The 144,179-nt window shown below is 46.7% G+C and overlaps 2 protein-coding genes across 2 annotated transcripts; one reads left to right on the top strand and one right to left on the bottom strand.

The window, feature by feature from the left end:
- Positions 1-6,238: 6,238 nt before the first annotated feature.
- Lhx8 (LIM homeobox 8) lies at positions 6,239-27,760 on the top strand. The gene is made up of 9 exons (XM_051195679.1): positions 6,239-6,364; positions 8,312-8,398; positions 8,616-8,777; positions 12,147-12,268; positions 14,431-14,651; positions 15,118-15,221; positions 19,522-19,617; positions 24,006-24,193; positions 27,162-27,760. Exons 1-9 carry the CDS (start codon positions 6,284-6,286, stop codon positions 27,232-27,234), a joined length of 1,134 nt encoding a protein of 377 aa, XP_051051636.1. The 5' UTR covers positions 6,239-6,283; the 3' UTR covers positions 27,235-27,760.
- A 36,014-nt stretch (positions 27,761-63,774) lies between these two features.
- Slc44a5 (solute carrier family 44 member 5) lies at positions 63,775-138,809 on the bottom strand. Its single transcript, XM_051195914.1, has 22 exons — positions 138,721-138,809; positions 137,490-137,576; positions 116,154-116,227; positions 104,677-104,761; positions 98,456-98,540; positions 94,392-94,517; positions 93,305-93,362; positions 90,164-90,287; positions 88,979-89,062; positions 86,837-86,949; positions 82,453-82,584; positions 79,764-79,863; positions 77,032-77,124; positions 76,396-76,483; positions 75,753-76,015; positions 75,188-75,282; positions 73,501-73,604; positions 71,908-71,981; positions 70,815-70,885; positions 70,596-70,684; positions 69,014-69,098; positions 63,775-63,878 (listed from the first exon to the last, which is right to left on the bottom strand). The coding sequence occupies exons 1-22, from the start codon at positions 138,807-138,809 to the stop codon at positions 63,775-63,777; spliced, it is 2,223 nt and encodes a 740-aa protein (XP_051051871.1).
- Between the last annotated feature and the right edge of the window lie 5,370 nt (positions 138,810-144,179).

Below are 144,179 nucleotides of genomic sequence, written 5' to 3'. Positions count from 1 at the left end.
GCACAAATGCATGCATGCATGCACGCACACATACATACATACATACATACATACAAATATACATGCCTCAAGTGTAGTTCCTAAGAAGAAACATGTCTGAACAATGAGTGCTAAAATGCATCAGGCAGGCAGCGGGGGCAATGAGCCTGCTGTTGGTCAGAACTTCCATTGCCCAATGCCAGGCACTAAACTGGGTTCCAGGGAATCAGAAGACCACACAGCTCCTGTCTCCGTGGAGCTTTCAGAGTACCTGCTGGGGTCATGTCGAATCCCCTGTTTGTGTTAGGAAACTAATTCTGAAGACTTTCCCACAGGTGGCAGAGGTTAAGATGCCCTGGTTTCATAGGCAGAGCTGGGCTTGGTAACCCCTTCAGACTTTACAGTTATAAAGAGTTGTGGTCAAGTCCAAAAGGGAAATTATAGAAGAGGGCTGAGCCGTCTGTACCACTGTCAGTATAGTGATCCAGTCATGGCTCCATTCATCCAGGATGAACCCACCTGTCACAGTAAATGTTAGCTATAAGGGGCCGGACATACACTGCTGTGGGTTTAAGAACCGACCCCATTTCTCCTCTTGTAGCTCTTTTATTTGTGGCTCTGAACCATTCCACGACAGTGGGTGTGGAACAGGGCTCACTTCACCAATGGATGCCTGAAACCTCTGTTTATCTAGGGGTACAGAGGTGCACAGAAGCCCCAGGAGGGAAGGGCTAGAGGCTGTTTTCATAGGTCACAATCGAGTCTTCTGAACTCTGAAAAGAGTCCCATCATAAAACCACTTACCAAAAGTGTCCCTTCTGAACTCACCCAAAGAGGCTATATGGCTGAAAGACTCGAAATGCACCTTCCATGCTCTACGCCTAAATTCGAATGTGGAGATGGTCCTGTTGGGCAAGTTAAAACAGGAATATGCATCCTGGTGGGGCCAGCGACTTCTACTGCCATGTTCACAACACTCAGATGCTGGCACAGATTCACAGAAATCCAGGTGCCTGCTTTTTAAATGCACAAGGTTAGCCTGGAGACAAACCAGGGAGAAGCAAGCTTGGGGGTGGGTATGGCTAAAGCTCCAGGCCAGTAAAGGGGCTCCAGGATAACCAACCATTCAGTCCTGGAGCCTGTCAAGTTCATGGTGCCACAGCTGCTTTCCGCAGTGGGTCTGGGGGACCCTGTCAAGGCCTCACACTGGACAGAGAACTTGGCCTGACCCTCTATTCCCCCACTTCCCGCCTCCTAAGGCTTTGGTGATGCCTCTCCTCTTAGACCTCTCCAGGGAAACATGAGAGAATTAGGAGAGAGAGGGCAAGAACCCCTCTCCCCCAGAACCCACTGTGTGGGCGAACACTTATCCAAGCATGATTTCTATTCATATGACAACTTCTTAGTGACCGCCACGCTCTCCATCTTGTAGATGATAGGAACTGAGATCCTCAGTTAAATACTTCAACAGCTGGCTACAGGCTGATTAGCTCCAAACTTCTCATTAAAAGGGCAGCTGTCTAGCTCTTTAACAACCCCCCACCCTTGCCCCCAGGAAGGCAAGAGGGGAGAAAGGAAAAAGGAAGAGAGGAGATTGGAGAACATTCCTTGGTTGCAAGAACCCAGTCTCCTGTGGTTGAAATCCTCATACAAAGTTACTTAAATTTTAAAAACATCGGGAAGGATTTTTCTGCAGACATTCACAGCGAACAGAGCATCTCACAACTTCCGTTCAGAAACGGACTGGCGGCACAGGCCTGGGGAACGTTGCAGAGAGCAGCGGACACCAAGGCTGTGCGCGCGGCTTAGCTTGCTGGGCTGTCCCAAGGGCTAACCCTAACCACCAGAGCTCCCTTAGCAAACTTTATCAAAGTCTGGGAACCAGACGTTCTCGCGGTACCCCGAAGCCCCACTCTTGGTAACGGAAACTCCGTGGGCGTCGGGGCTGCTGCATTCAGTCCGAGCGTGGCTTTTCTGCCACTCTGCCTGGGGTACGGGTCGGAGCAGCAGTGGGGTGGGGGAGTCAGCTCCCGGGTTCGGTCTCCACCCTCTCAGATGAGGGTCTCCTGGGAGAGGGGTGTGCCCCGAACCTGGAAGAAAGGAGGTGTCTATTATTGCCCGGCTTTCTCTCACGTCCCCGCTACACTTTGTATTTCAGGGGTTTGCAGGCAGGATTCTACAGTCAAGTCTCCGTGGATCCTGCTTTATTGGCCGCGACAAAGGGCGCAGAACACCCGCAGCCCCAAACCACAGGCGTGCCTAAAGAGAGATTGTGGGCTTGTGAATGTCACAATGCGTTAATGGAGTTGCATACTAACGTTTCACCCAGGAGTTTTCCAGGCAGCCCCTCCCCTAATTTTGTCCTCCTCATGGCCCCGAGTGAGTTCTTTTCTCTGGCTTGATTTCTCTGTCCCGTTAGCAGGCCGAGTTTACTGAAGCTCTCCCAAGAACTAGAGCACTTGTGCAGGCTCAGGTGAAGCAGAACCTAGTTCCCTCTCTGTGGATCACAGCGTTGTCCTCGAGACTGGAGCCTTCGCCCAGGGCCAAGAGCACTGGTCTGCATACCAGAGTGTCCCAGTGTCCCTGGTGCAGTCTAGCAAGAAAACCACCACCCCACACACTCCCCGGGCTCAGCCTCAGCTAGCAGTAGGTCTCAGACCGCAGCATGTGCCTCTTCTGGTTCCCGGACACTGTGGTGAGGAAGTCTAAAGGACTCTGGGCCCAGTGGAAGGTGAGCATCTTTCAGGATCTGCGCCACTGAATGGGACACAGGTTCCCAGCCTCACGCTTTTAACAAAAAGTACCTCTGGACACTCTTCATCAATTACTTTCCAGATTCCCATACACAATAAACGAGGTGGGCAACTATCCAAAGACACCCGCCAACAGCCAAGTGTCACACATGCAGTTTCAGGGCGATCATAGCTGAACGTTCACTCCAGGGACATTGGCAATTGCTTCATGGCAGCCAAGGCCACACATTCTCCTACCGCAGTAGACCTTGGGCGACTGCGCCCTGGTGCGGTTTTGGGGCTGGAGAAAGCGCTGGGCCCCAAGCTCAGGCCACTGTGGTTACTTTGCCTAGGTTTCCCCAGATCCCAGCTCTGTCTGGCCTCGGTCTTTGTGGACATGACCCAGGATAGCCCTCACCAGCCCTCTGGAGGACCACAGCCCCAGAGGCGACAGCCTTAGAAAGGGTAAGTTCCTTCAAACTAGTTAGAGCCCGGAGCTCAGACGCGCAGAGTTCAGTAGTTAAGTTGGCAGGGACTTTCTCTACTTAAATGATACTTTTGTAATTCGGATCTATAGCCTTTAAATACCGAACTCCAGAAACCTCTCTCTGTCAATGCAGCCCCCCCCCTTCATCCCAGGGATGCAGGATGTTTATAAACGGCTCCTGCCGCGTGAGCTGAGTGTGAAAATACGGGTTTTATGCCTCTGATCGGAATCGCCGAGGAGGTGGGTCATTAGAAGACCGCAAATTCCGCAGCTGCTTCCCGCGCAATTAGGCAGCCCCTCGCCAAGGTGGGAGCCATGAGGGTCGGGTAGGTTGAGGTTCTCTCTTTCTCTAGCCCTGGACCAAGGCCTGGCTCAGCGGGATCCAGACCCTTTCCCGAACCCCTCTTTCTGCCTCCGAACTTGGTGCGATCCTCGCAGCCCCGGGCCAGACATCTTTGGAGTTCTCTCTGCTTCTCTCTCATACTCCACTCATTCCTTGGACAGAGCCAGGGGATCGAGGGTGTTGGTAGACCCCTTAGGTGGGCCTTCGGCTTCTGAGTTTCATTTGATGAAGGGTGCGTCTACAAATTTCAGTCCAATAGGAAGGCACTACCAACAAGGCACGGCCGATTTATTTTCCCACCTACAGGCAAGCAAGATAATATGTTTTTTTTTTTTTAACGTGTTTTGTTCAAAACTGGTCTCAATTGGAGTCTGGGCTAAAAAATTCTCAAGATTTTTCTTTTTTAAAGAAAGGTGATTTTGTGAATTGTATCTCAAACACTTAACGTTGGAAGAAGAGAGGGTGAACATTTTCTTTGCCCGACTGAGGAGCAAGGAGCTCCGGTTTGCCTGCGGGCAAGCAGAAGCAAAACGTTTTTAGGTAAGCGGGGTCAGAAGGTCATTAGCCCCAGGACCCTCCGCGAAGTTCAGCTTTGACCTTGCTTTCCGCTCCGCCCATCTCCAGCTCACACCCCAAGCCACAGCCTTAGTCCCCAGGACAGTAACGCACTTTCCACCCAGGAAACGTACTTACCACGGGATAGCCCCGGGAGCGCGCTGGACACACACAATTAGGCCGGTGAGGTCGCAGTGCAGCCGGGCGCCAGGAGCAGGGCCGATGCTGACCAGCCGTTTAGATCTTCTGCCTCAGTCTGACGCGTCCTCCTTCTCTGAGCCCGGAAGCCTCTAAAAAACAAATCATTTACTCCACTTATGCAGAGATAGGAGCTCTTAGATCAAGATTAGTGTGTTGAAAACCTGATTGAGAGCCGCCTGATTAGGCGCCGGCGCCCCTCCCCACTTCCCCCAAAGGGCTCTGGCGCGCAGGGCTCTGCAGATGACCCCCTCAGGCCGTCCTCGCTGGCAGGCAAAGGCAACTCCAGGTTCACCGCGCAAGCCTCAGCACAAAGGACTGTAAGGAAATCTGCAAGCTAGATTCTAGTTTTAATTCTTCCTCCAGGGGGTCGGTCCTATCAGCCGCGCGGCCTGCTGCGTTCCGCACCGGTCTGCTCGGATCATCTCCGAGCAGTATCTTATGGAAAATACCTCATTATGTGGAGTCCCTCACCCAGTCAGTCCTGATTTTTGCTTGGACGGAAAAAGAAAAACCAAACAGAACACAGTTTAGAGTTTCCGGCAAGTCAGTCCAAACCCGAATCCTTCAGTGTGCCACCAGAATGCAGGTTACTCTAAATCTAAAGTCTATCTCCTGGTGGGGACCCGCTGGAGGTCGCTAATATGAATAGTCGTTGAAAGGGAAAGCCCGGCTTCCGCAGTGTGTCAAAAGTTCCGCGTCTAAGGAGGAAAGCGGGCAGCCCTTAGTCCCAGGCTCACTGCACCCCGAGAAAGCATGTCCACCCCTCCACGGCCTCCCCTCGATAGCCGCGGCAGGTCTGGGCAAAGACTATCACCGTCATCTTCTGCATAAATAGGACAAGGGAGTAAGATTTCGTGCCCTTGTGTTTTACTGCACATATTTCTGTCTAATGGAAGTAACAATACCCCGTTATAAAGGCTTGGAAAAAAAAAAAAAACAAAGACTCCAAGATGTCTTTATATTACCTAAGTTCCAAATGTTTCTATCTTGTTTTTCTAAAGGAACAAATATGAAATAAAAGTCATTTAAAAGTAACTTCTTAAAAAAATTAAGACTCGATAAGGAAATAACAGTGAATCAAGCAAGCAAACAAAAAGCTCCTGCACTTTTCCATCCAGATCGAAATTTTAGTGCACACGCACACTCCAGCACGGGAGTGTACTGGCAGCCTGCGTCTATGGAAGAGATTTTGTCTAGAATTAAACAAAAGCAATCAATGTTCGAGAGAAACGTACTTTTGTCTTTCTTGGTATTCTTGATTCCAAATCTAGTCGCAAATCAAATCTAGTCGCTCAGACACCCCTTCTTTGTCTTAAAGGGAAAACTTTTCGCAAATGAAGACAGGAGCACTGATGTGCGTTTCCAGAGGACTAAGTAAGGCTTGGGAACCTAGGAGACCTCCGCTTCCCTTCCCGCGAGCACCGCTGAAAAAGATGTAACCCGAATCTTTGTTTAGGTTTTGGCTGGGGATCGAGAATTTAAAACAAATCAGACGCGGAACGCAGATTCTAAAGGAGAGAGGAGAAGGAGGGAGGGGGAAATCAAGTTGATGGGCCCTCCACATTTCCCCCACCTTTAACACTGAACTTGGAGTAAGTTGTCTGGCGCAGATAAAGATCTTAACATGTAGAGAAGGCGGGTTTTCCGCCAGGAGGTGAGGCTGCCCCTCCAGGAAGAGAGTTTTCCCCACACCCCCTCCTCCCCGTGAGGTTCCACCCTCTGGAAAAAACACGACTTCTTGCCCACTTTTCCTGGAGGGACAGACCTCAGTGTAGCCGAGAGAGGAGTCGTAGGAAGGGCGGGTTCCAGGGTGACTGCGGTCACCGCGGCCTCTGGATCGGACCAAGGCGAGGCGCGCTTGTACCCCGCAGCCCCGCGTGTCAGCTTTCCGCGGCGCTTCGGGGCGGGCGGGGGAGGGGACAGCGCAGGCACCCACAGCCTCTGACCCTCTGGAGCTGGGATGTGATAAGCGACGCCTGCGGGGCCATGTATTGGAAGAGCGACCAGATGTTTGTGTGTAAACTGGAGGGAAAGGACGTGCCGGAGCTGGCGGTTCCCCGCGAGAAGGTGAGCGAGCCGCCGACGCCATGCCCGGCGGGGTCCGCTGCAGAGCAGATTTCTTGAGAAAAGAGAGTTTGCTGGGCTCCTAGCTGAGGTTCGCAAACTACCTGTCACTGCCTCATCTCCAGACCTGGCAATTTTTTTTTTTTATTACGTAGCAGCGTTAGGTAGTAATCATTGCGTCCCCTCCCCGCCGGCTCACTTAAGCTGGGGCATGGAGACTCTAATTTGGGAGACGAAGCCTGGAGCCTAAGGTGCTCTCGGGGCCATGTGAGTCCTGCTTTTACTCCGTTTAACTTGATGCTCCGGGCGGTCTGGGACAGCGTTGGGGTGGGGGCTGGGGGTCCAGGCGCTTGGCCAGTGGTACCAGGTAGCAATCGCTGCGCTCCACTGAGCGCCGGCTCTTGCATCACATCAGGCGCCTGTGGGGTCTGGGGACTCAGGGCGGACGACAGACTTGAGGACGTGGTCCTCCAGAGTCTGCCCACTCTTAGGCAGAGCCAGGGGAAAAAAAGATTTCATTGGAAACACCCTTGAGGCAAACACCCCGCAGCAGGACGCGCGCCCGACGGAGGAACCGGGAAAGCTGTCACCTCAGTCCCGAGGCAAGACCCGTGGGTGGCTCGAGTTTTAAGCTGGAGCGGGTTCCCAGACTGGGGAGGGGGGCCCAGCAGGACGCGGGTGGGGCGTTGCTGGCTTCGTGTTTGCGGGGTAAAGTTTCTGCCTGGATGCTTTGTGTCCGCGTGGACGCGGCCCGAGGCGAGCGGCTGCCGGAGTCAGACCTGCCAGCTGCGAGCGCCCGGGCTCACCTGGGGTTTCAGGGACTCAGGAAAGGCAGACAAAGAAGCCACGGGAAGGCGGCGGGTGTAAGCCACCAGCCTCTTCTCCGAGAGACCGAGTTCGTCTGTAGAACTAAACTGACTTGGGGACACTTGAGCGACGCGCCTGTGTGTGCTCTGAAACACACACTGACCCGTGTTGGGTGAGGTTTTTTTTTTTTTTTTTTTTAATGGGACAAATTAAATTCAGCTGGATATTTCCATTATTCGACCCGCTTTTTGCACTGGTTAAAAATAATCCTTTAGTAGCTAAAATGTTGACTTACTGAGCACTAAGTGGCAATTCACACCTTAAAGAAACGAGTGTAAATCGCTTACCGTTCTAATTGCTTCAAGTTTACCAAAGAGCTGCTGGTTCCCTTTAGTCTGAAGCATTTTCATTCAAATTGTCGGAACAAACACCAGGCTTCTTAAATCCCACTGTAATTAGCTTTCAAGTATCCGATTAAAACCTCTTCACCTTTCGGGCTATCCTATTCAAAAAGCCCCCCCCTTTTAAAAAATATGTGTGTGTCTTGCTCTTTTAATTGAGGTTATTAAAGAAATCAAGTTTTGCTCCCCACCCCTCCTCAGGCCTCCTTTCTTCTCTCTCACCCCCTCCCCCCGCCCCGCGCCCCCTTTAGCCGGGTGTTCCCCGCTCCCGGGTGATTGACGTCTAGAAAGCAATCGCTTTGTGCGCGGAGGCCGGTTATTAGCTGGGTTCCCCCGGCGGGGGGGCGGGGAGCCGGGACGAGCGCCGGGCCGAGCCCCGAGCCACGGCCCCGCAGTCCTCGAGTCGCCCGCTGGCGGCGGCGGCCCAGGGAGGCTGCGCGCTGGCCCGCCAGCTGCGCCCGGGCTCAGGTGCCCGCGGTTGCACGCGCCGCCCTCGTGCCGGGCGCCTTCAAGAGCGCGGCGGGGCCGGGGCTGCGGGGCTGCGGGGCTGCGGGGCTGCGGGGCTGCGGGGCTGCGGGGCTGCGGGGCTGCGGGGCTGCGGGGCTGCGGGGCTGCGGGGCTGCGGGGCTGCGGGGCTGCGGGGCTGCGGGGCTGCGGGGCTGCGGGGCTGCGGGGCGCCGCGTGCTCGCCGCCGCCGGCTCCTGACCCGCGTCTCCCCGCCTTCCCCGCTCTCGCGGCGCAGTGCCCGGGGCTCATGTCGGAGGAGTGCGGGCGGCCTGCAGCCCTGGCGGCCGGGAGGACCCGCAAAGGCGCCGGGGACGAAGGACTGGTGAGTGGGGCGACCGCCTGCCGGGGACCCCCAGCTCCTTGGGTGGGCGCGCGGGGGGCGCGGGGGGCGCGGGGCTCCAGGGTCTTGCAGGTCCGGGAACCCCAGGGGCAGGATGCGGAAAGCTGGGGAGGGGCTCAGCCCGTGCGGGGCCCCCGAGGGTCGGCGGGACGTGGAGGGGCGGAGGGGGTCTGCGGCCAGCGCTGGGCTGTTCCCGCAGGTGAATCCCGAGGGAGCCGGGGACGAGGACTCCTGCTCCTCCTCGGCCCCGCTGTCCCCGTCGTCCTCGCCCCAGTCCATGGCCTCGGGCTCCGTCTGCCCGCCAGGCAAGTACGTGTGCACCAGCTGCGGCCTGGAGATCGTGGACAAATACCTCCTCAAGGTAGGATGGGGGGCACGCGAGCCCCAAAGGGAGTCAGCCTGGGGCCCTGGGGACAAGTGCCCCACCCGGTGTCCACCGGGGCTCTGAAGTCCGCTCCGGGGCCCGCAGCGAGCAGGGGAAAGCGCGAGGAGGAGCAATTGGGTTTTCGTGTTGAGCGACCGTGTGGAGACCGTGTGGGTAGTGAGGGTCCCCGGGTGTGTGCGGAGGGCTCGGGGAGGCGCCACCGATCCCGCAGCAGCCGCCAGTTGCCAGGGCTTTCGTTTGTTTACCAAGCCTAGACCTTTCCTTTAAAATCCCGTACTCTGCAAACCGGTCCCTCCTCTCCAATACGCCCAGGTGCTGTCTTCGTAGAATAGCCCAGGTTGGCGGCATGTCAACCGATTCACCTTCGCCCCCTCTCCTCCAGCGACTAAAAATAACTGCAAACCGACTTTAAACACCCTTTGTTCGGGCTGTTATTACCAATCATCTCGGTCTTGCGTTTATTTACAGGTACCTGGAACCCTCCCAAAGCACAAGTTTATGGAAGGCTTTAGAAGCCATTGCGGTACCCCCAGACTTTGCAATTAAGCACAAAGCTGTTATGTTCTGCCAGTGCTGGGATTCGCAAATCCAAATACAAGTAAAGTTGGGCGCACAAACTAAGAGCTTCGGTTGAAGTGTTTCAGGCGGTGGCTTCAGAGTTGACCGACTCAACTCAATGTCTTAATTCAGTTTAATCTTTTATTTTAAAATATTGTGAACAAGGGATGAGGAGGGACTTGGAGTTCAAAATATTGCAGGCTGCAGTCACCCATACCAATGCTGGCGGGATCTTGGTCCCATGTGCCCTAATCTGAATACATGGGGTTTCCAACTTCAACAGCTTTTAAAAACCGCTGTGTAAACTAAGTTTTCTTCTACACCAAATTAGTGGAAAACCAGTTCACTGTGTCCCGTCCCCAAGTCTCAGTTTTCAGAAGGATTAATTACTACGGAGAGTAAAAAGTTCAAAAGGTGGGTTCTTTAAGTTAATGTCAACATTCAAAAACTGCATTCTGGGAGGAATTATGGGACAAGGCACCCAGAGAGGCTCAGGTGAAAACGTTTTCAGTTTTGATTCTTAAAGCTGGCAAACCTGGCTTTCTCTTTAAATCCTGCATTCTTAAAATCCCCGCTCCCAGTTTGCTGTTAGGGAAACTATGGGTATCACAAACCATCCACTAAGTTAAACTCAGGTTCTTGCTTTGGACAAGGTTTTCAGTGAGTAGCAGACTCTTGAGCAACGGTTTGTGAAACGGACTTTAACACTTCCTAGCAGAGAAGACGTGGATATAGTTACACAGTAAAATCTGGGTCCTGCCACAGAGTCTAGCACTCATCTTGTATAATTTTATTTATTGCTTATTGCCATATAAAATCATATCTAAGTGGGTTATACAAAGTTTTCTTTTGCAATTGGACAGGAGTCTACCTAGGAAAGCTTTTCTACACCTACAACCTACCATTCTATCTGGTTTTATCAAGTAAATTTTGATACCAAAGCATCACTTAGAAGCTCTAAGTTCTCAGCATCCATACCCCCAGTTGAAGTGCCAACCCTTAAGTTTGAATCTTACTTCTCGATGGAAAAAACCAAAACAAACAAACAAACAAACAAAAACCCAAAACTATTTTGACCCAGTGCAGATCTCCATTTAGGGGCAATGGAAAAATGCCATCCTGTGGGGCAGGTCACATGGACTTAGACAGAGGGGTCAGTAAGTTATCTACAGCTGTTGCTCCTTCCAGCTCCTTCCGTCACCATCACCGTGGCCCTAGCCTGGCGTTGAGCCATGTTGGAAGAATACTAGTTCAGGAAAGGTTTCCAGAACCCTTTGCAGAATCCTTCCCACCCTTCTTTACTCCCTGGCAAAGACAGAATGCTAAGGAGCTTTCTTTCGTTTTTTCAAAGGAAACTTTGAGGAAAGGCGTCAAGCCACACCAGGCATGAGGTCTGGCTTTTGTAGAGAAGTTAAAGAGAGGCCAGGGCTCTGTTTTTAAAGCCTTGCTTTAGAAAACAAAACACAATACAAGCTTGGGTGTGATTTAAGTAAGGCCCTAAGCAGTGGAGTACTCGGGACACTTGGACTTTCTGTATTAATTGGGGACAACTTAGGGGGAAAAGAAAACAGGAGGAAAAAAAAAATCTCTAATTCCAGGAAGTTTTCATTTTAATTCATATATATATATATATATATATATATATGTATATATATATATATATATATATATATATATATATAGTGATTATATAGTTCTTTTGAAGAAAGACTCAGACCTCAAACTTAAATTCCCACCAGAAATGAACGCTGCCTTGGGAAGAGGCTCACATCTCATTAGAAAACCGTAGTTTCCCTCTGAGTGTCTTTTGTATCTTCATCCTGTGGGAGTTAAGGCACCCTGACCTGGAGTTACAAAGCACAAACCTAGTTAGTCCCTCTGTCTACTTGTCAGGAGCCGCCCTGCAGGCTGGCACACGATCACACCTCCTTTTGGTGGCTGAAGTTCAGGGCTTAGCCGGGCAGCGTGGAAGCTGCAGGTAACAGCAATGATCATTTGTTTCCTTAATTGATGGCATTCTATGTTCTGTGTCAAAGTCTACAGTGCCTGCTTTATTAAACACTGTCCTGCCTAACTACTTGAAGTATAAGCAAACATATTTCCTGGGTGCTTTTTTTTTTTAACCACCTATAATCAGGCACCTTTCTTTCTCAAGCGAGACTGTTCAATAGGTTACCACCAGCCTCATCCTTGGCAATTGGCACTGTGTGGTTTGTGCCTACCTGTGTTAGAAACAGGCAGCTCCATTGAGCTCTACTTGGCAATTTCTGGGTGTAAGGGAAGTGCGGGCTTGCTTTCTCTATTTGGGTGTTTTACAAAGCATTTTCTGTCTCTGTTGTTCTTATTGATTGATGGCACACAGTTTGTAGCTGTTTGGCCAAAACATAGATGGAAAAGGTTTGTATCCTGACTCCCATAACTGCCAGGTTTCATGGTAGAAAGGGTTAGAGCAAAGAAGCTGTGTATATGACTTTAAAACAAATGTTTTCTCTTGTTCATAGCGGTTTGGTCAGGGAGGGAGGGAAGGAGAATGAATATGAATGAAAACCTTCATAAGGGACGGAAGTAAGCGCTCCAAGTGTCACCTGGAGCATTCTGCTTTCTCCTTGGAGTCTAGAAGAGGAGATAGGCAGATGCATGCTCATGTCAATGGCGCTGTGTCAGGGGAAGCATCCAGAGCCAGTGTTGGAAGACTGGTCTTTCTCTTGCCTTCCACACACCACCAGTGACAGCCTCCCCCAAACAAAGATGGTATAGACTGGCTACTCACCCTTGTCCCCCTTGCAGGTGAATGACTTGTGCTGGCATGTCCGCTGCCTCTCCTGCAGTGTCTGCAGAACCTCCCTGGGAAGACACACAAGCTGTTACATTAAAGATAAAGACATTTTCTGTAAACTCGATTACTTCAGGTATATTTCTGTTTTCACTTCAATAAACATCTCAGAAAGTTGTGTTAAAAGACCCTTGCAGCTTGCAACAGGACATTTTGCATATAGTTTGATTACTCAAAGCCAATTATGATGATGTATTTCACATTATTGTATTTGGTTTTTGAGATCAAATCTTGCTATGCAGCCTAGGGTGGCCTCAAACTCGGTCTTTCTGTGTCTCCTGTCATGTGCCGAGATTAGAGGCTTTAAGTACCATGATTGAGTTCTCACTTTTTGTTAAAATCTAGTGTGTGTGTGTGTGTGTGTGTGTGTGTGTGTGTGTGTGTGTGTGCTTCCTTTAGGAACTAGCGAAGTAAAACTTCATTTTGGATCATATTCCCATTCTAGGGGTGAATGCTTGGGGTCTGCAGTGAAGGGTTAGACACATGAGGGTTCAGTGTGCCTTGTCTGAGGTCAGAGGTGAACTGAAATGAAATTATTACGGGGAACCGATCCCTGCTAATAAACCTCCAAGGGGTCAGGCGTTTAGATACAATCATCAGCAACAGTATTTACAACAATTCTGCTGTCACTGCTACAGCAGGCTGAATTACTCTGCCCAGAGGTCTTGTGTGTGTGTGTGTGTGTGTGTGTGTGTGTGTGTGTGTGTGTGTGTTTGGTGTGCTCTCTGACTTTGGCTTGTGCGACTGTATTAAGTGTGGCAAGTTCTCTCTGTGACCTCTCCATGGCTGTTTGAGTGTAAGGTGACCTCCAGGATGCACCTCTTTGTGGAGAGTTGTCTAAGACTTGCAAGCATTACTTTAGAAGTGGTCATGTTTCTTCATTTGCATTCCTAGATAAGAAAAAAGTTCATTGTAAAATTCTGTAAAATGCCATAACACTAATTGCAGCATAGAGTTTAGTGTGAAGCACAATACATAGGCAGGTTAGAGTATGTGACCCTAATATTCAGAGTCTTAAGTCTACCAAGTGATCTTATAATTATGCTTTTCTTTCTTTTTGTTTTGTTTTTATTTTTCGAGACAGTGTTTCTCTCTGTGTAGCCCTGGCTGTCCTGGAACTCTCTGTACACCAGTCTGGCTTTGAATTCACAGAGATCCACCTGCCTCTGCCTCCCACGTGCTGGGTGGGATTCAAGGCACGCATCACAATCGCCTAACCAGAAATGTAATTTCTCCAGCAGTAGTAACAGTTGGTTCCTCTTCAACTTACAGTATGTTAATCACCCTTTGAATTTTTTGCTTTTTTTTAAATGAAAAAAAAAGATTTATTAAAATCTATTTCTTCAGGATTTCTTGTGTATATGTCCAGAAGTTCATTTTTAGAATTCAGTGCTCCAATTAAATTGGCAATACCTTGAAAAAATGGGTCCCTGGGTAGACACAGGCAGATGTGGGCAGATGTGCTAACCTTGTCCACCAGCGGCCGGTAGGAGATAGAAGAGACATCCGATCCCTAAGACCGGGAGGGGAAAATTCCCTTTGCCTCTGACATCTTGCTGAGAAGGTCTACAGATGTTTCTGGAAGTTTTAGACACCATTCACTCTCCTGTGGCTGGCAGTCTGGCCGTTCATCATGGCTGAGTGCTTCTGCATTTTTCCTTCCTCCCCCTCAGGGTGAAGAGTATAGACTCTACATTCTCTGATAGTTTCTAACTTGAATGTGTTAACATTCGTCATTCCTGTAGTCACCTCAACTTTGTTTTGCGTTTGTTTCTGGTACTGGCAACTGACTGAATCCAGTGCGTGTGCTAAGTACAAACTCCACTCCAACCAGAGCTTAGTCGGTCAGTGTTTCTATGTTGAGTTACTGTGGTTTTGCCCTTTGAGGTTTTCAACCTGGAGAGTGTATGTGTGACTGTGTGTGTGCCTCTGGAATCTCTAGATAACCTATAAAGGCCTAATATGTGATGCAACAAAGGGCAATTGTAACTCCGATTCATTTACTTTAAAAGAAAACTTCCCTCCCTCCCCACTACCAATTGAGGCGGTTTTGTTTTCAAAACAGATTTCAGTTGTGACCCTATCTCAACTGTTTCCCACACGGATGGGGGGAAAGCAATAATCCCTGTTTCACTTTCCCACCACTTAAAAGCTTACATTGTCCCTAAGAGCATGAGATGTGTCAGTTTGGGGTCGCCTGATGGACGCCTCACCATGCCTCTTCCCTGTGTGCTGCAGACGCTATGGGACACGCTGCTCCCGCTGTGGGAGGCACATCCACCCCACTGACTGGGTCCGCAGGGCCAAGGGCAACGTGTATCACTTGGCCTGCTTTGCCTGCTTTTCTTGCAAGAGGCAACTGTCAACTGGAGAGCAGTTTGCCCTGGTGGAAGAGAAAGTCCTGTGCAGAGTGCATTTTGACTGCATGCTGGATAATTTAAAAAGAGAAGTGGAGAACGGTGAGTAGGCTCAAGGCACCTTTGAGTCTTTCAGGACAGTGAATGGCGAGATAAGAATCGATTCCACCCCAAGGCCATTCTAATGTATTACTTTAAGCAAGAGATAATGCTGGTAAAGTCAGTACTGCCTGTTAAAGGCCTCCTTCTGTCTCTGTGGGCCAGGAGTGGCCAGCCCCTGTGAGTTCCACGCTGTACTCTGACAGCAGCCTGGAGTTCGGGTTCAGCTTTATTTCTGCTTATTTGCTTTCCTAACACGGTCTTTTGTACGTGTACTTTTACCGTGCTTCGGGCGGAGTGCACAAGACTAAGTACTGTCTCTTATGGTCTATTTGCAACATGTTTTTAAAACTTGACAAATTTAGAAGGTGCCTGTGGGAACCGCAAGAAGCCCAGGTGTGTGAGGAAACTGTGTAGAGGTCCAGAGTCACCTGAGTCACCTCCTGGACGGTTTGCTTTTTTAATGCAGGCAATGGCATTAGTGTGGAAGGAGCCCTGCTCACCGAACAAGACGTCAGTCACCCGAAGCCAGCAAAAAGAGCTCGGACCAGCTTCACAGCCGATCAGCTCCAGGTAGGCACGGCGACGCATGCGTGATTTCTGAAACTCTTCCCCCAAAGAAAACAGACTAAAAGCAAAATAAGATGTGATCTCTATGCTGTCCTATGCTTTTTTTTTTTTTAATCTAACTGGATAAGAATATAAATGCATGCTTACTGACCTAACAAGTTATGGTCTGCAGAGTCTCCTCATGGTGGTAGCTTCGCGTCCTTAGGCTCTGCTCCTTTGGTGTTGACTTCAAGTTAGGACACAGTGTGGCTCCTGTGAGTATCGGTCTAAGGCAGGCATTTTGTTACATGAAATGACAACGGAAGACCACTGTGAGACTCAGTTGAAAGAGACAGTGAGCAGCCAGGTCTGTGGGGCTCCGGCATGCTGTCAGTTAAGTAAATTATGTGACTTGTTTAATTTTATACAGGGAAGAACAGAATGGACTATCAGAGGCAGGGATCTAATAGTTGATGCCAATCGTATACGGGCAGAGGGTGACACTCCACTGCCCCTGCTGAGGTGGACACTGCCCCTTGAAAATAGACGTCATTGTCACAGTTGTCTTGGATGTGTGAGTGTTGTCTCATTTGGGCAAACTGTCAAGAAAATATCCCTTGCTTTAAATTTAAAGTTTGCATATGATGATTCTATTTGGAATTTTTCCAGATAGTCATATTTTCTAAAGGATCAGAGTGGCTAAGGTGTTTGTTCTGTGTTAAGATAAGTAGCATTTGCAATACCTCTTCCATGGGTTGCTGGGCGTGTTGCATGTAGTATCAACGTTAGCTGGGAACTGAGGCAATTGTGCTTGTTAGCAAATGAAAGAAAAATCACTTCTAGAAGTCTGAGACTGGCCAGCATTTTAGATCTCTACAGTAAAAGTATTTCAAGAGTGGTATTTTAAAGGACTAGAGGGTAACCTGGATGTGGCCAGCAAATGGACAGGGATGCTGAGCATTAAAATCTAGGTCCATTAAGAAAAAAGCCTCCAAGCTCACACTGCTTGCTATTTATTAGACATGGAGTCCACAACCAGTAAGTAATATGTGAAAAATAATATGGTTGAGGAGCTTGTCCTCATTTGACTCTTGTTGGAGTGAGACACACACTCCCTGCAGCTGATGTGAATTCTCGTCTAAGCTTTGCAACAGCACTCACTCTGAATAGCCAGGCCTGGTTAGACAGCATCTCCAGCAGGCCGGTGTCGGATCCGAAAGTGGTCTGTCCCATAAGGAGCTGGCCGTGACTTCGACAGTTGTAGGCTTCAGAACTTAGATGTGGAAAGGTCCTTTTCTAGAGTTGTAACTGGAACTTCGAAGTCACGGCAGGTAGCTATGTGATCTCTGGTGAGAAGATAATTACAGGGAAAAAATTAGGTGGGATATTTGTGGGGTTTTTGCAGGTCAAGTCCTATGCTGGGCATGGTATTCATACCATCAACTCCTCAGCGACTCCCACAGCTCTCAGTGTAGTCAGACTCCCCGGGGCACAGGAACCACCCACAAGGTGACCACCTGCTCGGAGAATGGCAGAGGAGAGAGGCCCAGCCTGCCTGGCACATCCTCTGTGCTTCCTGTGTGGTTTTGCCTTTCGGGAGACGGTGCTCTTCACAGAACCCAGCAGTACAGACAGGAGGCATTCTGAGTCAGTCTCACAGGCAGCTCTCTCTTGCAGTGTTCACAAAATACTTAAACCACACACTGCCATGTAAGGATGTGACCTGAATCACAAGCTAAACATGTGATCAGAAACGTGGGCTCGCTATTCGGCATTCAGTAGCACTGGTCCTATATCCTAGGTGGTTACAACAAATGAGATTCAACCCTTAGTTCTAAAAGAACAAGAAAGCTTGTGTAGCCACAGATTTAAAAGAGGGGGGGGCAACCCTAGTCATTTACTTTCGCCAGATTATCTGATGAGCTAAGTATTCGCCTTGTCAACTTGTCCCATTTTCAAAAGAAAACTGAATGTGTTCAAATATTGCCTTCAACAAAATAATAAAACTAAAATCACCCGTGAACACTGAATCGAGACTGCCCACACGGTGCTTTGGACAGAGGAGAGAGTTGACACAGGGCAACTAAATACATTCCTAAAATGCCATTCCAGGATCTCAGAGAAAAGATTCTAATTCAGAAGGAGGGTATGTCTACAGATGTTTCCCAAACGTGGCCCCGTTGGTAAGAAGGGCTTGTGCCAAGGTTAGCTCGCAGTAGCCAAAGATGTCAGCATTAAACACACCAAGGTTGGCTCCTACTTGATCTATTCTCAGATCACATTGCTCAGACACTGGTACACACACTCCTGACTTCTGGTATACCTCTTGGTGTTAAAATGATGATGCTGTACGGCTTCACCGTGATCATCCCCAAAGAGCTGCAGAAGGATTGGGAGTGGTTTTCAGTAGCATCAACATGTACACGGTAGGAAACCAAAAGTAGAAATCCAAAGGGGCTTGGCTTTCCTGCTGGCCTGCCTTCCTTCCTCTCTTCCTCCTTCCTCTCTTCCTCCTTCTCTTTTCCTCCCTCCCTCCCTCCCTCCCTCCCTCCCTCCCTCCCTTCCTCCCTTCCTTCCTTCCTTCCTTCTGTGAGAGTGAACACTGGTTCTAACTAAAGGCAGAGCATTGAGTGCACTGTTTTCTTTATTCTAGTTCTAATTGGCCAGGATAGACTTACACTCCATTTCATTCCTTGATGAATTGTCTTTGCTAAATGGATGTTTGTTCTATTATTAAAACTGTTATTTCTAGAGGGGTTTTGTTCCTTTTTAAACAAGATCACCAATAATGACCTTAGAGGCAAATTTCCAAATATCAATTCAGCTCTCTTTGTGGGTGGGGGGGGGGGGAAGCGATCAGTTTGCTTGCCGTTTTCTTTAGGATGCTGTGCTTAAGGGACCCCCACAGGCACAACTTGATGGAAAAGCAGTCCCTGGGATAAGGGAGGAATTAAGGGACAGAGATTATATAGATGCTTAGTCAATTTTGCCACTTTTTAAATAACAAGAAGTCTTTGCTCCTTTTACAGTGAGTTCATGGATACGACTTTGGCTGGGGCACTAGGGGCACTTGATCCTGTAAGAGCCAGGGGCAACTTAACTTAAAGGGATCATGCGCAGCATCAAGATGTTCCTGGCCGCCTCCCGGCTGGATTTTTCTCTGTCTCTTGAGATTTTCCTCATATCATCAAGATTCCTTCTATCACTAACTCCAAAGTGTGGCAGGCAGAGAGTGTAGCACCCCCCCTTACACACACGGAGGGGCTGGAATAATGCAGAAGGATTCTGCCTTAGTCCCCTGGGAGATCCCATTGCTCCAATGATGGGACTGTTCAAAGGAATCTGTTAGGATATCTTCAGAGGGAGAGAGAGGGGGAGGGGCGGGGGAGAGAGGGATGGGGAGGGAGAGAGAGCTGAATGATTATGAATTGGCAGGAGCAGGCAGAGACTTCAGTTCACCTGCCTGGGGGTAGAGCCAGCAGTTAGAGCATCGAGTGCTCGAGTGCTTGCTTCCCGGGCCTGCAGACAGGCACAGCCTACTAAATGCCCTTATTCTGTATTGGTTATCTTTCCACTCCCCTCAGCTGATTGACTTCCGGTAACAGACTTCAAATGTAGTACTTGGTTCTCATGGTTTCTCCTTCCCAGTATCCACAGGCCTGGACAGTGGCTTTAGTTCTTGTCTTCCTGTGCTTTGATTAGAGGTGACTATTAGCATTTCAAGGGACTTAAGATCAGCCCCCCTCCCCTTCATGCGTGAATGCATACTTGTCACAGCAGCTGGCATAGGGTGGCACCAACCCAGGCTCTCACAGCTGGACCTCTGGACTATTGGACAGGTGTCCTTGAGCAAACGCCCCTCCACACACAACGGTGACATCACTGCAGTGCTGTGTGACCGTGTCCACAGCAGAGCATCAAGGAAAACCGTTAGCAGCCCCGAGGCTGTTCAAACCCGCAGAGGCCAGAGACAAATGTGGAGTGGTTTGTGCCTTTTGAGCTTCCAGCGTAAGGGTACTTAACAGAATGAGAAGCCAAGTGAAGGAGACTCACATTGTCTGTCTTCTGTCTGTGAGTTCTGAGACTGGATGGAGAACAGGGAACTTCTCTAGTGGCAGGGTTCTATCTTGCAGCGGGTTGATTTTTAAAGATCTCAGTAAGAGTTGGTGTGAATTTACAAAGGGAGTTTTCCTTTCGTTGCTCTGGCTGCATTGATTTCCAAGTACTAGATTATGCATCACACTTTCATTGTGTGTCCACAAAATGCAAGCGATCCAGCCATTAACTGTTTGCTCCCAACGTTTGTCTTTGAAAACAACCACAGGTGATGCAAGCACAGTTTGCTCAGGACAACAACCCAGACGCACAGACTCTCCAGAAACTGGCGGAAAGGACGGGCTTAAGCAGGCGTGTCATACAGGTGAGCGTCACGTATCAGGAGATGCAAACAAGTCTGCCCATGACTCTTGTGTGTGAGGGTGGGGGGTTGTGAGTGTGTGTGTGTGTGTGAGGATGTGTGTGAGTGAGTGTGAGTGTGTATGTGTGTGAGAGTGTGTGAAAGGGTATGTGTGGGTGTGTGTGAGTGTGTGTGTGGGTGTGTGAGTGTGTGTGGGTGTGTGAGTCTGTGTGAGTGTGTGTGAGTGAGTGTGAGTGTGTGAGTGAGTGTGAGTGTGTGACAGTGTATGTGTGTGAGTGTGTGTGTGAGAATATGTGTGTGAGAGTGTGTGAGTGTGTTGTGAGAATGTGTGTGAGTGTGTATGTGAGGGTGTGTATGACCGTGTGTGTGAGTGTGTGTGTGAGTGTGGGTGAGGGTGTGTGTGTGTGTGTGTGTGTGTGTGTGCGTGTGTGTGTGTGTGTGCGTGTGTGCGCGCGCGCGTGCATGCGCGCATATGCTGTTCTTTTGTGACAAACCCTCAGAATGCCAGAGCCTACTTTAGGTCTCTCCCATTCTGAGCCTGCTTTTTAAAAACTTGTGTGACAAAGCTTTTCCTGGGAAGATGCAGCACAGGAGTCCACTCTCCATGGACCAAAGCAGGGAAACCACCCAAGTCAGACTTGGTGAACCAGTGAGTTTTATCGCCACTTAGCAGGCATAAGGGTGAGGAGTCACTCACAGGAGCAGAAATGACTCAGACAGCTGCATCACCAAAGCCCACCCCAGCATGGGTGACAGCTCACAAACACTGGGAACCTGGACACACTGAGCAGGCTGCTCAGCATGTTGGAGAGTGTCCTTTCCAAGAGCCTTGGTTGGTCTAAATGTCTTGCAGCAGTTTGGCTTGCTTGTTTCTGCCTCTTCCAGGCAGAGAGGGCTGGTCTGGTTTTTGTTTTCTCTGCCTCAGTGAGTCTAGTTAGTTTCAGGGACTTCCTAAAGCTACTTTGAGTTGTTTACCTTCCTGCTGAAGGAGCTTCCTACAGGACAGAATGTTTTGATCTCACAGGAAATTGATATAAGACTGCCTGACATTGGCTTCCCTGGACCAGCCTATCATTTTGTCAGTGATTCTGATCGTCTCTACTCATAATAGCTGTGAGATCCGTGTGCTGAGAAATATTGCTGTTCTGAGCTCTCCCCTCTACTCTCTGCCCCCCCCCAAGCTCTTTCTGCCCAACCACCATAGGATGACAGTGGCCTTTTCTAAAGACCCAGGGGGGCCAAAGCTAGGGAAAAGTGAGGTATAGCCAGATATTCTACACTGTAGATTTCATGTGTGGAAATTCTGGGAAACTGTTGGGGATTTGCAAAAGGAAGCCATGATATATGGTTTTGGGGAAGAAAGAACAAGGAGACAAAAAAGTAGGAAAGAATGGAGCCCGGAGTTTTGTGTTTGTTCCTGTTTTCAATGGACTCGACTGCAGTGTAGGCCTATAACTGAATTCCAGAAACATTTTTTTACTAATTGCATATTGAGGACAGACACTGCCTGCTGGCAAGTCAGGAAAGCAGCCTAGAGACTGCAGCAGAGAGGCAGCAAAGAGGTCATTGCTCAATTAGAAGCCGGGGTTCTCTGGGAAGGGCGCCGCGTCAAAGGAAGCCAGGCGTCAAACAAAGCCCATTGGCTACCGGGATACAGAGGCAGTTAGTCAGTCACCTTTCCCTGTGCAATCATGCACCGTTGATGGTGATTGGCTGTGTGAAGGGAGGAGCAGGGGTCAAGCCAAAGGGCTAGCGCCTTGAAATCAGGTCAATATTCTACAAGCTCTGAGGGAGTAAAAGGGGCGAAGGAGGGGCCTGAGGGAGTGTCACCAAGGCTGTGTGGAAGGAACAAGGCAGCACCCTGGATGGAGGGTCTGAAGATGGATAACACCAAAGAGATGACCCCCTGAGCCGAGGTGGTATGGCGTATCTCAGGGCCTGGAACGTCCTTTAAAAGAGTAGTTGGGTTTTTATAAAACCAATGGCATTCTTCAGAACCAGCTAAAACAATCTGCCTGGGGGCCATGAATTCCTTTTAGGAACACATGTGTCATTTCATGTAGTTGCCCCTCAGCTGCTTATTCTCCAGGGAGCAGCAAGTGTTTCAGGTAAACGAGTAAATCCTGCCTCTAGACACCCAAGTGTGAGGCAGCTTCTCTAAAGACAGGGTTTCCAGTGGCCCTGCTGACGGGAGGCTCGCTTAGGACGCAGGTCCCATATCTTCTGCACTGTCCACAAGTTCAGAATACCTACCACGTTTACAAAAGAACTAACAAAGGGCCAGTCAGTCCAGAAGGAGTGCTTAAAAGATCTAGATGTGTTGTAGCACTAAAGGCAATAAATATGAGGCCAGGACAAGGAGAGGGGGTCTACACAGGCTCAGCATCTACGAATATCTGTGCATTGCTATCCCGTGAAGGGCGGATGAGGAGGAGTGACACACTCCATGGTGGAATTTCCTCATGACAGGCTGCAAGTACAGTGTCCATGCTGCTGACGGCATGGAGGTTTCCTTGTGGCTAATTCAGACTCGTGCCCCGGAGGATTCCTTCTGATTTCAGACTTTATTCATTGTGGAGTGGAGGCAGGAAGTTCAGATTCCTGTCTGTTGTGAATCTAGCAAAGGAGCCAGCAAGGTCTTCCCAGAGCAGCTCTTATTACTGAAGGACTAAGGACCTGAGAGGGATGTCTGCCAGGCTGCCCCAGGAATTTATTTAGGTCACCAGTGCAAGCCAGATTGTACTCCAGCATTATCACTTAAAGGTTGTGTTTTTGAATCAGAACTTTTATATGTGCAGATGGAATGTTGATGGATATGACAGCCGGTGACTCCTGGTATCACAGGTGACACATGGCACCCTCAGCAGTGGGAAATGGTGTGTCTTCTCCTCTGAGGGGTGGCGTGTGCTGTTACAGAGCCTGAGGATAGATGCGGGACTGGAGACTTTGGGTGTGGTCTCCAGAGAATGAATAAGGATGCTGCGACCTCACCCGATTTCCCAAGGTGTACCCAAGTCTCGACCTAGCAACAGCCCTGTGTTCTCCCCAGTCACCTGCTCGGGCTGCACACCCTGTAAGACTGATAAGTCTGGGTCCCTTGGTTTCAACCGATGTCTGGCCAGCTCTTGGGTTTTGAGTCCCAGGGGCAGGGTATGTCTTTAAAATCACGCCCGCCCCATACTTACAAGTTCTTTGAGTCGTCTTTTTCTTCCTTGAGCCGGCAGCCCTAGACACAGATAACATCCCTGGCCTTTCCCTGGCCGCCGCCTCCCAGAGCCAACATGCTTATTCCAATCTCCTTGAAGTTTTTAGCTCTTTCTTTATCATTTCTCCTGTGACACAATTTGGAATGATGGTGGTCAAGTAAGTGTGTGTGTGCGTGTGTGTGTGTTAGGGATTATACCCAGGGCCGTGCATGTGTTAGGCAAGCGTTGGACAATCGAGCTATACCTTGGCCTGTAATATCATATTTTAATAGAGTAACCCTGTATGCTGAAGTTGCCTTACATGCATGTATTCAGGCAGTCAGGCCTCAAGTCCCCACATCTGCACCGAAAGCCTCATCAGTCTGGAACGGCTTCACGTCTGCTGTAGAGAGGAGAGCAGAGTGGTTGGCACTTGGCTTTTTGTGAGGCCTCACCAGTTGGATGTGTTTGTAGTTCATTCTGCTTAAATATGACTCGTTTGTTCTTATTATAGAGCTGACCTTAACGTTCTTCTAAGGGAACAGTCTTATGTATTCACTAAGAGAGTGAACTCAGCAGGTTAAATGTGATGGGAATGGATCAATCAAGAACCTTGTAGAAAGCTGTGTGCTCCCAGTAGGGATTTTAATAATGTGTACAAGGGTTTGAAATGCATCCAGCAGGTGTCTAAGAATCCAACAGTACTTCCTTCTAAAGTTCTGATTATAAAAGACTTTTCCTGCTTTTTGCTTTTTCCAATTGCCAGTAGTAAAGCTAGAGACATATTCCTAGAGTTCCTCTCAAGGCTTTGCCCGTTTTAAAAGGTGCTTTTAAAGCACAGAATATATCTTTAAGTAAATCACCAGAGACCATTAGCTAGGGAGAGAAAAATAAAATAAAATAAAAGACTGTTGTTATAATACTTGACCTAAAATGTTTGTCCCTCCGGTGGATATTTAAAAATCATTTTTTTTGAGGCAGGATCTTGTATAGCCCAGGCTGGCTCCTAGTTTGCCATGTATCCAAAAATGACCTTGGATTTAGGATCTACCTGCCACCTCCTCACAAGTGATGTGATTACAGGCGTGTGCCAGCGCACCTGGTCTCTGGTGTGGGGGTGGAAACCAGGGTCTGTCTGTCTGTCTGGGGATGTGTGCTCATGACTTGGGCCGCCCATCCGAAGCTCTTCACTCTTCTTCCTGTCAGGTATGGTTTCAGAACTGCAGAGCGCGCCACAAGAAACACGTCAGCCCAAATCACTCCTCCTCCGCCCCAGTCACAGCAGTACCTCCATCCAGGCTGTCCCCGCCCATGTTGGAAGAAATGGCTTATTCTGCCTACGTGCCCCAGGATGGGACGATGCTGACCGCACTGCACACTTACATGGATGGTAGGTAGCGCAGAGCCCAGCAGCTGGTAACGCGTGATTTACGGCGTGATTACTCCCCTCGTCCACAGGTTTGAAAGGTTTCCTCCGTATTGGCTGAAAAAACATTGTAGGGGTAGAGCAGACAGCAGAGTTACCCCGCCATTAGTGTAGAGCTCTGCCGTAGTTGAGCTGGAGCTGGCTCAGTGTTGCTTGGGTTTTACTGGCTATAGTTTGTTTCTACCTCTTCTTTACATTTCCTTTTGAAAAGTTTTATATGTATGGGTATTGTCTGCATGCATGTCTGTGCACCACATGCATGAAGAATGACCTCAGAGGCCAGAAGGAGAGAATCTGATCTGAAACTGGAGTTACAGACGGTTGTGAACCTCCATGTGGGTGCTGGGAATTGAACCTGGGTCCAGTGCTCTGGATTTTACTCTTTCCAGAGCCTTTGTTTTGTTTTCAACTGGGTATGTATTTAAACATTTTACTTTTCTAGGGTCAGAAAAGGCATTGACACATATCTCTGAACTGGAGTGTTTTGGTTTTGTACTTTTTAATTGAAGGAAGTCATACATGTAGAAAGACACACACAGTCTGGGCTTCATGAGTTGCCATGGCGATGGATGGCACCGGATGAAGGAGAGGGGCAACATTAATCTCAGAGTCCCATGCATCCTTCCAGTTTAGTCTCTTCTGCCAAAGTTTACCCTGAGTGCAAAAGCCCTGCCTTAATGTTTCTTTTTAAAACTTTTACACGTGTGTGTGTGTGTGTGAGTGTGAGTGTGAGTGTGTGTGTGTGCGCCCACGACAGGTAGAGGTCAGAAGACAACCTGCAGGAGTCAGTTACCTCCTTTCACCCCTGGGGATCCTGAGATCGAACACAGGTTGTCAGGCTTGACAGCAACTGCTCTTCCCTGCTGAGCAATCTCGGTGGCTTCACGCAGACAGTGGGGTCTTCATCTCCCTTGTCTACTCTCCGAGTGTGAGAGGCATCCATGTTGCTGGCTCATTGCACAGAATCCCACTCACATATATTTTCTTGCTGGTAGCCTTTTGTGCTCCAGTTTGGGTATTTTAGGGACACGGGGCTGTAGCTTCTCTTGCGTATCTTCTTGTAGCTTTAATTGGAACTTCTATGTGGTGTGTACATGGGTTGTGTGTGCCGAGCTGCCTCAGCTTCGCACTGCCCAAGCCTGCTTCCACTTTGAGATGCAGCAGCATGTAAACACTGAGTGTACTGTCTGTTCTTGATCCTGGCCAGTACCTTCTCCATACATTTATCACCGTTTTCTCATGACTGACAAGATGCCCTCTCCCTTGGACATCTGTTTATCTCTTGAAGATGCTGTGTCTATCTTTGGCTTCTGACCCGATGGTTTCCCTTTTCAAAACATTTTATTTCTTGATTATTATCTATGCACAAAGCCTTTTGATAACTGCATGTGTGGGAAGTGTCTTCTCCTTGGAGGCTTTACTAAGCTGTTTGATGTCTTGCATTAAGAAGGCCTCTCAGTGTCCTTTAAGCACTATTTAGCTGGTTGTGGTTGTGGTGGCAAAAGTCTTAATTCCTGCACCACTCAGGAAGAGGCAGAGACCAGTGAATCTCTGAAATCTCTGAATTTGAGGCTAGCCTGTTTCTTAGGGAGACTCTGACACAATACACACACACACACACACACACACACACACACACACACACACACGCACACACGCGCGCGCCAATGATGATTTAACTTTCTGGTTTTCCAGTTTTAGTATATTTTCTTCCAACACATCTCTTAGGTCACAAATTCTCGTATATAAGAGCACAGACCCCACCCATTGGCTTACTCAGTTTTTGTGTTCAGTTGAGGACTCTCATTGCTATGTGAATGTCCTTCTGCTTGGCACTTTATTCTTGATTGAACAGTTGTGTTACCTCTGCTCCCACTGAAGCTTACATCTGATGGTTCCTGGATCCTTTCTGTAACTTCTCTGATGGTTTCCCTCTGTCTTTAGTCAAGCCAGATCTTATTATTTGCCCTCCCCACCACACCAGAAAAAAAACAAAACAAACAGAACACTTCATTTCAGATTTTTGGGTAAGAACAAAGTAATTTGAGGTTCTGGGTGCTATCTTTTTTCAGAGACAGCTATAATTTCCTGTGGTACCAAGCTGGGCTACAGGAATTTGGAATCTCACCACCCTACCAAAGTTTTAACTTCTAAAGAAGCTGCTCAACATCTCAGCCTGTCAGACAGACATTCCTCATGTGTTAAATTTGTTAGTATCCTTGTTAGCAGGAAGCCGCATTTCTGTCCTCTCTGGGTCCTGACTTCAAAGCTTGTTACTACATAGGTATCTTTTAAACGATTCCCAGCACACTATCCAGCCATTGCCTGGCTATCCTGGTTGGTTGCTCTCAGAGGGAGCTGTGGTTTGTAGCAACACAGCCTCTGCTGAAAGCAGAATTTTAAGTTTTGGCTAAAAACAAACAGACAGACAGCCTGTAATACCATTGTGCCGTTGAGTGACGATGCCTTTGGAATTGTGTGTGTCCCTGTGAGCTACCTCAGTTCGACTTGAGACAAACACATTTGGATGTCAGCCAAGCACGGAGGTTCTCACCTGTGACCTCAGTACATCGGGACTAAGGCCAGAGAGTTCAGGGAGAACCTGTGTATTCTCCTCCACCAACACTTGCACACAGACGGGCAGCCTCTGCATACAGAGCTCTCTCTCTGAGGTGCAAGGTGGGGTACAGTGAATGGGAGCGAGGTGGGGTACACCATGACGCCCCAAACGTGTGTCTCCCCCTATAAAGATGAGCCAGTGTCCTGCTGAAGTGATAGAGGGACCTCTGCTTAGATCTGAGACCAGGTATCTCATAGAGCAGATGGCCACATCTGAGACAGTGATAAAGCCACCTTGCCTTGGGATGTCCTTGTCTGTTTAAACTGCTCTCAGTCACCCTGAAGAACTGATACCCACGTCTCTTTCTATTTTGTAGCTCACCAACAACTCCTGGACTCCAGCCCTTGTTACCCCATACAATGACCCAGCTGCCAATAAGTCATACCTAATTCCTTTTTTCAGGGATAGAAATGATTGAGGATATAAACTTGTCATTTATTATGTATAAAGTACCATTGAAAAGATATTAATGTTAATTTTTTATTTAATACTCAAAGCGTTTCAGACACCCTTTCGCTGCCCCAGGTATGTATCTGTAGTTGGCCTGCAAGACACTTTTATTGATTCTTCATTTCGTTTTTTTTTTTTTTTTTGGTAAAACTTATGTTTACAAGAAGAAAACAAGTCAAAACATTTTTTTTTTTTGTATTGTCTGGAAATAGTTGGCTCTAGTGTGTATCTGTTAATTTATTTGTCATCAAAAGAGCACTTTGCCTAAAAGACTGGACTGATAATGTGCAAAATGTTTACAACCCTTTGTGAACCTGTAGTTTATCATTAGTTTGTACCTGTAAGTTATTGTTATAAATACTATCTGTATTTTTTGTTATATACAGCTTTATACCCTGAAGCTTGTATCTGTGAATTTGCAACCGAGATTTATTTTTGCCAGTGTTTTCTGAATGAGCTGAAGGCATGTCCATTGTAGCATGCCTCGCTCGCCCCCGCCGGTGTCTGCACTTGGGAGCTCGAGCTGTAAATAACACTCTAGTTTACAAAGCCACCATCCTGAGTTCATTAAACACCTTCCATCCTTGTGAACTTTGCAGTCAGCTTGTCTTCTGTGTGTGTTGCCATCAGTAAATTGTTCTTAATTAATTTTTAGAGCCATTTTGTTTTGAGCTGGGTCACAAGTGTGTTTTATTGGGAAACCTATTTGTAGGTGACTATACTTAACAATAACAAACATCTCATTTGGCCTTTAATTGTTGCTTTCAAACTAGCTAGGCAGATTAATGTGAACTTAAAGGCAGGATGCTTTTCATACTGAGCACTGGGGTATCTCACTCTAGACACGAAATCTAGCCATAGCGCACATGCACGCACACACGCACACACACGCGCACACACACTCACACGCACACACGCGCACGCGCACACACATATATATTTTCTTCAGAGTTTTAAAGAAACTATAGAAGTATTGAGTCGAGTTTCTTGGGATATTTTTGTCCCCCAGGTGACTGTACTGTCAGGATTCCTAGTTCTAAATTCTAACCCCCAGGACTTGACTCTATGCACAGGTAACAGATGCTTCTCTCTGAATTACAGGGTGAACAGTGCCGCCCCTCCACACTCACGTGGTCTTTCATAGACCACTTAGGGAGAGTAAGGTAATGAGACTCTTAGGCTTAGGTGTTTCTTAGTGGAGCAGAAGCACATCTGGCTGGGCATTGGAAGTAATAGGGATGTGTTTGTAATTCCATCTTAGTCATCGTAAATGCAACCAGAATGCAGTCATATGGGCATAAGGGACTAGATGATCTGCTTTGTTGGAGACACTGCTGGTGGAAGAAAGGAGGAACAATTTTCTTTTTGAACCTGCTGTTCTAGTTGGAATCCCTTTGACCAAAGTCCAAATAACACAGCCAGAAGTCTCTCTATCTGATTCTGGGAGATTGATGCTGGTCTCCTTGGGTCTCCTGACCTGACACCGGCCAGGAAGGGTGGTGATGTCAGCTTTACGGTTCCCAGATGTCCCAACAAGCTCCTGTGGAAAAGACAAGCTCAGCACCAGGCAGTTTAAGAGCATTCCCCAGCTGTGTGTGATTGACAGCCTCGGCCATTAACCTGGGAGGAGCCCAAAGGGAAAGGTTTTCTCTCTCCACCCTTTCCCTCTCAATCCATAAGAGCCTGTAAAACTCCCAAAGAAGAATCTCAACTTTGGAGCCACAGTTCTTCAGGATTCGAAACCGTGTGAATGGATGTGGTGTAGATTCCCGGCACGGAGCATTATTAATGACAAGAGGTGGATACAGAGAATTTACAGTGTGAGGGGATCGGAGCCTGTGGCTGTGTCTGCACTTTACCGGGAAGATAATCAGAAGGTTAAATTTTAACACTGGAGTGTGTCTAAGCTGCCATGAGCAGTGTGAGCATTATACTTGCCGGGTTCAAACTGGAGGTAGTTAAGTAGCTTTGGGTAAGGGTGGGAGGGAGGGGCCAGATGACAGCCACCTTCTTAGGCATGACAAGACCAGAGAACAGTTAAGATACTCATTTTACCAGTAGGTACAGCAAACAAGGGTTCTAGAAAAATCTCAAACTCTGCTGGTGAAGACACACAACACAGAGGTAGTTAATGCATTTTAATACCCTCAAAACCACTATACTGGGAAAGTAGAATAACTTTTGCCATGCAAATCAAGCTTCCTACTCAGACAGGGAAACCAGCCATGCTTGTTAGTAGGACAAGGCGCCATTAACAACAGTATCGTACATTTCACAAATGCCATTCTTAAAATCCCATATTATTATAAATTATAAGCACACATGGGGCTGAGTATCCCATAATAAACACTGTAAGGTAGAATCATAGTTCATACTTTAAGAAATTGTTAGAGGCATTTGAAAGCTGATAGCGGCAGCGTTTCTTGGCACGTGGCATGTATAATTACTGTAGTAGAATTATGAGATTAGGTGCGGTCTTGAGACGTTTGTTACGGCACGGAGGGTCTTACCGGTTGGAAGAGAAGGACTTCTGCGTCATTGGGAGTCTTAGGTTGGAATGCAGCACTGAGACTCAGCGCAGGGAAAGTTATTGCTGCGGGAGGTAAAGGAACTGATATTCCACTGCTAAAGTTTCAGAAACCCAGATCTGAGTCTAAAGGAAGCTCAGGCACAGGGTCGTTCAGTTGGTAGAGTGTGTGCCCGCCCACTGCTTGAAGTCCTGGGTTCAGTGTTCAGCACTCAAAAACCAGGTATGGTTATCCTATCACTGCAGAGGAGGCTGGAAAAGCAGAATTTCAGTCACCCATGGCAAAGCAGCTATTCCAAAGCCACAAAGAAAAACGGCAGGCTGAAGAGTGGATGGTTCAGTTGTTTGCTGCAGAGGCAAGAAGATCTGAGTTCAAATCCCCATGTCCCACATGAAATCTGGGCACAGCCACACAAGTCTAACTGCAGCACTGGGGTTGGGGTGGGGCAAACGCAGGTGGGTCCTGGGAGCTTGCTGGCTGTCCATCCTAGCTCAAACAGCAAGTATCAGGTTCAATGAGAGACACCTAAAGAACCAAGGTGGAGAGCAATAGAAAGCAGCTGACACCTGCCGTCACACACACACACACACACACACACACACACACACACACTCATACATACACTCACACACACACCACACACACAACACATTCATACATACACTCACACTCACACACAAACACCACACTCATACATACACTCACACACAACACACTCATACATACACTCACACACACAACACATTCATACATACACTCACACTCACAAACACACAACACATTCATACATACACTCACACACACTCACACACACAACACACTCATACATACACTCACACACACAACACACTCATACATACACTCACTTACACTCACACATACACACACCACACACAACACACTTACACATACACACACTCACACATCACATTCACACAACACACATACACACACACAACACATGCACACATACAACACACTCACACACACACAAACTCACAATAGAAAACGTAGGAAATGTATGCTGTGTTTGGTAACCTGGTTTTCCCCCTTTGTGGAATGTCTTCTAATATGGCTTATAGAGCATCTTCTACTCTTTGAGAACTTCATATGTATAAACCCCGTGTGTTGGTCACATCCCTATTCAGCTCTCCCCTCCGCTCATCCCAAGGTACCCCCCAACCAGTCCACTTTATCATTATGCTCCTGCTTTCCCACTTAGGGCTGCCTGTTGGAATGTTCGCTGTAGCTGCCATGATTTGATGGAGCAACAGCGGCATGATGCCCAGGAGATGGCATCTCGCAGGGCTCCTCCCCACCCCCTCCTCTTACGATCTCTTGGCCCCTGTCCCTCTCTGTTCCCTGAGGCCTGGGGAGGCAGTGGCATGTATGTCTCACCAGGATGGGCACTTAACAGTCGCTTTTGAAGTCCTTGAGCTACTGTGAGCCTGGTCTACCCACCAGCCCTGTCCAGAGAAGATTCTCTGGTCAAGACAGAAGACAGCAGTAATGAAAAACAGTATCTTAGTCCCAGCATTTACACTGACTTCCTAAACGACACACCCAGATTGAGCTGAGCCCTGATAAATCTGAATATTAGTAGCAAATCGGATGCCTGCTAATCGTTAGAAATCCTATAGACGAGTTATTAATGAAACTTGTATAAATGTCTTTTAAGTGAAAAATTAATCTATGAGAGTTTAATTGATATGAGGGGTTATGGTTGTTATTTCTCCCGAATTCAAACATTAAAACCATCTACGATATCACAGTATTAAAAATTAATACTTAAAATTCATGTTGCATTGTAATTAATGAGACCATCCCCTGCCACACCATATATATGCTAACTAAAAACGTTTTTTCTTACTACTTGGGAGGCAGGAGTGGTGGTGTCTCTAAGTTTGAGGTCAGCTGGTCTTCAGAGTGAGTTCTAGGGCTACACAGAGCAACCCTGTGTGTAGAAACAGAGGGGTGGGGTGGGGGTGGGTTAAGCCATTCCATAAAAGAGGCCCGAGGGAGCTTGTCTGCCTCTTTGCATTTCCACGCTGTCTTTGAGGATGTGTAGCCTGGTCCACCTATGAAGAGTGGGCCCCAAGCAGACCCTGAATATGCTGTTGTCTTCATCTTCAACAACCCAGCCTCTAAAACTGTGAACAACATACTGCAGCTTACAAATCACCCAGCCTGAGGTATTTTGTTACCGTGTCCCTGGTGCACCAAGACACGCATCACACAGCACGGTAGGTAAGTTTGGAGTCATCGCGGGCAGCCTATCATTTCTTTGGGTGCTTGAAGCAGACACCAGGTGCCCCAGATGCACCTTATTACAGACTCAGTGACCTCAGGGCAGACAGGGTCCCTCATTAGTCCCCTGTGTCCACGACAACCCCAAAGGCGGTGCGTGAATCGAGCAGTTCTGTTCCTACAGATCCAACCTTTTAATTGCATGCCCTTGCTGTCTTATTTTTTATTTGTTTTCCTGTGCCAGCGATCAAATTAAGGGCCTCATGCATTCTGGGCAGGTGCTCTGCCAACTCCGCCTCCTTGTCAATTTGCTCTCCGTTTAAATGGCAGTTGTGGTAGAAGTCTTTATTAAATGTGTTTGTAGACAGCTTCACACATGCGCACAGTGCACACTGGCCGTTCTCATCCACTTCCCCACAGTCTCTGTTCAGCTCCCTCCTCCCCACAAGTTCATAATTATTCACTGAAGGATAACCGGGGCCATCTATGTGACCAGTGGCCGATGAAACACGAACCAGGGGACTCAACATGCCCAGCCCACGGTGGAGCTTACCGGGGGAAGGGAGCAAGGGGTGGTCGGGTGCTGGCTATCCGGGAACAGAGAAAAAAAGGGGGTCGGAGTGAGGAAAAGAAGATGGAGGAGGGGTGGGGGTAGAAGGGGCGAAGCTGGAGGTGCTGGCTTAAAAGGGGAAGCTCGGGCATGGGTACTGAGTCCTTACCCAGCCCTGTGGTGCATGACGTAGCCATGCCATCGCCATGCAACACACGGCCCTTTGAGCTAAGTATCTGCTTGAATGGTACCCTGCCCATTGTCAGGGGGCGGGGTCAGCATAATTGGGGGGAGGGGTTGTTTCACCAGTGCTTGGCAGACCTACACTTTTATGAATACAATGTAGCCATCCGTGTTTCCCCTAACGTATTTGTTACTTTTCTGTTCCTGTGGTAAAAATACCCCCCCCATGCCCCAACAAAAAGCAACATTAGAAAGAAAGGGTTCATTAACTTACAAGAGTCCATCATGGAGCAGAGGCCAGAGGGCCAGGCAAGGGAGGCATGGCAGCTTGAGCAAGAACCAAGCCTGTCACCCTCAGGAGTCCAGGAAGCAGGAAGTAGGGCCGGCTGTAACCCCGCCCCCACCCCTGTCCCCGCCCCCGCCCCGCCCCCTGCTCTACTTCAAGGTCTCACCGCCTAAGATTGGGTTCTGCACCCTGACAAATAGCACCACCAACAGGAACCTGTGAGACAGCACTTAACTCAAATGGATGGCTGTGCAAGAGGAAATTCCTCAAGGGCCGCCAGGACCGACCTTCACCCTTCACGTTGTGTCCACCACAGCACAGCGTCTCAGGCCTTTCCAGATCCCTTCCTGCCGTGTCCGCCAGACAAATGAATTTCCTAACCATACTTCTTAATTTTATGGACAATTGGAAGATTTCCAAAGCTTTACTTGGTGTGAACTGTTAATTTGCGCTTCAGAGAACTCGTTTCTTATAAAGGTGGTAAAATTGAGCACAGGTGGCCACATCTACACCTCCCCACCCTTAGTGATTTTGCATGTGTGGTTCCAGTGCACACGATGAAGGCCTTGTTTCACAAACGTACCATTCACTTGAAGCCCTCTACACGATCCCATTCTGTGCGCCTCGCTGGCGATACTGGGTGCACCTCAACACTTGGCCTTCTCACCTTCCTGAGTATTTTCCGTGCTTAATTAACGAAGGAAAGGGAATGTAGGGAGTTTTGACTAGCACAATTGTTAACAATGTGGTTTTAAATGCAAGAATTATGCAGATTCCTTTCATAGGTGTACAGAGCTCTTAGGAGGATGTGTTCATATCCTGTTAGTAGTATGAGTTTCTTAAGGAATTCCCAGAAAATAGGAGACATCCATGCCCAGGGGTTGTAAACGCCACAGCCGGGCATCCTCTCCTCTCTCTAAACCGTGATCACAGCCTTCTGCAATGTCTACTAAGCACCAATCACGGAACTGAGCATGAGAGTTAGGACAGCTGTTCACAGTCCGGAGATATGCTGTGTGCATACATGTGCTTGTGAGAGGTGGGCGGATTGGGAGGAAGAAGACAGGCAGCTAGGAAGTAGAGAAGGGAAGGGAAGGGGCCCTTTCCTCAGAGCTCGGGAACACCTGGAGGAGGATGCTGGGAAAGTAGCACAGATGTGCACAGTGCCTGAGCATCCAGGTACAGCATCATCTTCCCGGGGAGCTCAGATTCTCACACTGTCTCCATCCTCCCCCCACCGTCATGCTTTCCCTGCAACTTTATTCACTAGGGATGCCAGGCACCTGCATTGCTGAGGATCCAGCCTCCCCTGATGCTGCTTTTCCAAAATTAACAAAAATATTTTTATGAGGCTGCGGCGAGAAAATGAATGGAGAAGGGGGGAAAACTGTGTTTAAAGACAGGATCCCTTAGTGTGAGAACGGAGGCTGGTACAGAGAGACGAGCAAACGATGCCAAGCTGCTGGGTCGTCAGCAAGACACAAGGTTGTGCTGAAGCTGGCCCCCTGTCCTTCATTCCAGCAAACCCACAAGCAGAGAACTAGTTACCGATGAGCTCCTCACCCTTGGCCCTCTCTTGTTCCAGCCTCAGCTCAAACGCAAAGTATCCATTCTCCACCCTAAACAGTGTTCTCAGTCAAGGTGTCGTCGATCTCTGTGATTTGGGTTAGCAAGTCTGTAATTTTGTTTGCTGGGGTGTTTTGAATGTGTGCAAAAAAATAAATAAATAAATAAACTCAAAGGAATTGTGATACCATATTTAAAAAGTGTAAACCATTATTACAAATTCGATTTCAAAATATTTACTTCCAGGAGCGAGGGTGAAGTCTCCAGAGAACCACAACTAGCTCTTAGCTCGGTTCTTTCAGACGCACCGGAAAGGGGCTGCTCTGCTGCCAACGTGGTTCTGAACCACACGTTTTGTCTTTGGTTGAGGCTTCCCCCAAGAGAGCCTGCGTGCAGGCAGCCCTCCCAGTTCATCGCTCATCTTTCAGGAAACAGCTCTGATCATTCACGGCGATGGCAGGCACCTGTCTGTCTCAGAGGGCACTGACAGCTCCTCAGCCTCCTCCGCAGATCTCAGGACTGGCGGAGAGGTCACCGAAGCACACTTGGAAAGAGATCAGAACTCAGACAAGGACACGCGTCCACTGCCCTGTGAAGGGTCTCCACTCCTGTGAGGCGAGGGGAGGAAAAGCTGTGATGTAGGAGCCAGAGTCTGCTGGAGTTTATGGGTGTCGGGAACCTGCTGAGTTCCCGAGGAGCAGAGGCGGAGGAGTTGAGACTGGAGGGAGAGGAGGCAGGCGCTCAGCAGGGGCAAGGACGGGTGAAGGGCAGTGCAAAGCTGTCACCGAGTTTGTTCTGCTGGGGCTCTGGCCTTAATTGGCCTCAGCTGGTTGTACTGTCCATCGAGGATACCAGGGCTGGGTTCCTGTTAGCGAACCCAGATTGAGGGTGGGGCGGGGCGGGGTATGGCAGATACTCCTATGCTGATGACAGTGCTGTCACTGTAGGTAAGTTAGTAAACCATTGCATCCTAGAATTCTCTCTCTCTCTCTCTCTCTCTCTCTCTCTCTCTCTCTCTCTCTCTCTCTCTCTCTCTCTCTCACGTGTGTGTCCTTCCCCCTCTTGCCTCTTCCCACCCCCTCTCCTCCTTTTATGGAGCTGGGAATACCTGGCCTCGTGCACGCTAGGCAAACCCTTACCTACGGGGCCACACCCCCAGGCCTGTCTCACGTTTCTCGTACATGCAAATGGAACAGTGATGATAGTCATACTTCCAATAGCTGCCACGAAGCAGTAAGAGGGTAGATGGAGAGGGCTTCAACGTGTGTGTGTGCGCGCGCGCGTACATGCGTGTGTGTTCACGTGTGTGTGCGTGTGTGTGCGTGCATATGGTGCGCGTGCACGTGCGTGTGTTGCATGTGCGCGTGCGTGTGTGTGTGGTGCGTGCGTGCATGCGTGCGTGCGTGTGTGTGTGCGTGCGTGTGTGTGTGCGCGCGTGTGGTGTGCGTGCGTGTGTGCGTGTGTGTGCGTGCGTATGGTGCGCGTGCACGTGCGTGTTTTGCATGTGCGTGTGGTGTGCGTGCGTGCGCGTGCATGTGTGTGTGGTGCATGCGTGCGTGTGTGTGTATGTGTGTGTGTGTGTGTGTGTGGTGTTTAACAGACACTGGATGCTCTGACTCCTTGCTAAACTAATTCTTACCGCTGGCGGAGTAAAGAAGGGCCCCTTCCCCAAGACTCTCCTCTCTCTCCCGTGTTTCTCTTTTCCTAGATAACTCTACTGACTCTTCAAACTCACAGCTCACCGCCCCCTATGGGTCAGTTGCTGCCCCTGCGTTCTCCTCATCCCCTCGAAGACAACGTATTTAGTCTTCCCATCTAACGTTTGTCTCAAGTTTAACTTTGAGATGTGGGAAAGGGATGGTTGACCTCAGGGCTCCAGGAACGCACCCAGTATCTCCCGCGGTGAACACCTCCACGCAGGCGGGGAGGCTGCAAGGACCAGCTCCCCCGGCGATCTGCTGAGCCCCACTTCACTGTGGCCCATGGGGTTGCTGCCTCGGTTGGAGACCTGTTTCTTGTTCTCTTTATCTAATCAAAACCGACAGTTGGGTGATCATCAAGTAAGTCTGGCGAGGGAAGCAGCCAGCACACATGTTTGTATCCAAGTCACCCACGTTGGCCAGCTCCACAGCCTGTAGTTACTGGGGTAATTGCTCAATCTTCCACTTGGCTTTCCTTGCGTAAATGTGGCCGCAGTGTGCAGCCTCTTCACCAGCTCTTGTCTAACGTCGCTGAGGCCTTTCTCTTCACCCACAGTAGCTGTTATGGGCCGTCAGCTCACGGTGGCCCATTAGTCCCCAGAGACTGAGAGGATGGGTGCTCATTGCTTTCCCTGTGCTCTGGAAGTCTCCATTGACTTCATTTTTGAGAAGAGAGGTGATTCGTTCTCTCTCTCTCTCTCTCTCTCTCTCTCTCTCTCTCTGTGTGTGTGTGTATGTGTGTGTGTCTCTCTGTGTCCCTGCTTCTCTCTCTCTCTCTCTCTCTCTCTCTCATACACACACACACACACACACACACACACACACACACCTTATATCTTTGGAAACCCTTCTCCTCATTATCCCTGACCACAGATCATTGGCGCTAGTGTGAAAATCACAGAATTATTTCTCATGTGTTGGTGCTAGTTGGTGGTCATCTGGGCACACTCTAGAGCCGCCTTAGACAACAGAACTTCAAATGAGACCTCTGTCATATTGGTGTGTAGGCAAATCTGTCGGGGGCCTTTCCTTGATTAATGATTGACATGGGAGGGCCAGACCACTGTAGGCACCTGTCTAAGAAAGCTGGCTGAGCAAGCCACAGGGACAAAGCTGGTAATCAACACTCCTCCATGGCCTCTGCTCTAATTCCTGCCTCTGCATCCCTGCCCCGACAACTCTTCATAATGGATGGTAAGCCACATGCTGAAATAAATCCTTGCCTCCCCGAGTTGCTTTGATGAGTATTTTATTACAGCAACAGAGAGCAAACAAAAATAAGTCATGTCTAAACCTCAGCCTGCCTCTTGCTCCTAAAGCGCCTTAGACCAACTCAACAAGTATCTGCTGCGACCCTGTCTCTAGAGCGTGTGACTCACACACAATCTCTCTACTGACATGGAATAAGTCCCTCATCGGGGCTGTTTTCTTTCAGCTTCCTCATCCTCCCCTAAAACACATGGGACACAGATATATTTCTGTTGAACCCCTTTCCCATCGCTCCCTGTCCACTCAGAAGAAATACGACGTTCTGTGGCCCCACTGGACACCTGTCATTGGGCAGTTCCCATTTGCCTGCACTCTGGAGCCCTGAGCTCATCTCTCATCCTCTCTCCCTTTGAACACTTTACCCCCCTCCAGCCACACTGCCCTTCCAGGCTGTGAGTGAGGAGAAAAGCAGGGTTGAGTCAATTGTTTCCATGGTCACCTCTCTGTTGAACTTGTGGCTACATCTCACCTAGGCCATTTCTAGAAATGGCCATGCCCCTGTCTACCGCACAGGGTTGCTTGGAGAATTACATGTTGTGCTAATGGTAAAGTGTTCAGCACAGCACCTGACACTGCCAGCCCTACACACAGAAGTAGTTACTCCCGGAATAAGGGACCACGTAAAGCAGGAGAGAGGCCCTTGGGTGGGAAAACATTACACTCTAGAACTCTCTCCCCCACAGCCAGGTCTTAAGCTGCACACCTCTCTACACTGAAGGGCAGTCGAGTCTTTGAATATTCGGGTTGGGGGTCTTTAGTCTCAGCTGACACTTAGCCACCCAAACCTTCTGATCAGCCCACTGATCAGCCCACCACCATCCCACTCTCCTCCAGAGGCCAGTTCTAGAAGGAGTTAGTCCTCTGAAGCAGAGTAGATCCCGTTGCTCCTTGTGGCCCTGCTCCAACCTCTGTAGATTGCTGCTTAGCGGCGGGGCCCACTTAATAGGGACTTGGGGGCTCCCAGGCCTTGGCAGTCAGGCTGGCCCACATACTTCCTAGTCTCACCACCCAGTGGGCCTCTGGGAGCCCGACAGCGCTGCCAACGTTGTTTTTGCCTTTTCAGCAGAAATACCAGACTGCGTGGCCAAAAGAAAAGACCATTGCTCCTGCTGGGCCCTTCCCTTCCCTTACCTTCATAGTACCCTGTGCCCGTGCTAGCTAAGCCCGGCACACCTCCACCCAAAGCTCCCACCTCACTGCCGGGGTTAAGGAATTCCCGGGGGAATCTCACGTCTAAGAGTGAGTGGATTTTAGACCCGACGCCTTCAAATGTAAGTGGAGTTTTATTAAAATTAAATGAGTTAATGTTGTAAATTAAAGTTAAATGAGTTAATATTATAAAGTCCCGCTAATAGCCCGGGGAAATATGCAAGTGGTGGTGCACATGGGGCCTGTATAATACTGTAATAACACAAAAATTCCCAGTCGGGCGGCCGGTGAAGCACAAAACACACCAAATAAAGACCTTAGAAGCAAAACCAAGGTATTTTTTTTTTTTTTTAATGTTAAGAATGGAATCGGGACTGTGTGGTGACACCTGGCTCACCTTTTGTCCCAGTAGGCTGGCAGATCTCTGTGACTTCGCTGCCAACCTGGTGTAAATAGTCAGTTATAGACCAGCCAGGGCTGCACGCGGAGAGGCTGCCTCGAGCGGCAAGCAAACAGGAATGGAACCCAGGAGCCTCATAGTGCTAGGCAAGGGCACTGCCATCAGACCACACCCTCAACCATAAGCCCCGCCTTCATCGTAACTAGCGCTCCAGATCAGTGGCTGAAAGGACTGTTAGAAGTCGCACTGACTGCTGTCGCCTTCACCGTGGAGGGGACTAGAAGTCTCATGAAGCCCTAGGGGCGTCTCCATCCGGTGGTCAGAGGTCCCAGGTTACGTCCCGTGAACCCCAAGCCCGTGGAGGTGGAAGAAAGTACAGGTTTGTGGTGAATGATTCTGCTTCATGCAGTGTCTGCCCCCATAATCTGCTGTGAAGTCATCAGGGTCTGCTCTGACCTGAGCTAGGAACTTAAAATAGACGCAGTTGAATGTCACAGGGTAATGGGGACAAGCTACTGTCCTTTTCTCTCTGTAGATGATACAACGGTTTGAACCAAGCATCCCCCCCCCTGTGTGTGTGTGTGTGTGTGTGTGTGTGTGTGTGTGTACATGTATGTATGCAGAAATGCACAACCATGCACAAGCATGCAGAGGCCAAAGCCGGGCTGTTGCTCCCCACCCTGTGGCCTTAAGAAAAGAACTCTAGCTTAAGGGCTCATCACCGCAGCCTGACTGGCCAGCTACATAGCTCGTGAGGTCTGCTGGCCTCACCCCCCAGTGCTGTATTTTCAGCAGATGCATTTACAGGTGGCTTTCCCCGAGTGCTGGGGATTCAAACTCAGGCCCCCGTGCTTGCAAAACAGGCTCACTTACCCCTGGAGTCATCTTCCCAGGCCTGGACCAGGGACTTTTTATTTTTCTTTCCCAGACTGAGGAAGAGTGGCAGGCAGGTGCCGTGGGACGCTAACCAACTAAGGCACGCTGAGAACTTAACCGGCCCTCGGGGTTCAAACATCATAACAAACAATTGGACTTGTTTTGCTTCTAGCAGAGTTCCTTTCACTGACTCTTTTTAATCCCATGAAATCTCTGACTAAATGCTATTTGGCATCTCTCAGCTGCCAAGGTGTGAGTCAGTGATTTGGATAGGACGGATGTGTTTGGTACCCAGCATCTGAATGTTTCCAAATATCCAGACATCTTGGCCAGTCCCTGAGACACTGGCTCGAGCCTCGATTTCTATTTTTTTAGGTAGGAATTCTGAGTCACTGAGTGACAACAGACACAGCCTAATGGTTTGTTGCCGTTTGTTTACCCTGTTATACTTGGTTCATTCCAAAGTCTCGGGATGGGAGGAGGGGACCATCCAGCTGGTGTTGACAGAGCCCATCCTCACAGGGGAAGCTGTGTGAATATAAGGAGGTATCTCGCCAGGTATCTGTGCTTCAAGAGAATGGAACCCAGGCTGGAGCCATACCTGTGAAGCAGCTCCCCCAGCTCGGAGCAGGCAGCCCCAGGTTCCAGATGGTGTCACATCAAGTCTCTCTGACCCCCCTTTTCATTCTCCCAGAGTTAGAGACGGAGGGGCAAGGTCAGATGGAGCATGGCAAGTTTGTGTTGTGAGCCAGCGTCTCAGCAGTGTGATTGGTATTCCTGGATGGGAGGGGACATGGATAGGTGTCCTCAGAGGGGCTCTCTAGTATCAGAGAGATGTCCCCCCCAGCTCTTGTGAAATTCCCTCTTCAACATGAAAACATCTCTGTAGACAGAAGTTTCTGTTCTGCCCAGTCCGGCAGCCATTTAGTCCCAAATAAACACACAGAGGGTTATGTTCCTTGCAAACTGACCGATGGATCAGGCTCCTTATTGGCCAACTCTCTCTCAATTAGTAACCCATTTCTACTAATCTGTGTACCTTCATGATGTCTTGGCTTACCGGTGATGCCCAGACCTCTTGCTCCCTTGGCAGCTACATGGCCTCCTCCTGACTCTGCCCACTACTTTTTTCTGTCCCTGTTTGGATTTCCCACCTGGCTAAATCCTGCCTGTCTATTGGCTGAAACAGCCTTATTCGGCAGCCGATGAGAGAAACATATATTCACAGTGTACAGAAGGACGTCCCCATCACAACTCCCAGGCAGGAGCACTTCAGGGCCGGCTTTGTGTCCTTGTGTGGTGACCCCTAACAGACTCCATAGCATCATACGTCCTGCTCCAGTTCTTAGAAAGAGCGACCGGTCTGTCATCTTTGCAAAGCTTTTTGAGCCACAGTACTCAGACCCAGACTTCAGATGGTAAAAGAAGTCTAGAACTGTTTGTCAAACAAGCCCGTTTGAAGTTTCCTCCCCACAGCCTGCCTTCCAATCCGGATAAGAGGAGGAGGGAGCTTCAGGAAGCAGCCTCTGTCTCAGCCAGAGAAAGAGATGCCCCCCAACCTCCTCTGCCGCACCCCTGCACTCCAGTATTCCCAGCCCCTGCCCTACCTCTCCTGCCCCCTGGATCCCAGAGTTCCCAGTCCACCCTGCCCCACCCCTGCACCCCACCCAGCATTCCCAGTTTCCCCTCCCCTGCCTCACCCCTGCACCGCACCCAGTGTTCTCAGTCCTCCCTCCCCTGCCTCACCCCTGCACCTCACCCAGCATTCCCAGTTTCCCCTCCCCTGCCTCACCCCTGCACCTCACCCAGCATTCCCAGCTTCCTTTCATTTTCCCTAGCTTTGGGTATAAAACTCCATCATCTTCTAGAGCAGACTCTTTGGCTCAGCAGGGACGTAGTTGGAACATATTTTCCTGAGCATGTGCTGGAATTCTGCCTGGAATATTAATATCGCTTCTTTGCGTCACCCTCTGGATCTTTGTGTTTGGGACAGGCTTTAGGGACCACTCATCGGATCTTCTGATTTTTCCCCTCTGAGCCGGGTCCTCCTTCACAGCTCCTCCTTAGAAATAGGGACAGAATCAGTTTTGCTTGTGTCCCACGCCTGGTGTCTCTGAGGAACTCCCTGGGCTCCGTGGGAGAAACAAACCTCAGTGACTCCCTTGGTGAGATGGGAAGTCTTCACCAGGCTACCTGTGTGCTTGCCTTAAAATAGCTTCAGCCTGGAGGTGGTGGCGCCGGTCTTTAACCCCAGCACTCGGGCAGCAGCGGCAGGCTGATCTCTGTGAGTTTCAGGCCAGCCTGGTCCACAGAGCTACACAGAGAAACCGTGTCTTGGAAAAAAAAAAAAAAAAGCTTTCAGCTGAAAACCCTCCCTGGAAAATCCCAAGTGCCAGCATTCGGTCCCTTTCTAGCGTCCTTTCTTTTGGAGAACAGTGCAGGGTATTAGGTACAGACTGAGCATGCCTGGTCTGTGCCCTCGTCCACTTGCATGGGAGAAGGCAGATCTCTATGGAGCTAAGTTACAGCGGGCCATGATGCACTAGCAAGGACCAGGCTGAGGCCAGGCAGTAAGGCGCTGGCCTGGCATACCGATTGACCCGGATTCCATCTCAGCGCAGCAAAAGAAGCAAACAATGCACCGGAACCCCAAACAACAGAAATCCACCTCAGTACAAGTCAGCACCCCGTATCCGGTGATCGCCCAGCGCCCCATGTGTGTTAAGGGCTTCATGCTTAATCCTTGCTGCATCCCACGAGTGGCCCACCCTTCTTCATCTTTGCGTAGACTCAGTTGAAGATGTGTTGCATTCATTTATGCTGTGCGATATTTGCCAATGATGCAAAAATGCATTGCATTCTTTTATGTTTTGTTTGCTCGACTCTGCGAAGCTGTGTTACTTTGCCTGTCCAAAACACCTTCCTGGGCTAATAAAGAACAGCCAATAGCTAAGAGAAAGGGTAGAGAGAAGAGCAGAGGCGGGAGAGGGGAGAGGAGGAGAGGAGGGCCAGCCAGCCAGCCGTGGAGTAAGAAGGGAAGAAAGGTATACAGAAAAGAGAAAGGTAAAATCCCAGAGGCAAATGGACAATTGAATAAACCCTGGCTACAAACAAGCCAAGCTAAGGCCGGGCATTCACCGTAAGAACGAGTCTCAGCCCTGCTCACCAAGTGTTCCAGCTGTGCAGTCAGGGTTTAAACCTCAGCAGGTTTGCTCCAGAGTGCACACCCTCAGTCATCACGCTGCCCCGTCTCCAAAAATATAAGACGTAGTAATCAAGAAAACTGCATTTATTTTCAATGCTGGGGGTGGGGAGGGGTTCAAACTGAGGGCTTTGCATATGCTAGGCTGTAATTTGACACTCCCAACCCACCCCAAACACAGACATCCTAAACTATCTTAATTTAGCAACTTGGAGGGGAGTTAGAACTTACCTGTCCCTACTGAAGTCATTCTGAGGCCTCACTGTAAGGAGCCTGTCCTTCCTACCACCCCAACGGTGAGGATCCCAACCACCCTTTCTGATCTAAGGAGCCAGGCCCTGCTGTTGGGGTCCTGAACAGGAGGCACTTTCTGCCTTTCTGAAGGTCCATTCATTTTTCTTGATGCTGGAGCAAGCCGTGCTCACTGAAGAAGGACACAGGTGACCTCAGGTGCCCATTTCTGCCTCTGGTGCTGCCGAGCAACCCTCCAGGTGAAGAGAAGAGCCTGGACTTCCCCAGCAATCACTCTTCCAGAGTCTTCACCCACACAACCGTGTCCCGCAGGGGATATCTGCAAGGGCCTGGAGCCTACAGCCTGCTTCCATACCCTACTCTGCCATCTTTCCCTGAACTCTCCATCCCCAAAGCCATCTGTCTGGTGTCAGAGCAAATGCCATCTACTCTAGTGACAACCCCCCCCACCCCCGCAGTAGCTCACTGCTCAAGGTAGAACTGCAGGGGACACACATTCTCTAAATACTCTTGGCTGGTTGCCCACCCTCCCCTCCCCGTGGAAATGAATATACGGCTTACCGAGGTGAGGAGGAATACAGAGAACATCCTTCCAGTGTTCTTCCTTTGGGGAGCAGGCTGTCTGCATTGCTGCTGTTAGCTGGAGCAGTTTGTTTCCGTGGACAGCAGCAATGGGCTCCCAGTGACTGGATCCTGGGTTGAGACATATTGAGCCATTCAGCCTCTGGCAGACCTGGACACTTCCAGTCATGTCCACTCTGAGCCTTAAACATGTGACCTGAGACAGCGACTGATGGGAGATGTCATCCTGTAAATATGTTTCACGTGTGGGTTAATGAATAAAGCACTGCTGGCCAATAGGAAAGCAAGGGACTAGGAGACAAGGAGGAGAGAGGAAGGAGGAGGTCCAAGATGGTGGACTGAGAGAGGAGAACGCCAGCCCCACTCTCCGGTAAGATGAGACCACGTGGAAGTACTTAAATTAATAGAAATGGGTTAGTAATTAAGACAGAGCTATCCGATAAGAAACTCTAGTAACAGGCCAACAGCTTTATATCTAATACAGAGTCTCTGTGTGTTATTTGGGGCTGACATGGCGGCAGAGGGACAAGACTGGCGGAAAAACCTACTTGTAACAAGCGACAAGTGCAGCTCAACCCAAAATTGTAAACTATTAAAGCATTGTGAGAGATTGTGTTTGTTTTTAGCTTTTAAACTCAGTTGTGAGATTCTCAGGGGTCAACTTCGTAGATCATGTTAGAGTCAAAAGTTTGGACACCCCTTGCCAGGCCGTGGTGATGATCTGAATTGTTGACCCTTTCCCCACTTTGTTAAAAATACAGATTTTTTAGGGCTCAGCAGGTGTTTGCTGCTGTCTGAGAACCTGAGTTTGATTCCTGGAATCTGCAGGGAGGAAATCGAGAACTGAATTGTGCACTTTGCTCTGACCTCCACACACGTGCTATGGTGCAGGCATGCCCTCCCCCACACAAAATCAATAACTGAGATCTTGATAAATCATTCCCACAAACTAGACCTCGTCATGAGTGTGGGGCTTCCTGGTAGCGACAGTGAAGCAAAGAGAGACGGGGAGAGGGAGGGGACATCATGGCGATGCTTCCCAGAGCTCGTCTGGTCATGAGTCGAGACTAGGCAGCTCTAATAAGATATGAGAAAGCCCGGTGCCAGCCAGCTTCCTTCCACACCCACGTACTCCGGCACACACTCACACACGCACATGCATATAGTCCCACTCACACACAGACACATTTTCCTCTTTCCAGAAGCCCCACCCTTCTCCATGGCGGAGCAGCTCGCCAGCTTCCCTTATTCTCCCTTGGTCCACTGTGTCTGCCAACTAAGAGAGATAAGCATCCATCTCCCCAATAGCCCTGGGAGCCCTGTTCCCCGAGTTGAGTAGATGGGAAGGGACCCTCCAACACTTCCCCTGCAAATCTCACCCCAATCTCCAGTAACTCAGTCCACACACTCCCTCAGACAAATCTTGTCACCATTTCCCAACCATTGTGGTCTATCCCACCATTGTTCTTGGACCGTGGCCTTTCTGGCAACAGACACCAGAAAGGGAAGAGCTCTGTAACAGCCTTTGATTTCCCAGTGGAGGGCTTCTACAGCAACACGCTCTTCATCGTGTTGAGTAGGGAGCTTGGGCACACTGCCGTGGACAAGTTTGCCATGCTGTGCCTTGAGGAATGCAGATAGGAATGAGAAAGAAGTCTCGGGTGGTGCTGTGGCCCTTTCCACCTTTGCACTGACTAGGCTGCTTTGCTTCTGTTTTCTAGTGAGTTTTAAAAAGAACACACTTTATTTTATATGTATTAACACGCTCTGACTGTTAAATAACACTGTATGATTGATGAGACTAGGGTTTTGGGGCTTGTTGGGTTTTTTGTTTTGTTTTTGGTTTTTCAAGACAAGGTTTCTCTGTGTAGCCCTGGTCCTCATTCTCTAGGCCAGGCTGGCTTTGAACTCAGAGATCCACCTGCCTCTGTCTCCCCAGTACTGGGGTCAACGGGGTGTATGCCAATGTGCCAGACCTGATAGAGTCTTACACAGAAGGGAATGGGAACAATTTTAGGTTACAAAGCCTCTCTGCTCAAAACAAATTTTTAAAAATAGATCACTTTTTCTTAGTGAGTCAGTGTGACAAATATATTCAGTGACTTGTCACATCTAATTCCCAGTGCATTAATGGTCAATGGAATGTTTTTAAAGAAAAAAAAAAACCAAAACAAACAAACAAAACCTCCTAACTTCCTCAATTATGCCTCAAAGGAAGAACAGATGTTGAATTCTTTTGGAGGTAAAAAATGGTTCTTGCTACTTCAACACTCAGAAAATTAAATCCACTACAAGGAAAAACAACTATGATATAGTAGAAACTAGGAAAAATAGTTTTGTATCCTTTTCTGTGACTGATGCCTTTGACCAATATACTAATTATTGGTAATTAGCCTGTGAAATGAATTCTACATATTAACTGTTGTGGGTATTGACCAGAGAAGACTGCTCAGATATGGGTTTAAGCCAATAGGAAGTCCTTATAAGCTGGCCAGCAACTCACTAGGTGTTCAGGATCCCTGTGTAGCACTGAGCCATTCTTGGGGTGAGCTTCTATGCATAAAAATCATATCCTGGGTTGGCATACTTCGGTTAACAAGAACAGTTAGCCAGAAGTGGAGTTACAGAAGCTGAAAAGCAAGGTTACTACTTTTAGAGGCCTTCCCAGGACTATGGATGGGATGGATCAGATTTTTGTTTTTATTTGGGTTAGTGGTGCTTTATACATACTGAGTTTTATAGCCTGAATGGCACTTCCATCATGGAGTCAGTTAGGCTAATAGGGTCTGGGAGGCTGCTACATCAACTTGGTGAGGCTGCGGGGTCTTAAAGAGCAGATTGCTGGTCCCAGGAAACATTTGTACACATGACTAACGAGTAACCACTGGCCTTTAAGTAAATAAAGTGTCACATTTGCTTCAGCTGTCAATTGACAAAGCCTACAGTCACCTGGGGCAGGGAAACTTTGACCGAAGACTTGCCTTGGTCAGATGGGCCCTTTGCGGAGTCTACAGGGGCATTTCTTGATTGCTTGTTGATGGACAAGGGCCCATAGCACTGGGAAACGCAATCCCTAGGCTGGTGAGTAAGCTGGCCTAGGAGTAGTGTTTCCATGTTGGTTTCTTCTTCAAGATCCAACCTTGGATGTTGGCCCTCAGTGTTGGAGGGCGAGCTATAAAACGAAACAATAGGACTCTCTCCCCTCCCATCTTACTTTTGGTCATGGTCCCTATCGCTGTGGCTTCCCTTTGATGCGACAAGAGACGCTGGGTTAAGATCTGGGTCTGTGAGCTGGTGAAACTCTGTGAGATAGTCACATGGTATATTTCAGCTGATGTGTCAGCAAAAACCAGTCTGATGGGTGGAGAAAGAAATGGAAGTTAGCCTTTGACTCCTTCTCTCCTCCTGCTCAGTGCACACGATCGATTGATCGTTGACAGTGCTGGATGGAAACAGGCTGGCCAGCGTCTTTTCCGCTTCCTCTGTAATGAAGGCACAGACTCGAGGCTTAAAGCAACAGGCATGGCCTCACGCTTGTAGTTTAACGCACTGATGCCAAAGGCACATGGCTGCCACCTGCTACTTCCCTTCCCACAGGGGTTTTCAGCCTTCCAGACATAATGGAGAGGAGGGGAAACTGGAGGAGACAGGAGGCCACTTAGCCACTCTGGCACTGGCTTCCTTTCTCATCTGGCAGGCGTTGACCTGGCTCTCTTCTGTGCCACTCAGAGCTCCTCCCTGTCTCAGAGGTCTCCCGCCTATAATAGCCTTGTCTTGAGTATGCGCAGCTCAGTCTGACTCTTCCTCCTGTGGAGGGAAGCTTGGCTGCCCATGCTCACTCCCCCAGGCCCCCTCTTCCCTGGCGCCAGCCTCCAGGGGCATTCAGCCCCTTCCTTCGCCTGTGCCCAGTTCTCCATCCCCTGAGACAGGCAGTAGTTGATTTCCTCATTGCTGTTACAGGACATCTGAGAAAAGCAGCCTAAGGAAGGGTCCATTGCGGCTCACCGTTGAAGGGCCGGCGGCTGGTAACACTGCATCCATAGCCAGGAGGTGGAAGAAGGTAGATACTGCTGCTCAGCAACCAGGCTCTGGGATCGACCCACCACATTTAGGGGAAACTTCAACAACAATTAACCTGTTACAGAAAGACCCTGCCAACCAATATACATACATACATACGTACGTACATACGTCATCGTACGTACATACATACGTATGTACGTCATCAAAAGGATTTACTTCTCTCGGGGACTTCAAGGACACTCTCTTATTGCTTCTCATTGGGAAATTAGTCAACTTGAAATAACAGCTACCAGCGCTCACCGAGGTCTCCTTTTCCTCCCTACAACCATCATGCTCAGATTCTGAGGCCCTCTGTCACAAAACATGTGACACTCAGGACACTAGTGACCAAGAGTTCAGCCTGAAGCAGCCAGTGTTCCCTCCCTCCCCCAAAGACAGGACTTTCCCCTTCTTCACCGACTCTGCATTGACTCTGGCATCTGCCAGCAGCAACCACGCTTGACGCTTTGGCCTGCTCTCCAGAAAACCCTCCTCCAGCATTTCAGCAGGAACTACCCCCTGGTAGTGGAATCAGATAGCATGTGCTCTCTAGACAGCTCTGGTGTGATTTCCCAAGATAGCTTTATGGGAAACAGCTGCCTCCTGCCTGCACCATCCAACAGATAAACAGTGTTGTCAAAATACAAGCAGGCTGCTTCTTTCCTGGGATAAAGGAACACAAGACACCGGAAAGTAAATGGGGAAAAAAAAAACAATCATGATTTTTTTTTTTTTTTGCTTTGTTTTCTTGTATTTAATCAAGCCAATTTCTAAAGAGAAAGTTGGATGTAAGTTATTAACTTAACCATTATTATGTTTGTTTGTTTGTTTGTTTTGAGAAAGGGTCTTATAATTTAGCCCTGAGTGACCTGGAACTCACTCTGTAGACCAGCCTGGGCTGGAACTCGAAGATATCTTCTGTCTCCTGAGTGCTGGGATTCAATCCCACCACCCCCAGCTCTAAACCACACACACAATAACAATATATGTAGGTTAAGCCCTATGGTGAGCAGGAAAGAATTACAAGTGTGTACTATTAACTTTTATACGGATGCACTCAGCTGATGAGTGAGGTGTCATTTACGGAAAACATGTCCCAACACAAGGGCTTAGCATTAAGGTCTCATATCTCTGTAACTAAAACAAGAAAACTCCCAAAACAAAAATGTTCTAGAGGCTGGGGAGATGGCTAAACAGGTAAAATGCTTAGCTCCCAGGCATGAAGACCTGAGTTGGGCCCTAGCCTCCCTGTAAAGAGACAGGTGTGCTGGCATGCACCTTTAATCTAGCTCTGGGCTGTGGAGACAGGAGGCTCCCCAGAGCTGGTCAGCCAGCCTCACCTCTCAGGCTTTGTGAGACTCCTTGCTTTAAAATATCCATCAGCCTCTGGCCTTTATACCCACATACAAACTCACATGTGCATACACATGAAATGTGTAAAAAACTACAACTTTACCATAGTAATTTCAAATGTTGGTGATGTCAAAATAATGACAAAGGAGAGTGAGTTCACTTGATTTCAAGTGTTGTTATGAGTTATTTTTCCGCCAGCCTGGTCCCACAGCCACGCCAGCCCCAAATAACACACAGAGACGCTGTATTAGATATAAAGTTGTTGGCCTGTTATTAGCGTTTCTTATTGGCTAGCTCTGTCTTAAATATTAACCCATGTCTATCAATCTAAGTGTTTCCACGTGGTCTCATCTTACCGGAGAGAGGGTCCAGAGTTGTTGTCCCTCAAGTCTCTACATGTTGAACCTCTTACTTACTACTTCCTCTCTCCTCCTTGTCTCCTAGTCCCGCCTATCTTACTTTCCTATTGGCCAACAGAGCTTTATTCATTAACCAATATGAGAAACATATTTACAGAATGACATCTCCCATCAAAGTGTAGTCTGTCAATCAAGAAAAACACATCCTTTTTTAAAAAAATCAACGATATATTTTATTGTCTTCTCCCTCACCAGCCGGTAACTAGTATGAGGCCAAAGACCAGGGCACGAGCATTTATCACTGTGTTCTTCATACCACACTGTAACCTAACTGACACTAGTAACTGAGTGAGTAGAAATACTAGTTAGTCAGTTGTTGGATGGTTACTTTTTTAGCACATGTTTGTGGTATATGTTTTCATGTATGTGCCACATGTGCATGTAGTTGCTCATGCATGTGGGTGTATTTGAGTGTAAAGGACAGAGGTCAACGTCAGCATCTCCCTTTGTTGTTCTCCACCATATTTTTGGGGACAGGGTCTCTCCACCATATACCTGGGCCCATCAATTTGTCCAGGCTGGCTACTGAGCTCTAGTTATCTGCCTGAAGGTGGGGGTTTATTTACAAGAGTTCACCAGACCCAAGAAAAATGACAGATGGGTGTTTATTAGGGAAGAACTTGCACAGATAAGAGTAAATAACCTCCGTAGCCTTCCTACCCCAGAGGATGCAGTCTCTGCCCCTCTGATGCTCTTGGAACCCAACCAAATGCCAGTCAGCACCTTCCCCAAACCTTAATGGGTCACATCTGCACCTGAAGCCACGCCTAAAGGGCGTGGCCACTACTACAAGTTCACTGGCAAGGCAAGATGCCACTCCATTTGCCTGTCTTTGCTTCCACCACAGCAGGGTTGTTAGTATTTTCTGCCAATTGTAAGAGCGCACTGCTCTGCTGTGCCCATGATTTTACACTCAGGTCCTCATGCTTGCAAGGCAAGCATTTAATGGCTGAGCCATCTCCCCAGCCCTGTTTGACAATATTTATTCATTAATTGTCATCCATTATCGATTTGCTAGGGATCTGTGCAGAGTCAAAAGACATGATCCCTTCAACTGCTTCATAGCCCAAGAAGGAAGACAGATGGGTAGCCAATGTAATCAGCTGGCCATGGCGCAAAACTTGTAAGACATTTGAGGGATAGACAGACAAGGGAATGGCTAACTCAGTCCTGGAGACCCAAGAGGATCATTTCTGAGAAGGATTCCTTTTAGCTGGCGGTTTAGAATGGGAGCCCAGAGGAATGATGGAATATGGAAAGTCTTCACCAAATAAGAAACAAGATCTCTTTTCTTTGGAGCTCTCAGGTCAAAGCCTCCTAAATCGCCTTGGGGCGGGGAGTTGTTTAGCCATCCAGAATCATGCAGATGAGGTTCCATTAATCAAGATTATTTTCCTCCATATATCTCTGGCTTTGATGAGCAAGCCCCAGACAGATAATCTCACATTTTATGTTGTAATTAGTTTCTCCTCAGGCTGGAAACTGACTGGACATGACAGTCAAGCTTGGCATTTGTGCCAACTCCTCTTTTGTTTCCAAGGGTTGCTTTCTGCGTGATGGAATGTAAATACAGTGTCTCAAACAGATATCATGCATTTTGTTCTAAATAAATAACTACTCAAATACACTAATAAAATCAAGATTATTTAAAACAAACCATCCAAACATTACTCAGACTAGACCAAAGTGGGAGAGGACATAAAGGTATACTTGGTAAGGTCAATTGTATTAGACCATGGAAATGTTTATCTTGCTTATTTATATCTGTGTATTCAGGAACTGGAAGTTTCTCTTAGGTATAAACAGAACATTACAATGTTTAAAATGTCTTAATGAGTAACACAATCCTTTCTGGGCAGGAAAAAAAAAAAAAAAAAAAAAAAAAGACCCAACCAATTCCTGGGCTAATAACAGTTCTCTGTTAGTGCAAGTGTTAACAAGCTTATTTCATGTTTTGTTCAAAGGAATTACCATAATTAACTATAGCAGTGGTTTTGTTTCTTAAACATCATAACTTCTATGTTTAAGATGTTGATTTTAGTATGTGTCTTTAAAGTTTTAAAACATTAAAGAAGAAAAGAGAGGGCGAGGAGGAAAGAACCCACCCAATTTTATCATTTGGAAAAAATTAAACATTATGTCTCCTTCTTGACACTGCTCTGGACGCCTTCCCAAAGGCAGACACTTGGTACCTTTTAAACAGAAAAATTAAAATCCATCACCCGCCGAGCCAAGCCAAGACTGAAGGACAGAAAACTTGGGATTTGAGAAGATGTAAAAGGGTCCAAGACAGGAAATTGACTTGGTCAGATGTGTGGAAAATCAGGACAACCCACAAGACCATTAACGCAGGTCCCCATACACAGGTCCCATTATGGCAGCCCCTGCCTCTTTCTGCTCCCACACTTGGCCTCCTGTCTCCAGCCGGGAGGAGTTATTTGGGAGGGAGCGTGCCAGTACCCTCCAAGAGAAAGACAGCTGGAGCATATTTCACTGGGAAGTGTGAGTAGGGGGTGCAGGTGGCACTCACCATGAAGACGGAGCTGGGCACAGCAGTGCCTTGGACTCTACTCGACTGAACAGAAATCTCAGCTGTAAAGCTGGCCAAGAGACTCCAGTTGCAAATATTTTTATCCTTAGGAAACAAACAGCAGCAGCAATGTCTTTTCCTGCCCCCCCCCCAAGGGAAACAGAGGCCACAGGAGAGATGGTCATTACAGTTAGGCACGCTGGTGCACACCTGTAATTTCAGCACTTTGGAGCTGGAGGGAGAAGAACTGAGAATTTGAAGGCAGCCTGGACTACATAGCAAGATCCTGTCTTAAACATGAAAGCAAGAAGGCAAGCGAATAAGATGAGCAGTAGAAATGACCTCAGTTCAAGACCAAAGCGTCTCTAAGGACACAGGAGTTGTAGGTAACAGTGAAATCAGACTGTGGGGTGTGCACCTTGCAAAGAGGCTGGTTTGTGAAACTACCATCATCATCTTCAAGCAATTTTCTACTTGTTCTAGGCTTCTAACCATATCTCTTCAAATGCTACCCTGGCATCCCTAGCTCCGGAGGCAGGTACTTCTCTCGGGTACCAGTAAGATGCCGTAGACTCTCAGTTGGTAGCTGGGCAATGTGGAACTTATTTCCTTATTGGGCCTCACGTCAAACCCAGACCCCTTATTCCTCCCATTACAGGAGAAGGTTGGACTAGATGACATCAGTGTTTCTGACATTTTGTACTATGTTACATTTTGGGTAATTTCTTTTCTTTTCCCTTTGGATACCTTCATTGCTGAGATAACACGCAAGAAAACTTTTGTATTTTACAAACTTCTTCTCATGACTTTTAGACATCTGTGATCGAATCCTCCTCCCTTCTGACTCTGAGAGGTGAAAGCAAAGGGTTTCGCTTCTCGCCTTCCCATAAGCCCCTCAGCCTTCCATCCCGAAGTTCCTGAGAGCCACCCCCCACCCCGATGTGCTCTCCCTCCTCATGTCTTTGGATGCCTTTCACGTCTTCAGCACATTGCATGGGCTCACCCTCTTCTCCTGGAGATTCCAAAGCGCCTGCACATCTTCACACAGCACGGGGCTGTTCGCTGCCCATGTCTACCTGTCTTTCTGTCTGTCTGTCTGTCTATCTATCTATCTATCTATCATCTATCTATCTACCTATCATCTATCTCTCTATCTATCACCTATCTGCCTGTCTGTCTGTCTGTCTGTCTGAAATAGATTCATCAACCAAAAAAAGTCCAACAAATCCTTAACACAAAATATCCAAGTAGGCGACATACTAACATTCTTCTCCTCTGCACCCTCTTGGTCCAGGCCCCACGGTCCATGAAATCACAGCCATCACCACCATCCCCCATGCTCCCACTGGGATTATGCAGCCTTTACAGCCTTCCACTCCTTTAGCAACCCAAACTCTCAAAGTCTGAACTCCTCTAAGCAAGGCTTTTCACAGAAATACCCAATCCTTTGATGGGAGATGTCATTCTGTATATGTTTCTCATACTGGTTTAATGAATAAAGCTCTATTGGCCAATAGGAAAGCAAGAGAGGAGGGACTAGGAGACAAGGAGGAAATAGGAAGTAGGAAGGAGGAGTCAGGATGGGGAGTCTGGAGAGAACAGAACTGCCATTCCTCCGCTCTCGGTAAGACCACATGGAAATACGTAGAAATGGGTTAATAATTAAGACAGAGCTAGCCGATAAAAAACTAGTACCTGGCCAACAGCATAATTTCAAATACAGAGTCTCAGTGTGTTAATTGGGGCTGGTGCGGCGGCGGGACAAGACCAAGCGGCGGGCGGAAAAACCCATACTCATTACAATCCTTGACTTAGTTAGGGTTTCTATTGCTGTGAAGAGACAGAAAGACATTTAATTGTGGTGGCTCACCTACACTTCAGAGGATGAGTCCATTATCATCATGGCAGCGTGCAGCCAGACTTGCTGCTAGAGAAAGAGCTGGCAGTTCTCATATCTTGTCTCATAGGCAACAGGAGGCGGTCTGAAACACTGGGCATGGTTCAAGCATATGTGAGACCTCCAAGTCCGCCTTGGCAGTGACACACTTCCTCCAACAAGGCCGTACCTACTCCAACAAAGCCACGCCTCCTAATAATGCCACGCCTTCTGGGGGCCATGATTTTTCAAAACACAGCACATCCAGTCACCTTGGACACCATCTGGGTAGACTGACTGCCACCCTCTCCTTGAAGTCATTTACTTCCCACCAGGACCCACCTCAAAGCCCTGCCCAGTCTACTCAGCTGAAGTCATTTATCAACAATTTCCTGATGAACGTGTGTCAACAGGACACAGACTCAGTGTGCACAACCAGGCCTCACTTTTATCCTTTTTCAGAACTCCCATTATAAGAAAATGTCATTCGGTATCCTATGCCGATATACAAGTACTGCCCATAGTCAGAGTTTTCTTTGGAAATGGAGTCTTATTGGTTATAAAACAATTATGGAATACTTGTGAAATAATGACATGGGGACTTTAGCTTGGGCTTGCTTTTAACTAGCTCTCACAACTTAAACTAACCCATCTCTATTAATCTACATCTGCCATCCTCATTCTTCCATGTGTCATAGCATCTGTCTCACACATCTGGATCCCTGCTCTATTGCGGTAAATAAGGGTCAGGATAAACAAATAGGCCGAATAGATGTTTATTCAGGGAGAAATAACTTACAACCTAGACAGATGAACACCAGGAAATTCAACCCGATCCTCTCCTGTCCGAGTCACGCCAGAAAGAGAGCGCCTTCCTGGCCCCCTCCGACCTCCTTCCTCAGGTCACCTCCGCCCATAGCTCCACCCCCCAATGGGCGTGGTCAGTGCTACAGAAGGACTACCTCACTACAATTCCCCTTTTAGTCTAAAGAAAAGATTTAGGCTTAATACAAAACTATATACAAAACAGTGAATAACAAGTGTGCTCTAAGAAAAGGAAAATCGAGAACAAAATGACCTACATATCTATTCCTAGGGTGAGGGCATAATTAGTACTCCATTGACATGAGACACTGTTGCTCCTGACAGCACCGTGCATTTTCCCGAAAATATGTTGGACACTGTTGTTGCTCCTGCTGGAGTTCAATCTCGCCTCAGCTAATGGCCTGTTGGGCATAGAATTGCCCCCACCTTGACCACTGATTTGGACATGCAGTCCTATGTGCTTGCAGGAGACAAATATAGAAGACTGCTTGACCTTGCCAAGTCAGGGTAAGACAGCCATTCTATTTCCCTGCTGTTGTTGTGGTCTGTCAAGTTCTCTTGGCCTTAGCCAAATCTGGGTGTACCAACGTCGCTGTGAGACCTAGGGTGACTGTTCAGGTGGCTTGCTGTTTCTGTCCTTGCTGCACCGTTTTGGAAGTTGTCCATCCGCATTTCCTGTCTACTCTAGTATTGTTATTTTCCTTCTCAGGTCTTGATGAGGTTGAAGATTAAACTATCACAACTATTATCTCTCTTCCTAGTTAGATATATTAGGTACTAGACTTACGTTTTCCAGCTTAGGACAACTCTATTGTAAACTCCATTATGCCCTCACCCTAGGAATAGATATGTAGGTCATTTTGTTCTCGATTTTCCTTTTCTTAGAGCACACTTGTTATTCACTGTTTTGTATATAGTTTTGTATTAAGCCTAAATCTTTTCTTTAGACTAAAAGGGGAATTGTAGTGAGGTAGTCCTTCTGTAGCACTGACCACGCCCATTGGGGGGTGGAGCTATGGGCGGAGGTGACCTGAGGAAGGAGGTCGGAGGGGGCCAGGAAGGCGCTCTCTTTCTGGCGTGACTCGGACAGGAGAGGATCGGGTTGAATTTCCTGGTGTTCATCTGTCTAGGTTGTAAGTTATTTCTCCCTGAATAAACATCTATTCGGCCTATTTGTTTATCCTGACCCTTATTTACCGCAATACTGCTCCTCCTTCTTCTCTCTGCGCAGAAGCCCTGCCTACTGCTCCTGCCTAGCTATTGGCTGCTCAGCTTTTTATTACACCAATCACTCTAACACACCTTCAGCAGACCTGACTGGTGCACGTCACCACAGCCAGCCAAAGGGAGGCATCTAAAGGCCTCTGCATTTTGTTTTATAAAATCGTTAAATTTTATGAAAAATTAGCATAATTAAGATACAAAAGTACAATTTACAGATATCTTAAGTCGGATTTTTTGTTTTTTTTTTTTCATCTGAATATCTAATTTTTGTGTTAACTGGAAAACATATTCTGTATCCAGATAATCTTCCCTTTTTATCCTGTGCCTAGTACAAAACAAAACAAAATAAAACACACCCCTCCCCTCAGCCCAGTCAGACCACAGGGAAGGAGCTTGCTGTGTAATTTACAGAATCTGTTACTTTGCTCTTTTGATATGGTTTAAATTTTATTTTTTGTTTCTTTTGACCTCATTCGCTTAGTTAGGGTCACTATTGCTCTGAAAACCATGACCAGAGAAACTTGGGGAAGAAAAGCCTTATTATCTGGCTAACCCTTCCACTACAGGACTCAAACAGGGCGGGATCATGGAGGCAGGTGCTGATACAGAGGCCATGCAGGGAGCTGCTTACTGACTTGCTCAGCCCACCTTCTTATAGAACCCAGGGCCACAGCCCAGGGATGGCCCCACCCACAATGGGCTGGGCCCTCCCCCATCAATCCCTAATTAAGAATATGCCCCACAGGCTGACTCTCATGGAGGCATTTTCTCAACTGAGACTCCCTCGGTCTGATCATTCTAGCTTGTGTCAAGTTGACATAAAATAGCCGGGACATTCACCTTCCAGAAACACTATGATATTTCAGGTTAGGTGACAAGTGGAAAAATTATTTGTCTGTACAGCAGTTTACATGGGGAGTTGAAATAAACACTACAGTTATCATGAAATGCTTTCTCTGACTCTGTCTGTCTGTCTGTCTCTCTCTCTCACACACACACACTCACACACACACAAACACTTCCACCGAAACCTAAATGTAGGGCCCACCCAAAAGAACAGAACATTTCTTTTAAGGTGTGGATTCTTCTCTGCTGCCAAAACCATCTTTCAGTCTCCCTGAAACAGGCGCCTATCTGTGAAGCCGGAGTTGGAGGTCCCGGTCATGCAGCCTCTCTGTAGCCGGAGCTTCTGGCCTAGCAACCCCGTGAAGTGGGTAAAGGATAAAGGAAGGTTGCCATTGGCCTAAGCAGACTCCTTAGAGTCCGCAGGGAGAAACTACTACAGAAGCATGAAGTGCAGATGGAAGGCAGGCCTCAGTTTACAAGGCTACAACCATGCTCTTAGGCAGCATTGGCTTTAGATGCTATCTATGTAGGACTGAGTGTCATGCAGGGAAGAAGCAAAGGGTCAGGGGGCATCCGAACGCAGACCTGGCTTAATGCCAGTGAGATTCCCATTGCACACGCGGTGGGGTTCGCCACCAGTCGTCAGGGATTCAAGCTCAGCTAAAGAACTCCGCTGGCCTTGGAACGGAGGGTGGTAGGGAGGTGGGCACAGCCCCGGGGCACAGGGGTGATGGCCGGAGGGGGCTCCCACTTTTGTGATATCCCTAGCAGTTCAAATGCACCACATGGGAGCCGTGTGGATGTGTCAAGTCCCCACGAGGCCCGTATGAATGGGCACAGCTGAGCACAGGAGACAGAGAGCTTCAGCTATGGGCTGAGAAAGTCTCTGAGCGGGCCCACACCTGCCGGGGCCCGCAGTCACAGGATGACAGGGAATGGAAGCGTGCATGCTTTGACTCTAAGTTTGTTGCCATCAAGCTGTAACTTGCCATTCTAGATGCCGTCCTGTCATTCGGACCCGGTGAGGAGGACAGGGTACACTAAAGTGACACCCAGGCCCCTGGCCAAATCTTCACTTCCTTCCTTCTTTTCCTCCCCCACCTCCATTTCCTTCTGAAGGTGACAGGAGTTGTAAAGTCCTAACAGGCGAGGGACAGAGGAGGAGGCTGATTGCAGAGAGCGGGAAAGGCTGAAAGTGAATCCGTGCAGATAGACCACAAAGAGAATGCCAGGCACGGCAGTGGACCTTTGGCTCTGCAAGGGGGAGGCAGACGTCTTCAGATCATTAGCTATGGGCCAGACTTAGACATCACTCTTCCGTCATTCATTTGGGATAAACACATCTGAGTGATTAGCTTTATTGTACCACAGTCGGCTTTGTGCTGTTTATTAGATGTCGGAAAACTATTTTCGTTTGTTTAATTTGCTGAGCTGCTTTCACCGTAGGCCGATGAGTCACATTCAGAAGGCACCTGATGCCTGAGTTACTGCCCTGTGCGGTCTCCGGAGATTGCTTTGCATGTCTTAGGTTTCTGTCCCCCACCTGGAGACCAGTGCTTTGCGCAGCATCTCATCTCACCTGTGGTCTTTTCTGTGCACACATTCACTCAGCAGGGGGCAGTCTTCTAGGTAGAAAAATGTGGCACACGGCAGTCCCACGATTATTTTAACAATGAGGCAAGCCCGGGCTCCACGCTTTCTCTTTGGCAAGCCTCCCTCGCCTTCGGCACACATTTACTCCTTAACAGCAAGGGACCAGAAGACAGAGAAGAACCAGAGATTTTTGTTTTCAAAAACTTAATTTTATTATTATTACATGTCTAATGTACACGCCTATGATACATATATGCGTATGTGATGAGGATGTACAGGTGCTCACGGCATGGTGTGTGTGTGTGTGTGTGTGTAAGAGAGAGAAAGAGAGAGAAGGAGAGAGAGAGAGAGGCTTTGTAAAGTCTCTTATCTCCCTCCACTTCTGATGGGTTCCAGGGATCACACTCATGTCTGCCAACCCACACGCCCTGCTCAGCCACCTCGCCAGAACAGCGAGGGCTTCCCAATTTCCTCACTTATTTCAATTATTATGATTCATGCAGTAGGTATACAAGAAAAAAAGAGGCAGAGTTAAATTAAAGAATTTGGTGACTTCAACTCATAAAACCTAATTGGCTGCTTGTAAACGTGTCACAAAACAGCCCACGTTCACTCTGCAGAGAAACCATAATGGAAGGTACTTCCAGGTTCTCAGCTGCCTTGATTACCTTCTTGTCTAAGCCACCGGGAAGATGTGAGTGAGGCGGGGAAGCCTGAGGTTGGCCTGGTAAATTGTAAGAGGGCCATTTATCTGTGACTCTATGCGGATACCCAGAGTGCCAGGCGGTATAACTAACCCTGGGTGAAGGGATTTGCATTTGTATCAATGGGGCTGGAGAGTCATTGAGGTTTCCCAGCAGCTCAGCAGGGGCCCAGAGAGGGATGTCTGCCATCCCCATTTTAGCTCTGAGATTAAAAACATATATGGGAAATAATAATTTCTTCCCGATATATTTAATTCTTTTCCTAACTAAATCAGCACAGTGAAAAATCAGGTTGTAAGACAGAAATCAGTGGTGGATTTCAATGCACCTGAGATATTGATCATAGATTTTTAACTAATGGCTTATTTCATTGCATTATTGCAACCCCATAACCATATTTGAAAAGTTCAAGCACGTCGGGATAATAATTTGCAAGAAACTGGGAAACAGGTTAAGGCGTACCAGACTGCAGTAAATGGTTTTGGTTCAATTCTGTCCCCACATCTTATTCCAAGCAAGAATGAGCCATAAAACGTGCTCCTTAACTCAGAACCAAGTAATAACGGAGACAAGTATTCCACCTGGTTAGAATTTAAGAGCAATTTCCTGAGGCTCTGCCTCAGGGAGGGTTAGCATTGCTTGAAGAAACGCCATGACCACGGCAGGCAACGCTTACAAAGCAGACATTGATTGGGTGCCTCGTAGAGAGCATGGTGTCACACGGCAGGCATGGTGCAGAAGCAATATCCCTGTCCTACATTGTGCAGGCGATCGGAAGCCAACTGACTGTCACACTTCAGGAAGCTTGAGCAAAAGACGCCTCAAAGCCCGCCCCCACATTGTCACACAAGGCCACACCTGCTAGTTAATGCCATTCCCCTTGGCTGGCATTTTCTTTCAAACCACCATATTTCATTCCCTGGGCCCCAAAGACTTATAAAAACACCATAACGCTAAAACGCATTTAGACCATCTTCCCTCTAGCAACTTCTGTCTGTCTTAGTTGGGGTTACTATTGCTGTGAAGAGACATCATGGCGGTGGCAAGTCTTATAAAGAAAACATTTAATTGGGGTGGCTCTCTTACCGTTTCAGAGGTTCAGTCCATTACCGTTGTGACAGGGAGCATGGCGGCGTGCAGGCAGACGTGTGCTGGAGCTCAGGGTGCTGTATCTTGCAGGCAACAGGAAGTCGACTGTCACACTAAGGGAAGCTTGTGCAAAGGAGACCTCAAACCCCGCCTCCAGAGTGACTCACATCCTCCAGCAAGGCCACACCTCCTAATAGAGCCACTCCCTTTGGGGGCCATTTTCTTTCAAAGCAGCACAGCCTCCATTATGAGAACAAAAAGAACACACAGTGGAATGATAGGGGCCGGCCATACGCCAAAGAGGTAATAAGGATTGTTTCCCAGAGCCATTGTCTAATACCGGTTTAAAGTGCCAGACAATTCTGGAACTTTCCATTGTGTGATTTTACTATATAGATAAACCCTTTCTTAAGCTTTTTTTTTTTTTTTTTTTTTTTTTTTTTTTTTTTTAAGATGGGTAGAAAATCCAAATCGATCTCAGGCCAATTTCATATAATTTACTTACAAATATTAATGTTTTATCAACTAAAAATAAGGGTTACTGGTAATGAACCCAAACTTAGATTTCTTCCGGAAAAAAAAAAAAATCAGTCTGTGTTTTTACTTAAAATTAAAGAAAAATCACCACCTAGGCCAACAAATATCTTATTAGATTTCTAACATTTTAATAGAGGTACTGAAAAGGTAATAATAGTGTTTTGGGCTGTCGTTGGGAGAAAGCCATTAAATTTTAAGAGGAAATTATTTGTTTTTGAAGATTTATCGTGTAGTTGAACTGATAAATAAAATGCTGTTTCAGATTGGAACACATTGGCACTAGGCACATTCAGTCTTCTTCAGAAAACGACAGCAAGTCCTCTTTACGGTTCTTTTCCCTTATCCTCACCGTGGAAATGAGAATCCCTCCTTGTGTATGTTGATGAGACCAGCTGACTAATGTAGGTCATGGCCTGGTGGCCACCCCCACCCCCCAATCCATTCTGGACCCGTCTTTCTTAACTTATTATATGATTTCACTTGGTTTCACTCAGCAATACACGGTTACAGAAATATTTAAAATAAATCTCGATATTGAAAACTTTGCTATCGCTGTGTGGTGGGTCTAAACCAAAGCTGAGCAGGGGGAAATAGCTCAGTGCAGGGGCTACTGCTTAAGGGTGAATTAAATTTCCAGAAGGTAAAAACTTGGAAGAAGACCAAAGTCACAACCACGCAGGGTGCATGTTTGGGACCTGTGGAGCTCATCCACAGCCAGGCCAGCCTAATCTGCAAACTCCAGGCTAGTGAAAGGCCCTCCCCCCAAACCCCACAACCCCTCTAGTGGGTAAATCAATAATCAATAACAATTAAAACTCCCAATATTAATGGTGCCCGAGGAAGAATGACACCCAAACTTATCTTCTGTCCTTCATACACAAATGTACACATGTGCAACCACACACACACACACACACACACACGTACATGCACACGCTCATGCACACAAAAGCTCTTTTCTAGCCTAAGGAAATGAAAGGGCAGCCTTTTACTGTTATCAAAATCTTTATTAGAAGGAAAAAACCAAATATACAATGAGCAACAACAAATTGCATTGAATATTAACCATTCTAGCTATCAAAGTTATTTAGACCATATATTTCAGTGTTCCTGCATAGCAGAGACACAGTGACTACATAACCCACACCGCCATGGGCTCAAGAGAGCCCAAACCACCAGGCGTGGGGCGGGAGGGGGGGTGAGCCCACACCGCAAGGCGCTGGTGGGAACTTTTTGGTATAAAAGTACCTAAAGTGATCTTCTTACAAACAGATCATTGATTAACAACAGTAAGTTACAATGGATTGCCTCACTCACCTCAACCGTGGGACTGACTTGCTCTGAGTTGGTAAACCCAGTCAGTTCCCCAATTAAGCAATCCTTATAAAAATTATTTAAAACTGAATCAAAACAGTTCCTGTTTCTGTTGGCCCAAAAAAAACAAAAAAAGCCCAACAGGTAAATAAGTCGTTTCATATAAAATGTTAGCAGAATGACATGTACAGAACAGGCTCTCACGGAAGAGTCATGTGTAAGGGAGCTTTTCCAGCACAGGGAGCACCTGTCGCCACCCTCCGAGGGGGAAGTTTCCCTGTGTAACTCCCACAAGACACCCTTTCCAGGATGGGTAAGACACAAGTAGTGTAGATGCGGGCCTACTTTATTTTTAAAGAACTACTGTAGAAAACATTATACTTTAAAAAGTCTTCTAGTAAGAACAAAGACAAACCCAACAACTATTCTCTCGGGTTGTTTTGCTTGCGTGTGTAGCACACACGTTGGTGAATATCCACGAGGTGCAAGGGGAATTGTTCGTGTCTCACAATGTGCTCCTCTGGTGTCCAGGATTGTCAGAAGTAGTGAGATGGCCAGAGGCATCCACAAGATGGAAAAACAAAAAAGCAAGCAAACAAACAAAAGACAGAACAAAACAAACAGGAAGACTTTTCGTCACTCAACAGTGCAGGGTTTAAATTCTTCAGACACGGTCTCTACACTTGCCCACGGGAAGTGCTGACCAGCCAGGAAGGCACTTGTGAGAGGACAGAGTGGTAAGGGCTGGACAGCTGACTGGTAGCTCTCACAGGAAGCATTCTCTACTGAGACACGCAAATGCCGCAGAAGCCGAGGCGGGTGGTCCACTTAACGGATGACTACCAAACAGGAGTGGGTAAGGGCCTTAAAAACGTTTATCTTGTTTTAATTATCAATTTTCCCTGCAGAAGCCTTTTAGCTGTCATCTCAAAAAAAAAAAAAAATACATTAGGAGCTACTGATTTAAATCATGTGTCCCTCATTAAGTTAACACTAAAAAGAATATGAATGTATTCAATACATTTTTCAAAACATCCAAGCCACTTTATGTAAAAAAACAAAAAAACAAAACAGCAACAAAAAATTACAAACCCAAAGATCTTAGTATAAAAATGTTGCATGTTAGTAACAATCCCCTTGCAACTTCTGATGGCTTCACAGATTACATCGTGGGCTTTGGTAAGAGATGCAAACGAATGCAAGCAGCAGCCAGGCCTTGGATAGGAATGTCCCCAACCAAAGCACCGGGGCAGGAGTGTTGGACGGACACAGCGGAGCAGGCGGGGTAAACAGGCGCAGGATGCCCAGCTGGCTCTCCTACTGCTTCTTATGCTTGCTTGGCTCCATCAAAAGTTTCTTTAGGGTCGTAGTCACGAAATAGGGTCTGGAAGGAGAGCCTTCGTTTCTTTCTAAGTCTTCCACTAGGAGGGAGGAGGGCAGAAGTCAATAGCACACAAAGCGGTGGGAGGAGCAGCATCGCCACCTGCTGCCCACTCGCTGCACAGCAACGCCAAACTTCGCTTGACGGACACCGTCAGCATCATTGTAAACAGCTATGGAAGACAATCAGCCCTTGTTAATACAGCGGTAGGATATCATCTAATCCTGTGTCCCAGGTCGGCTCTGGAGACAGTTCAAGCCTTCCCACGGAACGACTGAGGAAATAACATTTACTCTCCACACAAACTTACTTCCTAAATTACAACATCCCTTTCCAAATTGCCTTTGTTTTGCCAATGACAATTTAGATCGCAAAACCTTGACAAAATGGTCTTTATGTGTAATCTCAAACACTTCCTTGGACAGTTCTGAAAATATTGCTCTGCGTTTTAAAAACTTTTAGTTGCTGTGTAAGAAAATGGCTTCTAAAATTCTTCTAAAAAGAAAACAATCGCTTTTACGCTATACCTTTTAATTACAGAAGTAATACACAGAGACTATTTTTTTTTTCTGAGCAGGAATAAACCATAACACAGCAAAATGACAGCTACTTTCTTACATCTGATCCACAGCTAATTTTGTGTGTAGCCGAGTCAACTAAATGGTTTTTATCACAATCCAGCGAGTGGCCCACATTCAATCATAAGGTCCTGGGTACGGCGGACACTAGTAGATGCCACATTCTTAAACGTCTTTGTTGAGGTTCTTGCATGGTTGAAAACAAAACACTACCAAAACTCAAGGAAAAGGTAAGCGATGGCTTTTCCCTACCCTATCAAGGAGAGAATGAAGAAGGCTCTTTGCCAAGGGACATTTGGGGCTGTGACTTCAATAAAGCATGCCAAGAACAAGCTGCTGGCTGTCATGTGGACCGACACATTGAAAACCTTCATAAAACTGTTCTAGATCTAGGATCACACAGTGCAGGACAGGTAAATAAATTAGCATTTATATTAACTTACAACTCAAGGATATGCTCCAGACTCTCAAATGTGAGGGCCGTCTTGATATCCACACACTCCATCATTAATATATAGACAGTCTGATATGCGTTTAGCATCAAAACCAAGGGGGCACTGATTAATCCCGTGCTCTTTGGAGGGGCTTTTTATAACTAGCCACCTCCAAACACAGGGAAGAAGGAACAGGCAAGGTGCATGGGTCCAGTTCACACTTTTCTACACCACGTGAGGTTTAGGCATGGCCACAATAATAAGCCAGCTTCCTCCTCTCTAAGCCCCGGGGTTGTGTGGGGGTGGGGGGAGGTTTTCCAATGTGAAGCCAGGAAAACATCCGGCGTGGTACCCGATAGAAGGCCACTAGTCTATTTCCCTAGAGTGAAGTCTGAAGGGACCCATCTGCTTTCTTCCTTCACTGAAAGCTGAACTCAAGCACTCTGCAGAGAGAAGTCACGAAGATGAAGACACAGGCATGTGCCCAAGGCAAGGGGAGTTCCACGTGCCTTCTACATGCTTGGAACGAGGAACTCAGGCTAAAGGCCAGAGAAGAGCAAGGTGGCAGCCATTTCCGCTCTGTTCAGAATGTTCTCGGAGTGGCCAAAGGTTCACAGTAATGGGAACGGTATTTCCAAACCTAGATTTGAGCCTCAGTTCACTGAAACAGATGGACCATGAGGGCCTCAGGTTCACTTCCCCTGGAGCAGTACAAGCTTCATGGGACATGGGACCCACACTTTACGTGCCTGTCACGGACTAACTTGCCCACCTGAAAGAGGCTTTCTAGGGAACCAGGGTTACAAGGTGAATCACAGTTTTAAAAAGAGCCGTTCACCGGCTCAAACAGTAACTATGGACATAGCACCATATTTACAAACTTAGTACCATTCGCTGGTCAACTACAACTCAATGTTTTTATGGCTAATTGATCATACATTTATAGTCTTGCTAAGAAAAAACTGCCTGAATATAATATCCTTTACAAATAACACTTATAAAAACGAAAGGCTAGCAAAGTTATAAAAGTTATTAAAACATTGTCAGCAACAGGTTTTTGCAGTTGGGACCACAGTCTATAAAGTAAATTAGGCCACCGTCAAACGCCCGATCCGTCAGCTGGTACCAATTGTGACCTTTTCAGAGACAGCATGGGACTTGCACACTGTTCCGAAGCAATCAGCCTAAGTCACAAGACTCCTGCTGGGAGCTTTTCTACTCTCTCTGCCTCTGGGGAATTGGACGCTTCTTGGTCAGAATCCTGTGCAGGCTGGGAGTTACAAAGTAAGGTTTCTCTGGGGACCCGTCATTTCTCTCCAGATCTTCACCTGTGTATCAGCAGCCAAGGCAGGGCACAGGCGGGGGCCGCCGCAGAACAAGGACCCAGAATTTTACGGATTGGAGAGATGAACAGGGAGAGACCAGAGAAATCAGTGTTAGCATGTCAAACACAAGGTGAGCAGATGCAAAGCTGGGGATGGAGAAAGCGGCACCTGGCCTCTGCCTGAAGCACAGTCCCTGTGTCCCTCAAACGCGCCCAGGGGCCCTGGGGCTTTATCTGTGGTTACCACGGTTATTAGGAAGCTCTTCCCGTGGTTCCTAAGTATTACTTTATAACTCTAACTTCATTTCAGAAAGTGACAAACGCCACACATCACCAACTCCATGGAAAATGGAAAGATTTAATTTCATACATAGCTCAGGACTTTACTTTTGCGGTAAGATCTTGCTTGCTGTGTAGCCCAGGCTGGCCAGGAACTGGCCGCCCTCTTGATGTCATCTCCCATCATGGGGGCTAATGGCTAAACTATTTTAGTTACTTGTGTGGGGAGCATGTATGTGGGTGCACACATGGAAACTGGAAGTCAACCTCCTTGGGTATCATTTATTCCTCAGGAGCTGTCTGCCTTCCTTTCTGAGGTGAATCTGCTCACAGGCCTGGGGCTGGCCAATCAGACCAGGCTGGCTGGCTGGTAAGCAACAAGGACCCCACTGTTCTGCCTCTCCAGCGCTGGGACCACAAGAAAACACCATGATGCCCAACTTTTTACATGGGTTCTGGAGACTGAACATGCTTCTGTGGCAAGCATACTACTGACAGAGCCATTTCCTTAGCCCTAAAGTCATTAAAATTATTTTATTGGTGTGTGTGTGTGCATGAGTGTGTGTGTGAGTATGTGAGTGTGTGTGAGTATTTGAGTGTATGTGTATGTGTATGTATGTGTGTATATGTGTGTATGCATGAGTGTGTATGTGAGTGTGTGTGCATGTGTGTATGCGTGTGTGTATGTATGTATATGTGTGTGTGAGTGTGTGTGTATATGTGTCTGTATGTTTGTGTGTGTGTATGTATGTGTGTATATGTGTGTGTGTATGTGTCTGTATGTTTGCCTGTGAGTGTGTGTGAGTGTGTGTGTGTGTGTGGAGAGGGGTATGTGCACATGACTGCAGTTGTCCAGAGGCCAGAGGTGTCTGGTTCCCCTGGAGATGTAGTTATAGGAGTGTATAAATCACCCTTCATGGGAGCTGGGTGTCATTGAAAATCTAAGTCCAATCTCCTGCAAGAGTGTATGTTCCTAACCATCAACCCAGCCCCGTTTTCCTTAGTTTTGTATTCTAATTGTGTTCATTTATTTATGCATATGGGCATGCATGTGTATGTGCCTATATTCATGGACCACATGTGTGATTCATGTGTGATGACGAGAGGACAACCTGCAGGAAGCAGTTCTCTCTTTCCACCACGGAAGTGGTGGCTTGAAGAGGCATTGCCCCCCGCCAACTCATGTGCTTGCATGCTTGGCCCACAGGGAGTGGCACTATTTGGAGGTGTGTCACTGTGGAGGTGGGTGTGAGGTCTCATATGCTCAAGCTAACCAGTGTGGGAGGCAGTCCCCTCCTACTGTCTGTGTCTCAGGGTCTAGATCTCTCGGCTCCTTCTCCAGCACCATGTCTGCCTGCATGCTGCCATGCCCCACGGTGATGAGAGCAGACTGAACCTCTGAAACCGGAAGCCAGCCCCAGTTAGATGTTTTCTTTTATAAGAATTGCCATGGCCACAGTGTCTCTTCACAGCAACAGAGACTCTAACTAAGACAGTGGGGTCTTGAGCTCAGGTCATCAAACTTGGTAGAAAGTAAATCCACCAGATAGCTATCTTTTCAGGTTTCTTTTTCCATTTTCTTAAATAAATCCTAGGCAAAGATTACATTCCCCAGGTCCATGTAAGCCACACAGGATATCTAGGATTACACTTCCCTGGTCCACGTAAGCTAAAAGTGCATAAAGCTTTCAGATTTCTTTGTTTGCTGAAAGCTGATTTTAAAATGCCTAGAAAAACACCGAGCCATGTTATTTTCTAGATTTTCCCCTTCAGCAATTATCTTCCATCCAGATCTGCCGCCAGTCTTCGACAACAGACTTCCTCAGGAAGTAAGTCTCCTCTGCTTGCCTCTCTGAAGACCCCGCATGACGAAGTCGTTACCTCTCAGGCCCAGCGTGGCTACTGGGTTCTGGTCTCTCTCTTGCTGACCCCGCCTCCCCCTGGTTTGCTAGGGATGTGAGGAGGGAAGCATCTCAGGGTAACGCAGACTTCCTGGGATGCTTTGGGTCAGGGGCTGATAGAAAGCATCCATTCTGTGTGTGTAGGTGGCACATACCCTCCAGGGCATGGTGTTGGTGACAATACTACAGGGCAGGCTTTTAATGCTTACTCTGCTCCAAGCCAAGCTTGTCTACTCATAATGGTTCACTGCATGTGCCGACACCATGTCTCTTTGAAACCTTTGCATCTCGACTTTACAAGAGTCCGTAACCATGAGCTCTCATTTAAATCCTACAGTAAAATAGGGATAGAGCTTAGAGTAATTTCCTAGACAGACAAGGGCTTTGATTCAATCTGTAGAACCACACCACCATGACCATCTCCATCACCACCACCACCATCCTTCTCTAGCTCACTCTCTCTCTCCTTTTCCTCTCTCTCTCTCTTTCTCCCATCCCCTAAAACAGAAACGAAAAGTATCTACAGATAATGTACCCTTCCAAATACATGCTGCTTTACACTTGAGGTCAAGTAACAGTAACTCTCCAAGCCAGGTAGCCAACTGAGTTTTACATTCCCTTCTTTCAGCTTTCCATGACCACACACACTGTATACTTACAGAAGCAGATGAAAATGGTTTCAATACACATCGAATAGACACTGAAGAACCCATGAGCAATCAGGTAGGATCCAAGCACAAGAGTCTGTGAACAGACAGAGAAGAGGACCAGCACATTACTGATGTCACTCAGAACAATAATAACGCAACTGTAAGTTGAAGGCAGGACAAGGAGGCTGATGGGAGAGGTCATTCTGTATATGTCTCTCATACTGGTTAATGAGTAAAGCACTGTTGGCCAATAGGAAAGCAAGATAGGCGGGACTAGGAGACAAGGAGGAAAGAGGAAGTAGTAAGGAGGAGTCAAGATGGAGAGTCAGGAGAAAGCAGTATGCCGGCCAGCTCCCTGGTAAGAGAAATACATAGATCAGCAGAAATGGGTTAATAATTAAGGCAGAGCTAGCCGATAAGAAACAAGTAACTGGGCCAACAGCATTGTATCAAATAGAGTCTCTGTGTGTTATTTGGGGCTGGCGTGGCGGCAGGACAAGACCAGACTGGCGGCGGGCAGAAAAACCATACTCGTTACAGGAGGCAATAGAGGACTCTGTACTGGGGACATCTGCAATGAAGACACCTTTGATTTTATGATAACATGTCCCGAGACAAAAAAAAAAAAAAAAAAAAAGTACCTACCCAAAGAGCGTCAGCTGTGGCAGGAAGAGTCTAAGGGGTTAAGAGCATATACCTGAGTCCCCAAAGCCTCAAAGTCACTCAGCCCCGCTGTGCCTCTGCTCTGATGCTGGGGAAGAGAAGCGTTTATTCCACACAGACTAGGAGAGCTAACTCATAACTAGATCCAGCTCCTGCCTGCTTGTCTATCCGTTTGTCTCCGGTGACTGGGAATGTCAGCTACAGAGAACACTAAGGCACTTCTCTGCATAGACATCCGTTCCCTTTGGGGAACTACTTCATCCAAGTCAGGGCCCCATCTGAGTTGCTGCCATGATTCACAAGACCGGCTTCTTTTCCTGAAGATCATGATATCGTTATTATGTCTGGGGACACAGCAGTAGGAGCATTGTGGGCTGGCTTCTGTTGCCTTGCCCAGCCCCCCTTATGTCCTTACGAATGTAACTCATGGACGAGCAGCCAGCAAACCTTCTGCATGCCAGCTTATCAGCAGGGCAGTCCTTTCCAAGGAACCGGACATCAAGAGCTGGAGACACAGATTAAGACCAATGACATTTGCCTTTGCTGTCTGTTTCCTTTTGCATTTACGCTCCCATCTCTTCATAAATCACGACGTCACTGATGCTAAGCATCCTTAGACTGAACTGTCCCCCAGCCAGCATTCTTACACTAAAACTACAATCCCCCGTGTGACAGAACTGAAGAGAAAGGCTATGGGAAGAGCTATGGGAAACACGGAGGTCACAGTGGTAACACCTTTATATGGGGACCGTGCCCATCCATAAAGAGACTTGGCTTTCTCTCCAGCATGTGGTGTGAACAACCAACCTCTGCTCAACTGGCATCTCCAAGCTTTTCAAATTGTGACAAATACAATCCTATTGTCAAAGCCACTCATCCTATGTTGCTTTAGTTAGTGTTCCCAAGTGTCTAAGTCACCAATGCTTACCAGGAAAGGTACCCAGTAGTAATTTAAAGTTGTTGGTCCTTCTACAATCCTTTGCAGTCTCTCTGTGAAGAGTAGGAAGGCCAGGAGACCTACGTTGGAAAAGTGGAACACGGATGTCATACACTGAGATTTTTGTCCATGTCATACATGGAGACTTTTGTAGCACAGCACTTTCCGAGCTCCTGACAGCTTTGAATCCATGTTATCATTGTTACTCACCTACAATCCCAGAGACTAGGATTTTCCCCAGGAGTAACACAAAGTGCGTGACTTCATCGGTCACCGCAACTCTGGGAATCAAGAGGAAATAAGAACGTGCAATCAGTTCAGTGTTTGGTGCACTCTGTGCTTGATGAATGCACGAGGTAGAGAGACTCACGGGCTCACTTTCCCATGCATTTGGTGAAATTTTGTCAAGTTCAAATGCAAGAAATTAGCATGGAAGCCAGACACAGGCTCTTATTTCTAATGAGGCCCACAGAAAGAGTCACTGTGGGACCCCAGGGTAATGGACAATGGGGGTGTCTGGTTCTGTCTCACTTCCTAAGGTGATGGGCCAGCTGGAACCCATCTTAGATGGAAACCATTTTGTTGTAATATCAGAACAAGTCCATTTCTATTTACTGTAAAACTCAAGTTGGCCTGGAATTTGACATGCTCCCAACACCCTCAAAAGATAAACTGTTCTGCCAAATAACTTTGAAATATTAAGCCAAGTTCCTACATAACCTAAATTCCTCTGGAAATCCTCCAACCCTTGAAAAGCCGTAGCCCTGCAGACATTTTGGACTATATAAACCCCACCTTCTCCCGTGTTTGGTGCTATTTTTCTCAAGCCCCTCTTTAGGGAGCTAGCCTTGTCTGACAGAAAATAAAGGTCCCTTAACTTGGGTACAGGTTTTCACAGTCATTTGGTGGAATTAACGAGGGGACTCTGGATCCTGAGCACAGTGACTGTGTTCTCTGACTCTGAACACCCATTTCCCAACGTTTTTGAGAGGTGGAACCTGGCATCAAGGAGATGCTAATGTAAGTCACCTGGAAAACTTCTTAGGCGGAAAGGATAATAAAAATTAAACATGTAGCCACCTAGGTAGAAGAAGGGAACTAAAACTTTGAGATATGAACAGAAATGAATGTTGAGTGTAACGTTGGAATGTAAAATGAAATGTAAAAGAATTAACATTTTTTTTTAATCTATCAAGCTAAAAGGTAACATCCATGTCTGATAAGGCCAGCAACACTTGGGGTAACCATAAGCAAAGGGTGTCAGGTCAAGTCTCACCAGATTGTGTTCAGACTGATTACTTACTTCAGAATGTTCCTCATGAGCAGATTGAAGGCTTCCTTTGTCGATGCACAGAAGTTTTTACCATATAATGCGATCTGGAGATGATGGACGCTCTTGTTAGCAGTGCAGACCAACAGCCCCTGGGACCACCTTCCACACTAATAACCCTGACCTCTTTCTAACATTAGGGTTTTGGGATGCCTAGGAGCTCTCTGTCCTTGACACTAAGGGGCTTGCCAAGTGTGTATGCAGAGGCAGGCCTTTTCCTCAAGTCTCAGATGAGGGGTTCTAGCTTTGAATCATGCGGCTGTAGTGGGTGCTAAGTGGATTGAATATTGTCATCACATAAAAAGTTACTCCTAAGGAAAGCCAATCCTTTCTACAATGAGGATTTACTGACTAAAGGGCGCAGCACACTCTCTCTCTGTAGATACATTGATTCTTCGATTCCTGTCTACATGAATCCCACCTCCAGTCCCTCCCCATGTGATGAATCGCAAGCACTGTCAGACGGCAGCTTCTGCATTTTGAGGGAGCTTTTTTTCCTGTCTACTATGTAAACACAATTCTTTAGAGGGTTCCACGTTCTCACAGGAAATGAGTTAGAGATCTGCCCAAGTGTTAGCACTGCTTACTCTGCTTAAACCAAGGTTCATTGAAATGACTAGTCCCTTCATTAGAATTACGTAAATCCCTGTTAGGAAGCAGTTTCTTCCCTGAAGGGACTAGGAGCAACAGCTTCCCTCTTACATGATTATCAGATACACAGCAGCATTTCAATCTACCACACTCCTGCTTTTATAATTTTAAAATCTAATTACATTTATGTGTGCGTGCGTATGTGTGCACGCGTGTGCACACAAGTGGGTGGTGTGTATATTTGTGTAAGTATGTGTACTATGTGTAAGTATGTGTACATGTGTGTATGTGTACATGTGTATGTGTACATGTGTATATGTGGGTGTGTATGTGTACATGTGTATGTGTACATGCGTGTATGTGTGTATACGTGTGTGTGTATGGGTATGTATGTATACATCTGTATGTGTACGTGTGTGTATGTGTGTTTGTGTGTATATGTGTATGTGTGTGTATACATGTGTGTATGTGTGTACATGTGTATGTGTGTGTTTGTGTGTATATGTGTGTATGTGTGTATATGCATATATGTGTGTATGCATGTGTATACATGTGTATGTGTATATATGTGTATGTGTGTATGTGTGTATACATGTGTACACGTATGTATACGTGTGTGTGTGTGTGTGTGTGTGTGTGTGTGTGTGCTTACCCCACAGCTTGACAGTGGAAGTCATTGCAGGATCTGGTTCTCGCCTTCCACCCTGTGGGACCTAGGGTTGGCTTGGCTGGTCAGGTTTGGGAGCAAACACCTTTACCCTCAAAGCCATTTCTGGCCCCATAGCACACTTGGAAAATTTCAACACAAATATTTCCTCTTAAACGAGGTATCAAAGGTACTAACGTCTCAGAAGAGTGTATCCCTGACTCCTGTGTGTGAGCCGCACACTCACACATCACAGGAAGAGATACTAGAAAGCCCTCTGGGCTCTGGGGTAGACATGGGTCAACTGGGTAAAGCAGGGCACCACTTACCATGATATAGGCATTTCTGTTTAAGAACTTCACCATCTTCTCCAAACACCAGAAACAGCACCGTAGGCAGCGCTGCAGGAACTTGGAAACTCTGTTCTGTGCCTCTGTGGGAGGGGCATTTAAGTCCATTAGCAGCTCTCAACCTTCAGACCCAAAATGATGACATTAGAAATGGGCTTTACTACGTCTTTAGGATGTATATCTAATTGGCATTTTAGCTATTCTTCCGTCTACAATTTGGTGGCCTTAGCACATTTACAATGCTGTAAAATAATTTCACTATCCATCTTCATAAGCTCTCGTCAAATCAAATCAAATCAAAATAAATGCCCAATCAAACGTCACCCTTGTGACTTCCAGCCTCTGCACCGGAACGGCACAATTCGCAGCCTGTTTGTTGTGGTTGCTCTGATGGCCATGCTAACAGGTGTGAAGGGGCTTCCAAAGGTGTTGGTCTTGTGCGTCCCTGTATGATGTCACTTTCGGTCACAGCTGAGTGCTCTTGTCTCTGTGACACGTCCTCTCTGCTCCTCGGGCCACCTTTGAACTCTATTGCTTGCTATCGAGCGACAGGAGCCCTTGCATGTGTTTGGGACACCAGTCTGCTCTCCGTCGTGTTATTTGCGACTACTTTCCTCCACTATGTGGCTTGTCTCTTTACTCTGTAGTTCCTTTGACGCACAAGTGGTTTTGACTTTCACGAAGTCCAATTTACTTTTTCTCTCTTTGTGCTTTTGGTGTGAAATCAAGGAATTGCCATCAAATCCAATGACATAAAGATTTCTTTTTATGTTTTTCCCCCCTAAAAGCATTATAGAATTATCCCATGTGTTTAGACCTTTGATGTGTTTTGGGTTAATTTTGTATTTACTGTAACTGTGGGTCCAACTTCGTGCATTTACATTTGTCTACTCCTATCTTCTTTTATCACCATTAAGCTGACTGGTCTTTCCCAATCAAAGAGTTTTAAATGTGAGAATTTATGTGTGGGGGTCCACGTGCTATCCCGGGAATATGTTCACTTGATCGCCAAACCATCCTCTTATGATGATGCTGTCATTTCATCTTAAATCAGGAAATTCAGTCAGGAAATGTGAGTACGCCAACTTTTTCTCCACTTGGTTATCTTATATGACACAGCATGAGCAGAGCCTGTGTGTGTGTGTGTGGAGTCCATGTGCTGTGTATGGAATGATGCACCATGAGCAGAGCCTGTGTGTGTGTGGAGTCCATGTGCTGTGTATGGAATGACACAGTATGAACAGTCTCTCTCTGTGTAGACTGCATGGTGTGAACAGAGCCCGTGTATGCAGACTCCATGTGCTTTGTATGGAGAGTGATGTCAGGGATGACTTAAGCCTGGAAAGTGTGGGACTGCACGTGGAACCTCTTTTCTATGTGCTCCTCCACAGTGATAGGTTAAGGCAGAATTCTTCAGTTCCTCTGGGATTTGCTTCTCCTGGATTCCACAAGACGAGCCGAGAGGTCACCAGACACTCTCCCTTCCCCCCGGCTCTCCCATCCCTCCTCTTGGTACCCAGCCCTTAGCAAGCTCCGAGCTGTTTCAAAGTATATTCAAATCCCTACCACCTCCATGTTTCCACCCTGATCCACAGGAGGCACCAGGTCACCTGCCCCCTCCACCCCCCGCCATCACGGAGGTGTATGATCAAGTCAGCAAGCTTACTTTTCAGTCGCCTGTCCAGGTACTCTGCGATCACTTTAAACACCTGAACTGAAGCAAGGATCAAAGATCCAAAGGCCAGAGACCCCGTGTGGTATCTAGGAGAGACAAAGCAGAAGGGAAGGCCGAGGGTTGCTCTGCGTGTACGGGTACCTCTTGAACAGTCTTATGAGTAAAAGGGGTCAGCAGAAATGAAGGGCTTTCTAAAACTCTCTTATTAAATTGATGGAGCTTTCCACACGAAGTCTGAAGCCAGTCATCTGTCTTGTCTCTATAACCCATAATAGGGTCTCTTAGAAGAGGACTTGGCCTGATCAATGGGGATACAATTCCTTTGGTGTCTGACTCTATTCCCTCTCATCTCTGGTAACCTATGGGATTTAGGACACTGGCCTGGGCAAGGGATTGCAAAGCTGGCTGTGCAGCTACTGGCAATGGGCATCTATGAATCGCAAATCATATTTTCAACTTGTTAGTACTTTGCAACTTGAACTGGCTAGGCAAAAGGAAAGAGCAGAGCACAAACTGTAAACGAAGGAAGGGGTACGGAGCTCAGTGTTGGACTTACCGCACTGCTCGTCCAAATGCGGTGAAAAGGGGGTACCTGGGGATGTCCTCGGGTTTTCTCAAGGCCCAGTAGTAAGACGCGAAGGCACCAGCCAGGGCGCACTGACCCAATGCAATGACAAAGTTTATAAGCCAGAGGAAGGCAAAGAGGTTGTAGATCTGGAAGGTCACCATGTAATTGTGATACTCACTCCTTCCACCATAGGAAACGAAGTTACATGACGCGCCGGGGCAGACATTGGGAATGTTAGTTCTAGGAAAAATCTGCACTCGGAAGAAAATATGAGAACGAGGTGTTGAATGTGGGTCTTATCTTTTCTTGTGGCCCAACTAGACATTCTGCCTTTTTTTTTTTTTTTTTTTTTTTTTTTTTTTTTTCATTACTTTCGGTTGTTTCTTCTCTGACATATTGATAGAGTTCTTTAATAAGTTTCAGAAAGGGCTTATTCTCACATGTGCATACATCTCTCTTACATTTGCTCATGGGGTCATCGCCACACTGCCTTCCTGAGTTTGCTACAGGCGGGTGAGCTCTGTTCTGCCTGCTACGTTCAATGCTTCCCGATGACACCTCCCTTTCTCTCCGCACCGATTTCTCCTGAATCAGCCTCATGATTGTGCTATGGCAGGATTCTTTCACTCACCTCTGGGTCACAAATTTCGTCTTCATGTATACATTCCCCCTCTGGGACCATGACTTTGAATATTGGTACCCCTGATGTAGCCAAGAAACTGAGCACACTTGATTAAGGATAAACTATTTACTGTTAAGTTAAAGACAAACGGACAAGGAAACCATAATCTGCAGGTAGTGGTGAAATCAGCTTTGAACGTCTTCTTCCCATGCTTTGACTGTCATCCTCTAGGAGGCTGATACTGGCGCATCATGGGTCAGCGGCCCTGAGAGGCCCTGAGAAACCAGTGGGGTATGGAGGACACGTCTTAGCTTATTGCCAAGACTGTGCATCAGAAGAGAATGGACCTCTGTGGCCCCTTTGGGGAGGGATTTAAATTTGATTGACTGATTTCAAGGCTTAGAACCTAATGCAGTTACTTCTTTAGGTTGTTCCTCAACTTAACAGGGATGAAAACCCCCGGACACGAGCTCTGGTCCCAAACAGCAAGGTAGACCCTAAAGATAAAGAAATCTGTTATCGGGAAATGGGAAGAGGGTCGGGCAAGGGAAGTGCACGTATGAGCAACGTGCAGTCACATATAGACAGAAGAGTCTTAATGAAATCTATTATTTTCCACACCAAGGGTCAGTTGCCAAAGGATACACAGCTGTCACAGCCCAGTAGGAAATGCAGATTGACAGCAAGATGAAAGTTAAAATCGGGTAGATTAACGTGCTGGGGATGTAGCCGATGGCTCTGAAATGAAGGAAAAGGAATCTGGATCAAATCTGTGCTTTCTCAATAAGTAAATGTCCATCCATGCGGAAGTAGACGCGAGACTTTAATAGTAGTAATCGCCACCGATGCTTCCCTCCAGTGATGTTTGCAGCACGTGCTGAGCTGGCTTTGATGTTCACTCTCATATTCACTTTAGGGTGGGTGTTTCCCAGTGCTGTGTTTGCCTCCTGCACAGACTCCCAGCCCCCCTTCCCTTCTGAGTGGCCAGCAAGGTCCTGTGATTTCTTCCCTGCAGCACTGGCCTCTGCCGCAGGCTCCGTGTGGGGAGCCTCCTTCTCTAAGATGCAGCTCACCCCACCCTAACTAAGTGTCAGATAGGCCATCCTCCTCTACCCTCACACCCACCGCTCCCGGGGAAGAGATGACTGTTTCCACCTCCCACAACATCGGAGGGACTTTTTAAGTAGGTGTCACCTCTAGGACATTTCCCCAGATGACAGTCCGAAAAGATGTCACAAGCAGCTTTTAAGTAGTTGCTTTTCAATGTCTCCAGAGTGAACACATTCCTGTTTGGTATTGTCCAGGAGAAATACCAAAGAAACCTCGCCACGCCAAAAGCACCTGCACACATGCCCTTGTTGGCCTGTCTCACTGCAGAGCTCCGCTGTCCTTCCTCTCTGCACACTCTGGATTTGAACTTTACGCTGAACACTTTAATTCCAGCTCTTACTTCCACACATTCTATCAGCCTGTCACAGTGATGCTGGCCCTTCAACACCACACACACACACACACACACACCACAGACACACACACACCGCAGACACATCACATACACCACATGGACACACATGCATACACATGTAGACATATACAGACACACACACACACCACACAGACAATACAGCACATGTGTACACATGCATACACACACACAAAACATGCATACACACGCATACACATACACACACACACCACATGCACACACACTCACACATACTCATACTGCACACACTCACAAACCACACACACACAAACACACATCTCACTCACACACTCACCTGCACAATAAAGGTTGTAACAAGTGAGTTAGGTTACAGTGAACTCCACAAGAACGTACCATGTAAGAAACAAATCCAGACAATCAGTAGTTTCCAGGGATAATGATAGGGCCTCATTTATTGTAAGGGGGGGAAGTTTAACCAACAGCTTGTTGGCTATCTAAACCACTGGCTTTGGGTGGCACTATTATTATAATAATATGGCAATTTGGTTAAATTAGTCCTTAAAGATAATTAAAAATAATTCAGTCCTTGGAGGTTAGCAACTTTGTTTCCACTGCTCCAAGCAGAGGGTCTGTGGCTTCCTGTGAGTGTTTTCCCTGCTCCTCATTCGCAACCGACATCACAGATTATCTCAAGTGACCTTTTGGAATAGTCTGGAAAACCATAGGTATTATTGAATTTTATAAAAGATGGTTTATTTTGCAACGCTTTTTAAAATAAGAGTGGCCCTGGGTATTAAGTGCGCCTGAATTAGGTGTTTTACATACAGAATGTATAGTCAGGCACTCAAGAATCAGCGCTTTGTCAAACAGGAAAACATATCATGCACACGCAATGCAGAGCGCACAATTGATACCATGGAATTACAGTGATTCGCAGTCCTGCAAATTCTCTCAGTCAGTAATATCAACACACAAGCCACCGCAAAATAATGTAACCCATGGTGCAGCCAGCTCCATGCAGTACTCCATTACGTACATGCTCAAGTGTGTGTACGGGACTAGATAGTTTGCATTGTGGTTTGGGAGGCAAAGTACTGGTTAGAGGTGGCCTTCACTGTCCAACAAGTGGCAACATCTGGACTTGAATAGGTGTTCTGAATGTCCTTCAGCTTCTCCCTTAGAAAGTCCTGGTGGTGGGCAGTGCAGGGAAGACGCTCACTTCGTGAAGGGCGTGCTGTGCAGCATGATGGCCCAAGTTATCTCCCAACACCCACTTAAAAAGCTGGCGTGGCATGGCGGCCCACACCTCTACTCCCAAGTGGGAAGGGGGTGGAGAGGGGTGCAGGAGCTTGCTAGCAAAATAAGTCTAGGGAGACAGTGAGGTCCAGATTCAGGGACATTCAGTCTCAAAACTAACGTGGAGCCATGTCAACTTCTGCCACCACACTAGTGTGGACACATGTCCACACACCCCCATGCACACACAAACATATGTGCACTCTTTCTCTCTCTCTCTCTCTCACATACACACGGGTGCACACATGCACCAGCACACACATGTCATGCACACACATACATGAGTGCACACACACACTCTCATGCTTACATATGCATGCACACACACACACTCATGCTTATATATGCATGCACACACAAGCATGCATACACACTCACACACGCACATACACACACGCACACACACACACACACACACACACACACACCACAGAGTTCCTGATATCTACCATGTCTGAGGCCTTACTTGCTTTTTTCCTTCAGTAGGATGATGCCCACTCAGATGCGCCTCCTGAGGAATGACACATGTACACCACGCGCACAATGCTCCCACACATGTACACACACACATATGCATGCACACGCACTCATACGTGCACACACACACGGCCTGACATCTGCTGTAAGCACTTACTTGCTCCCTTCCTTCAGCAGGGTGATGGCAATTCGAATCCGACTCCTGAGGAAGATCAGCACGATGATGATGATGGCTTCAATGACGCACAAGATGATCACTGAACAAGAAAATACATCAGTCTGAAGTACACGCCACACCAGAATCAAGCTTGGGACTGAGTTTATCCGACCATTTCTGCTAATCCTGATACTTCATGTCCTAATCAGTGTTTTCCTCCACCAAAATGCTAGTCTTGGAAACCCATTTTTCAACCCCTCCAAGAAGTGCTGGGAACACAGACTGGAGCCATGAATTGTTGGAGCCATGAACTGGCTCCATTTCACCCATGGAGACATCTCTCGTGCATCACAGATCTGGAAAGAGGCATGGAAGAGGGAAGGGAGGAAGGCCGCCTTTGCTGCTGAGGAAGGAACTACCAGAGAAGACAGTTTGTAAGGTGACCACACTGCCCGCTGTGGTGTCTGGCTCTCCATGCTTGTTGACTGACTGGGCAGAGAACTCACTGATGTTCTGTGTGACACTTCCCACAGCAGAAGCTATTAACAGAATGAAGGTGTAAATCCAGCTAAGCATGGACAGTAACATCTTAGAACCAAAACGAAGGGACACGGCTCGATTGGTAGAGCGCTTGCCTAGCAAGCCTGGCGCTCCAGGCTTGACCCCCAACACCATGTAAACTGGGAATAGGACAGAGGACACCAAGTGGAGGCGGAGGGTCATGGCTGTTCTAAACTCAGAAGCACGGAGGCCTCAGAAAACAAAACCACAATGCAAAATGAGAATCCAGTTTAGTGTCGAATTGAGATGTATAACTCTTGTGATTAAAAAAAATCCTTGAAGTCAAACACTATTGTTATATCTCCCCCCCCCCCATTCTAACACACACCTTTGAGTTACAATGGTGTTAGAAAGTGCCAACAAGCCCTTGATGTTTTCAGTGACTATCCAGTGATTGTAAGAGGCAGTCAAGCTGTAGAGATCTAAGAGGCAGAGAGTGTGGGATCCTAAGATTGAGAAAAGTTGGCACTGCTGTAAATGTATTAAGGAAACTCCTAGGCAGGCTGGACGCCACACCCTTGATTGCTGGGCAGCTGTTCTGTTCTAGGTGGACATTTTCAGGGGCAGAACATTCACTGCCTCCCACTGCCATCACAATCCTAGTTTACACTACACTTCGGGGAACATCTGTAGAAATCCGGTAACCCAAGCCATGGGAGGGACCCGATAATGAATCTTTGTGCATCCCTGTCTTCTCTGGTTAAACAACGCCGTTGCTTTTATAGGGATATCTTACTCCCTTAAAACGCTAATTTGAGCCCGCAACTGTGGAGCGTACTCATCTTCCAAAGTCATTTTCCTTGAACAAACCTAAGAAAATGAGATCATCAAAATTATTCTATGTTCTGAAATTCTGTATTCTGTATCAAAATCATTCTACATTCTGCAGTTTCGTTGTCAAAGAGTATTGTGTGCTAGACTTACACATTCATACAATGGTATGGAAATGGCTACATTGGAGAAACCTGACTTTCCTTTGAATTCACTCTCGTCTCTGCTTTTGAGTAAGAACACACAGCAGAAACATGCTTGATGTAAGTCAGGCACTGTAACAGAAGAGCAGATGCAGGCCTAGGGCTGAGACTTACCCAGGGTCAGAAGTGGAGCTAACTGCAAAAGCTGAAACTGAGCTATTGCCTATCGCAGCCCAGGGCTGATAAAATGGTCATTTGTAGATTTGTAAGTCTACTTGCTTCCAGGGTTTTTCTGAAGCCCTAACCCTTAACATGTATGTCCCGTCTTCCTGGTACCTCAAATTTTTCCCAACACAGTCAGGTATCAATCGATCTATCAATCTGACAGATGGGGACCTGAGGCCCATTCCAGAAGAGGCTGGTGTTGCCAGGCTTTTAAACATGTTAAAATGTTTAGAAGGTTCTGTAGCTTCCTAAAGGCAAGTGTTAATTTTCCAGTGCCAGGCACGGACTGACCATCTCCATGGCCTTTTTATGAGTGACTCTTCAAAGGCCGCCATCCAAGAGTGGCCAGCATGGGCATGTGTGTCTAGGCTCTGTCCCAGAGCGGCCTTAATGTGAATCCTGGGCAGCAGTGGTCTCCTTTGGAAAGGACCAGCAATGATTGTATGTGGATGCCCGAGACTGGGGGAGTCACCCAAATTCAGGGAAGGTGAAGGAAATGCAATTCCAGACTTTCCTAGGTAAAAAGAAAGTGACCACACCCATAGTTAAAAATAATGAGAACAAAGGCCGTCTTTGAGATGATCCTACTTTAGAAATTACTGGCAACCTTAAATAGCTCAATGCTCTCAGTTATTTCTCACAACTCCTACAATAAATAGTTTGAGTTTTTTCTATGAAAGTAAAATAAGTGTCTTCTTTCTTTTAAAGCAAGTTCACAAAAATCAGCCATTTCCTTACTTCTCAGATTAACATCAATCGAGTCCCCGTAGTCAAACCATTTTAAACTAAAGGGTTCTGCTGAAGCAGCGTTATCTTAGGCTGCACAATAAGCTCACAACCTTCCAGTTTGCAGCTTGTGGACATTCACAGTCATCGAGGAGAGACCGATGTATCCAGCGGGACGCACCAAACTCAAGCTTCCTCTTGGACAAACAAGGTTTCTCTCTCTGTGACCATCTTAACAAACCCGTCTCTTAAAATCTACTCACACATTGAGAACCACGTCTCTTTCAAGCGAAAGAGCATTCTGATGCTGGACTGAACCCCAATGTCGTCTATCATGATGGCTGACTGCGGTCTCTGCTCAAGGCCACTGTATGCCAGGTAACAGTACCATATTCCTGGAAAGGACGAGAAAAGAATCAACATCCAGTGTCATTTTCTGGAGTACGAGTCACGTGCTTATCACATCTACCTACATAAAAATGACAGATGTGGCCATGTCTACAAAACTAGAGCCATGTTTGGCCGCGATAGTGTAACAGGGTGCTACTCTGGCTGACAGAAATGCTTTCTGAATTTATGTGGCTTTCAATGCTCTCCTGGTGTGTATCAACCTTAACATCCACCAACAGGACTGTCTTTTTAAAACGCTACAGTACATTTTTCCTGAAGGGAAATGTGCTAGTACCCCCTTATTTATACTCAAACTTATTATTTGCTGGTTTATTTGTCTTGTTACTTCTATGAATCTTGAATCTCGAGAGTACTTTAATAGATGCATTCGAGTTTAGAATTTTGTTTTGGTGAGTTAGGCTGGTTCTGCTCCTAACGGCTTTATTTCAAGTTCTATTTTGTCCGATATTATTTTAGTTACCATAGATTTCTTTTTGTAACTGCTAGTTTTTAAAATCAACTCTTCCGCTTTTAACTGTTGTCTTATACACTCTGTAAAGTTTGTAAGTAACATACGGTTCCAAGTTGCATGTGCATATTTTAATCTTATGTTTCTGTTCTGCATTTAGTTACTTATATTCTTCTAGCCATTTATTTTCATAACACTGAGTAATCAAGTTCAAAGAGACTATTTAACGTAACGGCCTAGGTCATTTGGCGATCATCTCCATTTTCTGGTTATTTGTTCAATATCTTAGTTACATGCATTTTAACTTAAAAAAAAAAAAGTATCTTTTTTTTTTTTTTTTTTTTTTGAGACAGGTTTCTCCATGTAGTCCTGGCTGTCCTGGGACTCACTCTGTAGACCAGGCTGGCCTCACAAACTCAGAGATCCACCTGCCTCTGCCCCCTGAGTGCTGGTATTAAAGGTATGTGCGATCACTGCCCATCTCAAGTTCACTTCATTTTGCCTACTGTTTGCCAATTAATTTCCTTTGCTGGCTGTCATTAGCGAGTCTCACATTATAATGAGGAATCATTTTCCTTTCCTCTCTCCGCTGGGGCCATCAGGAAACACATCTGGTTACACATACAGCTGTGTTCAATGCTGCGTCCTTGGCAAGGGCTCACTGCATTCTGACACATGGACAGTAGCCTCCCAACCTATGTGATTGTTTCTGTCCTTGTCTAACTTAACACGGGGACCACAATTATCGTCATGTCCCATCTCTCCTCTGCTCAGAACCATGCACAGCCTGTCTGCTTCACTCCAGGAGAATGTGTGGCTCTGATGGGCTGTGAATTCTATGACCGCACATCCTCCCACTCTCCCCTTTTCGCAGGATGCCCGCCTACTCAGCCTCCTAACCATTCCTTCCGCATGTGGTTTCCCCAGGCCGTTGCTGGAGTTGCGCCCATGACTACAACTCTCCCTTGTTACCACTTCATAACCATATTGTTTCCTCCAGGGGTTCTCACATCTGTCTTCTCACAAAGACCCACCTTGGCGCTGGGGGGTGTAGCTCAGTGTAGAGGGCTCGCCAGACAACAACAGCAGCCGCAACAATGACGCTAACCCTATCTCTCCTGACAGTAGTGTCCACTCCTCAGCCTGCATCACATGCTGCGTCCACCTGACATACTTCATGCTTTTCCCTATAGCAACCAGCACCTTCAAATACACAGCATACTTCACTACAAGCTTGAAAACAGTGAAGACCTTCAGTTACATGTTACGTGTCCAGCACAATGTGTGTCATAATTACTCAACTGGTATTTGATGAAATATGCATAAATGAACATCTCCCTGGTCCTTATTCTTTCTCTGTCTTATCCACACAGCAGTATTTTTGTTTAAATAATTCTCCAAGATTCACTAATTTCAGTCCATTGTTTCTCTATTTTGGCATTTAATGTACCTAATTGTGTGTGTGTGTGTTTGTGTGTGTGTGTGTGTGTGTGTGTGTGTGTGTTCATGCATGTGCCATATCACATGTGTGGAGATATCGAAGGCGTTGTGGAGATTATTCTCTCCTATGCCTCCATGTAGGGTCCAGGGATAGAACTCAGCTCGCCAGGCTTGCAGAGCAAGTGTTTATCACGGAGCCATGCCACAATGCTTTGATTTCATTTTTAATCTCACTTTTTTTTTTTTTTTAACTTGGAAAATTCCATTTGGTTCATTTCCACCCAGGCATCTCTGTTACTGTCTTAGTTTTGTGATTTCATCCTTCACTCATTAAACACTTTATACATATCTATTTTTGCATTTTCTACAACTGGATTTATTGCACATTTCAATTTGACATTGATAGTTCCTGTCCATATCCATATCTGACTCCTTCCTGTGATGTTGATGTTGAGTTGAGGGCACTTTTGTAAACTGAGGGTGATTCCTTCTGTAAAGGATTGGCATTTGCCCTGGTAGCGGCCCAAGTGCACTGCCAAACACAGGCAGCATCTGGGTCTCTTTCGGGATCCCAGGTCGGCCACGGTCATGAGAATGTACTGCCTTTCACCGTCTGTTCATCTTGGTGAGAATCTTCCATTATTACACACACACACACACACACACACACACACACTCTCTCTCTCTCTCTCTCTAGACTGTTAATCCACTCAATGTGACACACCCACATTATTCTATGCTTTTGTAAATTTGGCACTATCAATAAGATGTTTGCTTTCTTTTTTCATCACTGTAAATAACCAGTTGTCCAAAATAGCCAGAGGCCAGTCATGTCCAGTTACATCTGCATACAGTTTTCAACCTAAATGGACGTTTTCTCGCTGTGAATGGCTTTGAGCTTAATTGCCATTCACTTATTGCTGGGTTAGCACTGCCTCGGGAGTCAATAGGCAGCCGAGACTGATGGCTTTATTTGTGCTTCGTAGACATTGTCCGTCTCTCCCTTTGCAGTCGAGGCTGTTACAGCCAATCTGAGCTCTCTTGTCGCTTAAGAGAAAGTCGGTGAAATCAATGGCAGACTCCATCGCCCTTCCTGCAGTGATGGGAAGGAGACACTGGACCATAACCTGGACTCTCCGGTGGAAATCACACAAAAAACTAGGGAGTTCCCAGGCTCCTCCACCAGAGCAATGCCTGCTCACCTGCTGTGCTGAGGGCAAGAGGAGATGGGGGGGGGGGGGCTGGAGTGTCCACCGGAAGCTCTTTAGTACCTGAGCCAGATTACTGTGTCTGAACTCAGTTCTGAAAGCCTGAGAACCACACCGCCTCTCTTCTGGGACGAAGAGTCCACCTCCTGACTGATGATTCAGATGTGGGAGCTAGGTGTTGAAATCATAACTATGTCTTCCACAGTTACTCAGTTGTACAGTATGCAGCTGGGTTATAGCCAAGGCTAGACACTGAACATGAACCTGCTCACACTTCCTGTATAACGTGTGCAAACCTGCTTAAGTGGCAGGAACAGGAGCTGGTTATTTTCGGCGTCTACTACTAGAAAGACTATGTTACCAATCCATGTTGTATTGTGGGGGGTCAAAATCATTCCTTTGAATATAAATTGCCCTATGCTGTCCCATCTGCTGTTTAGACAGCCAAAAGCAAATGCCCATAATGTTATTCATCCCAGTGGGAGGCACTGGAATTCCTTTATTCAGTGTTTACACCAGGCCTGGTGTACACAGCTTTTGGTGAGATCGAACTTTTCATCCAATGAGTGTGATTAATTTAGTGTGACTGCCTCTAGAGGGTGACGCCTCACTGTGTGGCCCGACTGCTAAAGAGTGTGATAGCACCCGATTAAAAGTACTATCAAATCTGATGGTAAAATAGCCGAGCTATGCGGCTGTGCAGACCTGGTCGCTGATTGATGGACAAGTTACAGGGCTGGGGTGGAGTGTGTATGTGTGTGTGTGTGTGTGTGTGTGTGTGTGTGTGAGAGAGAGAGAGAGAGAGAGAGAGAGAGAGAGAGAGAGAGAGAGAGGGAGGGAGGGAGAGGGAGAGGGAGAGAGAGAAACTTCTTGAAATGCTTCCATTAATCTAAATGGATCTTTTCTGCTCCTTCCCATCCCCATCGTGCCCGAGACCAAAGGCTGCTAGGGAAAGAAGTAGAATTTTCTTATGTAACTTTTCTCAGGATAATGCCAAAAAGAGTTATGTGAAATTAAATAAATGTTGTAAAGTTAATGATCCAAAGTAATTAAGCCCGAGGCAATTATTTTCCAGTAAGTGCTAATGACTGACGAGGAAGCGTTCTGACATTTGGCAGTTTTAAGAGTTGTGTTACCTACCATATCCTACAATCCCAAGCACACCAAGCATGAAGACCCAGAAGAGGAATCCAGCTGTGAACCTCAGGAGGATCAAAAACGTCCAACTCAGTGCCATGGCAACCGTCAGGCCACTGGAGGCAAAACCCACAACAAACAGAGTCAGGTATGCTAAGTGCAGCATTATGCCAGCATCACCATAAGAGCCTTTTCTGTTTGACATCATTCTCAAATATTCTACTTTACCTGGCCGGAGTAGCGCATATGGTTCTGAGAAGTATAAACAATGGCTTCCAGTTAGAATTCCCCATGATAGGGGAAGTGGAGAAACCGGGGAGCACTTTACACCCAGGACATCTTGTGCATCTACAGAAACCAGACTACCGCAGCCTATTCAAGGACACGTGCGGTCCCCCAGTTCACAGCTGTGACCCGTCGGTAACACTTTCCAAACTGCGCTTTCTTCCCTCACGCCCTTCTACATAGTGGCAAATTATAAGAGCGAGCTCGCGGTGAAACTGTGATAAGCTGGTGAGTACGGGAGACGTCCCAGAGCACGTTATTTGTAGAAAGGTGAAAAAGACCAAAACTATGCATTTCCTGAACTGGTGACTTCGCAGTCATTGTCACACATACATTATTTTGACCCCATCCAACTTCTATTTGGGATCCCAAGGGATCTGGGTACACGACCTGCAGGCAAGATACATCTCCTGGCTTTTTCAAGCATAGAGAGTGAATGTTTTCTCTCTGCTTTAGTGCTGGAAAGTTGACCTACTCTCCTACTAATTCCTGACACCCGGGATGAAATCTGCTAGCTGCCAGTCAGCACCAGACAGGGGGGATCGAGTCTCAGATGTCCTCTTTTAAGGTGACCTACATAGTATTTGTCGCGGGATGGATAACAGTGTGGTATTTAAGTTCCTTCTTGGACAGAGAAGGAATTTCCCTCCTGAAATTGTAGAAACTTCAGTGAGTAAACTTAAATACGGCTGAAGGGTTGCTCTACTGCATGACCCAAAGGGGATTCTTAAATCAGTATTTATGAAAGATCTTGGAGCAGAGAGGCTAGAAATAAGGGGAGGGGCTTAGGGCCCAGGGGCAGGACACAGATTTAGTGTGAGTTTGGTGAGTTGAGTTCAAGGAAGAGCGGATAGCAACGAAGGCAACAAGACTAGAAGGAATTACCTGGCGACATTTGTTTATGGCCGTGGGAGCCCATTTAAGTACTGTCAAGTGCAGGTTGCAACCTTGGTTATGGAGTCATTGCAGGCAGAGCAGTGAAGAAGTAAGACCTCACAAGGGTAACTGGCTCTAAGCCTACAAAAGTTATTTATTTATTTTTTTTTTAGCATTCCACTCATAACACAGTGTCAAATTTAGCAAATTCCCTGTGCTTGAAGACATGGCATCTAGCTTGTCCCACACCTTCTTCTGTAACTGCCTCTGAACTCACATTTCTGTGTACCTACTATGTTTTAAGAACCATACTGTGGGCTAGGGAGATAAAGATGAGTTGGACACAGTTATCATCCTAAGGAGCTGATAGTTTAGCTGGGTATGGAAGTCCACACAGCTAACCCCAGTGTGTGAGAGATAGATGTAGGAAGATAAGGAATTCAAGGCCAACCTTGGCTACAGGAGACACAGCCTCAAAACAAACAAACAAACAAACAAACAAAACCAAAAAGGAAAACAGAACAAGACTTGTCAGTTTATCGGAGGAAAGAATCAGGCAAATAAAATATAGCATGAAAGATGTTGTGTAGAAGAGAAGTAGCTATGCCCATAGAGGTATGTGCACATGGACAGTGGGTAGGATGGGTAGGAGGAAACAGAGGGAAGTCATTTATCATGGAAAATAATAAAAGTTTTGTAAGTGGGAACCAAACCGTGCCCACCTCTGTGACACGTGGAAAGCAGGACACAGGACCCCAGACACTGTGGCAGGGACTTGGTATACACACTGGTTCTACTAGTGAATGAATATTTAACTTGAAATGTATGCTCTTATGGGTATACTTTCAAATGTGCCCCATGTGAAATGGAAAGTGATCCTGAGACCCGAGTTCACTTTTCACCCTTTAATAAGAACGAGGGAGCTGAAAAGTCTACAGAGGTCATTAGAAAGAATCTAGAAAAGACTTGTAGAGTCTCACTCACATGAGAATCCATTTCCACGTGGTTGCGTAGTCCTCAAACACCTTCAGTCCAATTGTCCTGGCATCAAGAATTTTACTGATGCCGCTGAGTTCAGTGAAGGAAAAGTCAATTATTTTTGGTTAATATTAGGAAAAAAACAAAACCTTCTTGTGATAAAAAAGATTTTGCAAGATTCTATTCCAGGCATGCTTTCAGACGGCGTCTGCTATAGTGACTCTCTCACTAGCCACAACAACCTATCAAATGTCTTCAGGAAGCCCGCAAAGGTAGCTGCAGTCCCATATACAGAGGAGCTGGCCATCAGAAACAGGGCTGGGTTCTTACAGAGCACGCATCACCTGCCCTCAGCATTGTGGAAGCTCACCCCCCCCCCCCCCCGCGAGAGGCAAACTCTAGATCTGACCGCGTGCATGATCCTAATCCCTCTCCCCTGCATCTCTGTCACGTGGCAGAAGCATGGAAAACAGGCCAGAGTATGAACAGATCATGTCATGTGTCTGACCTGATGGGTGGTCGAGGTGTACACACAGAACAGCACCGTCAAATCTTCCCTACCAGCCCCCAGCACCACATGCTCCTCCTCTAAAGTAGCCACTGCCCTGCTACTGCGATACACGTACATACATCACAGACAACTGATTTTTGCTCTGTGTTTTGTGTCCTTGGAGTCATATGTGTATCATTGTTTTATAGGTTTCCACAGAGCTTCATATTTCTGAGGTTCGTTCGCATTGCTATTAAATCCTAAATATGAAGGGGGGGGTTACTGTGCCACCTGTACGGTTGATGTCTTTTAAGAAGGAGAAACCGTTTTTCGGGGTTCCTTTAATTTTGTTTTTAACTCTGCCAGTGAGCTACGAGAGGGAAGTGTCTATGCCTGTGCACCCGTGAATGGGCATGAGTTTCTCAACAGCCTAGGCTCCCGAGTGCCACACACAGCCAGACAAACAGCAGGAGACTGGTGTGTAGACTCTGAGCTGGCCACAGCACCTTTCCTCACGCCAGATCTGCACGTTTACCGATAAGGGAAGGTTTAACCACTCTGACAGATGCCGATCTTTCTAACCTAGAGTGGTATGTGTACTCCATCCTACCACATAAGTGGTTTCCTGTAACTCCGAGTGGTGCCTTGATGTTTTACATAATAACAGGGCGCATCAGAGCAGCGCAGAAACGTGAGCATACTTTGTGGCCTCCCTGAGTTCTATGACATTTCTGGTGTTCCCACTCCCATCTTCAAGTTCCGTCCTGCTTCCTAACGTTAAGGTTCCGTTGATGGTTGAGAAGTCAGGCAGACATCTCTGCAGGACTGTAAAAGAGAATGAAAAAACACAGAAACACCTTTTTACTAGTAGTCTATTCTTTAAAAACCGTCTGTTATCTACAGCCAGGCTCCTGCTGGGTGTGACATGTGCCCAGGACAGATAGCTAATCACCCTTTATTGACATCGTCAGGATGTTTTGCTGGTTGTGAGGTTGAAATGAAAACAGCATTACAATATAAAGTCACAGCCCAACCTACTGATTTTTTTTTTTTTTTTTTTACACATGAAAGTTTCATTGAACCCCACAAATAAGATGTGTAGGTGAAGTGACATAGGCTCATGCCACGTAAGCTGAACAGGCTTTGATGGGAAAGCTGTTTGCACCATGGGAGGAGCTGGGGCTGTTACTCAAATGGTTTTAGATGGGGGAGGGGGTACAGCTAATAATGGGCGCAGTGCCTGTGTGGAGGCCTGGGGTTCACACCAGATGACGTGGCGGTGCACACCCGTGATCCCAGCACTTGGGAGGTACAGGCGAGCGGACTTGAAGTTCATGGTCCCTCTTCGCTACCTGAGATGGGCCTGGGATAGAGGAGACCCTGTTCTGAAAATATTCCTTTCAATATTCCTCAGGGACACCTTGGAAACTAGAGTTTAGTAAATGATTCCTGGAGTAAGAACCAGCTCAGGCTTCAAGCTCCTGTGAAGACGGGGTTTCTGGTGACGAATTTAGTAAGTTGCCTGCTTGCCAGCAGTGTTACCTACGTGCCATTGATGGATGGGACCTGTCGATGGAGGGCCACACTGACTGACAAGATTTCCAGGAAGAGTTACATCGCTGGTAAGTCTCCTGTGGTTTTGTTTTTATCACAGAGAGTCCTAGCCTCTACAAATAACTGCTTTAGCGATGTGCTCCAGCACCAAATGTGTTCTACAAAACTACAGCCCCGATTTAGAATGAAGAGGTAAGAGAAGTTTGAAGTGGGTAGATAATTTTCATATGTTTTTCTTGTGAGGATTATCACTAATTTATATGTAGAGCCTGGACCTAAAATATTGAAGCAATTGATACAGGGAACAAGTTCCCTTATATGAAGCTTGCCTTAAATGAAGCTTTCCAGTTCTCCTTGTCTTGGCTCCCTCTCTCAAAGTCGGACGATGCAGCTGATTTCTTTCATGACTTGCCCGCCTTTCCCCTGCTCTACCTTGCCCTTCTGGGGCAGGTCTGAGGGATTAGCCTCTATGACGCCTTCCTGCTCGCTCTCAGTCCACTTAGATCTTAGCTCCCTCCCCCCAGTTGACCTCATCCTACCCTTTCCCCAGTAGGGGGTGGCATACAGTAGGGCTCAGTGTATTCATTTCTTCTCTTCCTTTCCATTTTTTTAACATCTTAAATGTAAATTGTCACTTAGGAGTTCCCCTGGCCTTATTCTACATACTACTTCCTATAATCACTTCCAATCTGTCAGGACCCATTAATCAATATGCACAGTATACATTTGGAAAATACAAAAAATAAGAAGAAATGTTACAAGAAGATACACCGTCCAGCCACCCACGGTGAAACTATGACTCTGCTGCCCAGTTCCCTTCCCCCCTTTCTTTTTGAAAGCCAGAAGAACACAGGAGACGGAATTCTCTTTTTCTTCTTCCTCTCATGCAGTCTTGCTTTGCGTGTATAAACAATCAAGGACTGCGTGTTATTAGTTGTACATTGTGCCCCTTAGTTGCATACTTGATCCTCTGTTCAGAAGAGCAAGCTGATTGTAATGTTGATCTTAAGTTCTCTTTCCATTAGACTATGAGAGATTGTGGATTATTCATTTTTATACCTCCAGTGTGTATTTTAAAACACGGGGTTTAACCAGAATCTAACTGTGAGAACAGCTACTTTTCCTCTTCCCATAAGAAGTTTCCATGCTGTCCTTGGCCACTTACAGCTAGCACCGGGGGCTTCCTGGTGATCGCCATTTCTCACACGTTAGCAAACCCGACAACTCTGCCTCAGGGTCTTTAATGGAGCAGTGAAAGATGATGGGAACACTCAACTCACAGGTTTTGTGGGAACTCATGCACCATGCGAACTTGATGTCCTACTTGGGCTGGTGTCCATTACCTTTCCTCTGCCTTGGAGGAAGTACATGCTCATTGTGGAAGAATCATTGAACAGAAAAACAGGAGAAAGTGTGCCCAGGTGTGTCTGCCTCCCCACACCCTCTGGCAAACAACCCCTTAACAGTTTTGTTATTAGTTTTCTGCTCTTTTTCCTTAAATAATTTCTGGGATTCACTTTAATTTATATATGCTTGACATTATGCCTACAACAGTTTGCATTTTACTGGATGTTAATGTGCTTTGCTCTATATTTATTAGTTCTAAGATATTTCCTCTCAAAACCACACCGCATTACTTCGGGGTTCGCTTGCCCTTGGGTATTGCGACCTTTCCATCCTCTCTGACATCCATCATCTGTGATTTCTGAGTTCCGTATTAATTGCTCTCTGCCCTATTCTGAATGAACACTGGAAATTTTCACATAGAGCTCTCTCTATATAATTAGAATTATATCCTTCAGAGAAGAAAATGAGTGGTTATTTCGGTTTTTCTAAACAGCTTATCAGTTTATGCTTAAACGGTAAAGAAATAAAAATACATATTCGTCAGAGAAACATAGAGGAATTTCAAATGTCAAATTATGAATACAAGACTTAGAAATTGCTTCTTGGGCAGTTTCTGAACTCTCATGCTGCACTCAGGAGTGGGTGGCCATGACTGTTTGTGTACGCTATATATGCTTGTAGGGATACATAGGATCACACTCGTGGGCTTCTTTAAATCAACCCCATTGCGTATGTAGCAAAGCCCCGAGCCCCACAGAGCTCTGGTGGAAATGTCCATCATGGAGAGGGGAGAGTTGTGGCAGAGACACTGCCCCTTACTAACTCTGGGCTCTCAGGCCAGGACTGGACATTTCTCAGCCTCAGCGTATCAACTGAGAAAACTCATTTAAATCGCAGTTTGGTAGAATCTATGTTTCAAAGGTCAAATAATTACCACTCACAAGGTCTGCTTGGATAGACTGCTGGGGGACAGTCACCGCGGGACAGATCTGAGAGAGACTGAAAGGAAAGGACCATGTTAACACTTCAAAACCAGTAATGACCACTTTCGCTTGAGATTTTAACTCCACGGCTCATCTCCCCAAATTGTCTCCCCACATACAAATTACTTTCCGAAGAATGCTTCTGAATGAATCAACAGAGATTTAAAAACCAATATCTTACAAAAGCAAGACACACCTGTAAAGAGATCACACTCTGAATCCCGGGCCCTTTAAAAATTTTCTGGAAAAACAGCATTTTCTATGATTAACAACCAATTTTTAATAGTATTTAATATAATAAAGTTTTAGAAATCTCTGGTGTATGTCAAACCTAGGGAAGAGTGGGTTGAACATTTTTATTGCATTGTGTGCGTGCGCGTGTGTGCGCGTGCGCGTGTGTGCACGCGTGTGTGCGCGTGCGCGTGTGTGCACGCGTGTGTACGTGCGTGCACGTGCGTGCATGTGTGCATGCCTGGGTGTGTATGTGTGTGCGCTCGTGTGCGCACGTGTGTGCATGTGCACGTGTGTGTGTACACCATGCACGCTAAGGCATACGTGTGAATGTCTCATTGCCAGATTCAGTTTTCTCCTGTCATGTTGGGGTTAGTGTTGGGAACTGAATTCAGATCGGCTGGCCAGCACCTTTGTCTGCTAAGCTACCTAGTAATATGGTTTTGTAATGATATAACATTGTAGTTCTTAATCAGCAACAAAGTTATTCAGACATAGAACGTCTCTCAGCTGGAGCTAACTAAGCACACATCATAGTCTTTGCTGCCTGATGAGTGTGCCCAGTGACACATCACAAATGGTGCTTCTGTGTCTACACGGTGTGCACCATGAAATGTCTGTGTCTTGATGAGTGTCTACACATTCACACACCACCAACGGTATGTGTTTCTGAGTGTCCATGTAAGTTTGTGTTTTATTGGAATGACACCATTAATGACATCATTTTCTAGATCTGGATGTTTTACCAGTGGCGAACTAGGACATTCAGAACAGCAGCTAAGTTTCTTCCAGGTGTGAGCTTGAGTACACACACCTTTGCAGGACTGGCCGTGGCCTTGCAGAACTGGCGGTAGTATTCCCAGTAGTTTTTGTCTTTTTCATTCAAAAATATCATTTCCAAGTAGGTTAGAAATCTCTCTGGGCACCTGGAGACGCAGATCTGTAGAACAGAGAAGCATAGTGATAGGATGAATGATGATGGAGATGCCTTCAAGGAGATGCCTCCAGGGAGATGCCTCCAGGGAGATGATGTCTCCAGGGAGATGATGTCTCCAGGGAGATGATGTCTCCAGGGAGATGATGTCTCCAGGGAGATGATGTCTCCAGGGAGATGATGTCTCCAGGGAGATGATGTCTCCAGGGAGATGTCTCCAAGGAAATGCCTCCAAGGAGATGCCTCCAGGGAGATGCCTCCAGGGAGATGCCTCCAGGGAGATGCCTCCAGGGAGATGCCTCCAGGGAGATGTCTCCAGGGAGATGCCTCAAAGGAGATGCCTCCAAGGAGATGTCTCCAGGGAGATGCCTCCAGGGAGATGCCTCCAGGGAGATGACTCCAGGGAGATGCCTCCAGGGAGATGACTCCAGGGAGATGCCTCCAGGGAGATGCCTACAAGGAGATGCCTCCAGGGAGATGCCTACAAGGTTAGATGGGCTTTTCAACTCCAAGCCATTATGAAGAGTAAAACATCATTTTTCACCTAAGTGACTTAAATCACACTTCTAGTTTTATCATACAAAATTAAATTGAATATAAAACTCTACCAACCTGTGCTTCTTCCTTTCTTGGTCTTGTGTTAAAACAAGATATTGAACAGTGACGATACTTTTTGGTTTGATTTTTAAATCAGCAGATAGTGTGTTAGAAACCACGGCGACATGACTAAGCTCAGCATGTTTGTGGTGCTCCTTTTCGATCTCTTCCATACAGCTGCGCCTGTCACCCCCCTTTAATTCCCTATTATTTCCCCCTTTCTTGTCCCATGCATCCTTCTTCCAAAACCTTCAATCCCTCCTCGTCACCTAATCCCAACCTCTCCAGAAACGTAAAACGTTAAGTGAGGTGACCCAAACAAATACGACAAAACCAGCCAGCACGTGGTGGATTCTAGCCCATGATATGTAAAGCTTAAAAACTCTATATGGATGTATTGCTTTAACTTGATTTTTGAGGTGAATGTAGATCCATAAGTAACTGTGAGAAATAGATTCCTGAACAGTACTACTTTACATAACTGTATGGTAATTTTATAATCACTCACGTCATTCAGACTATGCTGATTTTCTCTCCATTCAGTGCACACCTGTGAGAGGCAATACTCTGCAGATTTGGGGATTCTACCAGAGAATAATGATGATTTTTAAAGCTCCTTTTAAAGGCTTTTGTTTTTATTATCTGTGTGCATGTGGGTGCAAGTCAGTAAGTGTGCTGTGCATGCAGGTACCTGCAGAGGCCAGGAGAGGGCAGCAGATTCCCGGGGCTGCAGTTACAGGAGGTCGGGATTCGCCCAGCAGGGATGCCGAGGAACTGAACCTGGGTCCTCTGTAAGAGCAGCAAGTGCTCTTAACTATTTCTCCAACCCTGTCGTAATTTTTAATACGACATTTTCTTATGATTGTATTGCTAGGTAGGATTAGAATTCAGCGTTAATTTCGCAGCTGTATATATTCTAGGTTAGAGTCTTGCTCTGTTTTCTACATGAATAAAACGGCTTTGGAATTTTGTGACATGTGTTAATGTGCATGGGCAGTATTCACCAGCGTGCCCATGAGCTCCCCATAATTCTGAAAGCAAAATTAGACTTTGTCACCATAAGAAATAAGCAAAGCCCAGATAGCTGCCACGATTAATCGCCAGTGAAGCCTTTTATCAACACTGACTAGACACAGGCAAGAGAGGTCACCTATGCAACTGTTTTACAAGAATGGACTTGGGGTGTGTCAGTGGCAAACCGAGTTACTGTGGTCATCCATGGAGCCAAGACGGAGTGACAGCGATCCAGGGTGCAATCCCATAAACAGATGGTAGGAACACGGGAGGCGCAGGCTGCAGTTTTTGCTTATGATGATTTTTATTTTTGCTTTTTTGTTTTAATTAATTTATTTTTACTTTATGTGCGTTGGCGTTTTGCCTGCACGTGTATCTGTGTGTGACACCGTCAGCTCCGGTGGGTTTAACACTATTTCAACAGGAATTAAATGTCTGGGAGAGCGAGTTGCACTGTATTTGCTATGTGCATTTCCCACACGACCTAGGAACCCACTTATGAAAACAATAAACATGTTATATTTGTTTTATTATAGGGGCTTTGGCTGGTGTGGTATAGTGGGAGGAGTGGGAAGACGGTCATTTACCCGTTCACTAATCCCTTCATTCTATAGATATTTATTGATCATCCACTCTGGGGATCCGAAGGTAACATGAACACAGCAGGAAACAAAACAGATTAGGATCCAAACCCTCAAGGTGTTTGCCTTTCAATACAGGGAGAAAACAATAAAACATTTGTTATAAGACAGGAATAAGTGTTACTGAAGGCTAGAACAGACGCTAGAGAGTGGGCGATGGATGGGTAGTAGACCACCTCACACAAGCATGGGGACTCGAGTTTGGATCTCCACCACATGGGAAATGCCAGGTGCAGCCTCAGCCCTGTGGTCCCAGTCCTGGGGACAGACACCAGAGGATCACTGGTGGCCTTTACCTAGCCAGCCGAATCAGTGAGCTTTGGGTTCAGTGAAAAACCCTGTCTCAAAAAATAAGGTTGAGAGATACAGAGGACACTCTGGTCCCACAGTCACACACATGCATGTATGTGGGCACACATGACCTCACCAAAAAGATAACAAGTGTAGAAAGATTTGCGTATTGTGGTCGGTCCACGGAGCCACCTTGAAGAAGAGCACTCAGCTCAGAGGAGAAAGTGAAGATGCAGCAGCAGGAGCCCGCCTGCCGCCACCCTTCCAAGAAAGCAGGCGGCAGAGTGCAGTGCTAGGCAAGTTCCGTTTCACCGTGCCTTGTCTGAGCTTATTTATTTGTTTAACCTTACAGATCTTTCTGCCTAGCGGGGAACGAGGGAGTATCTTCTAGAGTGTCGCAGGTTACAAAGCTCAGGGAAGCTAGCAGAGAACAGAAGTGTCTACAGCCAGTGTGGCAGGTGACTGGCCAGGAGCTAAGCCAGCAAACAGTCCAGCCTACATGCTAGGAATGACCAGAAACTTCCGCTGCAGCCACCCTCCTCCCACAGACCCCACCCCCCCACCCCCCGTCAGGGCACCGGGGAGGGGGGGCCGAGGGGAGCCGCAAATCTCAAGACCATTTTCTATCGTATTTTTAGTATCGTTTCTATGTCACTGAAATGTGTTTATTCCTCTTCTCACTTTCATCCAATTGTATTTACATAGTTTCTCTAATTTATCTCTTGCCTTGGGCTTCCCACCATCATATGCTTTTCCTCTTCTGCTCATATTCAACATTGATTTCCCCCGTTTTTCCCTCCTCGTCGCCTTCATTTCATTCAGTTGTTACCATTTTATCTCAGTTGATTTTAACCTCATAAGTTTTCTCCACTGTTTTGTGAAAATGTCCTCTGTGTGTATTGGTGGTGCAGTGGTAGGCATTGTTTGATTTAATTAGAGTTCTGCATCCGGTTTCTGCCGTCATGGTTTGTTTTCTCTCAGTACAACCTCAGATCCAGCCTTCCAGAGAAGGCTGCTTACTTAGACGACCCCAAACAACTAGAAAGAGAAACCCATCTCGGCAGAGGCACAAATCAAAGAGCAGAAACACAGGAATCATGACAAAGCAAGGCAGTATGGCCCTTCCAAATACTCGCGACTCCTCAATAAATGAATCCAAAGGTACAGAAAGGATTGGGGACATCAAACAAGGACTTCTGGGCTGTGGTTACTTACAAGAGCAAAGGGTTACATCACTGAAGTTCCCTACTAACTCTGAAACAATTCATCTCTGCCTTAGCTTTGGTTGAATGTAAATGAACATACATGACATCGGGCTTACGTCTTCCCACATGGAATTTCTGAATTTGCCCTCAATGTTAGGGGCCGCTAACAGCACCATTAAGGCAACCTTTGTCTTACCTGTGTAGTGGGGCATTGCAGCCTAAGCATCATCGAAGAACTGGTACATCTGAACAGGTTAAAGTAAAACAAAATGGTCTTGTTCCTGTCAAAAAAAGAAAACAGTTTTATCAGTTCGGTGGGAAGGATCCACAGCGCATCAAAGCACAGACACTTTTAAGGCATTGCCTTTAAAATCAGCTTCATCATCTGTACACCCTGCAGCATGCTCTCAAACCACCTGTACACCACCAAACAATCAGAGCACTGATTTGTGATTATTAAAAGTTGAAATACATCATCTACCAGCAAGAAACTGTTTGTCACGAAGCAGAAGGTCATATTGTCATTGGGAATGATGCTGATGCACGTGCTTAATGGAAGGAGAAATTAATAATATACTTATTCCAGAGAGAAGCTTATTGAAAAGATCATTAAGATACATGTTAACTATGTGGAAAAAAGTATTAAAGTACATGCAAAAAGAAATCATGACATCTAAATTTGGGGGATATATTTCTTCATCCAGTTTTTGCATTTATGGGTTTCTTTGACATAATAATGTGTTATGCTGGCAATATAAAAAAAAAAGCAATAGTTACACTTTCTATTGCAAACTGTACTAAGTGTTACCCATGAACTTTCAACTGAATATTGCACTGCCATTTGAGATTTTCTTTGACCTTCAGTCATCTCACTAGGGGGGGTGAGGGCCACACCAGCTCTGTCCACCCGGTGGCGGCGTGGAGAGTACCTAAGATGGTGTTGGACTCCAGCAACTGTTCAACTTCAGTACACAAAAGAAAACTGTGGCTGTGGACTCCCGAGTGAACCAAAAGCATGGCTTCCTGTTCTCTCTCCAGAGAGGGGGAACTCTGGAAGGAGAACCAGTCCATCTGCACGTGTGTGTGTGTGTGGGGGGGGGGTCCTGTGGCAGGTACAAAATACTTGACAAAGGCAACCTTGGAAGAAAGTTTGTCTGGTTCAGGGATGCATCCCATCACAGCAACATCATGAGACAACTGGCCACCCTGCATCCATGGCCAGGAAACAGGGGCTGCAAGGTGACCATTATAATGGCCAAGATAAAATTCATGAAAATAAAAATTTTATTAGAATCCATGGCTTGCCTCTCCCTCCCTCCATCTGTCTGTCTCTCCCCATGTGCGTACATGTGTGCACATGTGTGTGCTCACACAATCTCTGACTCAGTCTCCTGTTGCACTCTGTGTGCACGTGTGTATGTGTGTGTGCACACGCGTGTGCACATGCGTGCACACAATCTTAGTCTTTTGTGGCATGTATTGAAAGCCCAGCAATCTTCGTGAGCCGAAGTTCCTGTAGTAGCCAGAAGATGGCGGTGCGATCTACCAAATTCCCACCTTTAGGCGGCAATGCTAAAGAACAGGCCTCCAAGCCCTGGGTTATGAGCAACTTCCCCTGTGCTGGAAGGCACAGAAAGTTACACAGGGAGGCTGATTTCTGTGTTCAGATCATAAACAATGCTCATTTTACCACGAATGTTTGTTGAGAGTGTTTGTTTTTCCTGGATGGCCAGTTACCTTTAATTTTGTTTACGATGATTTTGGGGGTTTCCTTTCTTCCTCCTTTAAGTCAGGGTCTCTCTGTGTAGTAGTCATGGCTGTCCTAGAACTCGATCTGTAGATCAGGCTGGCCTGTAATGCAGACATCTGCTTGCCTCTGCTTCCCAAGTGCTGGGAAGGAAGGGCCACATGGCTAGCCTTTTGGGGGGTTTACCCACAGTGGCAGAATTCCTTAACATACCTGTTATGTTCTAAGTTTTGCTGTTATGTTTAGAAGATGTTCAGCCCATAGTTTTACTTGCTTTTTATTGTTTCTTTCATGCCATTATATTTTAAAGTAAACACTTGACTGTTCTAATATTACAAAACAGTTGTTTACTTCTTCTAAAAGAGCCCACAGTAAAATAGTGTAACACAGAAAGAGTCTGTGCTCCCAACTAATGGGAGATGTCATTCTGTGTATGTTTCTCATACTGGTTAATGAATAAAGCACTGTTGGCCAATAGGAAAGCAAGATAGGAGGGACTAGGAGACAAGGAGGAAAGAGGAAGGAATAAGGAGGAGTCAGCATGGAGAGACTAGAGAGGACAGAACGCTGGCTCCTCTCTCCGGTAAGATGAGACCACGTGGAAATACTTAGATTAATAGAAATGGGTTAATACTTAGACAGAGCTAGCCAATAAGAAACTAGTACCTGGCCAACAGAATTATTCAGATATGATGTCTCAGTGTGTTATTGGGGGCTGGCAGTAATGGGCCCAGGCGGTGGAGAAAAACCTACTCACTACACCCAACCAACCCGATGCCTGTCTCTTGTTGCCTTAGAACAGTGACTGTTGGAGAATGCACCATTGCAGACACACGGAAGCTTTGGGTTTTGTTTTCCCTCGGGCAGAGTCTGCAACGTCAGTGATGCTCCTGATTCCTTTTTGTAGTTTGCAGAAATTCTTCACTGTCCTTCTTGGAACTCATCTTTGAATCTGTCTTCTGAGATTTACCCAAGTCTTTCACTTTCTGAATTCTTCTAGAATTATCTCAGCCATCACTTTCAGGACCCTTTGCTCGAGTGTCCTGGCTTCTTTCTTTCCCCTCACTTCTGTTCCGGTCTGTTTATTTTCCCGCTTCGTTTTCTTTTGGTTCAGGGCTTTGCTTTCTTCATCAGCGAGATCAGCACTGTGGTGCTTGGTAGGTAGGGCGTCGTCCTCCCAACAGCAACATTCAGTTTACATTTCTGCCGTGAAACCTCTTGTCAGTTTTGACTTGTTGGTGTTTTCTGGCATTTCCCCGAATGTGGGGTCCTCTGGAACCTGCCTAAACTGCTGCTTGTTCACTATTTCTTGCTTGTTTGATGGTTTTAATGTCTCACTGAAGAAATATACAGAGAAACCAAATAAAGCCCCAAGGGCATCTTGTCAGGGAACCACACGGCTCCCTACTCCTCTTCCAGATCTGGGTCTGAGCTCCTAGATCAGAGTTTTATAATTACACCCTGGCTGCTCTTACTTTCCAGTCTTTACCTGATATGCATATAAACCTTCACTGCCTCCACATTCTGTTTTTGCCATCCTTATTATTCTTTTTTTATGAAAATTTTTAATTTAAATTTGAAACAAGCTGTTTTACATATCAATCCCAGTTCCCTCTCCCTCCCCTTTCCCCTGTACCCTCCCCATCCTATCCCCTTTCTGCTCCCCAGGCAGGCTGAGGCCTTCCATGGGGAGTCTTCAAATATGTCACATCATTTGGAGCAGGGCCTAGGCCCTCCCCTATGTGTCTAGGCTGAGGGAATATCGCTCTATGTGGAATAGGCTCCCAAAGTCCATTCATATACGAGGAATAAACACTGATCCACTACCAGAGTCCCCATAGACTGCCCAGTCCTCCTAACTGACAGCCACATTCAGGGGGTCTGGGTCAGTCTAATGCTGGTTTCCCAGCTATCAGACTGGGGTCCATGAGCTTAGGTCAGCTGTCTCTGTGCCTCCATATTCTTTTAGGTGTGAGTTATTATAAACATATAGTTTTACTTGCATGAATCTGGTTTTATTCCAAATCCAGTGGCACAGGCTGGCCTGTAACCTCGGCTACTCAGGAGGCATATGAAGGGAGACTACAAGTTTCTGGCCTGGGTTTCAGAGTGAGATCAAAGCCACCAAAGGCAACACAGCGAGACTCGGTTCCAAAATAGACAAATAAATACGTAAACAGGGGCCAGGCCTAAAGTTCAGGTAGAGCATCTGTCTCCACGTGCATGGCCCTGGATTTTATCACCAACCCTGAAAAAATGTATTTACAATTGGATTCATTTGCAGCTAATTTTGTTACCATTCTACACTTTAGAATAATGTGACTACTCTAACGTTTTCCTTAGATATATCTTTATTCAATTACACTTACCCATGTTTAATTTTTAGGATCTACTTATTTTATCTTACGCTTTGGTTGCATGTGTGTATGTGTACTGTGTGCATTGCCTATTGCCCGTGGAGGACAGAAGGAGACATCCAATCCCCTGGGATGGAGACCAGCAAGCACTCTTAACTGCTGAGTGCCTTTCTAGCCCTTTAGGTATCTTTATTTTATGTGCACGGTGCCTTCCATGCATGTATACCTGTATATGCATGCAGTGCCTGTAGTGGCCAGAGAGGGCGCTGGAACTGGAGTTGAAGATGACTGTGACCTCCATGCAGGTGCTAGGCCTTGAACCCTAGCCCTCAGGTGTTCTTAACCACTGTGCTACCAGTCCAGCCCTCTTTCCTGAAAGTTTCCACACTGAGTAATGTTCGGATTTCTTTAAGTGTTCTCACTCACCATTAGATCTATAAGGACAATTTAAGATAACTTTTTGCTTAAATTTTTAATTGGTGCACATTTATTGTAATAATTAAAATGTCAATTCCAGATCCATCTTAGTGATAAAACACTACGGTCATGTTTCCACATCACAGGTCACCCTCAAAGGAAGTCAGGGCAGGAACTCAGGCAGGGCAGGAGCCTGGAGGCAGACCACATATATAAATAATACTTTAAAAAGCTACTAGAAGGCTTAAATACATTGATATAGGCTTAAGACTCAAAGAAAAAGTATGTAAGTTTATTTATGCAATAATTTTTTGTAAGAAATTGAAAATACAAAAATCCTGTAATACAACAAAATATTTTTAAATATTGGTTTTGCAGTTGGAAAAAAAAAAGTTTGACTCCTGCTTCATTCTGTTTATATAGAAAGTAAGTTTCGGCCAAGTTGGAAATTCAAGTAAAGAAAAGGAAATGATTAACGAGTGCCGTAGAAACACAAGCAAACAGTATTCTCAGGATCACACATGACACAGATGCTACTACAGGAAATATGAACAGGATCAGCCATTGCAACCGTGAGCACTTTCTCCAATGGGTCTCTTAGATTTTATTAGATGATGGACCAGAACTGTCACGCACATGTTGTTGAAATCTGTTCCATTTCAAACTTATTTTTATCAGACATTTTATTTGAATGAATAATCAGCCGGGCAAGAGTCACCTCTGGATAGTCTTTATGCACTGCAATTTGAGGTGTTACCTCTTTGTCTAATGTAAGTGGGTCATGGGCTTAGGTCTGGAAGACTTGATAATGAAATCCTTTTAAAAACAGCTTGTTTCAAAGTAACTGAGGATTTAGAGATTTCTATGCTTCTTTCTTTTTTTTTAAACCATGGTACTTTCTCCCCACCCCTCACCCCAGTGTAAAAGTCTCAGACTTTTTTTTTAAGGCTTCTAAGGTTAAATACAATCACAATTTGGATTCAAAATTAGTTCAGATGTCTGTTCCCTTTTGTAGGGAAAACTTTCTCCACATCTGCTTTAATATGATTGAGGGTTTCCCCTTACCTCCTCCAAATTTCTGTTTTCTCTATTATATACAGTTATTCAACCCCATGAATACTTCAAGTCTTTTCTGAGTGCCTGTCTTTAATCTATAATCTCTTGGCCTCACACATTCTCAGTTCTGGGTGGCGCCACAGGGGCATGAGGAAGTGTTGGGCTGTATTTTTGTTGGTGGAGACCCTGTTGTTAACCGGCCTTTTGTTTTTCCATAAGCAACCACAGAAATTCAGCTGTTTGCAAAGGAAGAGAAGATGTAGCATCAAGCCCATTAGTGAAGAGAGAAATGAACCATGAGAAAGGTTTCTCTCTAAAGGTGAGGCGTGGCTTTTAGCTATCTGCTGGATTCTTGGTAAATAAATAGAAAACTTACTTTCAAACGGAGACTCTGCTTTGATGGACATTGAACACATTGTTTTCAGCTATCAGGGCACTTTGGGGATGTGCGTGTTACCCCCCAAAGATCACTGAAGATCTGGAGACACTTCAAAAGGAAGAACACCATGGAAAAGTAGCCCAACGGTGGCGCGGTACAGGCATCTCAGCAACTGCTCAGTGTGGCCAAACAGGAGCCCAGTCCACAGGGCGTGCGCTAAATATGGCCACTAGCAAGTCCCTGGTCCCATCCTTGCTTTAGGATGTTATTTTCACTGATAAGGTGGAGATACAGAGAATGAAATCCCCAAACCACTTAGGTCTGTCCTTAAGAAAGAGACAGGAGAAGCCTCCTTCCTGAGTCTCAGCCCTCCCCAGAGATCCCATGGGACTGATGCTAATGCCTCCAGGTTCCTGTTAGACAGTAAAGCTGTGCAAAGCACAGTGAGTGGCCATACTCACTCATTGGGGGTTCCCTTCTGGCCACAAAATTGTCCCTGGCTGTCTGTAGGATAGGCCACTCTCCTGGGGTCTCCATACGTCCAAGCTGTGGGAACAAGAAAGGACAAAGTCTCCATCAGCAGCATCTAGCTGAAGGCAGTCTGATTGGAGAGATTAGAATCGCCACGGCAACGCTCGACCCTTCCCCTTCAGTCATAGAACATTATCGATTTTCTTCAAAGAGTAATTTCTTAATGAAAAGTAAAATAAAATATGGATCGGCCTGAAAGCATGTTTTCCTCCTCTCCAGATTCATCTGGGTTGCAGCCAAAACATGAGGTAATGCACTGAGAAAATGACAGTTATTAGAATGAGGAGGAGAGGGCGCAGACAAAAGCTCTCTTGGAAAAGACGACGCCTTTTCTAAAGCTCGGGCACAAATGACTTCATGCCAGAGCTGACAGATTGACTCCAGTTAGCATGATGTAATGCTGTGGGGATATACCGGAGTGAGACACACTTACAAATGCAGCTCAGTGAACCGACTAGGTCTCTGACTCCATAGGACCTTCAAAAGGCAAACAAGGACACAGCAGACGCAACCCTCGGGAACGACCTGGCGGGCAGGCGTTTGCCGGGTAATCTCAGACCTTAATACGGACTCCATAGGTCCCCGACTTCTGTGTAGTAAGGACTCACTGTGTTTTCTGTGGAGATGCTGGGCTCTGCTTCACACAATTAATCAGCTGTTTTGTTTGTTTTTGGTGTGGGCTATAAACTTGGCCTGGCAGGTAGACAGCAAGCCCAGGGAAAGTAACATCCCTCCCTCAATTAGCCAATACTTGCTAATTCTACCTGAATTTATCCACCTTCTCAAAGTTTGAACAACACGGTCAAGAGTCTAATCTGCTGATGAAAACACATCTCTCCTCTCCGCTTCTGATAAGCCTGCTCAGCCATCTCCTTCCCGGCCTTATTGGATTTGACAGTTTGCCTTATGATTCAATCGTCTTTATGCATGTGGCCGCTGTGACTTAAGATGGTAAAAAAAAAAAAAAAAAATCAATCTTCCAAATGAGGACTGTAACAAGGAAGGAGGCTATTTCCTCATCAGCCTAAGCTCTTCGCTCGGTGTCCAGTATGGAAGGTTCCTTTGTCTACTTCTCTCTAATGTCCCAGAGGCCAAGCCAGCTGCATCTCCCAGTACTGTCTTGTGAGCCTGAGTGGCTGTCCCCCACCATGTCTCCGTGTCCTTAAACCCATAAGCAGGTGTGTCAAAGACACCCAAGTGCTCAGTGCTCAGTAGAGCCTTTCCACACTGGTTCTGTGCCTACGTCTGCCACATATTGGCTAAGCCTAATAAAGTGATCCAATCTTAGCCAACAGCATGCTTCAATGCGTTTCTTTCAGCTTTATCCTAAAATGTTTTACCCTGCTCTTCCCAATAGTTATTAACCGAGCATTACGCATTGGACTCTTTTTCGTAAATGTTTTTCTTTACTGTTGGATTTCATGCACACACACACACAATGCGATATGACCACTTGGGCTCCAACGTCCCTCCCCCCGAGTCTACGCGTGTCACCTTAACATAGTTCCCTCCCAACTTTATGCCTTCTTTTTTAAATAACCCACAAAATCCAGTTAGTGTTGATCATGGTGGATGTGGAGCCATTCAAAGGCATGTGGGCAACCAGCGCCACACCCTCAAGGCTCAGTGAAGAAGTGAGAAACTTTGAAGAATGGTCAGCATTTGGATGTGGAGCTGGGCATGGGCAGGAAGGGAAACTGTGTGAGACTAGAAGCTTCCCTGTGTGGTCTGTTTGTGACAGGTCAGAGAGTCTCTGCTACACCGGGAACCTCACAGTAACTCTAAGAGGTTGCCATCCTTTTAATCTATGTTTTGTGTAGAGTGTGCGTCTCAAAACCACACATTTTAAAGTGATAGAAGCAGGTTAGTTTTGTAGCTTCATGAGGCCTTTGGTTTTATCCACCAAGACTACAGAGGCAAAGAAGCTAAAATAGATCAAGTAAATAGAAAATAATTCCATAATAAAACATTTAAATACATCAGATATTAAAAAATAAGGTTCAAATAGATTAAATAACAAAGCCTCCTGATAATAAATTAGTAATAAGCTTGTTTTTTGTTTGTTCGTTTGTTTTCTTTTGCTGTGATGAAAATACCACGAAGAGATAACTTAGGGGAGAAAGTGCTTATTTCAGCTGACAGTTATCACAGTCATTCACATTTTCACTGCAGAGAAGTCAAGGCAGGAGCTTATAGCAGCCGACCGACCACATAACACCCATCAGCAGCAGCAGAGGGAAATGAGCCCTGCACACTTGCTAGAGCTCAGCTCAATTGCTCCAGCTCAGCTCAATTGCTCCACGCTGACAGAATCCAGGACCTTCTGAGTGGTGTTAATGCTGCCCACCTTAAGGTTTGTTCTTCCTACATTGGCTAAGTAGTCAAAACAAAACCTCCCAGACATACACAGGCCAACCTGTCCAGACAGTCCCCCAGTGAGATCCCACACTGCCTAGACAAGCACAGGCCAGCCTGTCTAGATGGTCCCCCAGTGAGATCCCACACTGCCTAGACAAGCACAGGCCAACCTGTCCAGATGGTCCCCCAGTGAGATCCCACACCACCCAGACATGCACAGGCCAGCCTGTCTAGATGGTCCCCCAGTGAGACTCCTTTCCAGGTGACCCCAGGCTATGCAAAGCTGACAATAATAACCAACCGTCACAGAGCTTGTTAACAGTAAAAATTATGTCTGGATAATGAAGAGTCCGCCGCCATGGCTGTGCATCGCTAGTGCAGAATGTTCAGAGTGGAGGGCCCTGGAAGGAGACTGGCCTTGGGGATTGTGAAGTGATCAGTGGGTTATACCACTGATAACCCTGTCATTAGATGGCACTGTTAACAGGTGGAGGGGCTTGACACAGGAAACCCACCGGAAGGAAGTCGGTCACGCATGGGTGTGGGGGGAGTGTTGCTACCTCCTGGTGCTGCCCTGTGGCCATGCTCACTGAGCAGCTTCTTCCTTCCCACCCGGCTATGGGGAGGAGGCCTAGCCACAGACGCTGTGCGTCCGAGCCCGAAGTGCTCCAAGCTGCTAGAAGAAGAGGAAAGGAGACACACAGCAATAGACACCACTGTTTGACGCCATTGTTCAGAGAGTCAGGGACATCCAAGTTCGTTCATGCAGTTTCCAGGACAGGCTGTCTGGTGTAGACACTAAGACCTGAGTGGATTATTAGGACATGTAGAGGTCCACTAAGACCTGAGTGGATTATTAGGACATGTAGAGGTTCACTAAGACCTGAGTGGATTACTAGGACATGTAGAGGTTCACTAAGACCTGAGTGGATTACTAGGACATGTAGAGGCCCACTAAGACCTGAGTGGATTACTAGGACATGTAGAGGCCCACTAAGACCTGAGTGGATTACTAGGACATATAGAGGCCCACTAAGACCTGAGTGGATTACTAGGACATGTAGAGGTTCACTAAGACCTGAGCGGATTATTAGGACAGGCACAGACTGTGAATGGGAAAAACCTGACTTGCTTTATTTTGTAATTTGAGATAGGGTCTGATGTTTGCCAGGCTAGACTACAGACATAGTCGAGGACGATTCTGAGCTTGTTTCTCCACCCCCTACCTCCAAAGTGTGCTAAGACTATAGGCGTGCACCACCATGCCTAGTTCATGTGGTTCTGGGGACTGAATCTTGGTTTTACATGTATTAGGTAAACATATTTTAAACACAACATGGTCAACATCAAAGAATCTCTCCATATTTTTATACTGGTTTCATTTGGAATAATACTTAAATAAAATACATTAGTAACTCAGTGAAATAAATTCACTAGTTTTTAAAAATACTCTCAAATGTGGAAAATTGGAGATTATATTTATGATTTATTAAAGCTTGCCTGAAGATTCAGAAAGCAAAGTCAGCCACAAGCCATAGAAGCCAGGCGGTGGTGGTACACACCTTTAATCCCACCACTTGGGAGGTAGAGGTAGATGGATCTCTGTTAGTTCAAGGCCACACTGATGTCCTAGGGAGAGATGGGGTGGGGACAACTGTGGTTGGGGAGAGAATAATAATAATAATGAGTAAATCATAAAAGACACTGCTGCATCTCGCTGTCATTTCTGTTCCTGAACTCTAGCCGTAGGGGATGACGCCACCTGACAACACTTAGTCCCATAGAGAATCCCAAATGAGGGAAGCTACTGCCTGTATTCCCAGCACCTGGGGTTGAAGCCACGCTGGGCTCTATGCTGTAGCACCACAGAAAACAGGGGGGGTGGGTGGGTCAGAACTATGTCCTGGGTTCCAGCCTGCCCTCCACTTCATACTTCTTCTGTAATTAACCCTGTATCCGAGTGGGCAGAAGTGTAAACTCTAGGGTTAAACTGCGTGGCTTATGAAGGTAAACAAAACCAAATTAGTTTTGCAGCCCAATTTATAAACACTTGAATAAATCATTTTATTCCCTTCATTAGCTCACTGTTTTAGAAGGTGTGTGTGTGTGTGCATGTGTGAGGGGGAGGAACAGAAATTGAACCCTTGCACATTGTGTTGAGGTAGCTCACAGAGGATGGAAAGGACATCACAAGCCTTATCTGGGCAAATGACCTTATCACTCATCTTAAGGAAACACTTATCCCTGAACGTACAGGACAGCGTGCGTAACTATCTAACATCAACATCCTCTCTCGTTTTCAGGGTAAGTGCCAGTTGTGCTTTTGGGTTGAGCCGAAAAGTAGCATCTGTTATAAAACCCTCCATCAAGGAGAAAAGGATCAGCCCGACCCACTCATGCTGACACTTAAAAATTAACTGCAGAGCTGTTTGACTTGCTGCGTGGGGAAGCTGGCTCTAGATCATCAGAGTGCAGCCCTTAAAGGTATGTCTTAACTGTTTCAGTATGTGAGGAGCAGGCCTGCCAAATTGTGTTTATGGCTTTTTAACACAAGCAATTTACAAATGCACTAAAGCAGATAACACGCACATGAAGCTGGGTCTGAAGATTGTTGTTGACAAGGCTGCCTTTGACAAGAAGCAGCCCCGCCTCCGGTTGCCTGGGTTAGAAAAATGTTACTCTCTTTATAGAATGCCTCTTCTACCCTGGTAAGTTTAGGGCCCTGTCCTTGAGTGCAAATCAGTCCCTCTCATGCCAACAACACTTCAAGAAATCTGGAAATCACGGGTGTGCGCAGCAAAACCCAACAAAAGGTCAAAATCACTCAGAAGAGCTCAAGTCTACGCCCAAAGAACAAACATTTCCTTTTAAACTGAAGACTTCTGAAACAGATGTGTGAGTGTGTGGTTTAGTTTATAAACACAAAGAAAGCAAAAGTACATGCAGCACTGGCCTCTGGCACAGGGTTAGTGCACAACACATTTTTCATTAGTAAAAGTCTGGCAAAAACATTCTCAAATAATGGAATTAATTTTTTTTTTAAAAGATCACCTCCTAATTGAAGGCATTACTTCACTTTTGCTAAAGCGATGATTCTTAGCTATGACTTGACAAGTAGGTTCATTTCGTCCTTAAGGGAAACAAAAGGGCCTGTGCGGCCACGTCCCTCAAACAACGACTGTTTTGGTATACCTGCTCTTAAGAGAGATGCACAGGATGCCTAGTGGACTGCAGAGGTGATCAGTAGTGAGGGTCTGAAACGGATGGCCATGGGCCTCATGGGTAGGATGTAATTAGCTTAATTATCATGGACAATGGGTTGTTAAACTAAAATTACCAGCAATCCCCTTCTGGAGACACACCCTAGGACAAATAAAAAGGTATCTGCATTCCCGTGTTGACTGCATCGGAACTCACAATATCCAATGCAGAAACAATCAACCTAAGAATCTCAACAGGAGAGTGGCTAAGGAAAAGCAGCCAATTGTACTAATATGTGAACCCTAACAAGATTCAAAGCAGAAAGCAAGCCGGTGGGAAGATACTGATGAAGGGATACAGATGTGAAATAAGATAGGAGGTGACAGCAACAGCTGGTCCAGAGAGCACACACAGTTCATAATCCCCTTCAGGTACAAGGTTTATCCCAGTGGGAAGGCTTCAAGGCCTCCAGGTGGGATGGACTAGATGGAAACAATATAAATAAACATGATGGGACCTTAAAGGGAGAGGCTTCCCTTCAACACCTACAGAGGAGTCCCACCAAAAGTGAGGGGGGGGAGGGCAGAGGGAGAGAAAGGAAGAAAGACAGAGGGGGGGGGGAAGGGTGGGGAGATGGAGAGGGAGGGAGAGGGAGGGAGACGGAGAGGGAGGGAGATGAAGAGGGAGAGGAAGAGAGAGGGAGAGGGAGGGAGATGAAGAGGGAGGGAGATGGAGAGGGAGATGGAGAGAGAGATCAAGAGGGAGGGAGATGAAGAGGGAGAGGGAGAGAGAGGGAGAGGGAGGGAGATGGAGAGGGAGGGAGATGAAGAGGGAGAGGAAGAGAGAGGGAGAGGGAGGGAGATGAAGAGGGAGGGAGATGGAGAGGGAGATGGAGAGAGAGATCAAGAGGGAGGGAGATGAAGAGGGAGAGGGAGAGAGAGGGAGAGGGAGAGAGAGGGAGAGGGAGGGAGATGGAGAGGGAGGGAGATGAAGAGGGAGAGGAAGAGAGAGGGAGAGGGAGGGAGATGGAGAGGGAAAGTCCATTGTTGGGGGCAGGCAGAGAAACCTCTCAGAGAGCAGCCTTCATCTCTGAAACAAAGCCCTATATGTCTCAGCGAGGAGTCTTGGTACAACCTTAGTCAGGACTTTTAGAACCTTTCGGGGTGAAGGGAAGTTTCACACTAAGATTTAGCTCAGGGTCGCGCACCTGACAGAGGAGTGAGAACATGAAGTCATAGCACGGACTTCTTGACTGTGTCACACGGAGCTGCAGGGTGCATGGCCTGACTCCAACTATGGGATCAGGACTGCATGCGTTCCAACTGTCGATAAATCTTTAGGTTCAATAGGAACGACTTCTGGAGACCTAATATACAGTGTGGTCTATGCATTGCACACTTGAAAATTTTCTCAAAGAGCACATAAGTATTTTTTCCTCTCCCCCACAAAAGATAATTATGCCAAGGAATGAACGTTAATCAGCTTAATTATGATAATAATTATGTAAGATACACTAATAGCAAAATGTCAGGTTGGGGCTAGAGACGTAGCTCAGTTGGAAGAATGCTTTTAATTCTGTGTAAGGAACTGGGAACCTCACAATCTGTAATTTAAAAAAAGCCTCCATGTAGCCCATCTCAAAAACCTACAATACTCCACCAATTGTACATTAATGAATCTAAAAATGAAATGAACAAAATAAAATATATATTATATAAAATATATAATGTCTACTTGGATAGAAACAGTCCCTGCTTTTCTATACAGACAGAATCAAAAAGCTTCCTAAAAGTACCTTCATTCTTGGAAAGTTCACATGGGTGAGTGACCTGGCTTAGGGATAGGTGTTTTCTCTCTTGTCATGCCCCTGATGGGAAAAAATTTATTCTAAGAAATAAAAGGGAGAAACATCCAAACTCCCGGAGACTTCACATCAGGCTAGACCCATCTTCTCATCGAGGTCTCTTGGCCAGATGGACACAAAGGCCTCAAGGTAACGCCACAGAGATAATGCTCTACCTCAGGCTCAGGCCTTGCCCCTACTTCCTGATTCCAGGCTGTCTGACTCTCTGCTGGTTTTCCTTCAGGCATACTGGCTTTAGGTGCCTGCATTTCCTCATAATCCGAGGAGGAGTTGGGGGTTAGGGGAACAGTTAGGCTTTTACTTGGGGTCTCTCAGACAGAAAGTCAACTTTCCAACAGGATAATTAACCCAGGATGCTCAGGGCAGACCGCTGCCCAGACTCCCTCACCCCATCCGGAAGCTTTCTCATTACTCTTGGGTTTCCCACAGCAGGGGCACAAGTTCTGGGCTTTCCTGCATGAATGTTCCTATTAACTTCATCTTCTCAGCTAACAGGGGTGATTTAATCCAGGAGAACATTAAAAACCAAACAGACTTCGGGGTTCCAACCTGAGGTACTTCTTAAGAAATTTAACAGTGCGACTAACCTGTTCAACTAGAAATGTGCTTAGAGAGAAAACCAAAATGGAAATTTGCTGAGTGTTAAAACTGTGGTATTTTTATATGTATAATGTTAGCTGAAGGTTTGTTTGCAGGAAACAATTTGCATAACAAGAATTCCTGTTTTTTTTTTCTAATTAGTGAAATAACTGAAGAGCAACCACCTGTGAAGGAGGAAAGAGAGAGTTATTATCGTAAATGTTCATGTGATCATTTGGGGAGACTGGATGCCCTTCTACCCAGACTCCACTCCATCCCCTCAATCAGAGGGTTTCTTTCTGTCAGCTGAACGATAAGCGTCTTCCCCACATACGAGCATTACTCTGGCTGGCCACACTCCACACAAAGCGCCAAGAACAGTGCTATGGGTTTAAACTCTTACTTTGAGAGTCCGCCACCCAGCTCCCAAATAAGTACACAGATCATGGACGCCCAGCTGTAGCTTAGCTTATTTCAGGCCAGCTTTTATTAAATTATCCTGTGGGCTTTTATCTTCCTCTATTCCACATACCTTTCTTAACCTCTCAGTCCGCAGCTAGCTGTGTGAGGGTGTGGCTGCCCTGGTACGCTCCTCTCCTTCTCTTACCCTCGCTCCTCCCTCCTCCTCTCTTATCCATTCATCCTCTCTGCCTGGCAGCCCCGCCTATCCTGCCTCGCTATTGGCCATTCAGCTCTTTAATAGACCAATCAGGTGTTTTAGCAGGCAAAGTGACGCAGCTTCACAGAGTTAAACAAATGCAACTCATAAGAATGCAACACAGCTTTGCATCATTAAACAAACACTTCACAGCATAAATGAGTGTAACCCATCTTCAGCTGGCATTCCACAACACAAAGTGTCTGCCTTGTTGATTTTTTTTTTTTTTTTTTAATGCGGGACAGAAATGGCTCTTCCACCGTGCGATGGTTTGAGTGAGAAATGCTCCCCATAGGCTTGGGTATTTGAACAGTTGTTCCCCAAGATGAGGGTCAGGAAGCACAGTATTGCTGGAGGAAGCTCACAACTGAGCGTGAAAGCCTCACACCATTCCCAGGTTCCTCTCTCTGCTTAGGGCTCGTGCTAAGAGATGAGCTCGCAGCTCCCTGCTGCCCTGTGTCACTTCCGGGGTGGATTCCCTCTCTCTTTGGGACCACAAGTCAAAATAACGTCTTCTTTTGCTCTGACACAGCACTTTATTACAGAGGCAGAAAAGAAAGCAGTAAGCATGGTAACACTCATGAAAAGATCACAGATAAGCGATACTTCTGTGAGGGCTCTGAGCTAATGGAGATGCCCAGGCACCACAGGGTCAATACCACCACAGTGAATGTGACTTCTCACGGGAAGCCATTCATTCATTCATTCATTCATTCATCCATGTTACAGCCATTCTTAACATTTCTAGTTGCCCCTGCCAATAGTCCCCCTTCCGTATTATTCCAGGTTACCATTAAATATAGCAGGGGTGAGTTAGTACTCTGAAATCGAACAAACAAAGCAAGCCATAGTTGAGGGATGAAGTAAGTATGTGGATATTTAGTGAGTTCCTTGAGTCATCTGTTTCTAGCAATGGTATCAGGATTAATTTGGGAGAAATGCTGGATTAAGTTCATGTCCAACACCGATTTTGATTGAGAAAGATTTATCCTCCAGTTTGTGAGGAACAGACCTAAAGTAAAGAGTGCTGTTCCTTCTTCCTGAAATTCACATTAATTCTCGACGATAGCGGTGTTCCTCATTGACCACCAGCTAAGCAACCCGCCGCTAAAAAAAAAAAACATTTCCTACGTGAATTAAAACATTTACAAGTCAAATCTGGAGATCTTGAACAAAAAGGTGCAATTCTTGCCTTGCTCCAGAGGTCTCTGCTGACCCTGCCAGGGGCAGGGGTGGCTCTGACAGCCCCTATCTGACAGAGTCCTATCCTACACAGGGACTGTTGAGTTAGGCTGGCATGGAAAGACTCTTCAGGGGCCCTTTGCAGAGCTCCTGTGTACACTCAAACTTTAACAACCAAAATTACGGGTTGCAATAGAAACAGCATTGCAAATCAAATCTAAAACAAACATCGCAATTTAGAACAACTAAATGATTTATGCACTGTCTAGTACTCTGGCCAGCACTGGGTTGGACATTGCAGGGAGTGTTCCTATTCTTCCTAGGGAGTGAGCTGCTTAAATGGTTAAAAACCTACACCACACAAACTAGCATAAGAGCCTGTACCTGCCTGGACACAAATTCTTCCCTCTTTTGCCACATATTTCAATTCTATGACAGTAAGTAAAAATCAACATATATTTCTGTAGTCTAGAAAAATGTGTCCTGAAGTTGACAGGCTAGAATCCCACCTGTATACGAAAATAGTTTCTAATGTTCAAACTTAAATCTATACCAACACTTGGAAGTTCCAAAATTAAAATATTTAAGAGGGAGAGAGATATGAACCTCATAAGATCATATTACTTATTCTTCTCTGAATTCTCCTGTACTAGATTTTATACAGTTCTGTACAGTCTGCATGGTGATACAGAGAGTAATTTGCGGGAGTTCCTTTTTGGGAGGCAGGTTACTTTTAAGTTCCATTTCGGGACAGATCTCTTACTAGAGGATACAAAGAAAGACCAAAAATCTTTTCCAGTGTTTGTAACATGGTGCAAGTTTCTCTCCAAGTTAAGCACAGGACAATACTTATTAGTGCTAGAAGCTAAGATCTGATTTCCATGGCTCTTACCCTTACAGTGGCAAATCAAATTTTCTTGAATCGATAGCTCGAAGACAGGATTATACCTCTTGGTGGAACTGTGTCTAGTATACCAACTACAATTATAAAATCTTTTTACAGGAAAACACAGGATGATTTTTGTTTCTTTTTGTGCTATGTTCTTTAAAATAATCTTGAATTTGTCTTGTTTTTGTGTTCTAAAAAAATTCCTTAACCTAATGGCAAACAAGGGTACCTCTTTCTTAATAGGCAAAAAAAAAAAAAAAAAAAAAAAAGATTCAATGTAAGCAATGAAGTAGCAGGTGAAATTCACAATCTCTGCCCCCTATTTTTGGCTAGCTTGTGAATACACAAGTTTATAGATGGCCCAAACCAACCAACTTAGCTCCCAGCTCTGATAGCAGACAATGGTAGCATTGACATGATTAGCTCTTCGTTAGAATTTAAAAGGTAGAAACTACCGAAGAAGGAACTAGAAAATCCTTCTTTGCTGCTGTCTTAGTTACAGAGCTTTCATTTGGCCACTAGGCTTTGTATTGATTTTGTATTACATCTTCTGCCAAATAAGTCCAGAGAAGATAACAGTCCATAACGAGAAGAAACAACTGAGTTAGAAATGAGATGCTGGCTTGGTTGGTCCACTAAGAAATGGCAAACATCGTCTCTACCTGGGGTTACTCACCCACGAGTCCTAACAGAACGTAGCCCATAACAAACAGTATGAAGATCATACAGCATAGAACGTCCGTACAACTCCTGAAGACAAAAAGGAATGAAGAATTAAAAGGCATCCCAAATGACTTGTTCGCTACACAAAAATGTAGAGAAGGAAGGTAATAGCTATCAGCCTCCTGGGGCCCACAGTTCTGACAGGAGGGACTGGGCTATTTGTTCAGGCAAAGACTGAGGTAATGGGGGGGGTGTGTCTCAGGGAACAGACTAAAGCTCCCTCAGAGTTCTAAGTATTTATTCTCTCTTGATTAACTGGAAAAATATTTTTAGAGATCAGCATACACCAACATCAAGTAGATATTTTCTTTTCATGTATATAGCACGAGTGTACACATGTGTTTGCATGCAACTTCCTTGACCAATTTCCATCTAATTCATTGAGGCAGGGCCCTCATTCAAACCTAGAGGTCTCTGATTTGACTAGTCACTGGCCAGCAGGCTCGGGAGATCCCCTGGTGAGTAACACATCCATCAGCCATTTTCGTGGGTGCAGGGGACTTCCCGTTTTCTCAGGTTCTCTTATAATCAATTGGCAAGTCCTCTGGACTCCCTCTCTTGGGTCTCACTTTCAAAAAGGGTCCTCTTGCTTACAGTACAAGCAAGACACCTGCAGAGCTGTCCCCTCAGCCCCTGAGTGATTTTTAAAAGTCCAATTTGAAGTCATGTGGTGGTGACACACACCTTTAATCCCAGCACTTGGGAGGCAGAAGCAGGTGGATCTTTGTGAGTTTGTGGCCAGCCTGCTGGTCTACAGAGTGCGTTCTAGGGCTTTACAGAGAATCCCTGTCTCAAAATAAAAAATAAAAAAAAAGTCTAATTTGAAATATAATTTAAGTAGTTTGGTCACAGGAGTTTTACTTTTCACGCTTTCCCAACGTGTGGTCTAAAAGTTTGTCTTTCTTCCCACATGTGTTTTCTTGGTTTGGTTATTTTACAAGGAGGACTGACTGCATTATCTTTCTCCGAGGAACAGAGTTACACATACTCTAGCACTAGTGTACGCAGCTGAAAATATTTCCAAACCCTAGTCCTTCCAGAACCATGCAAAACAGACACCATCAGATTAGATTGAAAAAGAATGTGGTTCTGAGAGATTCACTAATTTGCTAGATCAGGACTGGAATGCAACCGATCAGGAAGAATAATCAAAGTTTCCCTTGTCATTATGTTAAATTCTATTGTAGGTGTATGCTATTTTCCCTGCATGTGATCTGCCCAGCACTTGTGTGCCTAGTGCCCACGGAGGTCAGAAGAGGATCTCCTGGAACTGGAGTTATAAATGGTTGTGAGTTGCCCAGTCCTCCAGAAGAGCATCCAGTGCTCCTGACTACTGAGTCACCTTCCCAGCCTTAACATCAAAGGATTTCAAAACCAAATGTTTCCTATTTCCAGTATGACACCGTATTCGGTTTCCAATGGCTTAAAAGTTTGAGCTAGGGGCTGGAGAGATGGCTCAGAGGTTAAGAGCACTGGCTGCCCTTCCAGAGGTCCTGAGTTCAATTCCCAGCAACCACATGGTGGCTCAATGAGACCTGGTGCCCTCTTCTGGCCTGCAGGCCACTGTATACATAATAAATAAATAAATTTTAAAAAGAGTTTGAGCTATATCAATAAAGTGAGAAACTTCATGCTTCTTTATCTGAAACAACTGTGAATTGATTATTAAGTATAAAAACCAAACAAGACAAGAAGTCTAGGCACACAATTGTGAGGCTTGTAACCCCAGCAGTCCGGAGGACCAGGCTGGAGAACCTTGACCTTGAGGCAGTCTTGCATGTATGAGGGATTCTGTTTAGAAAGGAAAGGAAAGGAAAGGAAACAACAGCTTATTTGAAGGGATTGGAAGTTGTACCAGAGAATTTTCAAAGCAAAATATCTTGATTTGGAGGCATCCGGATACACTCAAATCTTAGCACAGATGAGATGTGTGTGTTTGTATACATTTGTGTTTATGTGTGTGCTTGTATACCTGTGTATATTTCTGTCTCTTTGTGTGTGTGTGTATGTGTGTGTGTGTGCACGTGCGCTCATGCATGTAATTTCAGGTAATTATAATTATCTGCTATAACTATCTACTATTTCATTATCATTTATTTCTGCCTCTTTCCTCATATTCTCTCTAGGGGAAAAAAAAAAGATCAGTGCTTAGAAATGTTACTGGGAAGATTTTTTTTTTTTTTTGAGAAAAATACAAAATACAGCTTATGTAAAATTGTGTGAGTCAAGGAATACAGCAGGCGGCTTCCACCTTTTGAGCCTTGCGGCTTCTCTTTGTTCTGTCTTTGAGCTCAGGGTGGCAACCGCACCCCAGTGCCCTACAAGGGCTTTTAGATGAAGTGTTCCATCTGGGTAATTAAAGAAACCCCCCCCCCCAGACAAACACTGAAAGATTGGCTAGTAGACCTGTCTGAGGTACTCTGAGTCGCGTGTGAGCTGGAGGGCAGTTCTGGGTAGCTTTTCCTCAGGTGGGCTCATTTTCACTGTCACAGCAAACGTTAAGAACCACGATAGGAATTAAAAAGTGGGTTGCGCCCCATGGGGTTCCAGACCCAACTCTCTTCATCACTTCCCTCCTCGGAACAAGGCTGCTCCCACTCTGTTCATGAGAAAGCCTCCACAAACATCCAGACTGAGGAGCTTTCAAGTTAAATTATAAAAGGACTTTGCTCCCTTGTAGCTAATTTGCAAGCATAAGCATTGGACCCCAATTACAGATGCGCTTACATATCTCTAAACTACGGCTATGGTACACACATGGCCACCCAGACTTAAAGTATTGGGAGTTTCCTTTGCTTTCCCACTTTCTCGACATCTTTTATAGTCAGCTGGCAAGTTCTCTTGACTTCTCTCTGATCTGGCTTTCATCCATCTCCTACGTTTTGGTCTTGTTCTCCTATCTTCTCTTCAAACTGTTGCCGCGGTCTCTTAACTGGTCTCCTGCAAAGTCTCTGCCTGGCCCAAACCATTCTGTAACCAGATATCACTGGGACACGGGACACGATTCTCTCTCACAGTTCCCGAATGCCAGCTTCACGGTAACTTGCGGGTCCTGTCAGTGAGCAAGCCATACCTTCTTTCCAGGCCCATCTTCCCCGCTCCCTTTTCAATGGCTTCAACTTGCCCATTCACGCATGCACACACAGCTCAGTGTCCCTTGGTCACATGTGGAGCGTTCTGCTCTTAGCACCACTAGATCCTCTCCTGGGTATCCGAATGCCCCGTCGGGCACATCACAGTCTGCTTCCAGCTGTGGGGCTGGAACACACATGAGGGAGGCTCGCTTGATTCCCGAAAGTGTCCAAACTTGAGCTACCTACCCCATTACATACAACCTCCTTCTCTAAAACTCTCGTGACCCTGCATGAGGCCTTGAAGTGGGAGACGGCCCTCTCAGACCTGAGCATCTTATACCTCCTGTATGTAATCTGTATGTGGTGGGGTGGGCGGGGCGCTGCTGACCACTAGCACAGCTACTGTCCCCTTGCTCACGGGAGAGCTGTAAGTGATTATTTTTTTACTTCATTTGTGTCTGTGAAAGCATCTCACTGTGTACTCTAGTTGGCCTGGAAGTTGCTATGTAGACCAGGCTAGCCTCAGATTCTTGAATCTCCTCCTCTTACTAGCTTTTCCGTTTTTAAGTGGATTCAAAAAAAAAAAAAAAAAAAAAAAAAAAACCCAGATAGAGCCTGGCATGGAAGTACACACTTGTAAATCACAATGAAGAAGGAGGAGGAGGAAGAGGAGGGAAATATGAGTCTGAGGCTAGCCTGGGCTACATAGAAATGTAGAAAGATTTTGTCTAACAAACAGAACCCCAAATCACAGTGATCACATTTTATGACTTTAAAAATAAACAAAATTCAAATTTTAGTATCCATAAGTCAGAACTTTTTGGAAACAAATATCCATTCCCATGTGCATGGCCTATGGCCAATTTTGTGTTATAATGTCTGAATATGGTGGCTGCATCAGAAATCACTCAGCCTGCTAAGTCAAAAACATTTATTTCCTGAACCTTTCAGAAAAAGTTTGCTGAACTCTGACCCAAAACATGGAGACCTCTGAAGCAACATTCAGCACAGACATACAGACAGACAGACAGACAGACAGACAGACACACACACACACACACACACACACACACACACACACACACCTGACTGACAGGCTAGTCATAGATTGCTGACCATCCAAGTTCTCTGCTTAGACGTTCAGATTCTATTTTTCTTTCCTTCTGACCCAACACAGTGAGTGAGGTGTCCAGACATTTAATGGTGTCTGTCAAGTTTACGCACGCCATCCGTAGAGGGACAATCACCCAAAACAAACCGAGTGAGTGCAAGGTAGCACTGGAGCTTTGTTTGCTAAGCGCATGTCTCAGCCGCAAGCTAGTGTTTATTTCCCAGTGGCTGTCGCCCAGCTTCCTGTATGAGGCAGCTTTCCACCCTCATCCTGAAACAGATTCTTTTTTTAGGTTTCTTTCTTTGTGGCAGATGGAGTCCCGAAAGGTCATTAATAACAAGCATCAGAGTGAGACCGGAAGCCGTGAGACTCGTTACTCTCTGACAGGTCACCCGCCAGTGCCTAATGAGTCAGCTTAGGGGCTGTCCACAGCCGGTGACTCCAGCTTCCAAAGCTCCTGTCTCCAACATGGCTGCTTTCATGACAGGCCGCTACCCTCTGCGTCTGCTGGAAAGGAAGGGCATCACTAACTCGTCCCTTACCCCACATGCTCTCAACACACAGGTCAGCTCCAGGGCTGGGGGCAGCTGGTCAATGAAGCGCTTGCCAGCGCTTGCCGTGAAAATATGGGACCCCCAGTCCATGTCCTGGAGGACCGGACGAGCTAGCCTGTGCCCGTAATGTCAGAGCTGGGGAGGCAGAGGCAGGCAGGTCTCCAAGGCTAACTGGCCAGCAAGCTCTCAGCCAAAGAGAGATCCTGTCTGAAAAATCAAGGTGGACCGCACACAGTCATGCCCGCCGAGCCTCGTTGAGATGGACATCGCCAACTGTAGAATGTGGTGGAAATACGCATCGCTCCCCCCTTCAGGGAGGTTGTGGAGCTCCTGGGATTGCGGCCTAGCTGCAGCAGTAGGGGGCTTAGGGTAAGTGAGCCTTGAAGGTAATGTCTGGTTTGTTTCCTGGTGGAGCATAATGCAAACAAGCCTCTTGCTCCCCTGGACCACACCATTCCAGCCACCATGATTCGCCTGTATGATGGGCTCTGGGAGCCAAAGAAACCTGTTTCTGTAAGTGACAAAGCAAGTTACAAGTACTTTCTCTCTCTCTCTCTCTCCACCTTTCATGACTGATACCAGCTCTGGCGATTGTGTGAGAGGAGCAAGCTCTCAGGGCTTCTGTGTGGAGGACAAACCAGTGTCCTCTGCTTCCTGCTTCCTAGAAACACTGCCTGAAAGGTCACTGTTACTCTGTTCGCTACAGTAGGCTGCTTCGCACCACTCGAGTGTGTGCGCTCGCTCGCGCGCGCGCGCGCGTGTGTGTGTGTGTGTGTGTGTGTGTGTGTGTGAGAGAGAGAGAGAGGAGAGTATAGATCATCCTGGGTTTTCATACCCTGAACCCATATAAGCCAGGTCTTAGCAACAATCAGCCAGGGAAAGAAGAGGGCTCACAGGTGCTGTGTTTACCACTGAACTACTGCACCGGAGAGATGCTTGGGTAGGGAGGATCTTCATCTGCGTATCCACTGCTGAGACCACCAGGCTCCAACGGAAAGCTCCCAATTCGTGGTCACACCAGTGGCCCTGTTAACCCACGGTCTCACACATGGCCCTGGTTAAACTCATGATCTCACAGATGGCCCTGGTTAAATGCCTGGTCACACAGATGGTCCTGTTAAACCCCTGGTCACACACATGGCCCTGGTTAAACCCCTGGTCACACACATGGCCCTGGTTAAACCCCTGGTCACACACATGGCCCTGGTTAAACCCCTGGTCACACACATGGCCCTGGTTAAACTCCTGGTCACACACATGTCCCTGGTTAAACTCCTGGTCACACACATGGCCCTGGTTAAACTCCTGGTCACACACATGTCCCTGGTTAAACTCCTGGTCACACCAATGGCCCTGGTTGAACTCCTGGTCACACCGATGGCCCTGGTTAAACTCCTGGTCATACACATGGCCCTGGTTAAAACACTGGTCACGCTGATGGCCATGGTTAAACTCATGATCACAACACAAACCAGACAGACATGAGCGTGGGAGACAGATTTGTGAAGCATGGGGAGTGGACAGAGAAGGAAGTTGGAGATGACATAGGTCTGTGTGTGTTACAGGCATGTGTGAAAGATCTAGGAATGAAATTTTAAGGTGACATTGAAAAGTTCTAGAATTTCACTTGTTAAAACCAGGGACTTAATTGGGGAGGCCTTTCACTTCGCCAATCTGTATTTTCAGATAGTTGAGGGGACATGGCTTTTGTATCAAAGGTCCCATTTGCCTTCAAAGGGAGGGCTGGCACCTCACTACCAATTCTGTAGGGTTAATATTTAAACGAACTTGAAACTGTTGCTGAAAATTAAAATACAACAAATAAAATCCTACACAACGAGATGACATTCACAATGTCACTCAGGTCGACGAAGATTGCTGAGTGTTGTGTCTGCTTTAGTTAGTTCTGAATAATTGTGTCTTAAAACCTTCGTTATTCTCCATGATTAATTTTCTGTCCTATTTTCCTTGCTCTTGAGTTTCTGCTATCTTGAGGAAACAGCTTTGGCTAGGCATGATTTATATTTTCTGTTTGTCAAGGGAAATATAGCCTATTTTTTTACACAGCTTAAGTGATGCCTGTATAAATATGTCTTTTGTTTAAAATGGATTAGGATTAGATAAAGTCGGTCTTCATGTATGATTCATCACTTTTATAAATTTTGTACAATAATCTGAGTAGGTGGAAATCACTTTGTAAATCGCTATTATATTGAAAGCCAGATTGGACATGGTGGCTCACACATATGTAATCCCTGCATTTTGGAGGGGGAGGCAGAAGGATTTCCCCAAGTTTGAGTCTAGTCTGGAGTACACGAAAAAGGAAGTCAAAGTGTAGGTCAGATCCTAGGCACTGCCCATCTTACACCTGGCACCACAGACAGCCTTGACAGCCTGGACCTTTCTCCAAAGCTCTTGATGCCAGTTATGGGGGATTCTTATCAGTTTAAAATGCTGTGGAGCTAGACCAGCTTGCTGAACAAGCAGGAGATCTAAGTTCAAACCCCCAGAACCTATATAAAATGTCCAGCATGGCTCAATGTACACAGCTGTCACCTTAGTACTGTGACGGTCACAGATAGGAGGGTCCCTGCCCACCAGCCCAGCTCCAGGCAACGTGAGAAACCCCCCACGGTCTGATGTATACACAAGTGTGCAAGGCCACCCACACGCATGTGCGTGTGTACGCGCACGCGCACACACACACACACACACACACACACACACACACCTCACAGGCACACATAGAGACACAAAATAGAAATGAATGCCTAAATATGTGGAGTAGGTGAGCACTCTATAAACACACGGAGTAGGAGAAAAAAGCATTGTATTGAAAGAGCACATGCCTTCCTGAGGCTCTCCCACACTGGGGGAGGGGAGGGGTCACATGCTGCCTTCCTGAGGCTCTCCCACACTGGGGGAGGGGAGGGGTCACATGCTGCCTTCCTGAGGCTCTCCCACACTGGGGGAGGGGAGGGGTCACATGCTGCCTTCCTGAGGCTCTCCCACACTGGGGGAGGGGAGGGGTCACAAGGCTGCCTTCCTAAGGCTCAGAAACAGAGGCCACAGTGCTTTCAATTTGAGAGAGGAAATTCAGTTTTCAACATTAGCTTAGCAATGAAACGGTGTTATTTCTAAAACATTTATATCCTTAAATGAAAAAAAAAAAAAAAACACATTTTAAGTGATTTTGTATAGACTACACAAGGACATGGAGCCAGTGGCTTTCTCAAGGAGGCCAACTGAAATATTAAGAGAGAACTATTGGTAATGCATCTTTTTATGCCTTTTACATTGTATGCTGGTTCCTTATATTGCCAAGTTAAGATCAATTCTGAAATATGAATTCATGTATTGATTTTGTACCTCTTAGAAATATAAATAACCTCAGATATTAAAATGAATGCACTGTGGCTCCTCAGTTTCACAGAAACAACACTCTCAGCTTGCTAGGTATAAAACCATTGAGGATGTGTCCTCGGGAGAGAACCTCACTGGGATTTTAGATATACTTAGTCATTGCCATTGAAAATTTAAACTTGGTCATTAGAAATTTAATTAGATTTTAAATTAGTTTAGAAAATTTTGTAGGAACAATGGGGATATAATAACAAGTGGAGGTCAGAGGTAATTTTGTCTACCACTCTCTACCAAATCTGTGGGACACAGGGTCCCTCCCTGAAGCTGAATTCTGCCATTGCAGCTAGGCTGGCTGGGCGCTGGTCCCTGGGCCTTGGTATCCACCTGTCTCCTCTACCCCAGCACTGTGATTACACACAGTCACACCTAGATTTTTATGTGTGTGTTAAGAACTCAGGCCTACACACTCGTGTGCAGACCGCAGCCCAAGGAAAACAACCTCTAAGAAATGCTAGGGTAATTTTTCAATTAAAGTTATCTTCAATATACCAGGTGCCATGGATACCAACAGACTTCCTCACCGGCAACACCCAGAGGACTCAAACACTTCCGTCAGCTGAGCCTCTCTCTCAGCATCTCCTGAAAGTGCACTGCATGTCTGTCATTTTGCAGATCTGTTGAATTAGTGTGTAAGCCCAAGAGGAACATGAACGGAAGAGATAACATCTGTATCTCAAAGGCTAGATGTCACATGTGACTGAAATGGCAGATCTTTCAAATCAGAATATAATACATTTCAAATGTGTGATTTCAGAAGAGGCTGTGTTGTAATTCAGGCTTGGACTTGGGAAAGACTTGAACTAGGGAACAGACCTTACCCCAGCCTTCCTCACACCCAACCCCAAGCAGTGAACCGGGCCAGAAATCAGCATGACCCAGGAAAGCTCTGAACTTCTACCCTCTTGACTAAGCCTCCCTTGTAGCTGGGATGACGGGTGGGTCACCAAGCCCAACCACCATACTGTCCAGATGTCTACAGGCTGCTGGCTTGCACAGATGAACACCAGCAGGTTCCTGGTCCCAAGGATGCCTCCGGATGCTCCTCTGTCCCTGTGCTACAAGCAAGAGAGCTCTCCATGGACCCTTCCCCAGACCTAGTTCTCCCAGGTCATGTCCACCCCTGTCCCCACCCCCAGTGGGTGTGGTCAGTGCCACAGGTGTGGACAAAGTGAATATCTCACTACAGCCGACCTCTGTGGTACCCTCTTGCAAGATCTCGGTAGCATTAGTGGCAGCTGTCAGATGCAGGGAGATGAGCTCTGTGGTAAGATGAAGCACAAAGCTGTGCACTGTGCATCAACACCAATATTCAGGGTTCATCTAACACCCCCACTGCAAACACCCAGTTAGTTAAACTGCACACTGGCGGCTCTGCCAGCACACACACACCCCGTGCCACGTCCCACAGACCTCCTACATCTACACATCTGCAGCCCTTCAGAGATGTGTGCTTCTCTGTCAAAAGCATGTCAAGCCGGCAGATAAGAAAACCCACCCACAGGTCTGGCCAAGCTGACGTTTAGAAGCAAAGCTGGCAAACAGTGTCCTGGTCGGTTTTTATTTGGCTTCATTTTATACGCGGGAGTCCAGACTCCCGTGTGCTTTGAGATGTGTTAATATTTGCACAAAATAGAAATACAATCTCTCCTTTCCTCCCTGCCCCTGGTCTCTGGGCAAACACATTCTATGAATATATAAGTAGGTAGCAGATGGGAACTGACCTTTGTTACAGACGCCAGATCCACCTCAGTTGGCAGAAATTTTAAAAGTGTAATTCCAGGCTGATAGATATTTGCTGAATTTTGTTGCAAAGCTTTTGTGGTTCAATTTTGTTTGCAGCATGAACACAAACAAAATCTGCTACTTAGCTTTATTAAAGTCTTTTAATTATAACATACTTTAACCACTGATTCTTCTAAAAGTGGCAGAGGAATCAGATCTTAGGTCTTGGCTCCAAGGTCTGCTACGTTATCTCTGGAACCATCTCCATGGCCGTGGAAGCTACACCTGCACTCCTGCCTGTCTGCTAAGGCCTCACTGCTCAGGACAAAGGTGTGTGCACCCAGCTCTAAGTGTGTTGTGATGGATGCTTTTAAATGTCAGAGTGATGCGATGGAGACTCATCTGGGGAAGGGATGAAGATGAGGGATTTCTAAATCAGAATGGCCCGTGGGCGTGTCTGTTAGGCAACTGTCTTATTTAACTTGACATGGGAGGGCCCAGCCACCATAGACAGTGCATCCTTGGGTGTGGGTCAATGGACGTGAGCAGAAAAACAGGCTGAGCATTAGACACGCACGTGCTAGTTAGTTCTCTGTCTGCTCTTAACTGTGGGTTTAGAATTTATTTATAATTTGTGTGTATGCAGGCACCTGCTTAGGTCATAACAAGTCCTAGATTCCCTGGAGCTGAGTTACAGGTAGTTGTGAGCCACCATGTGGATGCTGGGAACAGAACCCAGGTCCTTTGCAAGAGCAGGAAGTACTTTTTATTTATTTATTTATTTTTAAATAAATGCACTCTGAGTTTTCTGCTTTAAAGCTCAACGTTTTCTTAATTCACCCATAAGAGCCATGTCTTTGTCATTATGTAGTCCTATTGCCTAGTCTGCATCATGTTCTGTTTTAAGTTACCAGGGATGATACTGCTGCAGAAATTTAATTTCCTCATTTATGACGTCAGTAATGTAACTCTTTCTAGTGACCTTTAAGTTATTGACAATAGCAGCCAATATTTTGACTGGCTGGGAGTAATGAGTGAATATATACTGTGCACAGCTCTCTTTAAACCTCATTTACTGCATCAGGTAAACACAGCGTGATCTATGATTGTTACAAATGGGCATGTCTCTACAGTATGACTTAATTCTAAATTACCAGGGCACTCGGCAGTCTGGGAGAGAATCTGAGAGCACTCAGCAAGCAAGGGTGGGTTTTCTTTTGTTTTTCTGAGGTAACACTCAGTTTATAGTCAAGGACCACAAATTAAAATTAATAAATGTTTAAGAACTTGGGCTGTTGAACCTACACAGAAAAAAAAAGGGGGGGGGGACTTCTGATAGTGGAAAGAATTTGAGCCTAAACCCTGCTCTCAGAGTAAAGGAGTTAGCCTGCCACAGCGGGCGGTGTCAACATTCCTTTGTTCTAAAGAAAAGGAGATAACCACTCATTGTTGGTTGTAAAAATCCTTCCCCACTACCACCCAGGGAATAATTGGCAAACTCATGCCCTGTGACCCCAAGTCCCGCCCTATCTTGCTCAAATGTCTCTTGCTAAAATGCTTTTTGCTTTACTTTGTATGACCTTCAGTAACCATGGAAACTTTGTAATCATGTGGCTCTCAGCCTATAACCCCCCTCCCCAGTTATTCTTAGGGACCCCTGCCTGTTCTGAGCATAGAGGCCCCTGCTAGCTTGAACCATTAAGAAACCTTTGCATCTTGATAGCTGGCTCCTTGTGAAGGGCTGTCTGGTTCTGCGAACCTGGCATCACAATAGCAAGCCAAGGACATAAATACAGATTCCCTCGTAAGCCCAATCTACTATGCAGCAACACACAAAACATAAAGGGGTACACTGAAATCCAAAGCATTAGATGTACTAGACAAGAATTACATACTGAAAAATAAAGAACTCAAGAGATTTGAGTTCTCCCAATTTAAAGATCGGAAGCCTATTCCATCAGATATTGAATCTGTTTTAAAAATCCATTTGCTCTGAGTTCCCTTTCCTATTCTTTTACCCCAAGGCAGCATCTGTCAATCATTGGTGGCGGGGTGTGTTTCTTGGGAGGAAGAAAAGGGTGGGTCCCGTTTTCTGATCCAGCCTGCTGGATCTTATCTTATCTTATCTTCTTATCTGGGGAATTGAGACTGTTAATGTTCAGAGCCACAATGAAAAGGTGTGTGTTCCTTCTTGTCATTCTGTTGGTTTGGGGATGTCGTCTCAAGTCTTTTCCTTGCCTGATCTTGTGGTGTTTGTTTGCTCCCTGTGACCTCCTGGCCCTGTTTATCCTCTTAGCTGTGTTTATCCCTTTCAGCAGAAGGAAGCATTTCTTAAGATTTCTCCATAGAGCTGGTTTGGTGGCCATAAGTTCATCTAGAAAGTCTTTTCTTCTCTTTTAATGTTATTGGTTTTTCTGGATCTAATAGTCCAGGTAGGCAGGCAGTCTTTTAAAGCTCAGAACATAGCTTTCCACTTCCTTTTGTTTGTTAAAAGTTCCTGTTAAACAATTAGAAGTTGTTCTGATGGGCCTGCCTTTGCGAATGACTTGGCCCTGTTTTCTTGTAGCTATCAATACCCTTTCTCCATTCTGTGCTTTTGATGTTAAGCCACAATATATCATCGAGTTTCTTTGCTTGTCCCGTCCACTTACAGTTCTGTAGTCTCTTATACCTCGGGCTGCCCTTTCTCTGGATGTGGAAACTTGTCTTCTATGATTCACTGAAAATATGTTCTATGCCTTTGGTGTGCCGTCCGTCCGTCTATGGTCCTAATCTGATAGCCACGTCATCTCATGGTGCCCTGGAGCTCTCTTATGTCCTGTTTATGGCTTTTTGTAAATTTATCATTGAAAGACCTAAAAAGTAATGTTAATGATGGACTAACCTAGAAACCAATATGTTTCTTGAAATTTGCTAGCCTCCTCTCACAAGGCCCTGAGATAAGAAGAATTCACACTGCCCCTCCTTTCCTGTGAGTCAGCAGGTGGTAAATAAGGTCAAGAGATAGCTGTAACTCTGGTTTGCCCAGACAAGATTAATTAACACACCTGAGGCCCTAAGGTCTGCTGACCCTAATAGCAGACCATCCGGCCTCCAAGGGTCACATACTCAATGGACAGAGGGTCCCACCCCCTCCCTAAGCTTGTGGGTTTGCCTTTAAAAACACCTGGGCTCAGGGGAGGGGGCTTCTCTCTAGCCTGCATGCAGGAGGAGCCCGTTTGCGCAAACGTTTCCTGTTCATTAAAGCCTCTTGCGTTTTGCAGCAACTGGACTGGACATTGAGTTCTTGGGGTATTGACTGAACCTGGAAGACTCCTCATTCTGAGGGTCTTACATCATGACTTTTCCTGATTCTTCCATCCTGTCTTTTAGCTCTGACACTGTGCTGGTAAGGCTTTCCACTGAAGCTTCCATTTAGCTAACTGGGCCTATCATTCCCAGCCTCAATTCAGTTTGGCTTTCTTCACTAATTCTGCCTGTTCACTGAACCTGTCATATTTTGTATTGGCATTTAACATTCCATCCCCTCTATGCATTTGTCCTCTTGGAGTGGCTAGAAGATAGTTACGATCATTCTTAGGAGACTTTGGCTGGAAGCTCTTAGAAGTCATTTCACTGGGGCCCATTATTATAGAATTAGTAATTTTTTGGGAGAGACGTGCTACCTTGCAATTGTTTTGCTTCTGTGCTCACTTGGAGTTAGCTGGTTGAATGGGACTGTGGCCCTGGGGCTGATGGTCTGAGAAATGCTTGCCAGCTAGTGCTGGGAGCTAGGGGAACAGCAGAAGTGTGGGCAAGACATTTAGGACCCAGGGTCCCCTCACTGGTGGGCACTGGGGATGGGGGAACTGTGGGCCCAGTCAGCCGTCTGGGCTTGGGGATCCTCATCTCTCCGTGGCACGAGGAGGGTAGGCTGGTAAAGGCCTCACCCAGACAGAGATCTGTTGGCCACACACTTGGCCAACGTAGTACCAGGCCATTGTGACTAAGCTTATCTAATCTTTCCAGGCTTGTTTATGCCACCCACAAACAAGAGGCTGAACTGAATGAACTCTAAAGTTCTCTGCTAAATGAATGGATAATTATTATGAATCTATTTTTTATATTAATTCCCTTAAATCCCACGGTTCAGTGTGGTATGAAATCACAGGTATGGCTCCTTTTTCCTGCTTCTCCTTTACATTTGGCTAAAATGGTAACGTCTATATTCACCCGTGACTGCAGCGTTAGTGTTTCTACAACCTCTGCTACGCTTGCGCTTGCTGGCTGCTGGGGCCGTGGGCCCTGCTAGTATTTCCCAGCCCCCTGCAGCACCTTCTTTTTCCCTGCTCCAGGCAGGCTCCAGGGATTTAGCAATGTTTTCCTCCTTCCATACTGTGGAAAATGAGCAGAACACTTTCATTTCCAGCTCTGGCAGCGAAAACTTCCCACCACCACCACACACAAGGGCGTGCACTTAAAGACAATGTATCTATTTAGTGGGTAAGAATGTCTTTTGACTAAAAGAATTAACAAGCATCTGCGAGCTTTAAATAGCAAACATCTGTTCTCCCCAGTGTACTTCCAACACTGAACCCCCTGATTAGTTGTTTTCTGAGAACTGATTCTGAAAGACACAATGAGGCAGTTTGAGGATGAGCTCAAATGGTCTTCTAAGTGAAGAAAAAACGTTCAAGCTCTGGGTAAGGCTGGCTTAATCCAGATCTGCCAGCTCCTGCCACACAGACAGGTCACAGTTCTTCCATAAACTTGTGGTGTATCAAAATTTCCATTACATATGGCAAGCAAAGAATGATGTAAGCCAGTAGCGCTAATAGGCAAAGGGTTAGGGTATCCGTCTGTCCGTGATGCTATCCAGGATGCTATCAAAGAGCTTTTGCTTGAGCAAGCCAGACACAGAAATGTATGTTGGAAGGGATGGAGTGAAATAATGAAGTGGCCTTCCTCTGTGAGTGGGACACAGATTCAGACATACGCCATGGTGTAGGTATGCAGGGGCCGGGAGATGGCTCTGCAGGTAAAGCACCAGCCAGGCATGTATCAAGACCCAAATTCAGGTTCCTAGAATCCACACAATGGCCTGTGGACATGGCAGCCCACCTGTGATCCTAGCCTGGGAAGGCAGAGAGAGATGGCCACCCCTGCTCAAAGCAAGCTACCAGCAAGCCTGTGTGTACTGATGAGGTCTGGGTTTGCCTGGGTGACCCTGCCCCAAGGTGTAAGATGGGAGAGCAATGTAGGATGATTCAAGACATCGACCCCATGCCTCCACATGCACATGGACCCTATACAAATGTGTACATGCCCACACACATGTAAATATGAACACACAACTGCATGTGCACACACACACATACTCAAACATGCATACACTCTAACACACACACACTCAAACACATACACACAGACATACACGCACACACACACATACTCTCTTACACACACACACACACACACACACACACACACACACACACACTGGCTGATCTAATTCCTCACAGAGCTTGAAACTTACACACACCCTCACCAGGGAAGCTACCTAGTTGGCATCACACTAATACAGCCACAGCAGAGGCCTTGACTTCCGCGAGAGCAGACCATCTTTCCATATGAGGGAAAAGAGGTCCTCATCTGCCTCCTGCTCCCCACAGACCTCTCTATTGTTGATATCTTACCATGACTTTCTTAACAGGGCTGATCCCACCCACAAGCACAACCACCAGAAATGCATCCTGAATTTTCACGTCTCTCCTCTGCTATCCCCAGTACCATCACTTTATCCTGGTCCTCCACTTGGGTGGCTCTGAAAGCTCCCATTCATCGCCATGCTTCTGACTGTGGTCTCCTTAAAGCTGCCTTCCACTGAGCATCCCGAATGGGGTTGAAAAGCAGGCTTCAGATGAACGCATGCATGCGTTCTCCAGCACCTCGGTGTTTTTCCAGTGCACAGGACAATGGGCACAGCATGCAGCCAGCTCATCCCATAGCCATCGCCCTCCCCTTCCAGCTGCAGCCCTCACCCCCTACTCCCTCACCCCCCCTCAGACTACAGCTCTGTGTCCCACACTCCCATCCTAGGCCCCAGGATACCACTTACTTCCTCCCTCCTCGTGGTGCTTACATTAATTCAGACACCGTGGGCTCTGTGTTTTCTCTCTTCCAGAACAAGCAACTTTCACACATTAGCTGTTTCTGTGTTGTGGGGACTACACCACCTGACAGAAAGGATTCAGGGAGGAAAGACCTACTTTGCCCCATGGCTTCAGAGGGCATGGAGGGGACCGTGTGGTAGAAGGGCTGAGGTCATGCGAACAGGGATGCGTGGTAAGGTCTCTCGCATCCCTGTGAAAGAGGTAGGTAGTGACTAGATGCTGGGATGGAGCCTTTTCACCCCCGCTCCTGGGAACCGGTGTCTCCATTCATGGCCCACCTTCTACCAACTGCGGAACCGTCTGAAGCCATCACACTGCTGCAGCTTAATAGATGCTCAGTGGATGTGTACTGCACGATAATCTGTGAAAACTGATCTTTGGGACCAAAGCTACACAAGACCCCACTGAAGAGGGCTCCTTTTGTCACCCCACCCCAGATTCTCTTCCCTCGCTGAACTGCAAACTCTTGTAAGCTGTCTGTCCCTTGTAGCACGTGCCAGTTCCTTAAGGAGGAGGGCAACACAAACTTGTGTTGCCACCGCCCCAAATGTGACTCTTATCGTAGAATACACTCTACAGATTAGTGAGGGTCGAGGAAAAGAAACGAGGAGGAAGACACCAAACATGGGACACACAGACGACGACGACGAAGAAAAGCCCCAGGGAGGCTTCGCTCACACTCGGACAAAACCGGCACCATGAGCCAGTGAAGCCTGTTTGGACCTCAGGGCTTTGAAGCTCTTACTTGAAACCCCACTCCATCGTAGAAGCCTGCAGTACGGCCTGAGCTTCCAGATGCCTCAGTAGGGAATGAGCACCGGGCTCTCTGAGTACCTGCGTGACCACGGCATGCAGTCAAGGCTATGTTCTGTGGGAACCCTCTGCTGAGGTGTCCACGGTGGTGACGTGTAGTGTTGTTTTAGCCAAGTGTGCTGTATCAAGGCACAGCTTGTTTAGTCTGTCTCATCCTATTCATGTCAAGATAAAAATCATTAAAGCGTTATGAACATTTGTTTGATCTGTGATTTGAGCCTGAACAAAAAAAAAAAAAAAAAAAAAAAAAAAATGAAGCTCAAATCTCTACAGCTTCCTCTCCGCAAGAAGTGCCAACTCGGGATGCTGAGATGGGGTTGATCTGAGTTTCATTTTACTTCAGAAAACAAAACCTCAGAAGAAGATGCAGATTAACAAAATCTGGACATTCGGGGGACAAGCGAACATGGACAGTAATTTCCAAAGGAAGATATTTAAATAGCCAGCCATGTATGAAAACAATTAAAAACACAATGAGATATCCTTTCACGCCCACTAGATGGTTGTTACAAAGAAGACAAAACAGGACAAGTGTTGAGGAGGCTGCGTAGGAGAAGGAGCCAGTGTCTTCTGTTGGTAAAAATGCAAATTGATAGAGACATTATGGAAAGTGAGATGGCCTGGAAATTAAGAACTGAATGAGCACGTCATCCACAAATCCCAGTTCTGAGTATCCACCCGCATTTGCAGTCAATCTGTATTTAAAAATGCCTGCACTGCCATGTGCACTGTGGTAATATTTACCAAGGCCAAGTTATGTGGTCTAAGTGATGGCTAATAGATGAACGGATGGACAAATGAAGTGTGATGCGTGTGCACAGTGGAATGCTAATCAGCCTTGAAAAGGAGAAAACCCAACTGTTTGCTGTGGCGTGAGCAGATCAGAGAGCACCATCCTAAGTAATATGAACCCAGCACAGAGACAAATACTGCATCTGCTTATTTATGTGTAGAGTCTGAGCAACCAAACTAGCAGAAGCAGCACGTACAGTGGTAGGAACTGAGCCGAGAGCTGTTGGTGACGATGGGCACAATGACCAAAGGGCATGCATTTCAGACAGAAGCAATGTGTGAATTTGTTTAGATCCATTGCAGACAAAATCGCTAAGAGTAAATTTCAAATCCATCGCTACAAAAAATGTTAAACAGTTACACTGATGGGCATGTTAACTGGTTTGATTTAGTTACCTCTCATTGTATTCATAATTCACAATATCTCTTTACAGCCTATAAATGAATGCAATTATACGTGTCAACACATGATTAATTTTAAAAGGAATCTTGGCGTTTTTTAAGAGCAGCCACAGAATAACCCCGATTCTTTATAAACAGAGCAAGTCTCCCGAGAAGAGCCCTCTCACCAACAGTACATCTAGAAAAGTGAAAATCACCACCCCAAACAACGTACGCAGCTAGTTCTCCTCACAACTGTGGATCGGACACACCCAGTCCTCCAAGGGAAATTCCTACCTAACACAGGTTGTGCAAGACAAGACAGCATAGATTTACAGAAGGGCAAAAGGCACTAACAACTAGACTGTGACCACGTCTGTGGATTACAAACAGCATGGCTGCAGGACCACAAGTGTGCTGGGCCAGGGTCAGGAGGGCTGGGTCCTTCACAGGGCTATGACATCATGTCACGGCTTCCCTACAGCTTGGGAAAGTACAAAGTGGCCTTGTTAGTCAGTGATGAACACCTGTGGTCTCAGCACTCAAGAAGTTAAGGCACGATGATTGTTGTCCATCTGGGACTAGCCTGGCTGTTAGGATTATAGGGCAAATTCTAGGCCAGCCTGGGCTGTAGTGTGAGGCATTGCCTCAACAGAGAGAAACACGTGTAGGTGAAGTTTTCTGACCCCCACATTGGGCGCCACATGTAGATGGAAGTTTCTGTCCCGCCTGGTCCCTCGGCCCTTTAGTCCCAAATAAACACACAGAGGCCTATACTAATTATAAACTGTTTGACCACTGGCTCAGGCTTCTTATTGGCTAGCTCTCTCTTATTTATTAACACATTTCTATTAATCTATGTATCTCCATGTGATCTTGGCTTACTGGTGATGCTCTGGTCTCTTGCTTCCTCTGCAGCTACAAGGTATCCCCTCAACTCCCTCTCTGTGTCCCTCTTCCAGAAGTCTCCTAGCCTGGTAGCCTGGCCTATACTTCCTTCCTGACCACATCCTGCCTGTCCATTGGCCGAAACAGCTTTATTCATCAATCAATATGAGAAACATATATTCACAGAGTACAGAAGGAATCCCCCATCAAACCCACCAACCTTAAACATGGTTAGAAAGAATGAAAACGACAAACAGCATTGCCTTCTGAACTAAACTGGGAACTTGATACATGATTGAACACACGAGGCTAACAGTCACCGCAGACGCTGTAAAACAATGGGTGTAGCAAATTGAACGTAAGTAACCTTAAAACCCTTCCTGGTAGGGTAGGCACCTAAACACACACTGAACTTTCTAATAGGAATAAAGGGATGCGCAGGGGCCACTGCTCCGCCACCCAGGCACTATCCAGGTTATGCTGTCCCATGGGCCCAAGATCCGACGAGGGCTCTACCGACCAGAGGCTTCAAGAGCAACGTTCAGACACTCTGTAACTCCCTCCTCAAGTGGCATTTGGATCATCAGTTCCTAGGGTTGTTTGCCTAGTGAAGGGCAACATGAACAACAGGTCTGCTCGGCAGTGGGATCTGTCAGTGTGAATGATGGCGTCTGCATCTGATTTTATACATCAGTCTCTTTGTCCGCTTGTTAGTGGCAATCACCACCCCTCAGTGGCAACATTGCAGGGCAATGGCTCAGTTAACATCAGACCCTGGGTATGGGCCCATGTGTGGCTTGGCTCAGCAGCAGGTTTATTATTTATAGAGAGATGGGAGGCAGAAAGGATGGAGGGAATGAGGGAGGGGGAGGGGATGGTGTGAGGGAGGGGATGAGGGAGGGGGAGGGGATGGTGGGAGGGAGGGAATGAGGGAGGGAGGGGGAGGGGATGGTGGGAGGGAGGGGGAGGGGATGGTGGGAGGGAGGGAATGAGGGAGGGGGAGGGGAGGGAGGGGATGAGGGAGGGGGGGAGGGGATGGTGGGAGGAAGGGAATGAGGGAGGGGGAGGGGATGGAGGGAGGGAGAGAATGAGGGAGGGGGAGGGGATGGAGGGAGGGGATGAGGGAGGGGATGGAGGGAGGGAAGGGTGTCCCCTCAGGGGACAAAGAGAGGGAGGGAGGGGAGGAGAGGGGAGCACATATGGATTTAAATGTCACCCTAGGGCAGCGGGAATGAACTCTCAGTCACCCCTCATGGGAAGCACATGGGAAGCACATGGAGTAACTGGGGAGCCAGCTGAGGGAACACATTATTGCACATGCACAGGCTCCAGGGGGCACCTGCTGGGACTGTTACTTAGATGAGGTAACGTAAGAATTAATATTCTTCCAGAGTTCCCTGTACTTAGGAAGTTTATTTAGCTACAAGAAATACACACTGTCCCACAGAGCTTCAAATGTACATTTGGACTTCTTTCTACCCATCTGGTAGGTACCTAGAATGACCAGGCTTCCCCAAGTGAGCACTTCAATTGCATGAGCCTCTCTGCCCTTCCTGGGGCCCCCAGCCTCCCCGCCTCTGGGAGCCCAAGCCCGCGCGCACCTGCTCCTCCAATGCAGCTACACCAGCCACACTCCTCCTCTCACAGCCTGGGTGAGTGCCAGGCATCTTATCATCTCTGAATCCATCATAGCTCCGTCACACACACACATACACACTCTCTCTCTCACACACAGTCACACCCCAGGGCCACTGCCTCAGCCAGGCTCTAACGATTTCTGAGGTAGGTCATGGAAGCTGCTCTCTGAATGGCTCACTGTCTTTCCCAGCCCTCCATCATTTTGAGTCCAGGATGACAGTTCATTCCATGGTTCAACAAATGGATGCTGTGTGTCGGAGACTTTTCCAGGGAACAAATCAGTCAAGGTCCTCGTTTCTCACAGTGATGGTCTAGACAGCGCAGTAAGGATGTTGTCGGTGGTGGTAAATGTTATGAAGTGGGTACAGTTAGTGTGTCAGAGAGTGGGTGGAAGGTGGGGAAGTCATAAGCAGCTCTCGGGCAAATTGCTGTTGGGTTCGAAATCTGAAGACAAGGAATGACCCGTGCTGTCCGGGAGCAAAGCATTTCAGCAGAGAAATAACGAGGTAAAACCACCAAGGTGAGCACGGATGGGGATGTTTCTACAGAAACAGAAGGGGGGAGGGAGGAGAGGAGGGAGGGGGAGGGGGAGAGGGGATCCCAGTCCTGTGGCTCACACACACTTGGAGAACAACCAACGGGCAGGAAGGAGATCCCTGGAGAGACCGAGGCTGCCTGGGAGTGAGATGTCACGAAGCCCAGGACACGAAGGTTCTCTGCAGCAGACAGAGGCCACCGCACCTGCTGCTGCCCAAGACGGTGTGACAGAAGGCGTGGCTCGCCAAGCTCAGCGAGGCGGAAGCTACCAGGGACACGCTCAAGAAGAGTCTGAGGAAGTGTGAGCGAAGACAGGAGGAAGGTAAAGACGTAAGGAAGCGTGTTTAACCATGCGGCTCCCAGGAACCAGAGTGACCCGGCGTTTGCCGTGTGTGTGTGTGTGTGTGTGTGTGTGTGTGTGTAACTGTGTGTGAGTGTGTATGTGTGTGTATGTATGTGTGTGTGAGAGAGAGTGTGTATGTGTGTGACTGTGTGTGTGACTGTGTGTGTGAGAATGTGTGTGTGACTGTGTGTGTAACTGTGTGTGTAACTGTGTGAAAGAGTGTGTATGTGTGTGTGTGTCTGTGTGTGAGTGTATGTGTGTGTGAGAGTGTGCATGTGTGTGTGAAAGAGTCTGCATGTGTGAGTGTGTATGTGTGTGCATGTGTGTGTGAGTGTGTGTGTCTGTGTGTGTACATGTGTGCACATATGTGTATGTGTGTGAAAGAGTGTGTATGTGTTGTGTGTATGTGAGAGTGTGTGTGTGAGTGTATGTGTGTATGAGAGTGTGCATGTGTGTGTGAAAGAGTCTGTGTGTGTGAGTGTGTATGCGTGTGCATGTGTGTGTCTGTGTGTGTACATGTATGCACATATGTGTATGTGTGTGTGTGTGTGAATACATACATTCCTCAATGCTCTTCCCTCTTTATTTTTTGAGACACTTCAATCAGTGCATGTGAAACTCACCAATTCATCGAGACTGACTGGCCCTCAAGCCCCGTGGCTCCTGCCTTCGCCGAGTGCTGGGATCATGATGGTGAACTCTGACCTGGACCCTGATTGCACCAGAAGGGCTCTACTGGCTGCGCCGGCTCTCATGCCCATTGCTGTCACTTTAAAGCTTGGTCCCTTCCCTCTGGGACACAAGTGTTTGCACCACGCGGCTTCTGGCGCTCTCTATTTTTTTTTTTTTTTTTTTTTACCATCTCACATCCCCGTCTTCTGCACCTCCGTAAATAAGTACTTGCAGTAACAGCAATGTAGCTGCTCCCTTCACACACCTCACTCCCTCTGGTGTGTCTTAGATGAAGTACACGCTCCTGCACATCTTTCCTCATCCTTCAAGAATCCCACCTCAAGCCCCAGCTCTCCTTGTCACATGACCCCTGTCTCCTAGGGGTCATCACTGCAACTCAGAGCCCCAGGTGATACTCACCCTACCACACAGCAGTCCAGCTCCACCAAAGCATCCTGGACACAAACACCCAGCAGGATCAACACCAACACACAAGCTTCGGGCCACATCTAGGAGCCCGTAGTGGTTAATTTTAGCCTTCAACCTATGTGTATTTAGATCGGCATGTCTGCAAGGGATTGTATACATTACACTAACTGTGGCAAGGACACCCGCTCACACATGGGCACTACCATTATGGCTATGGCTCTACACAGAAAAAGAAGAAACCCAGATGAGCACAGACAGGTGTTCATCACTCTGCTTCCTAATTGGAGGCTGGCTCCTGTCACCGGGACGTCCTTCCAGAAGGCACTATAAACTGACACACCCCTCCTCCCCTTGGTTTCTCTCACGGGGCTTTTAGTCTCAGCAATAACACGCGTAGCTAATGCCCCTATGCTCCTGGAGCAGCAAGGTAAGCGTGGGAGACGGCTCGTACATAGAACAGCCAAGGCACTCACTGACAGTCTCAACTGTCAACTGGATCTGGAATCAGCTATGGAGCAGGCCTTCAGGGGTGCCTGTAGGGCCCCCTCAGAAAGGTGGAGCGCAGAGTGGCAGACCCTGTCTCTGAGTTGGCGGCACTTTCCAACAAGTGACTGGGTAGTGAAAGGGTTAGGGAAGAGCCTGCCTACATTCACTTCTTGTCACATGAGCGCATGCAGCCTCCTTCCTGCTTCTGTCAATCAGACTCCCTCTGCCATCAAACCCCAGCTTCTTCTGCCTTCTGAGGTGGACGACATATCCATGACTCTCCCGGAACCTTCTAGCACTGGTGTCTGACTGGGACAGCCGAGTCGTACAGCTCTGCCAGCCGAGCTGCTCCTGGGCTCTCTCTCCACCATGCACACTGTTAAACTACCCTGTCATATGTGTAAGCCAAACTAAATCCTTCAGAAGCTCCCTATTGGTGAGGAAAATGACGGGAAACAGAAAGCTTCTGAAGATGCAATTGAACAAGAGGGCCATGCTCCAGCCACAGCAAGCAGCAGAACTTGGCAGCTTTGGCCATGTGGCTCTGGCTTTGGAGTCAAGGATAAAAGAAAGGGGTTATAGAATTCACCTCTACGCCCAAGGAAAGCCTCTGAGACCAGGCACATATCAGAGGTGCCCCTGAATGGAGGCCTGGAGAGGTCATTGCGCGAAGATGTGAAGGTGAAGCCTGGATTGCCTTGGAGGCCCCAAGATGTTAGGGTATCAGAGTTGTGGGGTACCTGCCAAGGAGAGCTGCTAACAGGGAGTGCAACCCGCCCCAGGGAAAGAACTATGTTTCCGTCAACAAAGCCAAAGGGAGTTGGAGAGCTGAAGAGCATTGTGACATAAGAGTTCATCCAGCTGGTTTTAGGTCTTGCTTTGGTCCAATATTTCCTCATTATGTTCCGTTCCCTATGCTTTGGGTTGGTAATGTATACCCTGTGTCATCATATGTTGGATGGGTTTTTTTTTTTTAAATTTTGATTTTATAGGGGATTACAGTCAAGAGATTGCAAGAATCTCAGAAGAGACTTTATAGACTATGGGGGTTTTAGAAATTGGACTAAATGCATTTTGCATTATGATATTCTAACAAACTTATGGGGCCCAGGGACGTGGCAATTTGAATGTAACTGACTCCCACAGTCTCATAGGGAATGGCACTCTGAAGAGATATGGCCTTGTGGGAGTAGGTGTGGTCTTGCTGTAAGGAGTGTGTCACTGTGGGGACACGTTTTAAGGTCTCGTATGTGCATGATATACCACCCAGTTTGCAGCTGACTTCCTGGTGCAAGACGTACGACACTTGGCTACTTCTCCAGCACTGTGTCTGCTGCACACCTCATGTCACACCCTGATGACAATGGACTAAACATCTGCAAAGGTAAGCCAACCAAATTAAATGTTTTTCCTTCACAAGAGTTTCCGTGGTATTGGCGTCTCTTTGCAGCAACAGAAACCCAAACAAAGACATGGAGTAACCAGCCTTTCAGGACAACTACTTATTAACCTCCTCCATTTCCTGTACATGGTGGCTCTACAAAGGGCCTGCTGAAAATCATGTTATAGATATAATACCTTTATTTACACTATGCTTGAAAGCAAAATAGTCTGTGACCTCTTCCCAGACACTTTCACAATATTTAGTGTTTGTTTTATCAGGAACATTGTGACCTTTTTTCCTTAGACAGAGATGAACTCTGCCTTTTGGTATTTGAGTCCCCTTTACTGGGACAAGAAGCTCTCGACAATATTGCAGTAAGATGCAAACCCGAGGCATGTTCAAACTAGGGGCCAGCACTAAGGTGAGGTTAATTTGAGAAGTTCTCTGTAATAGAACTCAGAATTCCTCAGAATTTAGTGTCACTGTGCTCATGTCCTAGATCTAAGCTAGGTCAGTGTGCCCATCTCTAGACCTGAGCTAGGTCAGTGTGTCCATCTAGACCTGAGCTAGATCAGTGTGCCCATCTCTAGACCTGAGCTAGGTCAGTGTGTCCATCTAGACCTGAGCTAGGTCAGTGTGCCCATCTCTAGACCTGAGCTAGGTCAGTGTGCCCATCTCTAGACCTGAGCTAGGTCAGTGTGTCCATCTAGACCTGAGCTAGGTCAGTGTGCCCATCTCTAGACCTGAGCTAGGTCAGTGTGCCCATCTCTAGACCTGAGCTAGGTCAGTGTGCCCATCTAGACCTGAGCTAGGTCAGTGTGCCCATCTCTAGACCTGAGCTAGGTCAGTGTGCCCATCTCTAGACCTGAGCTAGGTCAGTGTGCCCATCTAGACCTGAGCTAGGTCAGTGTGTCCATCTAGACCTGAGCTAGGTCAGTGTGTCCATCTAGACCTGAGCTAGGTCAGTGTGCCCATCTAGACCTGAGCTAGGTCAGTGTGCCCATCTCTAGACCTGAGCTAGGTCAGTGTGTCCATCTCTAGACCTGAGCTAGGTCAGTGTGTCCATCTAGACCTGAGCTAGGTCAGTGTGCCCATCTAGACCTGAGCTAGGTCAGTGTGCCCATCTAGACCTGAGCTAGGTCAGTGTGCCCATCTGTAGACCTGAGCTAGGTCAGTGTGCCCATCTGTAGACCTGAGCTAGGTCAGTGTGCCCATCTCTAGACCTGAGCTAGGTCAGTGTGCCCATCTCTAGACCTGAGCTAGGTCAGTGTGTCCATCTCTAGACCTGAGCTAGGTCAGTGTGCCCATCTAGACCTGAGCTAGGTCAGTGTGCCCATCTCTAGACCTGAGCTAGGTCAGTGTGCCCATCTAGACCTGAGCTAGGTCAGTGTGTCCATCTAGACCTGAGCTAGGTCAGTGTGTCCATCTAGACCTGAGCTAGGTCAGTGTGCCCATCTAGACCTGAGCTAGGTCAGTGTGCCCATCTCTAGACCTGAGCTAGGTCAGTGTGTCCATCTCTAGACCTGAGCTAGGTCAGTGTTTCCATCTAGACCTGAGCTAGGTCAGTGTGCCCATCTAGACCTGAGCTAGGTCAGTGTGCCCATCTAGACCTGAGCTAGGTCAGTGTGCCCATCTGTAGACCTGAGCTAGGTCAGTGTGCCCATCTCTAGACCTGAGCTAGGTCAGTGTGCCCATCTCTAGACCTGAGCTAGGTCAGTGTGCCCATCTCTAGACCTGAGCTAGGTCAGTGTGTCCATCTCTAGACCTGAGCTAGGTCAGTGTGTCCATCTAGACCTGAGCTAGATCAGTGTGCCCATCTCTAGACCTGAGCTAGGTCAGTGTGTCCATCTAGACCTGAGCTAGGTCAGTGTGCCCATCTCTAGACCTGAGCTAGGTCAGTGTGTCCATCTAGACCTGAGCTAGGTCAGTGTGCCCATCTCTAGACCTGAGCTAGGTCAGTGTGTCCATCTAGACCTGAGCTAGGTCAGTGTGTCCATCTAGACCTGAGCTAGGTCAGTGTGCCCATCTCTAGACCTGAGCTAGGTCAGTGTGTCCATCTAGACCTGAGCTAGATCAGTGTGCCCATCTCTAGACCTGAGCTAGGTCAGTGTGCCCATCTCTAGACCTGAGCTAGGTCAGTGTGCCCATCTCTAGACCTGAACTAGGTCAGTGTGCCCATCTCTAGACCTGAGCTAGGTCAGTGTGTCCATCTAGACCTGAGCTAGGTCAGTGTGTCCATCTAGACCTGAGCTAGGTCAGTGTGCCCATCTCTAGACCTGAACTAGGTCAGTGTGCCCATCTCTAGACCTGAGCTAGGTCAGTGTGTCCATCTAGACCTGAGCTAGGTCAGTGTGCCCATCTCTAGACCTGAGCTAGGTCAGTGTGTCCATCTAGACCTGAGCTAGGTCAGTGTGCCCATCTAGACCTGAGCTAGGTCAGTGTGTCCATCTAGACCTGAGCTAGGTCAGTGTGTCCATCTAGACCTGAGCTAGGTCAGTGTGTCCATCTAGACCTGAGCTAGGTCAGTGTGCCCATCTAGACCTGAGCTAGGTCAGTGTGCCCATCTCTAGACCTGATCTAGGTCAGTGTGTCCATCTAGACTTGAGCTAGGTCAGTGTGCCCATCTAGACCTGAGCTAGGTCAGTGTGTCCATCTAGACCTGATCTAGGTCAGTGTGTCCATCTAGACCTGAGCTAGGTCAGTGTGCCCATCTAGACTTGAGCTATGTCTGTGTGCTCCTCTCCCTGGCCTCAGCTTGGGTTTTCTCTCTGAGCCTTGGCTTGAAGGGCTGAATCACAGGACTAAGGAGACCCTCAGTGGTAAAGCGCATTGGCTGGAATAGCAGAGGGCCAGAGCTCTGTTTCCAGCCCCCATAGTGGCTCACAACTGTCTAATTCTATTTCCATGGGATCCGACATCACTTCTGGTCCCTGTGGGTGCTGCACACAGGGAACACGCAGGCACAGCATTCACACATATAAAGTAAAAATAAACAAACCCTGATTAAAATAAAGAGCTGAATCACAGAGGCACACACTCGGGATTGGAGAACACACAGGGCTCTACTCACTCCCTTAGCCTGAATTAGTCCCCCCCCCCCCCCCCCAGTTCCTCACACAGCTCTTACCCTCTGCCTGCCCCATTTTCTGATAGTAACTTACCATCCCTTCCACCACAGCAGGCAAACAGGCACACATTACTAATGTAGGTAAGTATTCTACCTTGCGCAACAATATTCCCAGTGTTGCGATTTGGACGGTGCTGCACACGGGAGTCTTTGTCTGTTTTATCTGGCTTTGGGAAATGAGCAATGCAGTGATCCATTTTTCACACATAGGATGCACCCAGCCCCGCCTTCAATAACCCAGGGATCTAATGAAATGCCTTAGAACACCTGTATACAACCGAATTCTGAAAACAGCAGTCTCGGATAGAAACCACTGCCTCTGCTGATTGGCCCTTTTGGTTACCTGGTTTGGGTGGTATTTGTGATTCAGTCAAGGTGCAGGTGAATGCTCTACCACTGAGCTCCCTTCCCCAGCCCCCTCTTCACTTCTCATTGAGACTAGGTTTTACTCAG

Source organism: Phodopus roborovskii, unplaced genomic scaffold (assembly GCF_943737965.1).
Source record: "Phodopus roborovskii unplaced genomic scaffold, PHOROB, whole genome shotgun sequence".
NCBI lineage: Eukaryota > Metazoa > Chordata > Mammalia > Rodentia > Cricetidae > Phodopus > Phodopus roborovskii.
The sequence above is the reverse complement of the archived record's forward strand: the minus strand, read 5'-3'. Positions and strand labels throughout refer to the sequence as shown.

Excerpts from the sequence above, each read along its gene's own strand:
- Lhx8 (XM_051195679.1), top strand. The coding sequence starts at position 6,284 with ATGTATTGGAAGAGCGACCAGATGTTTGTGTGTAAACTGGAGGGAAAG. Across the intron at positions 19,618-24,005 it reads TAAGCAGGCGTGTCATACAG|GTATGGTTTCAGAACTGCAG; the intron begins GTGAGCGTCACG and ends TCTTCCTGTCAG. Across the intron at positions 24,194-27,161 it reads CACACTTACATGGATGGTAG|CTCACCAACAACTCCTGGAC; the intron begins GTAGCGCAGAGC and ends TCTATTTTGTAG.
- Slc44a5 (XM_051195914.1), bottom strand. The coding sequence starts at position 138,809 with ATGTGGCCCGAAGCTTGTGTGTTGGTGTTGATCCTGCTGGGTGTTTGT. Across the intron at positions 104,762-116,153 it reads CGTTCTGTTAGGACTCGTGG|CTTGGACGTATGGAGACCCC; the intron begins GTGAGTAACCCC and ends TTGTTCCCACAG. Across the intron at positions 86,950-88,978 it reads ACGTGGAAATGGATTCTCAT|TGGCCTGACGGTTGCCATGG; the intron begins GTGAGTGAGACT and ends TTTTGCCTCCAG.